At 38.8% G+C, this 140,982-nt stretch overlaps 27 protein-coding genes across 27 annotated transcripts; 26 read left to right on the forward strand and 1 right to left on the reverse strand.

The window, feature by feature from the left end:
* The first annotated feature begins 2,142 nt into the window (after nt 1–2,142).
* LOC140274726 (ladderlectin-like) lies at nt 2,143–2,625 on the forward strand. Its single transcript, XM_072370093.1, has one exon. It carries the CDS (start codon nt 2,143–2,145, stop codon nt 2,623–2,625), a length of 483 nt encoding a protein of 160 aa, XP_072226194.1.
* Nucleotides 2,626–5,661: 3,036 nt separating this feature from the next.
* Nucleotides 5,662–6,144, forward strand: LOC140274727 (lactose-binding lectin l-2-like). Its single transcript, XM_072370094.1, has one exon. It carries the CDS (start codon nt 5,662–5,664, stop codon nt 6,142–6,144), a length of 483 nt encoding a protein of 160 aa, XP_072226195.1.
* Nucleotides 6,145–9,508: 3,364 nt separating this feature from the next.
* LOC140274728 (lactose-binding lectin l-2-like) lies at nt 9,509–9,988 on the forward strand. Its single transcript, XM_072370095.1, has one exon. It carries the CDS (start codon nt 9,509–9,511, stop codon nt 9,986–9,988), a length of 480 nt encoding a protein of 159 aa, XP_072226196.1.
* A 3,305-nt stretch (nt 9,989–13,293) lies between these two features.
* LOC140274729 (galactose-specific lectin nattectin-like) lies at nt 13,294–18,230 on the forward strand. The gene is made up of 2 exons (XM_072370096.1): nt 13,294–13,670; nt 17,750–18,230. Exons 1-2 carry the CDS (start codon nt 13,294–13,296, stop codon nt 18,228–18,230), a joined length of 858 nt encoding a protein of 285 aa, XP_072226197.1.
* A 3,474-nt stretch (nt 18,231–21,704) lies between these two features.
* On the forward strand, nt 21,705–22,184 carry LOC140275349 (ladderlectin-like). The gene has a single exon (XM_072370793.1). It carries the CDS (start codon nt 21,705–21,707, stop codon nt 22,182–22,184), a length of 480 nt encoding a protein of 159 aa, XP_072226894.1.
* Nucleotides 22,185–25,216: 3,032 nt separating this feature from the next.
* LOC140275157 (lactose-binding lectin l-2-like) lies at nt 25,217–25,764 on the forward strand. Its single transcript, XM_072370564.1, has one exon. The coding sequence runs from the start codon at nt 25,282–25,284 to the stop codon at nt 25,762–25,764; it is 483 nt and encodes a 160-aa protein (XP_072226665.1). The 5' UTR covers nt 25,217–25,281.
* Nucleotides 25,765–28,866: 3,102 nt separating this feature from the next.
* LOC140274730 (ladderlectin-like) lies at nt 28,867–29,349 on the forward strand. Its single transcript, XM_072370097.1, has one exon. It carries the CDS (start codon nt 28,867–28,869, stop codon nt 29,347–29,349), a length of 483 nt encoding a protein of 160 aa, XP_072226198.1.
* A 2,653-nt stretch (nt 29,350–32,002) lies between these two features.
* Nucleotides 32,003–36,166, forward strand: LOC140274732 (lactose-binding lectin l-2-like). The gene is made up of 2 exons (XM_072370098.1): nt 32,003–32,382; nt 35,686–36,166. Exons 1-2 carry the CDS (start codon nt 32,003–32,005, stop codon nt 36,164–36,166), a joined length of 861 nt encoding a protein of 286 aa, XP_072226199.1.
* A 4,546-nt stretch (nt 36,167–40,712) lies between these two features.
* Nucleotides 40,713–41,192, forward strand: LOC140275650 (ladderlectin-like). Its single transcript, XM_072371155.1, has one exon. The coding sequence runs from the start codon at nt 40,713–40,715 to the stop codon at nt 41,190–41,192; it is 480 nt and encodes a 159-aa protein (XP_072227256.1).
* A 3,101-nt stretch (nt 41,193–44,293) lies between these two features.
* Nucleotides 44,294–44,776, forward strand: LOC140274733 (ladderlectin-like). The gene is made up of 2 exons (XM_072370099.1): nt 44,294–44,673; nt 44,770–44,776. The coding sequence occupies exons 1-2, from the start codon at nt 44,294–44,296 to the stop codon at nt 44,774–44,776; spliced, it is 387 nt and encodes a 128-aa protein (XP_072226200.1).
* Nucleotides 44,777–47,316: 2,540 nt separating this feature from the next.
* On the forward strand, nt 47,317–47,799 carry LOC140274734 (ladderlectin-like). The gene is made up of 2 exons (XM_072370100.1): nt 47,317–47,696; nt 47,793–47,799. Exons 1-2 carry the CDS (start codon nt 47,317–47,319, stop codon nt 47,797–47,799), a joined length of 387 nt encoding a protein of 128 aa, XP_072226201.1.
* A 3,102-nt stretch (nt 47,800–50,901) lies between these two features.
* Nucleotides 50,902–54,497, forward strand: LOC140274735 (lactose-binding lectin l-2-like). Its single transcript, XM_072370101.1, has 2 exons — nt 50,902–51,281; nt 54,005–54,497. Exons 1-2 carry the CDS (start codon nt 50,902–50,904, stop codon nt 54,495–54,497), a joined length of 873 nt encoding a protein of 290 aa, XP_072226202.1.
* Nucleotides 54,498–57,601: 3,104 nt separating this feature from the next.
* On the forward strand, nt 57,602–58,084 carry LOC140274736 (lactose-binding lectin l-2-like). Its single transcript, XM_072370102.1, has one exon. It carries the CDS (start codon nt 57,602–57,604, stop codon nt 58,082–58,084), a length of 483 nt encoding a protein of 160 aa, XP_072226203.1.
* A 2,506-nt stretch (nt 58,085–60,590) lies between these two features.
* LOC140274737 (ladderlectin-like) lies at nt 60,591–61,073 on the forward strand. The gene is made up of 2 exons (XM_072370103.1): nt 60,591–60,970; nt 61,067–61,073. Exons 1-2 carry the CDS (start codon nt 60,591–60,593, stop codon nt 61,071–61,073), a joined length of 387 nt encoding a protein of 128 aa, XP_072226204.1.
* Nucleotides 61,074–64,173: 3,100 nt separating this feature from the next.
* LOC140274739 (ladderlectin-like) lies at nt 64,174–64,656 on the forward strand. The gene is made up of 2 exons (XM_072370104.1): nt 64,174–64,553; nt 64,650–64,656. The coding sequence occupies exons 1-2, from the start codon at nt 64,174–64,176 to the stop codon at nt 64,654–64,656; spliced, it is 387 nt and encodes a 128-aa protein (XP_072226205.1).
* A 2,643-nt stretch (nt 64,657–67,299) lies between these two features.
* LOC140275339 (lactose-binding lectin l-2-like) lies at nt 67,300–67,782 on the forward strand. Its single transcript, XM_072370783.1, has one exon. It carries the CDS (start codon nt 67,300–67,302, stop codon nt 67,780–67,782), a length of 483 nt encoding a protein of 160 aa, XP_072226884.1.
* A 3,085-nt stretch (nt 67,783–70,867) lies between these two features.
* LOC140275297 (ladderlectin-like) lies at nt 70,868–71,347 on the forward strand. Its single transcript, XM_072370736.1, has one exon. The coding sequence runs from the start codon at nt 70,868–70,870 to the stop codon at nt 71,345–71,347; it is 480 nt and encodes a 159-aa protein (XP_072226837.1).
* A 2,653-nt stretch (nt 71,348–74,000) lies between these two features.
* LOC140274740 (ladderlectin-like) lies at nt 74,001–74,483 on the forward strand. Its single transcript, XM_072370105.1, has 2 exons — nt 74,001–74,380; nt 74,477–74,483. Exons 1-2 carry the CDS (start codon nt 74,001–74,003, stop codon nt 74,481–74,483), a joined length of 387 nt encoding a protein of 128 aa, XP_072226206.1.
* A 3,103-nt stretch (nt 74,484–77,586) lies between these two features.
* Nucleotides 77,587–78,069, forward strand: LOC140274741 (ladderlectin-like). Its single transcript, XM_072370106.1, has 2 exons — nt 77,587–77,966; nt 78,063–78,069. Exons 1-2 carry the CDS (start codon nt 77,587–77,589, stop codon nt 78,067–78,069), a joined length of 387 nt encoding a protein of 128 aa, XP_072226207.1.
* Nucleotides 78,070–81,172: 3,103 nt separating this feature from the next.
* Nucleotides 81,173–81,655, forward strand: LOC140274742 (ladderlectin-like). The gene is made up of 2 exons (XM_072370107.1): nt 81,173–81,552; nt 81,649–81,655. Exons 1-2 carry the CDS (start codon nt 81,173–81,175, stop codon nt 81,653–81,655), a joined length of 387 nt encoding a protein of 128 aa, XP_072226208.1.
* A 2,655-nt stretch (nt 81,656–84,310) lies between these two features.
* LOC140274743 (lactose-binding lectin l-2-like) lies at nt 84,311–88,634 on the forward strand. Its single transcript, XM_072370108.1, has 2 exons — nt 84,311–84,690; nt 88,154–88,634. Exons 1-2 carry the CDS (start codon nt 84,311–84,313, stop codon nt 88,632–88,634), a joined length of 861 nt encoding a protein of 286 aa, XP_072226209.1.
* A 3,322-nt stretch (nt 88,635–91,956) lies between these two features.
* Nucleotides 91,957–92,436, forward strand: LOC140274744 (ladderlectin-like). Its single transcript, XM_072370109.1, has one exon. The coding sequence runs from the start codon at nt 91,957–91,959 to the stop codon at nt 92,434–92,436; it is 480 nt and encodes a 159-aa protein (XP_072226210.1).
* Nucleotides 92,437–95,753: 3,317 nt separating this feature from the next.
* Nucleotides 95,754–96,233, forward strand: LOC140275647 (ladderlectin-like). The gene has a single exon (XM_072371152.1). The coding sequence runs from the start codon at nt 95,754–95,756 to the stop codon at nt 96,231–96,233; it is 480 nt and encodes a 159-aa protein (XP_072227253.1).
* Nucleotides 96,234–99,913: 3,680 nt separating this feature from the next.
* On the forward strand, nt 99,914–100,393 carry LOC140275648 (ladderlectin-like). Its single transcript, XM_072371153.1, has one exon. The coding sequence runs from the start codon at nt 99,914–99,916 to the stop codon at nt 100,391–100,393; it is 480 nt and encodes a 159-aa protein (XP_072227254.1).
* A 9,884-nt stretch (nt 100,394–110,277) lies between these two features.
* LOC140274969 (lactose-binding lectin l-2-like) lies at nt 110,278–110,973 on the forward strand. Its single transcript, XM_072370348.1, has one exon. It carries the CDS (start codon nt 110,293–110,295, stop codon nt 110,881–110,883), a length of 591 nt encoding a protein of 196 aa, XP_072226449.1. The 5' UTR covers nt 110,278–110,292; the 3' UTR covers nt 110,884–110,973.
* Nucleotides 110,974–112,379: 1,406 nt separating this feature from the next.
* Nucleotides 112,380–118,787, forward strand: cdca7b (cell division cycle associated 7b). The gene is made up of 10 exons (XM_072370874.1): nt 112,380–112,584; nt 114,038–114,175; nt 114,274–114,374; nt 114,542–114,785; nt 114,889–114,951; nt 116,639–116,821; nt 117,431–117,586; nt 117,715–117,864; nt 118,082–118,218; nt 118,649–118,787. The coding sequence occupies exons 1-10, from the start codon at nt 112,567–112,569 to the stop codon at nt 118,668–118,670; spliced, it is 1,212 nt and encodes a 403-aa protein (XP_072226975.1). The 5' UTR covers nt 112,380–112,566; the 3' UTR covers nt 118,671–118,787.
* Nucleotides 118,788–122,956: 4,169 nt separating this feature from the next.
* sp4 (sp4 transcription factor) lies at nt 122,957–128,347 on the reverse strand. Its single transcript, XM_072370447.1, has 7 exons — nt 127,772–128,347; nt 127,422–127,492; nt 126,165–126,515; nt 124,851–126,054; nt 124,370–124,568; nt 123,529–123,728; nt 122,957–123,319 (listed from the first exon to the last, which is right to left on the reverse strand). The coding sequence occupies exons 1-7, from the start codon at nt 127,776–127,778 to the stop codon at nt 123,045–123,047; spliced, it is 2,307 nt and encodes a 768-aa protein (XP_072226548.1). The 5' UTR covers nt 127,779–128,347; the 3' UTR covers nt 122,957–123,044.
* Between the last annotated feature and the right edge of the window lie 12,635 nt (nt 128,348–140,982).

Consider the following 140,982-nt stretch of genomic DNA (forward strand, 5'->3'; position numbering starts at 1 on the left):
TATGTACAAATGTAACATCCACATAAATGGCAATACCCAAGTTTTCCTTGCTGTAACCTGGACCTGGCTATCAAAGTCATGTGATAGAAGATCTAGTTCATCAGACCTGGGCGCCTTCTTTCATTGCTCCACTGATATAACGCTGATGCTCACTTGTCCAGTGTGGGAGCTTATGCTTGAGGACACAGGTCAGCATGGGCACCCAGTCTATCAACACCTGCATGAAGTCTTCACTTTTGGCAAAATATATCCTACCCACAGCCAGGTGTTAATGTGACATGATAATCAATGTCTTCTCAGTTGTCATTATGTTATGACGGAAGGTTTTATTTACTTCCTACATGCAGCACTTTTTTTTATACAATCTCTTAATGATGAGTATATCAGGGGCTATCTGTGGTTCAGGCCACTTAAACAAATGGAGGGGATGAACTACTGATCTTACAACTGGAAGGCAATGCCTCTACACCTGAGCTCTGGCAAAAACACTTCTGACACTGCTTGTTTCTTTTTAGCTTCATCATAGTCCTTTTTGAACCATGGTTGATGTTATTTTTTTCATTTTTAGTTTTTTAAAGGATTGTTTTTGTTGTTGCCTTTGTTGGCAAGTTGCTCAATAGGAAATTAATGCAGAAAGAGAGAGAGAGAGAGAGAGAGAGAGAGAGAGAGGGAGGACATCTGGCCTTGCTGTTAATTGCTGATATTTTCACATATGTCACATGGACTGAATGTCTGGTCTCAGATCTCCTTCAGGTGGAAATCGTAAAGTCTCACTTTGTAAAACATCTTTTGTTCAGACAGTTGTTCAATGGAAGGAGCAAAGACTTTAGATGCTCTGCTCATTTATCTGAAAACTTCTGAACATTAACTCTTTAAGAGAGCTGTTGAATCTTAATTCAACAACAAAGTTGTACTACTGTCTAATGTTAAACATTGTGTTCTTACCTGGATTTATTTTGAACATTTTATTGCTTTTTATCTCTTCGTTGCGATACCTGCATTGAAAAAGCTATTTTCAGATTATCCATGTACTTTGGTATTTCTTCCAATCAAATACATTTTAAAATAAATGAATTAATTAATAATAGTTGCTGTAATAGAAAAAATAACTTCTATTATCATTGTAAACTCATCTGCTAAATAACTATGTGTAACTCTGGTGCTCTTAAAGTACAGGCCACTGATCAACTAACACTCAGAATCTGTAGATAAACGTATTGTTTTGACGGCCCTCACTCTCAGGGCTGAATGAGAGAAGAAGGAAACAGGCTTTAGATGAGATAATCTTAGGGTGAGCGCATTTATGACAAAGCTAAGGATGCCAGAACAGTCGGTCAGTTCTTAATTCTTCACAATTCTAAATCGTTTTGGTTATCTTTACATACATTAGTCAGAGTGGGTGAATACCAGAGGGAGGACCTGATCAAAAAGCTTCTACACAGAGCTTTTTACTATGTGTGCTGGATCACTGAGGGTTCTCCCAGTCTATTCACTCGCTATGATTCACCAATCTCTGGCCAACCACTGTCCACGTCATGTTTTTAGGGATGTGATAAACAACGTGTGTGTGTGAGGTTGGTTTTAGGCTGGTATCTAATGTAACAGACCTATCTGACAAGATAGAGAAGCTTCATCTGACCCAGTTATTTAGTCCAGTTATGCTATCTTAAAGTCTTGGACCATTCAAGGACATACATTGCGTAGTATGAGCAGAGTGGACAAGTACAAGATAGGAACATAGATTGTTTAGAAGAATACAGAATATGAATACATATTTTATATACGTAATATCTTACGGCAATGCTGTTTAAATTGCACATATGTATACAAAGCTTTGCACTACTGGATTGTTGTTGATGTGTAATTGCATGCCTGTGTTGCTGTGCTGAAAAAAAGGCTGATGCCAGAGTTGACTGAAAGTGGCACAGCGGTGTTTGTTGGCTCATGTTCAGATATTGAGGTGTTGCATACAACAGGATTTGGACAATGATAAGACATGACACTGCAGACACCCTCTCTGAAGGATATAAAAGAATCAGCCTGTCATCTGTCTCTACAGAACTGCTGGGAACAACCACCAGTGCAAATTAATTCCAGCAATACATCAAGACATCTTCAAACAGAGATACGTAAAACGTCAACATGAAGCTGTTCCTCGTCTTGCTTTGTCTGGCTCTGGGTGCTGTATCCGCTTCAGCTCAGGGAGAATTGGCCCTACAACGTAGAAACTGCCCACAGTTCTGGTACAGCTTCAACGGACGCTGCTACAAGTACATCGCCACTAAGATGACCTGGATTGATGCAGAGCTGTACTGTGTATCACAGGGAGCCAACCTGGTATCTATCCACAGTCAGGAGGAAGAGAATTTTGTCAAATTCCTGATCAGAAACTTTGATCTTGCTGAGGGAGTCAACTGGATCGGACTCACTGATGCTCAGAGGAATGGCGCATGGTTGTGGTCTGATGGCTCTAAATTCAACTTTAGGTTTTGGAATAGAGGAGAGCCAAACAATGCTGGAGGGTCAGAAGAATGTGTCCACACCAACTGGGGCACAGATAAGAAATGGAATGACAAAGACTGTTCATTTAAATACTCTTTTGTCTGTGCAATTCGCAGCATTTGAGTTCTTCTGATTCCACTCTGTGATTTGACATGTGTTGATTTGGAGAGTTTAATTAAACCTGTGAAACAAAGATGCAAACTGTTCAAGTTTATGTTCAAATTCTTTTAAATTAAAACCTCTCCAGTTCATGGGAAAAATGTGAATGATCTCAAAATGTTATTTTTTCCTACTTGATTCACTGAAAACTGTAAACACATCTGATGTCACCAACCTGTAAAATGTGTTTAGAAGGGATGCTTTCTCATGTAACTGTGCAATAACATCATTTTATCGTTATCTGCTTACATGTTGCTACGATGATGAAAACAAACAAAAAAACAAGTTATTTAAATGGAACTGTTCTTAAACTGAAAGACAAGTAAAGTAATGGAAGGAAGATGATGTCGAGAATAAAGTTATTTGAGAAGAAAATATAGAGGCCTCCCATTCTCCTCTTCTTTGTTCTGAATACGAGACAGCAGATACATCACATCGCTAATAATGTCATCAAGATCTGTGTCATTTTATAAATCAGTATTGATTTATGTCTGTTGCTGATCTAAAACTCTAAAGAATAAAAAGCTTTGGAAAGAGCACATTGGTGGAGTTTAATTGAGTCAATAAGCTTAAAATGTTTTCTTTTCTTTTTTTGAATAAAAAAAACCTCAAAGTTTATGGCAAAAGACTTTTCAGATGATGATACTGCACCTCTTATTTCATTTACACCAATCAGCCATAATATTGACCCCCCACCTAGTATTGAGTAGGGTTCCCTTCTTCTGCTATAACAGTCCTGACCTGTCGAAACATGGACTTTACCAGATATTTGTAGGTATGCTGTGGCATCTGAGGTCAAACTGTCAGAAGATGTTCTTTAAGTCCTGTAAGTTTTAAGGTCGACACATGATGGATCAGACTTGTTTTTCAGCACATAACAAACTACTATCAGGGAGTATGGTTTATCTAGTCAGCAACAAAATCTAGGTTAATGGTATGTACAAATGTAACATCCACATAAATGGCAATACCCAAGTTTTCCTTGCTGTAACCTGGACCTGGCTATCAAAGTCATGTGATAGAAGATGCAGTTCATCAGACCTGGGCGCCTTCTTTCATTGCTCCACTGATATAACGCTGATGCTCACTTGTCCAGTGTGGGAGCTTATGCTTGAGGACACAGGTCAGCATGGGCACCCAGTCTATCAACACCTGCATGAAGTCTTCACTTTTGGCAAAATATATCCTACCCACAGCCAGGTGTTAATGTGACATGATAATCAATGTCTTCTCAGTTGTCATTATGTTATGACGGAAGGTTTTATTTACTTCCTACATGCAGCACTTTTTTTTATACAATCTCTTAATGATGAGTATATCAGGGGCTATCTGTGGTTCAGGCAACTTAAACAAATGGAGGGGATGAACTACTGATGTTACAACTGGAAGGCAATGCCTCTACGCCTGAGCTCTGGAAAAAACACTTCTGACACTGCTTGTTTCTTTTTAGCTTCATCATAGTCCTTTTTGAACCATGGTTGATGTTATTTTTTTCATTTTTAGTTTTTTAAAGTATTGTTTTTGTTGTTGCCTTTATTGGCAAGTTGCTCAATAGGAAATGAATGCAGAAAGAGAGAGAGAGAGAGAGAGAGAGAGAGAGAGGGAGGACATCTGGCCTTGCTGTTAATTGCTGATATTTTCACATATGTCACATGGACTGAATGTCTGGTCTCAGATCTCCTTCAGGTGGAAATCATAAAGTCTCACTTTGTAAAACATCTTTTGTTCAGACAGTTGTTCAATGGAAGGAGCAAAGACTTTAAATGCTCTGCTCGTTTATCTGAAAACTTCTGAACATTAACTCTTAAAGAGAGCTGTTGAATCTTAATTCAACAACAAAGTTGTACTACTGTCTAGTGTTAAACATTGTGTTCTTACCTGGATTTATTTTGAACATTTTATTGCTTTTTATCTCTTCGTTGCCATACCTGCATTGAAAAAGCTGTTTTCAGATTATCCATGTACTTTGGTATTTCTTCCAATCAAATACATTTTAAAATAAATGAATTAATTAATAATAGTTGCTGTAATAGAAAAAATAACTTCTATTATCATTGTAAACTCATCTGCTAAATAACTATGTGTAACTCTGGTGCTCTTAAAGTACAGGCCAATGATCAACTAGCACTCAGAATCTGTAGATAAACGTATTTTTTTGACGGCCCTCACTCTCAGGGCTGATTGAGAGAAGAAGGAAACAGGCTTGAGATGAGATAATCTTAGGGTGAGCGCATTTATGACACAGCTAAGGATGCCAGAACAGTCGGTCAGTTTTTAATTCTTCACAATTCTAAATCGTTTTGGTTATCTTTACATACATTAGTCAGAGTGGGTGAATACCAGAGGGAGGACCTGATCAAAAAGCTTCTACACAGAGCTTTTTACTCTGTGTGCTGGATCACTGAGGGTTCTCCCAGTCTATTCACTCGCTATAATTCACCAATCTCTGGCCAACCACTGTCCACGTCATGTTTTTAGGGATGTGATAAACAACGTGTGTGTGTGAGGTTGGTTTTAGGCTGGTATCTAATGTAACAGACCTATCTGACAAGATAGAGAAGCTTCATCTGACCCAGTTATTTAGTCCAGTTATGCTATCTTAAAGTCTTGGACCATTCAAGGACATACATTGCGTGGTATGAGCAGAGTGGACAAGTACAAGATAGGAAATTGTACATATGTATACAAAGCTTTGCACTACTGGATTGTTGTTGATGTGTAATTGCATGCCTGTGTTGCTGTGCTGAAAAAAAGGCTGATGCCAGAGTTGACTGAAAGTGGCACAGCGGTGTTTGTTGGCTCATGTTCAGATATTGAGGTGTTGCATACAACAGGATTTGGCCAATGATAAGACATGACACTGCAGACACCCTCTCTGAAGGATATAAAAGAATCAGCCTGTCATCTGTCTCTACAGAACTGCTGGGAACAACCACCAGTGCAAATTAATTCCAGCAATACATCAAGACATCTTCAAACAGAGATACGTAAAACGTCAACATGAAGCTGTTCCTCGTCTTGCTTTGTCTGGCTCTGGGTGCTGTATCCGCTTCAGCTCAGGGAGAATTGGCCCTACAACGTAGAAACTGCCCACAGTTCTGGTACAGCTTCAACGGACGCTGCTACAAGTACATCGCCACTAAGATGACCTGGATTGATGCAGAGCTGTACTGTGTATCACAGGGAGCCAACCTGGTATCTATCCACAGTCAGGAGGAAGAGAATTTTGTTAAATTCCTGATCAGAAACTTTGATCTTGCTGAGGGAGTCAACTGGATCGGACTCACTGATGCTCAGAGGAATGGCGCATGGTTGTGGTCTGATGGCTCTAAAGTCAACTTTAGGTTTTGGAATAGAGGAGAGCCAAACAATGCTGGAGGGTCAGAAGAATGTGTCCACACCAACTGGGGCACAGATAAGAAATGGAATGACAAAGACTGTTCATTTAAATACTCTTTTGTCTGTGCAATTCGCAGCATTTGAGTTCTTCTGATTCCACTCTGTGATTTAACATGTGTTGATTTGGAGAGTTTAATTAAACCTGTGAAACAAAGATGCAAACTGTTCAAGTTCATGTTTAAATTCTTTTAAATTAAAACCTCTCCAGTTCATGGGAAAAATGTGAATACTATCAAAATGTTATTTTTGCCTGCTTGATTCACTGAGAACTGTAAACACATCTGATGTCACTAACCTGTAAAATGTGTTTAGAAGGGATGCTTTCTCATGTAACTGTGCAATAACATCATTTTATCATTATCTGCTTACATGTTGCTACGATGATGAAAACAAAAAAAACCAAGTTATTAAACAGGAACTGTTCTTAAACTGAAAGACAAGTGAAGTAATGGAAGGAAGATGATGTCGAGAATAAAGTTATTTGAGAAGAAAATATTGAGGCCTCCCATTCTCCTCTTCTTTGTTCTGAATACGAGACAGCAGATACATCACATTGCTAATAATGTCATCAAGATCTGTGTCATTTTATAAATCAGTATTGATTTATGTCTGTTGCTGATCCAAAACTCTAAAGAATAAAAGGCTTTGGAAAGAGCACATTGGTGGAGTTTAATTGAGTCAATAAGCTTAAAATGTTTTCTTTTCTTTTTTTGAATAAAAAAACCTCAAAGTTTATGGCAAAAGACTTTTCAGATGATGATACTGCACCTCTTATTTCATTTACACCAATCAGCCATAATATTGACCCCCACCTAATATTGAGTAGGGTTCCCTTCTTCTGCTATAACAGTCCTGACCTGTCGAAACATGGACTTTACCAGATATTTGTAGGTATGCTGTGGCATCTGACATCAAACTTTCAGAAGAAGTTCCTTTAAGTCCTGTAAGTTTTAAGGTCGACACATGATGGATCAGACTTGTTTTTCAGCACATAATAAACTACTATCAGGGAGTAATTTAGATCATTCTTGCTATTATTATTTCCACCGTTAATCCTTATACTGTGCCGTCTGCATAATTTATTTTTCCCCACACAAACATACCCATAGACACACACACACTCACATACACACTTGAAACAAACACCTACACTCAGGGGTCACTTTAATCTCTTTGTTTAAAATACTATTAATATTTATTATTATCAATTTTATTTCTCTGTTCCTTTTAATTTTTTTGTTTGTTTGTCATCATCTTTTCTGTTGGTGTTTTGTAAAATTCTTCCCTCCTGATTGTCACATGTGTGTTACTGACACTTTTCACAAATAAAGGAATATTCAAAAAAAATAAAAAAAATAGGAGCGTCAGCCTCTGTATATGGGATGTCTGCTCAACCAGCCAAGCAAACCGGAGCCACTGGTTGAGGTTTTTTTAACCCGAGAGATGGTAGTTTTTATTGTCTATATGCTACTTTAGAAGTTTGGACACATTTAATTTGCAGGCCAGTTGTTGTTTGATTTGTTTTAATGATTAAGTTGATCAATCAATTTCTGATATAACAAATATGTATTTGCAATAATAATACATAATAAAGCTCATTCCCATCGCAAAGTCCTCTGCAGTTTCAGGCCTGAATGACTATCGGCCGGTGGTTCTCTGATAGTTATGAAGTACTTTGAGCTGCTGGGGATGGCACTCATCCAGGACAACAGTGACCTCAAGTGACCTTCTTTTAAACTGATTGCACCAAAAAAGCTCTTTTATGATACGATAAAGATGGGATTACGTGTGACAACAAATGATAAATAGTCCATAATTAATAGAGCCTAACATCCATTTCTCCAAATCTCTTTACAACATGCTGTCTGTTTTCGTCTTTGATTTCCTTATTTTTGTTCATTTCAGTGGTGCTGAAATTTCAGCCAAACCCTACCTTTTTACATTAGTGATGGAATTATTATGCCTTTTTGTTCCAAAAGATAATACAAAGTTTTTGCTGCTGAAAAATTCATCTCAAAACTAATTTCTGTTGTTGTAATCCTACCGCTAAGAAGGGTAGGTCCTAAGCACCACGATGTGCAATGCTCCTATTTTACTTCACATTTAAAATACCTTCTGAGGGATTCAAATCGAAACATTTAGGATAAAACAATAATAATAATAGCATCTTGCTATATTAAAAGATTGCAATCCTTTCAGGGTCTGTTATTTTATTTAACCCAAGAGCGAGCCATCATTACTGTAACTCAAATAGGAAAACTGTCTATATGAATGTTTACTCCATCAACAAATGATGATAAAACAGCAGCGAAGAAGATAATAATCAGGACTCTTCGCTCCCAGCTTGACTCCCTGCTTGTCAGACTCTCCCACTGGATCCCAGACATGGTGATCTGGCCAGACAAGCCCCTCTCTTTCAGTCAAAGATCAACCTAATGATGGAATTATTTTCAGAAGGACCACCAACCAGAAGTAGTATTTCTGACAATGGATCTGTTGAACTTGAACTTTAGTTGGTAAAATCTGGGAAACTGTTTTAGGAATGTTTGTGGATATGTTTGTGACAGTAATGCTGATAAAACTGAATTGCTCGACAGAAAAGACGTTGGAAGTTTTGATTAGATCAATGAAAATAAATATGCTAAAATCAAATTTGAATTAAAATGACTGAATATTACGTTTTATCAGACATCAAGGTGATCGAACAGCGTTCTTTGGCCAATGTTCAGATATTGTGTTGTTGTATAGAGCTGAAAGTTTTTGGCTAATGATCTCACTGCTACAAGTACTGAATAGCCTTCAGGTGCTCTCGGGCAGTTTTAGGCCTGAGAATGTACATATTAAAAGTTGGCATACAGCAAAACTCATCGGAAGCCCCGATATATGGAAATAGTTCATATTCATCTTTTTCACGTTTATCTAACAGAGGTTGTACTTACATAATATAATTGGCCAGTTATTAGTAACATAAACAGGCCAACCACTGTCCATGTCATGTTCTTTAGGCTGTGATAAGCAACATGTGTGTGTGACTGTTTTTTTAGGCGTGTATCTAATGTGACAGACCTATCTGACAAGATAGAGAAGCTTCATCTAACCAAGTTATTTAGTCCAGTTATGCTTTCTTAAAGTTCTGGACCATTCAAGAACATACATTGCGTAGTATGAGCAGAGTGGACAAGTACAAGATAGGAACATAGATTGTTTTTAGAAACATACAGAGTATGAATACATAATGTCTAAGAACAAAGCCAATCTCAACAGAAAAATTATATTAAGTGCACAGATTAATGATAAGATACCAAAAGTGGAGACGCCCTCTCTGTGTGATATAAAAGAAAGCAGCCTGTCACCTGCCTCTGCAGGATATTTGATGATAAGCATCAGTACAGATCAACTTCAAGACATTGACACCTTGTTTTAATTACAGACATAAAACTCCATCAGGATGTTGTTCCTCTTCATGGCTGCTCTGGCTCTGAGTGCAGTGTCTCCTTCAGATGAGAAGGAAATGCTGCTTTGGCAAGGCTGTTGTCCCGAGTCATGGTACAGCTTCAATGGCCGCTGCTACAAGTACATCGCCACTAAGATGACCTGGATTGATGCAGAGCTGCACTGTGTATCACAGGGAGCCAACCTGGTATCTATCCACAGTCAGGAGGAAGAGAATTTTGTCAAACACCTGATCAGAAGCATTGATCCTGCTGACGGAGTCAAATGGATCGGACTCACTGATTGTCAGAAGAATGGCGCATGGTTGTGGTCTGATGGCTCTAAATTCGACTTTAAGTTTTGGAATACAGGAGAGCCAAACAACTATCAAGGGTCAGAAGACTGTGTCCAAACCAACTGGGGAAAAAACAAGAAATGGAATGACATAAAGTGTTCATATGAATACGCTTTTGTCTGTGCAACTCGCAGCATTTGAGTTCTTCTGATTCCACTCTGTGATTTAACATGTGTTGATTTGGAGAGTTTAATTAAACCTGTGAAACAAAGATGCAAACTGTTCAAGTTTATGTTCAAATTCTTTTAAATTAGAAAGTCTCCAGTTCATGGGAAAAATGTGAATAATCTCAAAATGTTATTTTTGCCTACTTGATTCACTGAGAAGTGTAAACACATCTGATGTCACTAACCTGTAAAATGTGTTTAGAAGGGATGCTTTCTCATGTAACTGTGCAATAACATCATTTTATCATTATCTGCTTACATGTTGCTACGATGATGAAAACAAACAAATAAAACTTAATTTGTACCCACTTGGGTTCATGAAGTTTATATATGATGTGACCATTGATACATGAACTAAAAGATTTACTCCATCACTTCCACTCGTTTAGGATCAGATTATAAAACAGGAACTGTTCTTAAACTGAAAGACAAGTGAAGTAATGGAAGGAAGATGAGATTGAGAATAAAATTATTTGAGAAGAAAATATTGAGGCCTCCCATTCTCCTCTTCTTTGTTCTGAATACGAGACAGCAGATACATCAAATCGCTAATAATTTCATCAAGATCTGTGTCATTTTATAAATCAGTATTGATTTATGTCATTTGCTGATCCAAAACTCTAAAGAATAAAAGGCTTTGGAAAGAGCACATTGGTGGAGTTTAATTGAGTCAATAAGCTTAAAATGTTTTTCTTTTCTTTTTTTGAATAAAAAAAACCTCAAAGTTTATGGCAAAAGACTTTTCAGATGATGATACTGCACCTCTTATTTCATTTACACCGATCAGCCATAATATTGACCCCTCACCTAATATTGAGTAGGGTTCCCTTCTTCTGCTATAACAGTCCTGACCTGTCGAAACATGGACTTTACCAGATATTTGTAGGTATGCTGTGGCATCTGAGGTCAAACTGTCAGAAGATGTTCCTTAAAGTCCTGTAAGTTTTAAGGTCAACACATGATGGATCAGACTTGTTTTTCAGCACATAACAAACTACTATCAGGGAGTATGGTTTATCTGGTCAGCAACAAAATCTAGGTTAATGGTATGTACAAATGTAACATCCACATAAATGGCAATACCCAAGTTTTCCTTGCTGTAACCTGGACCTGGCTATCAAAGTCATGTGATAGAAGATCTAATTCATCAGACCTGGGCGCCTTCTTTCATTGCTCCACTGATATAACGCTGATGCTCACTTGTCCAGTGTGGGAGCTTATGCTTGAGGACACAGGTCAGCATGGGCACCCAGTCTATCAACACCTGCATGAAGTCTTCACTTTTGGCAAAATATATCCTACCCACAGCCAGGTGTTAATGTGACAAGAGAATCAATGTCTTCTCAGTTGTCATTATGTTATGACGGAAGGTTTTATTTACTTCCTACATGCAGCACTTTTTTTTATACAATCTCTTAATGATGAGTATATCAGGGGCTATCTGTGGTTCAGGCCACTTAAACAAATGGAGGGGATGAACTACTGATCTTACAACTGGAAGGCAATGCCTCTACGCCTGAGCTCTGGCAAAAACACTTCTGACACTGCTTGTTTCTTTTTAGCCTGAATGACCTTCTTTGAAACTGATTGCACCAAAAAAGCTCTTTTATGATACAATAAAGATGGGATTACGTGTGAAAACAGATGATAGAGCCTAACATCCATTTCTCCAAATCTCTTTACAACATGCTGTCTGTTTTTGTCTTTGATTTCCTTATTTTTGTTCATTTCAGTGGTGCTGAAATTTCAGCCAAACCCTACCTTTTTACATTAGTGATGGAATTATTATGCCTTTTTGTTCCAAAAGATAATACAAAGTTTTTGCTGCTGAAAAATTCATCTCAATACTAATTTCTGTTGTTGTAATCCTACCGCTAAGAAGGGTAGGTCCTAAGCACCATGATGTGCAATGGTCCTATTTTACTTTACATTTGAAATACCTTCTGAGGGATTCAAATCGAAACATTTAGGATAAAACAATAATAATAATAGCATCTTGCTATATTAAAAGATTGCAATCCTTTCAGGGTCTGTTATTTTATTTAACCCAAGAGCGAGCCATCATTACTGTAACTCAAATAGGAAAACTGTCTATATGAATGTTTACTCCATCAACAAATGATGATAAAACAGCAGCGAAGAAGATAATAATCAGGACTCTTCGCTCCCAGCTTGACTCCCTGCTTGTCAGACTCTCCCACTGGATCCCAGACATGGTGATCTGGCCAGACAAGCCCCTCTCTTTCAGTCAAAGATCAACCTAATGATGGAATTATTTTCAGAAGGACCACCAACCAGAAGTAGTATTTCTGACAATGGATCTGTTGAACTTGAACTTTAGTTGGTAAAATCTGGGAAACTGTTTTAGGAATGTTTGTGGATATGTTTGTGACAGTAATGCTGATAAAACTGAATTGCTCGACAGAAAAGACGTTGGACGTTTTGATTAGATCAATGAAAATAAATATGCTAAAATCAAATTTGAATTAAAATGACTGAATATTACGTTTTATCAGACATCAAGGTGATCGAACAGCGTTCTTTGGCCAATGTTCAGATATTGTGTTGTTGTGTAGAGCTGAAAGTTTTTGGCTAATGATCTCACTGCTACAAGTACTGAATAGCCTTCAGGTGCTCTCGGGCAGTTTTAGGCCTGAGAATGTACATATTAAAGTTTGGCATACAATAAAACTCATCGGAAGCCCCGATATATGGAAATAGTTCATATTCATCTTTTTCACGTTTATCTAACAGAGGTTGTACTTACATAATATAATTGGCCAGTTATTAGTAACATAAACAGGCCAACCACTGTCCATGTCATGTTCTTTAGGCTGTGATAAGCAACATGTGTGTGTGACTGTTTTTTTAGGCGTGTATCTAATGTGACAGACCTATCTGACAAGATAGAGAAGCTTCATCTAACCAAGTTATTTAGTCCAGTTATGCTTTCTTAAAGTTCTGGACCATTCAAGAACATACATTGCGTAGTATGAGCAGAGTGGACAAGTACAAGATAGGAACATAGATTGTTTTTAGAAACATACAGAGTATGAATACATAATGTCTAAGAACAAAGCCAATCTCAACAGAAAAATTATATTAAGTGCACAGATTAATGATAAGATACCAAAAGTGGAGACGCCCTCTCTGTGTGATATAAAAGAAAGCAGCCTGTCACCTGCCTCTGCAGGATATTTGATGACAAGCATCAGTACAGATCAACTTCAACAAGACATTGACACCTTGTCTTAATTACAGACGTAAAACTCCATCAGGATGTTGTTCCTCTTCATGGCTGCTCTGGCTCTGGGTGCAGCGTCTCCTTCAGATGAGAAGGAAATGCTGCTTTGGCAAGGCTGTTGTCCCGAGTCATGGTACAGCTTCAATGGCCGCTGCTACAAGTACATCGCCACTAAGATGACCTGGATTGATGCTGAGCTGCACTGTGTATCACAGGGAGCCAACCTGGTATCTATCCACAGTCAGGAGGAAGAGAATTTTGTCAAACACCTGATCAGAAGCATTGATCCTGCTGACGGAGTCAAATGGATCGGACTCACTGATTGTCAGAAGAATGGCGCATGGTTGTGGTCTGATGGCTCTAAATTCGACTTTAAGTTTTGGAATACAGGAGAGCCAAACAACTATCAAGGGTCAGAAGACTGTGTCCAAACCAACTGGGGAAAAAACAAGAAATGGAATGACATAAAGTGTTCATATGAATACGCTTTTGTCTGTGCAACTCGCAGCATTTGAGTTCTTCTGATTCCACTCTGTGATTTAACATGTGTTGATTTGGAGAGTTTAATTAAACCTGTGAAACAAAGATGCAAACTGTTCAAGTTCATGTTCAAATTATTTTAAATTAGAAAGTCTCCAGTTCATGGGAAAAATGTGAATAATCTCAAAATGTTATTTTTGCCTACTTGATTCACTGAGAACTGTAAACACATCTGATGTCACTAACCTGTAAAATGTGTTTAGAAGGGATGCTTTCTCATGTAACTGTGCAATAACATCATTTTATCATTATCTGCTTACATGTTGCTACGATGATGAAAACAAACAAATAAAACTTAATTTGTACCCACTTGGGTTCATGAAGTTTATATATGATGTGACCATTGATACATGAACTAAAAGATTTACTCCATCACTTCCACTCGTTTAGGATCAGATTATAAAACAGGAACTGTTCTTAAACTGAAAGACAAGTGAAGTAATGGAAGAAAGATGATGTCGAGAATAAAGTTATTTGGGAAGAAAATATTGAGGCCTCCCATTCTCCTCTTCTTTGTTCTGAATACGAGACAGCAGATACATCAAATCGCTAATAATGTCATCAAGATCTGTGTCATTTTATAAATCAGTATTGATTTATGTCATTTGCTGATCCAAAACTCTAAAGAATAAAAGGCTTTGGAAAGAGCACATTGGTGGAGTTTAATTGAGTCAATAAGCTTAAAATGTTTTTCTTTTCTTTTTTTGAATAAAAAAACCCTCAAAGTTTATGGCAAAAGACTTTTCAGATGATGATACTGCACCTCTTATTTCATTTACACCGATCAGCCATAATATTGACCCCCCACCTAATATTGAGTAGGGTTCCCTTCTTCTGCTATAACAGTCCTGACCTGTCGAAACATGGACTTTACCAGATATTTGTAGGTATGCTGTGGCATCTGAGGTCAAACTGTCAGAAGATGTTCCTTAAAGTCCTGTAAGTTTTAAGGTCGACACATGATGGATCAGACTTGTTTTTCAGCACATAACAAACTACTATCAGGGAGTATGGTTTATCTGGTCAGCAACAAAATCTAGATTGATGGTATGTACAAATGTAACATCCACATAAATGGCAATACCCAAGTTTTCCTTGCTGTAACCTGGACCTGGCTATCAAAGTCATGTGATAGAAGATCTAATTCATCAGACCTGGGCGCCTTCTTTCATTGCTCCACTGATATAACGCTGATGCTCACTTGTCCAGTGTGGGAGCTTATGCTTGAGGACACAGGTCAGCATGGGCACCCAGTCTATCAACACCTGCATGAAGTCTTCACTTTTGGCAAAATATATCCTACCCACAGCCAGGTGTTAATGTGACAAGAGAATCAATGTCTTCTCAGTTGTCATTATGTTATGACGGAAGGTTTTATTTACTTCCTACATGCAGCACTTTTTTTTATACAATCTCTTAATGATGAGTATATCAGGGGCTATCTGTGGTTCAGGCCACTTAAACAAATGGAGGGGATGAACTACTGATCTTACAACTGGAAGGCAATGCCTCTACGCCTGAGCTCTGGCAAAAACACTTCTGACACTGCTTTTTTCTTTTTAGCCTGAATGACCTTCTTTGAAACTGATTGCACCAAAAAAGCTCTTTTATGATACAATAAAGATGGGATTACGTGTGAAAACAAATGATAGAGCCTAACATCCATTTCTCCAAATCTCTTTACAACATGCTGTCTGTTTTTGTCTTTGATTTCCTTATTTTTGTTCATTTCAGTGGTGCTGAAATTTCAGCCAAACCCTACCTTTTTACATTAGTGATGGAATTATTATGCCTTTTTGTTCCAAAAGATAATACAAAGTTTTTGCTGCTGAAAAATTAATCTCAATACTAATTTCTGTTGTTGTAATCCTACCGCTAAGAAGGGTAGGTCCTAAGCACCATGATGTGCAATGGTCCTATTTTACTTTACACTTAAAATACCTTCTGAGGGATTCAAATCGAAACATTTAGGATAAAACAATAATAATAATAGCATCTTGCTATATTAAAAGATTGCAATCCTTTCAGGGTCTGTTATTTTATTTAACCCAAGAGCGAGCCATCATTACTGTAACTCAAATAGGAAAACTGTCTATATGAATGTTTACTCCATCAACAAATGATGATAAAACAGCAGCGAAGAAGATAATAATCAGGACTCTTCGCTCCCAGCTTGACTCCCTGCTTGTCAGACTCTCCCACTGGATCCCAGACATGGTGATCTGGCCAGACAAGCCCCTCTCTTTCAGTCAAAGATCAACCTAATGATGGAATTATTTTCAGAAGGACCACCAACCAGAAGTAGTATTTCTGACAATGGATCTGTTGAACTTGAACTTTAGTTGGTAAAATCTGGGAAACTGTTTTAGGAATGTTTGTGGATATGTTTGTGACAGTAATGCTGATAAAACTGAATTGCTCGACAGAAAAGACGTTGGAAACTTTGATTAGCTCAATGAAAATAAATATGCTAAAATCAAATTTGAATTAAAATGACTGAATATTACGTTTTATCTCAATACTAATTTCTGTTGTTGTAATCCTACCTCTAAGAAGGGTAGGTCCTAAGCACCATGATGTGCAATGGTCCTATTTTACTTTACATTTGAAATACCTTCTGAGGGATTCAAATCGAAACATTTAGGATAAAACAATAATAATAATAGCATCTTGCTATATTAAAAGATTGCAATCCTTTCAGGGTCTGTTATTTTATTTAACCCAAGAGCGAGCCATCATTACTGTAGCTCAAATAGGAAAACTGTCTATATGAATGTTTACTCCATCAACAAATGATGATAAAACAGCAGCGAAGAAGATAATAATCAGGACTCTTCGCTCCCAGCATGACTCCCTGCTTGTCAGACTCTCCCACTGGATCCCAGACATGGTGATCTGGCCAGACAAGCCCCTCTCTTTCAGTCAAAGATCAACCTAATGATGGAATTATTTTCAGAAGGACCACCAACCAGAAGTAATATTTCTGACAATGGATCTGTTGAACTTGAACTTTAGTTGGTAAAATCTGGGAAACTGTTTTAGGAATGTTTGTGGATATGTTTGTGACAGTAATGCTGATAAAACTGAATTGCTCGACAGAAAAGACGTTGGACGTTTTGATTAGATCAATGAAAATAAATATGCTAAAATCAAATTTGAATTAAAATGACTGAATATTAAGTTTTATCAGACATCAAAGTGATCGAACAGCGTTCTTTGGCCAATGTTCAGATATTGTGTTGTTGTGTAGAGCTGAAAGTTTTTGGCTAATGATCTCACTGCTACAAGTACTGAATAGCCTTCAGGTGCTCTCGGGCAGTTTTAGGCCTGAGAATGTACATATTAAAAGTTGGCATACAGCAAAACTCATCGGAAGCCCCGATATATGGAAATAGTTCATATTCATCTTCTTCACGTTTATCTAACAGAGGTTGTACTTACATAATATAATTGGCCAGTTATTAGTAACATAAACAGGCCAACCACTGTCCATGTCATGTTCTTTAGAATGTGATAAGCAACATGTGTGTGTGACTTTTTTTTTGGCGTGTATCTAATGTGACAGACCTATCTGACAAGATAGAGAAGCTTCATCGAACCAAGTTATTTAGTCCAGTTATGCTTTCTTAAAGTTCTGGACCATTCAAGAACATACATTGCGTAGTATGAGCAGAGTGGACAAGTACAAGATAGGAACATAGATTGTTTTTAGAAACATACAGAGTATGAATACATAATGTCTAAGAACAAAGCCAATCTCAACAGAAAAAGTATATTAAGTGCACAGATTAATGATAAGATACCAAAAGTGGAGACGCCCTCTCTGTGTGATATAAAAGAAAGCAGCCTGTCACCTGCCTCTGCAGGATATTTGATGACAACCATCAATACAGATCAACTTCAACAAGACATTGACACCTTGTCTTAATTACAGACATAAAACTCCATCAGGATGTTGTTCCTCTTCATGGCTGCTCTGGCTCTGGGTGCAGTGTCTCCTTCAGATGAGAAGGAAATGCTGCTTTGGCAAGGCTGTTGTCCCGAGTCATGGTACAGCTTCAATGGCCGCTGCTACAAGTACATCGCCACTAAGATGACCTGGATTGATGCAGAGCTGTACTGTGTATCACAGGGAGCCAACCTGGTATCTATCCACAGTCGGGAGGAAGAGAATTTTGTCAAACACCTGATCAGAAGCTTTGATCCTGCTGAGAGAGTCAAATGGATCGGACTCACTGATTGTCAGAAGAATGGCGCATGGTTGTGGTCTGATGGCTCTAAATTCGACTTTAAGTTTTGGAATAAAGGACAGCCAAACAACTCTGGAGGGTCACAAGACTGTGTCCAAACCAACTGGGGAAAAAACAAGAAATGGAATGACGTAAAGTGTTCAAATAAATACGCTTTTGTCTGTGCAACTCGCAGCATTTGAGTTCTTCTGATTCCACTCTGTGATTAGACATTTGTTGATTTGGAGAGTTTAATTAAACCTGTGAAACAAATATGCAAACTGTTCAAGTTTATGTTCAAATTCTTTTAAATTAGAAAGTCTCCAGTTCATGGGAAAAATGTGAATAATCTCAAAATGTTATTTTTGCCTATTTGATTCACTGAGAACTGTAAACACATCTGATGTCACTAACCTGTAAAATGTGTTTAGAAGGGATGCTTTCTCATGTAACTGTGCAATAACATCATTTTATCATTATCTGCTTACATGTTGCTACGATGATGAAAACAAACAAATAAAACTTAATTTGTACCCACTTGGGTTCATGAAGTTTATATATGATGTGACCATTGATACATGAACTAAAAGATTTACTCTATCACTTCCACTCGTTCTGGAACAGATTATAAAACAGGAACTGTTCTTAAACTGAAAGACAAGTGAAGTAATGGAAGGAAGATGATGTCGAGAATAAAGTTATTTGGGAAGAAAATATTGAGGCCTCCCATTCTCCTCTTCTTTGTTCTGAATACGAGACAGCAGATACATCACATCGCTAATAATGTCATCAAGATCTGTGTCATTTTATAAATCAGTATTGATTTATGTCATTTGCTGATCTAAAACTCTAAAGAATAAAAGGCTTTGGAAAGAGCACATTGGTGGAGTTTAATTGAGTCAATAAGCTTAAAATGTTTTTCTTTTCTTTTTTTGAATAAAAAAACCCTCAAAGTTTATGGCAAAAGACTTTTCAGATGATGATACTGCACCTCTTATTTCATTTACACCGATCAGCCATAATATTGACCCCCCACCTAATATTGAGTAGGGTTCCCTTCTTCTGCTATAACAGTCCTGACCTGTCGAAACATGGACTTTACCAGATATTTGTAGGTATGCTGTGGCATCTGACGTCAAACTTTCAGAAGAAGTTCCTTTAAGTCCTGTAAGTTTTAAGGTTGAAACATGATGGATCAGACTTGTTTTTCAGCACATAATAAACTACTATCAGGGAGTAATTTAGATCATTCTTGCTATTATTATTTCCACCGTTAATCCTTATACTGTGCCGCCTGCATAATTTATTTTTCCCCACACAAACATACCCATAGACACACACACACTCACATACACACTTGAAAGAAACACCTACACTCAGGGGTCACTTTAATCTCTTTGTTTAAAATACTATTAGTATTTATTATTATCAACTTTATTTTTCTGTTCCTTTTAATTTTTTTGTTTGTTTGTTTTCATCTTTTCTGTTGTTGTTTTGTAAAACTCTTCCCTCCTGATTGTCACATGTGTGTTACTGACACTTTTCACAAATAAAGGAATATTCAAAAAAAATAAAAAAAATAGGAGCCTCAGCCTCTGTATATGGGATGTCTGCTCAACCAGCCAAGCAAACCGGAGCCACTGGTTGAGGTTTTCTTAACCCGACAGATGCTAGTTTTTATTGTCTATGTGCTACTTTAGAAGTTTTGACACATTTAATTTGCAGGCCAGTTGTTCTTTGATTTGTTTTCATGATTAAGTTGATCATTCAATTTCTAATATAACAAATATGTATTCGCAATAAGAATACATAATAAAGCTCATCCCCATCCCAAAGTCCTCGGCAGTTTCAGGCCTGAATGACTATCGGCCGGTGGTTCTCTGATAGTTATGAAGTACTTTGAGCTGCTGGGGATGGCACTCATCCAGGACAACAGTGACCTCAAGTGACCTTGTTTGAAACTGATTGCACCAAAAAGCTCTTTTATGACACAATAAAGATGGGATTACGTGTGAAAACAGATGATAAATAGTCCATGCTTAATAGAGCCTAACATCCATTTCTACAAATCTCTTTACAACATGCTGTCTGTTTTTGTCTTTGATTTCCTTATTTTTGTTCATTTCAGTGGTGCTGAAATTTCAGCCAAACCCTACCTTTTTACATTAGTGATGGAATTATTATGCCTTTTTGTTCCAACAGATAATACAAAGTTTTTGCTGCTGAAAAATTAATCTCAAAACTAATTTCTGTTGTTGTAATCCTACCGCTAAGAAGGGTAGGTCCTAAGCACCACGATGTGCAATGCTCCTATTTTACTTTACATTTAAAATACCTTCTGAGGGATTCAAATCGAAACATTTAGGATAAAACAATAATAATTAATAGCATCTTGCTATATTAAAAGATTGCAATCCTTTCAGGGTCTGTTATTTTATTTAACCCAAGAGCGAGCCATCATTACTGTAACTCAAATAGGAAAACTGTCTATATGAATGTTTACTCCATCAACAAATGATGATAAAACAGCAGCGAAGAAGATAATAATCAGGACTCTTCGCTCCCAGCTTGACTCCCTTCTTGTCAGACTCTCCCACTGGATCCCAGACATGGTGATCTGGCCAGACAAGCCCCTCTCTTTCAGTCAAAGATCAACCTAATGATGGAATTATTTTCAGAAGGACCACCAACCAGAAGTAGTATTTCTGACAATGGATCTGTTGAACTTGAACTTTAGTTGGTAAAATCTGGGAAACTGTTTTAGGAATGTTTGTGGATATGTTTGTGACAGTAATGCTGATAAAACTGAATTGCTCGACAGAAAAGACGTTGGACGTTTTGATTAGATCAATGAAAATAAATATGCTAAAATCAAATTTGAATTAAAATGACTGAATATTAAGTTTTATCAGACATCAAGGTGATCGAACAGCGTTCTTTGGCCAATGTTCAGATATTGTGTTGTTGTATAGAGCTGAAAGTTTTTGGCTAATGATCTCACTGCTACAAGTACTGAATAGCCTTCAGGTGCTCTCGGGCAGTTTTAGGCCTGAGAATGTACATATTAAAAGTTGGCATACAGCAAAACTCATCGGAAGCCCCGATATATGGAAATAGTTCATATTCATCTTCTTCACGTTTATTTAACAGAGGTTGTACTTACATAATATAATTGGCCAGTTATTAGTAACATAAACAGGCCAACCACTGTCCACGTCATGTTCTTTAGGCTGTTATAAGCAACATGTGTGTGTGTGACTGTTTTTTTAGGCGTGTATCTAATGTGACAGACCTATCTGACAAGATAGAGAAGCTTCATCTAACCAAGTTATTTAGTCCAGTTATGCTTTCTTAAAGTTCTGGACCATTCAAGAACATACATTGCGTAGTATGAGCAGAGTGGACAAGTACAAGATAGGAACATAGATTGTTTTTAGAAACATACAGAGTATGAATACATAATGTCTAAGAACAAAGCCAATCTCAACAGAAAAATTATATTAAGTGCACAGACTAATGATAAGATACCAAAAGTGGAGACGCCCTCTCTGTGTGATATAAAAGAAAGCAGCCTGTCACCTGCCTCTGCAGGATATTTGATGACAACCATCAATACAGATCAACTTCAACAAGACATTGACACCTTGTCTTAATTACAGACATAAAACTCCATCAGGATGTTGTTCCTCTTCATGGCTGCTCTGGCTCTGGGTGCAGCGTCTCCTTCAGATGAGAAGGAAATGCTGCTTTGGCAAGGCTGTTGTCCCGAGTCATGGTACAGCTTCAATGGCCGCTGCTACAAGTACATCGCCACTAAGATGACCTGGATTGATGCAGAGCTGCACTGTGTATCACAGGGAGCCAACCTGGTATCTATCCACAGTCGGGAGGAAGAGAATTTTGTCAAACACCTGATCAGAAGCTTTGATCCTGCTGAGAGAGTCAAATGGATCGGACTCACTGATTGTCAGAAGAATGGCGCATGGTTGTGGTCTGATGGCTCTAAATTCGACTTTAAGTTTTGGAATAAAGGACAGCCAAACAACTCTGGAGGGTCAGAAGACTGTGTCCAAACCAACTGGGGAAAAAACAAGAAATGGAATGACACAAAGTGTTCATATAAATACGCTTTTGTCTGTGCAACTCGCAGCATTTGAGTTCTTCTGATTCCACTCTGTGATTAGACATTTGTTGATTTGGAGAGTTTAATTAAACCTGTGAAACAAAGATGCAAACTGTTCAAGTTTATGTTCAAATTATTTTAAATTAAAACCTCTCCAGTTCATGGGAAAAATGTGAATGATCTCAAAATGTTATTTTTGCCTATTTGATTCACTGAGAACTGTAAACACCTCTGATGTCACTAACCTGTAAAATGTGTTTAGAAGGGATGCTTTCTCATGTAACTGTGCAATAACATCATTTTATCATTATCTGCTTACATGTTGCTACGATGATGAAAACAAACAAAAAAACAAGTTATTTAAATGGAACTGTTCTTAAACTGAAAGACAAGTAAAGTAATGGAAGGAAGATGATGTCGAGAATAAAGTTATTTGAGAAGAAAATATAGAGGCCTCCCATTCTCCTCTTCTTTGTTCTGAATATGAGACAGCAGATACATCACATCGCTAATAATGTCATCAAGATCTGTGTCATTTTATAAATCAGTATTGATTTATGTCATTTGCTGATCCAAAACTCTAAAGAATAAAAGGCTTTGGAAAGAGCACATTGGTGGAGTTTAATTGAGTCAATAAGCTTAAAATGTTTTCTTTTCTTTTTTTGAATAAAAAAAACCTCAAAGTTTATGGCAAAAGACTTTTCAGATGATGATACTGCACCTCTTATTTCATTTACACCGATCAGCCATAATATTGACCCCCCCACCTAGTATTGAGTAGGGTTCCCTTCTTCTGCTATAACAGTCCTGACCTGTCGAAACATGGACTTTACCAGATATTTGTAGGTATGCTGTGGCATCTGAGGTCAAACTGTCAGAAGAAGTTCCTTTAAGTCCTGTAAGTTTTAAGGTCGACACATGATGGATCAGACTTGTTTTTCAGCACATAACAAACTACTATCAGGGAGTATGGTTTATCTTGTCAGCAACAAAATCTAGGTTAATGGTATGTACAAATGTAACATCCACATAAATGGCAATACCCAAGTTTTCCTTGCTGTAACCTGGACCTGGCTATGAAAGTCATGTGATAGAAGATCTAATTCATCAGACCTGGGCGCCTTCTTTCATTGCTCCACTGATATAACGCTGATGCTCACTTGTCCAGTGTGGGAGCTTATGCTTGAGGACACAGGTCAGCATGGGCACCCAGTCTATCAACACCTGCATGAAGTCTTCACTTTTGGCAAAATATATCCTACCCACAGCCAGGTGTTAATGTGACATGATAATCCATGTCTTCTCAGTTGTCATTATGTTATGACGGAAGGTTTTATTTACTTCCTACATGCAGCACTTTTTTTTATACAATCTCTTAATGATGAGTATATCAGGGGCTATCTGTGGTTCAGGCCACTTAAACAAATGGAGGGGATAAACTACTGATCTTACAACTGGAAGGCAATGCCTCTACGCCTGAGCTCTGGCAAAAACACTTCTGACACTGCTTGTTTCTTTTTAGTTCCATCATAGTCCTTTTTGAACCATGGTTGATGTTATTTTTTTCATTTTTAGTTTTTTAAAGGATTGTTTTTGTTGTTGCCTTTATTGGCAAGTTGCTCAATAGGAAATGAATGCAGAAAGAGAGAGAGAGAGAGGGAGGACATCTGGCCTTACTGTTAATTGCTGATATTTTCACATATGTCACATGGACTGAATGTCTGGTCTCAGATCTCCTTCAGGTGGAAATCATAAAGTCTCACTTTGTAAAACATCTTTTGTTCAGACAGTTGTTCAATGGAAGGAGCAAAGACTTTAAATGCTCTGCTCGTTTATCTGAAAACTTCTGAACTTTAACTCTTAAAGAGAGCTGTTGAATGTTAATTCAACAACAAAGTTGTACTACTGTCTAGTGTTAAACATTGTGTTCTTACCTGGATTTATTTTGAACATTTTATTGCTTTTTATCTCTTCGTTGCGATACCTGCATTGAAAAAGCTGTTTTCAGATTATCCATGTACTTTGGTATTTCTTCCAATCAAATACATTTTAAAATAAATGAATTAATTAATAATAGTTGCTGTAATAGAAAAAATAACTTCTATTATCATTGTAAACTCATCTGCTAAATAACTATGTGTAACTCTGGTGCTCTTAAAGTACAGGCCAATGATCAACTAGCACTCAGAATCTGTAGATAAACGTATTTTTTTGACGGCCCTCACTCTCAGGGCTGATTGAGAGAAGAAGGAAACAGGCTTGAGATGAGATAATCTTAGGGTGAGCGCATTTATGACAAAGCTAAGGATGCCAGAACAGTCGGTCAGTTCTTAATTCTTCACAATTCTAAATCGTTTTGGTTATCTTTACATACATTAGTCAGAGTGGGTGAATACCAGAGGGAGGACCTGATCAAAAAGCTTCTACACAGAGCTTTTTACTCTGTGTGCTGGATCACTGAGGGTTCTCCCAGTCTATTCACTCGCTATAATTCACCAATCTCTGGCCAACCACTGTCCACGTCATGTTTTTAGGGATGTTATAAACAACGTGTGTGTGTGAGGTTGGTTTTAGGCTGGTATCTAATGTAAGAGACCTATCTGACAAGATAGAGAAGCTTCATCTGACCCAGTTATTTAGTCCAGTTATGCTATCTTAAAGTCTTGGACCATTCAAGGACATACATTGCGTAGTATGAGCAGAGTGGACAAGTACAAGATAGGAACATAGATTGTTTAGAAGAATACAGAATATGAATACATATTTTATATACGTATTATCTTACGGCAATGCTGTTTAAATTGCACATATGTATACAAAGCTTTGCACTACTGGATTGTTGTTGATGTGTAATTGCATGCCTGTGTTGCTGTGCTGAAAAAAAGGCTGATGCCAGAGTTGACTGAAAGTGGCACAGCGGTGTTTGTTGGCTCATGTTCAGATATTGAGGTGTTGCATACAACAGGATTTGGCCAATGATAAGACATGACACTGCAGACACCCTCTCTGAACGATATAAAAGAGTCAGCCTGTCATCTGTCTCTACAGAACTGCTGGGAACAACCACCAGTGCAAATTAATTCCAGCAATACATCAAGACATCTTCAAACAGAGATACGTAAAACGTCAACATGAAGCTGTTCCTCGTCTTGCTTTGTCTGGCTCTGGGTGCTGTATCCGCTTCAGCTCAGGGAGAATTGGCCCTACAACGTAGAAACTGCCCACAGTTCTGGTACAGCTTCAATGGACGCTGTTACAAGTACATCGCCACTAAGATGACCTGGATTGATGCAGAGCTGTACTGTGTATCACAGGGAGCCAACCTGGTATCTATCCACAGTCAGGAGGAAGAGAATTTTGTCAAATACCTGATCAGAAACTTTGATCTTGCTGAGGGAGTCAACTGGATCGGACTCACTGATGCTCAGAAGAATGGCGCATGGTTGTGGTCTGATGGCTCTAAAGTCAACTTTAGGTTTTGGAATAGAGGAGAGCCAAACAATGCTGGAGGGTCAGAAGAATGTGTCCACACCAACTGGGGCACAGATAAGAAATGGAATGACAAAGACTGTTCATTTAAATACTCTTTTGTCTGTGCAATTCGCAGCATTTGAGTTCTTCTGATTCCACTCTGTGATTTGACATTTGTTGATTTGAAGAGTTTAATTAAACCTGTGAAACAAAGATGCAAACTGTTCAGGTTTATGTTCAAATTCTTTTAAATTAAAACCTCTCCAGTTCATGGGAAAAATGTGAATAATCTCAAAATGTTATTTTTTCCTACTTGATTCACTGAGAACTGTAAACACCTCTGATGTCACCAACCTGTAAAATGTGTTTATATGGGATGCTTTCTCATGTAACTCTGCAATATCATAATTTTATCGTTATCTGCTTACATGTTGCTACGATGATGAAAACAAACAAAAAAACAAGTTATTTAAATGGAACTGTTCTTAAACTGAAAGACAAGTAAAGTAATGGAAGGAAGATGATGTCGAGAATAAAGTTATTTGAGAAGAAAATATAGAGGCCTCCCATTCTCCTGTTCTTTGTTCTGAATACGAGACAGCAGATACATCAAATCGCTAATAATTTCATCAAGATCTGTGTCATTTTAAAAATCAGTATTGATTTATGTCTGTTGCTGATCTAAAACTCTAAAGAATAAAAGGCTTTGGAAAGAGCACATTGGTGGAGTTTAATTGAGTCAATAAGCTCAAAATGTTTTCTTTTCTTTTTTTGAATAAAAAAAACCTCAAAGTTTATGGCAAAAGACTTTTCAGATGATGATACTGCACCTCTTATTTCATTTACACCAATCAGCCATAATATTGACCCCCCACCTAGTATTGAGTAGGGTTCCCTTCTTCTGCTATAACAGTCCTGACCTGTCGAAACATGGACTTTACCAGATATTTGTAGGTATGCTGTGGCATCTGAGGTCAAACTGTCAGAAGATGTTCTTTAAGTCCTGTAAGTTTTAAGGTCGACACATGATGGATCAGACTTGTTTTTCAGCACATAACAAACTACTATCAGGGAGTATGGTTTATCTAGTCAGCAACAAAATCTAGGTTAATGGTATGTACAAATGTAACATCCACATAAATGGCAATACCCAAGTTTTCCTTGCTGTAACCTGGACCTGGCTATCAAAGTCATGTGATAGAAGATGCAGTTCATCAGACCTGGGCGCCTTCTTTCATTGCTCCACTGATATAACGCTGATGCTCACTTGTCCAGTGTGGGAGCTTATGCTTGAGGACACAGGTCAGCATGGGCACCCAGTCTATCAACACCTGCATGAAGTCTTCACTTTTGGCAAAATATATCCTACCCACAGCCAGGTGTTAATGTGACATGATAATCAATGTCTTCTCATTTGTCATTATGTTATGACGGAAGGTTTTATTTACTTCCTACATGCAGCACTTTTTTTTATACAATCTCTTAATGATGAGTATATCAGGGGCTATCTGTGGTTCAGGCCACTTAAACAAATGGAGGGGATGAACTACTGATCTTACAACTGGAAGGCAATGCCTCTACGCCTGAGCTCTGGCAAAAACACTTCTGACACTGCTTGTTTCTTTTTAGTTTCATCATAGTCCTTTTTGAACCATGGTTGATGTTATTTTTTTCATTTTTAGTTTTTTAAAGGATTGTTTTTGTTGTTGCCTTTATTGGCAAGTTGCTCAATAGGAAATGAATGCACAAAGAGAGAGAGAGAGAGAGAGAGAGGGAGGACATCTGGCCTTGCTGTTAATTGCTGATATTTTCACATATGTCACATGGACTGAATGTCTGGTCTCAGATCTCCTTCAGGTGGAAATCATAAAGTCTCACTTTGTAAAACATCTTTTGTTCAGACAGTTGTACAATGGAAGGAGCAAAGACTTTAAATGCTCTGCTCATTTATCTGAAAACATCTGAACTTTAACTCTTTAAGAGAGCTGTTGAATCTTAATTCAACAACAAAGTTGTACTACTGTCTAGTGTTAAACATTGTGTTCTTACCTGGATTTATTTTGAACATTTTATTGCTTTTTATCTCTTCGTTGCGATACCTGCATTGAAAAAGCTGTTTTCAGATTATCCATGTACTTTGGAATTTCTTCCAATCAAATACATTTTAAAATAAATGAATTAATTAATAATAGTTGCTGTTATAGAAAAAATAACTTCTATTATCATTGTAAACTCATCTGCTAAATAACTATGTGTAATTCTGGTGCTCTTAAAGTACAGGCCAATGATTAACTATCACTCAGAACTTGTAGATAAACGTATTGTTTTGACGGCCCTCACTCTCAGGGCTGAATGAGAGAAGAAGGAAACAGGCTTTAGATGAGATAATCTTAGGGTGAGCGCATTTATGACAAAGCTAAGGATGCCAGAACAGTCGGTCAGTTCTTAATTCTTCACAATTCTAAATTGTTTGGTTATCTTTACATACATTAGTCAGAGTGGGTGAATACCAGAGGGAGGACCTGATCAAAAAGCTTCTACACAGACCTTTTTACTCTGTGTGCTGGGTCACTGAGGGTTCTCCCAGTCTATTCACTCGCTATAATTCACCAATCTCTGGCCAACCACTGTCCACGTCATGTTTTTAGGGATGTGATAAACAACGTGTGTGTGTGAGGTTGGTTTTAGGCTGGTATCTAATGTAACAGACCTATCTGACAAGATAGAGAAGCTTCATCTGACCCAGTTATTTAGTCCAGTTATGCTATCTTAAAGTCTTGGACCATTCAAGGACATACATTGCGTAGTATGAGCAGAGTGGACAAGTACAAGATAGGAACATAGATTGTTTAGAAGAATACAGAATATGAATACATATATTATATACGTATTGTATTACGGCAATGCTGTTTAAATTGCACATATGTATACAAAGCTTTGCACTACTGGATTGTTGTTGATGTGTAATTGCATGCCTGTGTTGCTGTGCTGAAAAAAAGGCTGATGCCAGAGTTGACTGAAAGTGGCACAGCGGTGTTTGTTGGCTCATGTTCAGATATTGAGGTGTTGCATACAACAGGATTTGGCCAATGATAAGACATGACACTGCAGACACCCTCTCTGAAGGATATAAAAGAGTCAGCCTGTCATCTGTCTCTACAGGACTGCTGGGAACAACCACCAGTGCAAACTAATTCCAGCAATACATCAAGACATCTTCAAACAGAGATACGTAAAACGTCAACATGAAGCTGTTCCTCGTCTTGCTTTGTCTGGCTCTGGGTGCTGTATCCGCTTCAGCTCAGGGAGAATTGGCCCTACAACATAGAAACTGCCCACAGTTCTGGTACAGCTTCAACGGACGCTGTTACAAGTACATCGCCACTAAGATGACCTGGATTGATGCAGAGCTGTACTGTGTATCACAGGGAGCCAACCTGGTATCCATCCACAGTCAGGAGGAAGAGAATTTTGTCAAATTCCTGATCAGAAACTTTGATCTTGCTGAGGGAGTCAACTGGATCGGACTCACTGATGCTCAGAGGAATGGCGCATGGTTGTGGTCTGATGGCTCTAAATTCAACTTTAGGTTTTGGAATAGAGGAGAGCCAAACAATGCTGGAGGGTCAGAAGAATGTGTCCACACCAACTGGGGCACAGATAAGAAATGGAATGACAAAGACTGTTCATTTAAATACTCTTTTGTCTGTGCAATTCGCAGCATTTGAGTTCTTCTGATTCCACTCTGTGATTTGACATGTGTTGATTTGGAGAGTTTAATTAAACCTGTGAAAAAAAGATGCAAACTGTTCAAGTTCATGTTTAAATTCTTTTAAATTAAAACCTCTCCAGTTCAAGGGAAAAATGTGAATACTATCAAAATGTTATTTATTCCTACTTGATTCACTGAGAACTGTAAACACCTCTGATGTCACTAACCTGTAAAATGTGTTTAGAAGGGATACTTTTTCATGTAACTGTGCAATAACATAATTTTATCATTATCTGCTTACATGTTGCTACTATGATGAAAACAAAAAAAAACAAGTTATTAAACAGGAACTGTTCTTAAACTGAAAGACAAGTAAAGTAATGGAAGGAAGATGATGTCGAGAATAAAGTTATTTGAGAAGAAAATATTGAGGCCTCCCATTCTCCTGTTCTTTGTTCTGAATACGAGACAGCAGATACATCACATCGCTAATAATGTCATCAAGATCTGTGTCATTTTATAAATCAGTATTGATTTATGTCATTTGCTGATCTAAAACTCTAAAGAATAAAAAGCTTTGGAAAGAGCACATTGGTGGAGTTTAATTGAGTCAATAAGCTTAAAATGTCTTTCTTTTCTTTTTTTGAATAAAAAAACCTCAAAGTTTATGGCAAAAGACTTTTCAGATGATGATACTGCACCTCTTATTTCATTTACACCAATCAGCCATAATATTGACCCCCCACCTAATATTGAGTAGGGTTCCCTTCTTCTGCTATAACAGTCCTGACCTGTCGAAACATGGACTTTACCAGATATTTGTAGGTATGCTGTGGCATCTGAGGTCAAACTGTCAAAAGAAGTTCTTTAAGTCCTGTAAGTTTTGAGGTGGACACATGATGGATCAGACTTGTTTTTCAGCACATAACAAACTACTATCAGGGAGTATGGTTTATCTGGTCAGCAACAAAATCTAGATTGATGGTATGTACAAATGTAACATCCACATAAATGGCAAGACCCAAGTTTTCTTAGCTGTACTCTTTTTAGTTTCATCATAGTCCTTTTTGAACCATGGTTGATGTTATTTTTTTAATTTTTAGTTTTTTAAAGGATTGTTTTTGTTGTTGCCTTTATTGGCAAGTTGCTCAATAGGAAATGAATGCACAAAGAGAGAGAGAGAGAGAGAAAGAGAGGGAGGACATCTGGCCTTGCTGTTAATTGCTGATATTTTCACATATGTCACATGGACTGAATGTCTGGTCTCAGATCTCCTTCAGGTGGAAATCATAAAGTCTCACTTTGTAAAACATCTTTTGTTCAGACAGTTGTTCAATGGAAGGAGCAAAGACTTTAGATGCTCTGCTCATTTATCTGAAAACTTCTGAACTTTAACTCTTTAAGAGAGCTGTTGAATCTTAATTCAACAACAAAGTTGTACTACTGTCTAGTGTTAAACATTGTGTTCTTACCTGGATTTATTTTGAACATTTTATTGCTTTTTATCTCTTCGTTGCGATACCTGCATTGAAAAAGCTATTTTCAGATTATCTATGTACTTTGGTATTTCTTCCAATCAAATACATTTTAAAATAAATGAATGAATTAATAATAGTTGCTGTAATAGAAAAAATAACTTCTATTATCATTGTAAACTCATCTGCTAAATAACTATGTGTAACTCTGGTGCTCTTAAAGTACAGGCCAATGATCAACTAGCACTCAGAATCTGTAGATAAACGTATTGTTTTGACGGCCCTCACTCTCAGGGCTGAATGAGAGAAGAAGGAAACAGGCTTTAGATGAGATAATCTTAGGGTGAGCGCATTTATGACAAAGCTAAGGATGCCAGAACAGTCAGTCAGTTCTTAATTCTTCACAATTCCAAATCGTTTTGGTTATCTTTACATACATTAGTCAGAGTGGGTGAATACCAGAGGGAGGACCTGATCAAAAAGCTTCTACACAGAGCTTTTTACTCTGTGTGCTGGGTCACTGAGGGTTCTCCCAGTCTATTCACTCGCTATAATTCACCAATCTCTGGCCAACCACTGTCCACGTCATGTTTTTAGGGATGTGATAAACAACGTGTGTGTGTGAGGTTGGTTTTAGGCTGGTATCTAATGTAAGAGACCTATCTGACAAGATAGAGAAGCTTCATCTGACCCAGTTATTTAGTCCAGTTATGCTATCTTAAAGTCTTGGACCATTCAAGGACATATATTGCGTAGTATGAGCAGAGTGGACAAGTACAAGATAGGAACATAGATTGTTTAGAAGAATACAGAATATGAATACATATTTTATATACGTATTGTATTACGGCAATGCTGTTTAAATTGCACATATGTATACAAAGCTTTGCACTACTGGATTGTTGTTGATGTGTAATTGCATGCCTGTGTTGCTGTGCTGAAAAAAAGGCTGATGTCAGAGTTGACTGAAAGTGGCACAGCGGTGTTTGTTGGCTCATGTTCAGATATTGAGGTGTTGCATACAACAGGATTTGGCCAATGATAAGACATGACACTGCAGACACCCTCTCTGAAGGATATAAAAGAGTCAGCCTGTCATCTGTCTCTACAGGACTGCTGGGAACAACCACCAGTGCAAACTAATTCCAGCAATACATCAAGACATCTTCAAACAGAGATACGTAAAACGTCAACATGAAGCTGTTCCTCGTCTTGCTTTGTCTGGCTCTGGGTGCTGTATCCGCTTCAGCTCAGGGAGAATTGGCCCTACAACGTAGAAACTGCCCACAGTTCTGGTACAGCTTCAACGGACGCTGTTACAAGTACATCGCCACTAAGATGACCTGGATTGATGCAGAGCTGTACTGTGTATCACAGGGAGCCAACCTGGTATCTATCCACAGTCAGGAGGAAGAGAATTTTGTTAAATTCCTGATCAGAAACTTTGATCTTGCTGAGGGAGTCAACTGGATCGGACTCACTGATGCTCAGAGGAATGGCGCATGGTTGTGGTCTGATGGCTCTAAATTCAACTTTAGGTTTTGGAATAGAGGAGAGCCAAACAATGCTGGAGGGTCAGAAGAATGTGTCCACACCAACTGGGGCACAGATAAGAAATGGAATGACAAAGACTGTTCATTTAAATACTCTTTTGTCTGTGCAATTCGCAGCATTTGAGTTCTTCTGATTCCACTCTGTGATTAGACATTTGTTGATTTGAAGAGTTTAATTAAACCTGTGAAATAAAGATGCAAACTGTTCAAGTTTATGTTCAAATTCTTTTAAATTAAAACCTCTCCAGTTCATGGGAAAAATGTGAATGATCTCAAAATGTTATTTTTTCCTACTTGATTCACTGAGAACTGTAAACACATCTGATGTCACTAACCTGTAAAATGTGTTTAGAAGGGATGCTTTCTCATGTAACTGTGCAATAACATCATTTTATCATTATCTGCTTACATGTTGCTACGATGATGAAAACAAACAAAAAAACAAGTTATTAAACAGGAACTGTTCTTAAACTGAAAGACAAGTGAAGTAATGGAAGGAAGATGAGATTGAGAATAAAATTATTTGAGAAGAAAATATTGAGGCCTCCCATTCTCCTGTTCTTTGTTCTGAATACGAGACAGCAAATACATCACATCGCTAATAATTTCATCAAGATCTGTGTCATTTTATAAATCAGTATTGATTTATGTCATTTGCTGATCCAAAACTCTAAAGAATAAAAGGCTTTGGAAAGAGCACATTGGTGGAGTTTAATTGAGTCAATAAGCTTAAAATGTTTTTCTTTTCTTTTTTTGAATAAAAAAAACCTCAAAGTTTATGGCAAAAGACTTTTCAGATGATGATACTGCACCTCTTATTTCATTTACACCGATCAGCCATAATATTGACCCCCACCTAGTATTGAGTAGGGTTCCCTTCTTCTGCTATAACAGTCCTGACCTGTCGAAACATGGACTTTACCAGATATTTGTAGGTATGCTGTGGCATCTGACGTCAAACTGTCAGAAGATGTTCCTTTTAGTCCTGTAAGTTTTGAGGTCGACACATGATGGATCAGACTTGTTTTTCAGCACATAACAAACTACTATCAGGGAGTATGGTTTATCTGGTCAGCAACAAAATCTAGATTGATGGTATGTACAAATGTAACATCCACATAAATGGCAATACCCAAGTTTTCCTTGCTGTAACCTGGACCTGGCTATCAAAGTCATGTGATAGAAGATCTAGTTCATCAGACCTGGGCGCCTTCTTTCATTGCTCCACTGATATAACGCTGATGCTCACTTGTCCAGTGTGGGAGCTTATGCTTGAGGACACAGGTCAGCATGGGCACCCAGTCTATCAACACCTGCATGAAGTCTTCACTTTTGGCAAAATATATCCTACCCACAGCCAGGTGTTAATGTGACAAGAGAATCAATGTCTTCTCAGTTGTCATTATGTTATGACGGAAGGTTTTATTTACTTCCTACATGCAGCACTTTTTTTTATACAATCTCTTAATGATGAGTATATCAGGGGCTATCTGTGGTTCAGGCCACTTAAACAAATGGAGGGGATGAACTACTGATCTTAAGACTGGAAGGCAATGCCTCTACGCCTGAGCTCTGGCAAAAACACTTCTGACACTGCTTGTTTCTTTTTAGCCTGAATGACCTTCTTTGAAACTGATTGCACCAAAAAAGCTCTTTTATGATACAATAAAGATGGGATTACGTGTGAAAACAAATGATAGAGCCTAACATCCATTTCTCCAAATCTCTTTACAACATGCTGTCTGTTTTTGTCTTTGATTTCCTTATTTTTGTTCATTTCAGTGGTGCTGAAATTTCAGCCAAACCCTACCTTTTTACATTAGTGATGGAATTATTATGCCTTTTTGTTCCAAAAGATAATACAAAGTTTTTGCTGCTGAAAAATTAATCTCAATACTAATTTCTGTTGTTGTAATCCTACCGCTAAGAAGGGTAGGTCCTAAGCACCATGATGTGCAATGGTCCTATTTTACTTTACACTTAAAATACCTTCTGAGGGATTCAAATTGAAACATTTAGGATAAAACAATAATAATAGCATCTTGCTATATTAAAAGATTGCAATCCTTTCAGGGTCTGTTATTTTATTTAACCCAAGAGCGAGCCATCATTACTGTAACTCAAATAGGAAAACTGTCTATATGAATGTTTACTAAATCAACAAATGATGATAAAACAGCAGCGAAGAAGATAATAATCAGGACTCTTCGCTCCCAGCTTGACTCCCTGCTTGTCAGACTCTCCCACTGGATCCCAGACATGGTGATCTGGCCAGACAAGCCCCTCTCTTTCAGTCAAAGATCAACCTAATGATGGAATTATTTTCAGAAGGACCACCAACCAGAAGTAGTATTTCTGACAATGGATCTGTTGAACTTGAACTTTAGTTGGTAAAATCTGGGAAACTGTTTTAGGAATGTGTGTGGATATGTTTGTGACAGTAATGCTGATAAAACTGAATTGCTCGACAGAAAAGACGTTGGAAACTTTGATTAGCTCAATGAAAATAAATATGCTAAAATCAAATTTGAATTAAAATGACTGAATATTACGTTTTATCAGACATCAAGGTGATCGAACAGCGTTCTTTGGCCAATGTTCAGATATTGTGTTGTTGTGTAGAGCTGAAAGTTTTTGGCTAATGATCTCTCTGCTACAAGTACTGAATAGCCTTCAGGTGCTCTCGGGCAGTTTTAGGCCTGAGAATGTACATATTAAAGTTTGGCATACAATAAAACTCATCGGAAGCCCCGATATATGGAAATAGTTCATATTCATCTTCTTCACGTTTATCTAACAGAGGTTGTACTTACATAATATAATTGGCCAGTTATTAGTAACATAAACAGGCCAACCACTGTCCATGTCATGTTCTTTAGGCTGTGATAAGCAACATGTGTGTGTGACTGTTTTTTTAGGCGTGTATCTAATGTGACAGACCTATCTGACAAGATAGAGAAGCTTCATCTAACCAAGTTATTTAGTCCAGTTATGCTTTCTTAAAGTTCTGGACCATTCAAGAACATACATTGCGTAGTATGAGCAGAGTGGACAAGTACAAGATAGGAACATAGATTGTTTTTAGAAACATACAGAGTATGAATACATAATGTCTAAGAACAAAGCCAATCTCAACAGAAAAATTATATTAAGTGCACAGATTAATGATAAGATACCAAAAGTGGAGACGCCCTCTCTGTGTGATATAAAAGAAAGCAGCCTGTCACCTGCCTCTGCAGGATATTTGATGATAAGCATCAGTACAGATCAACTTCAACAAGACATTGACACCTTGTCTTAATTACAGACGTAAAACTCCATCAGGATGTTGTTCCTCTTCATGGCTGCTCTGGCTCTGGGTGCAGCGTCTCCTTCAGATGAGAAGGAAATGCTGCTTTGGCAAGGCTGTTGTCCCGAGTCATGGTACAGCTTCAATGGCCGCTGCTACAAGTACATCGCCACTAAGATGACCTGGATTGATGCAGAGCTGCACTGTGTATCACAGGGAGCCAACCTGGTATCTATCCACAGTCAGGAGGAAGAGAATTTTGTCAAACACCTGATCAGAAGCTTTGATCCTGCTGACGGAGTCAAATGGATCGGACTCACTGATTGTCAGAAGAATGGCGCATGGTTGTGGTCTGATGGCTCTAAATTCGACTTTAAGTTTTGGAATACAGGAGAGCCAAACAACTATCAAGGGTCAGAAGACTGTGTCCAAACCAACTGGGGAAAAAACAAGAAATGGAATGACATAAAGTGTTCATATGAATACGCTTTTGTCTGTGCAACTCGCAGCATTTGAGTTCTTCTGATTCCACTCTGTGATTTAACATGTGTTGATTTGGAGAGTTTAATTAAACCTGTGAAACAAAGATGCAAACTGTTCAAGTTCATGTTCAAATTCTTTTAAATTAGAAAGTCTCCAGTTCATGGGAAAAATGTGAATAATCTCAAAATGTTATTTTTGCCTACTTGATTCACTGAGAACTGTAAACACATCTGATGTCACTAACCTGTAAAATGTGTTTAGAAGGGATGCTTTCTCATGTAACTGTGCAATAACATCATTTTATCATTATCTGCTTACATGTTGCTACGATGATGAAAACAAACAAATAAAACTTAATTTGTACCCACTTGGGTTCATGAAGTTTATATATGATGTGACCATTGATACATGAACTAAAAGATTTACTCCATCACTTCCACTCGTTTAGGATGAGATTATAAAACAGGAACTGTTCTTAAACTGAAAGACAAGTGAAGTAATGGAAGGAAGATGAGATTGAGAATAAAATTATTTGAGAAGAAAATATTGAGGCCTCCCATTCTCCTCTTCTTTGTTCTGAATACGAGACAGCAGATACATCAAATCGCTAATAATTTCATCAAGATCTGTGTCATTTTATAAATCAGTATTGATTTATGTCATTTGCTGATCCAAAACTCTAAAGAATAAAAGGCTTTGGAAAGAGCACATTGGTGGAGTTTAATTGAGTCAATAAGCTTAAAATGTTTTTCTTTTCTTTTTTTGAATAAAAAAAACCTCAAAGTTTATGGCAAAAGACTTTTCAGATGATGATACTGCACCTCTTATTTCATTTACACCGATCAGCCATAATATTGACCCCCCACCTAGTATTGAGTAGGGTTCCCTTCTTCTGCTATAACAGTCCTGACCTGTCGAAACATGGACTTTACCAGATATTTGTAGGTATGCTGTGGCATCTGAGGTCAAACTGTCAGAAGATGTTCCTTAAAGTCCTGTAAGTTTTAAGGTCAACACATGATGGATCAGACTTGTTTTTCAGCACATAACAAACTACTATCAGGGAGTATGGTTTATCTGGTCAGCAACAAAATCTAGGTTAATGGTATGTACAAATGTAACATCCACATAAATGGCAATACCCAAGTTTTCCTTGCTGTAACCTGGACCTGGCTATCAAAGTCATGTGATAGAAGATCTAATTCATCAGACCTGGGCGCCTTCTTTCATTGCTCCACTGATATAACGCTGATGCTCACTTGTCCAGTGTGGGAGCTTATGCTTGAGGACACAGGTCAGCATGGGCACCCAGTCTATCAACACCTGCATGAAGTCTTCACTTTTGGCAAAATATATCCTACCCACAGCCAGGTGTTAATGTGACAAGAGAATCAATGTTTTACTTCTCAGTTGTCATTATGTTATTGTAGCGTGGTACAAAGTGAAGTTGTCCTCCACTACACATTTAATTTGAAAGTCTTTTATTTTTGCAAAAAGCCAAAATTATATATTATTTATCGCGTTACGCCACACACATCTTCACACTCAGGTGTGTGTTCCCGTTCTCCCAGCGTATTCACACAACACAGAACAATTATGAACATCTGCACAAAACATCCAAACAATAATCATGACCGTTATATTGCTATTCCAGACCAGTTGTCTTATTTTGTACATTCAATATCAATTTGTTTCTCCAATACACAATCAGCCATTCATATCTACCAAAATTACCACATTAACGCAATCAATTATGTATCTATCTTAACTTATTTATTTACCTATTAACAATACGCGAACAGTCCGGGCTCTTTACACCGGCTCATAGCTTTCTCCAGCCTTGTGCTTGCTTGCGGTTGCTAGGCAACGAGTACTATCAACTGATAGCCTATTTCCGGACCGTTAGGTTTTATAAACCAGTAAAGTTTATGAACAATATGATATAAAATCCAACAGAGACCATAAACTCACACTTAACACATTCACCCATCAAGCACACAATTACGCGTTACGCCACACACATCTTCACACTTCACACGTGTGTTCCCGTTCTCACAGCGTATTCTCGCGAGATTTCCCTTGTCCCTGTTCACAGTGTAGCGAACCCGCCCTCTGCTGGTGAGACTTAGACACTGCATCACCACATTTGTCAAACAATAAACGAACCTTTCCCGACCAGACCACACACAGACAATTTTCAACACACTCATGACCTTATCTTAATGCAAGTAATATTAAACATATAAATAATAACAATGTTGGTATATCACTGATGGCTCTATATACCACATTATGACGGAAGGTTTTATTTACTTCATACATGCATCACTTTTTTTTTATACAATCTCTTAATGATGAGCATATCAGGGGCTATCTGTGGTTCAGGCCACTTAAACAAATGGAGGGGATGAACTACTGATCTTACAACTGGAAGGCAATGCCTCTACGCCTGAGCTCTGGCAAAAACACTTCTGACACTGCTTGTTTCTTTTTAGTTTCATCATAGTCCTTTTTGAACCATGGTTGATGTTATTTTTTTCAATTTTAGTTTTTTAAAGGATTGTTTTTGTTGTTGCCTTTATTGGCAAGTTGCTCAATAGGAAATGAATGCACAAAGAGAGAGAGAGAGAGAGAGGGAGGACATCTGGCCTTGCTGTTAATTGCTGATATTTTCACATATGTCACATGGACTGAATGTCTGGTCTCAGATCTCCTTCAGGTGGAAATCATAAAGTCTCACTTTGTAAAACATCTTTTGTTCAGACAGTTGTTCAATGGAAGGAGCAAAGACTTTAAATGCTCTGCTCATTTATCTGAAAACTTCTGAACTTTAACTCTTTAAGAGAGCTGTTGAATCTTAATTCAACAACAAACTTGTACTACTGTCTAATGTTAAACATTGTGTTCTTACCTGGATTTATTTTGAACATTTTATTGCCTTTTATCTCTTCGTTGCGATACCTGCATTGAAAAAGCTGTTTTCAGATTATCCATGTACTTTGGTATTTCTTCCAATCAAATACATTTTAAAATAAATGAATTAATTAATAATAGTTGCTGTAATAGATAAAATAACTTCTATTATCATTGTAAACTCATCTGCTAAATAACTATGTGTAACTCTGGTGCTCTTAAAGTACAGGCCAATGATCAACCAGCACTCAGAATTTGTAGATAAACGTATTGTTTTGACGGCCCTCACTCTCAGGGCTGAATGAAAGAAGAAGGAAACAGGCTTGAGATGAGATAATCTTAGGGTGAGCGCATTTATGACAAAGCTAAGGATGCCAAAACAGTCGGTCAGTTCTTAATTCTTCACAATTCTAAATTGTTTGGTTATCTTTATTTAACCCAAGAGCGAGCCATCATTACTGTAACTCAAATAGGAAAACTGTCTATATGAATGTTTACTCCATCAACAAATGATGATAAAACAGCAGCGAAGAAGATAATAATCAGGATTCTTCGCTCCCAGCTTGACTCCCTGCTTGTCAGACTCTCCCACTGGATCCCAGACATGGTGATCTGGCCAGACAAGCCCCTCTCTTTCAGTCAAAGATCAACCTAATGATGGAATTATTTTCAGAAGGACCACCAACCAGAAGTAGTATTTCTGACAATGGATCTGTTGAACTTGAACTTTAGTTGGTAAAATCTGGGAAACTGTTTTAGGATTGTGTGTGGATATGTTTGTGACAGTAATGCTGATAAAACTGAATTGCTCAACAGAAAAGACTTTGGAAGTTTTGATTAGATCAATGAAAATAAATATGCTAAAATCAAATTTGAATTAAAATGACTGAATATTACGTTTTATCAGACATCAAGGTGATCGAACAGCGTTCTTTGGCCAATGTTCAGATATTGTGTTGTTGTGTAGAGCTGAAAGTTTTTGGCTAATGATCTTACTGCTACAAGTACTGAATAGCCTTCAGGTGCTCTCGGGCAGTTTTAGGCCTGAGAATGTACATATTAAAAGTTGGCATACAGCAAAACTCATCGGAAGCCCCGATATATGGAAATAGTTCATATTCATCTTCTTCACGTTTATCTAACAGAGGTTGTACTTACATAATATAATTGGCCAGTTATTAGTAACATAAACAGGCCAACCACTGTCCATGTCATGTTCTTTAGGCTGTGATAAGCAACATGTGTGTGTGACTTTTTTTTTGGCGTGTATCTAATGTGACAGACCTATCTGACAAGATAGAGAAGCTTCATCTAACCAAGTTATTTAGTCCAGTTATGCTTTCTTAAAGTTCTGGACCATTCAAGAACATACATTGCGTAGTATGAGCAGAGTGGACAAGTACAAGATAGGAACATAGATTGTTTTTAGAAACATACAGAGTATGAATACATAATGTCTAAGAACAAAGCCAATCTCAACAGAAAAATTATATTAAGTGCACAGACTAATGATAAGATACCAAAAGTGGAGACGCCCTCTCTGTGTGATATAAAAGAAAGCAGCCTGTCACCTGCCTCTGCAGGATATTTGATGATAAGCATCAGTACAGATCAACTTCAAGACATTGACACCTTGTTTTAATTACAGACATAAAACTCCATCAGGATGTTGTTCCTCTTCATGGCTGCTCTGGCTCTGGGTGCAGTGTCTCCTTCAGATGAGAAGGAAATGCTGCTTTGGCAAGGCTGTTGTCCTGAATCATGGTACAGCTTCAATGACCGCTGCTACAAGTACATCGCCACTAAGATGACCTGGATTGATGCAGAGCTGCACTGTGTATCACAGGGAGCCAACCTGGTATCTATCCACAGTCGGGAGGAAGAGAATTTTGTCAAACACCTGATCAGAAGCTTTGATCCTGCTGAGAGAGTCAAATGGATCGGACTCACTGATTGTCAGAAGAATGGCGCATGGTTGTGGTCTGATGGCTCTAAATTCGACTTTAAGTTTTGGAATAAAGGACAGCCAAACAACTCTGGAGGGTCACAAGACTGTGTCCAAACCAACTGGGGAAAAAACAAGAAATGGAATGACGTAAAGTGTTCAAATAAATACGCTTTTGTCTGTGCAACTCGCAGCATTTGAGTTCTTCTGATTCCACTCTGTGATTAGACATTTGTTGATTTGGAGAGATTAATTAAACCTGTGAAACAAAGATGCAAACTGTTCAAGTTCATGTTCAAATTCTTTTAAATTAGAAAGTCTCCAGTTCATGGGAAAAATGTGAATAATCTCAAAATGTTATTTTTGCCTATTTGATTCACTGAGAAGTGTAAACACATCTGATGTCACTAACCTGTAAAATGTGTTTAGAAGGGATGCTTTCTCATGTAACTGTGCAATAACATCATTTTATCATTATCTGCTTACATGTTGCTACGATGATGAAAACAAACAAAAAAACAAGTTATTTAAATGGAACTGTTCTTAAACTGAAAGACAAGTAAAGTAATGGAAGGAAGATGATGTCGAGAATAAAGTTATTTGAGAAGAAAATATAGAGGCCTCCCATTCTCCTCTTCTTTGTTCTGAATACGAGACAGCAGATACATCACATCGCTAATAATTTCATCAAGATCTGTGTCATTTTATAAATCAGTATTGATTTATGTCATTTGCTGATCTAAAACTCTAAAGAATAAAAAGCTTTGTAAAGAGCACATTGGTGGAGTTTAATTGAGTCAATAAGCTTAAAATGTTTTCTTTTCTTTTTTTGAATAAAAAAAACCTCAAAGTTTATGGCAAAAGACTTTTCAGATGATGATACTGCACCTCTTATTTCATTTACACCGATCAGCCATAATATTGACCCCCCCACCTAGTATTGAGTAGGGTTCCCTTCTTCTGCTATAACAGTCCTGACCTGTCGAAACAGGGACTTTACCAGATATTTGTAGGTATGCTGTGGCATCTGAGGTCAAACTGTCAGAAGAAGTTCCTTTTAGTCCTGTAAGTTTTAAGGTCGACACATGATGGATCAGACTTGTTTTTCAGCACATAACAAACTACTATCAGGGAGTATGGTTTATCTTGTCAGCAACAAAATCTAGGTTAATGGTATGTACAAATGTAACATCCACATAAATGGCAATACCCAAGTTTTCCTTGCTGTAACCTGGACCTGGCTATGAAAGTCATGTGATAGAAGATCTAATTCATCAGACCTGGGCGCCTTCTTTCATTGCTCCACTGATATAACGCTGATGCTCACTTGTCCAGTGTGGGAGCTTATGCTTGAGGACACAGGTCAGCATGGGCACCCAGTCTATCAACACCTGCATGAAGTCTTCACTTTTGGCAAAATATATCCTACCCACAGCCAGGTGTTAATGTGACATGATAATCCATGTCTTCTCAGTTGTCATTATGTTATGACGGAAGGTTTTATTTACTTCCTACATGCAGCACTTTTTTTTATACAATCTCTTAATGATGAGTATATCAGGGGCTATCTGTGGTTCAGGCCACTTAAACAAATGGAGGGGATAAACTACTGATCTTACAACTGGAAGGCAATGCCTCTACGCCTGAGCTCTGGCAAAAACACTTCTGACACTGCTTGTTTCTTTTTAGTTCCATCATAGTCCTTTTTGAACCATGGTTGATGTAATTTTTTTCATTTTTAGTTTTTTAAAGGATTGTTTTTGTTGTTGCCTTTATTGGCAAGTTGCTCAATAGGAAATTAATGCAGAAAGAGAGAGAGAGAGAGAGAGGGAGGACATCTGGCCTTACTGTTAATTGCTGATATTTTCACATATGTCACATGGACTGAATGTCTGGTCTCAGATCTCCTTCAGGTGGAAATCATAAAGTCTCACTTTGTAAAACATCTTTTGTTCAGACAGTTGTTCAATGGAAGGAGCAAAGACTTTAGATGCTCTGCTCGTTTATCTGAAAACTTCTGAACTTTAACTCTTAAAGAGAGCTGTTGAATGTTAATTCAACAACAAAGTTGTACTACTGTCTAGTGTTAAACATTGTGTTCTTACCTGGATTTATTTTGAACATTTTATTGCTTTTTATCTCTTCGTTGCGATACCTGCATTGAAAAAGCTATTTTCAGATTATCTATGTACTTTGGTATTTCTTCCAATCAAATACATTTTAAAATAAATGAATTAATTAATAATAGTTGCTGTAATAGAAAAAATAACTTCTATTATCATTGTAAACTCATCTGCTAAATAACTATGTGTAACTCTGGTGCTCTTAAAGTACAGGCCAATGATCAACTAGCACTCAGAATCTGTAGATAAACGTATTGTTTTGACGGCCCTCACTCTCAGGGCTGAATGAGAGAAGAAGGAAACAGGCTTTAGATGAGATAATCTTAGGGTGAGCGCATTTATGACACAGCTAAGGATGCCAGAACAGTCGGTCAGTTCTTAATTCTTCACAATTCTAAATCGTTTTGGTTATCTTTACATACATTAGTCAGAGTGGGTGAATACCAGAGGGAGGACCTGATCAAAAAGCTTCTACACAGAGCTTTTTACTCTGTGTGCTGGATCACTGAGGGTTCTCCCAGTCTATTCACTCGCTATAATTCACCAATCTCTGGCCAACCACTGTCCACGTCATGTTTTTAGGGATGTGATAAACAACGTGTGTGTGTGAGGTTGGTTTTAGGCTGGTATCTAATGTAAGAGACCTATCTGACAAGATAGAGAAGCTTCATCTGACCCAGTTATTTAGTCCAGTTATGCTATCTTAAAGTCTTGGACCTTTCAAGGACATACATTGCGTAGTATGAGCAGAGTGGACAAGTACAAGATAGGAACATAGATTGTTTAGAAGAATACAAAATATGAATACATATTTTATATACATATTATATTACGTCAATGCTGTTTAAATTGCACATATGTATACAAAGCTTTGCACTACTGGATTGTTGTTGATGTGTAATTGCATGCCTGTGTTGCTGTGCTGAAAAAAAGGCTGATGTCAGAGTTGACTGAAAGTGGCACAGCGGTGTTTGTTGGCTCATGTTCAGATATTGAGGTGTTGCATACAACAGGATTTGGCCAATGATAAGACATGACACTGCAGACACCCTCTCTGAAGGATATAAAAGAGTCAGCCTGTCATCTGTCTCTACAGGACTGCTGGGAACAACCACCAGTGCAAACTAATTCCAGCAATACATCAAGACATCTTCAAACAGAGATACGTAAAACGTCAACATGAAGCTGTTCCTCGTCTTGCTTTGTCTGGCTCTGGGTGCTGTATCCGCTTCAGCTCAGGGAGAATTGGCCCTACAACGTAGAAACTGCCCACAGTTCTGGTACAGCTTCAACGGACGCTGTTACAAGTACATCGCCACTAAGATGACCTGGATTGATGCAGAGCTGTACTGTGTATCACAGGGAGCCAACCTGGTATCTATCCACAGTCAGGAGGAAGAGAATTTTGTTAAATTCCTGATCAGAAACTTTGATCTTGCTGAGGGAGTCAACTGGATCGGACTCACTGATGCTCAGAGGAATGGCGCATGGTTGTGGTCTGATGGCTCTAAATTCAACTTTAGGTTTTGGAATAGAGGAGAGCCAAACAATGCTGGAGGGTCAGAAGAATGTGTCCACACCAACTGGGGCACAGATAAGAAATGGAATGACAAAGACTGTTCATTTAAATACTCTTTTGTCTGTGCAATTCGCAGCATTTGAGTTCTTCTGATTCCACTCTGTGATTAGACATTTGTTGATTTGAAGAGTTTAATTAAACCTGTGAAATAAAGATGCAAACTGTTCAAGTTTATGTTCAAATTCTTTTAAATTAAAACCTCTCCAGTTCATGGGAAAAATGTGAATGATCTCAAAATGTTATTTTTTCCTACTTGATTCACTGAGAACTGTAAACACATCTGATGTCACTAACCTGTAAAATGTGTTTAGAAGGGATGCTTTCTCATGTAACTGTGCAATAACATCATTTTATCATTATCTGCTTACATGTTGCTACGATGATGAAAACAAACAAAAAAACAAGTTATTTAAATGGAACTGTTCTTAAACTGAAAGACAAGTGAAGTAATGGAAGGAAGATGATGTCGAGAATAAAGTTATTTGAGAAGAAAATATTGAGGCCTCCCATTCTCCTCTTCTTTCTTCTTAATTCGAGACAGCAGATACATCACATCGCTAATAATGTCATCAAGATCTGTGTCATTTTATAAATCAGTATTGATTTATGTCTGTTGCTGATCCAAAACTCTAAAGAATAAAAGGCTTTGGAAAGAGCACATTGGTGGAGTTTAATTGAGTCAATAAGCTTAAAATGTTTTCTTTTCTTTTTTTGATTAAAAAAAACCTCAAAGTTTATGGCAAAAGACTTTTCAGATGATGATACTGCACCTCTTATTTCATTTACACCGATCAGCCATAATATTGACCCCCCACCTAATATTGAGTAGGGTTCCCTTCTTCTACTATAACAGTCCTGACCTGTCGAAACATGGACTTTACCAGATATTTGTAGGTATGCTGTGGCATCTGAGGTCAAACTGTCAGAAGAAGTTCCTTTAAGTCCTGTAAGTTTTAAGGTCGACACATGATGGATCAGACTTGTTTTTCAGCACATAACAAACTACTATCAGGGAGTATGGTTTATCTGGTCAGCAACAAAATCTAGGTTAATGGTATGTACAAATGTAACATCCACATAAATGGCAATACCCAAGTTTTCCTTGCTGTAACCTGGACCTGGCTATCAAAGTCATGTGATAGAAGATCTAGTTCATCAGACCTGGGCGCCTTCTTTCATTGCTCCACTGATATAACGCTGATGCTCACTTGTCCAGTGTGGGAGCTTATGCTTGAGGACACAGGTCAGCATGGGCACCCAGTCTATCAACACCTGCATGAAGTCTTCACTTTTGGCAAAATATATCCTACCCACAGCCAGGTGTTAATGTGACATGATAATCAATGTCTTCTCAGTTGTCATTATGTTATGACGGAAGGTTTTATTTACTTCCTACATGCAGCACTTTTTTTTATACAATCTCTTAATGATGAGTATATCAGGGGCTATCTGTGGTTCAGGCCACTTAAACAAATGGAGGGGATGAACTACTGATCTTACAACTGGAAGGCAATGCCTCTACGCCTGACCTCCGGCAAAAACACTTCTGACACTGCTTGTTTCTTTTTAGTTTCATCATAGTCCTTTTTGAACCATGGTTGATATTATTTTTTTCATTTTTAGTTTTTTAAAGGATTGTTTTTGTTGTTGCCTTTATTGGCAAGTTGCTTAAAAGGAAATGAATGCAGAAAGAGAGAGAGAGAGAGAGAGAGAGAGAGAGAGAGAGAGAGAGAGAGAGAGAGAGAGAGAGAGAGAGAGAGAGAGAGAGAGAGAGAGGGAGGACATCTGGCCTTGCTGTTAATTGCTGATATTTTCACATATGTCACATGGACTGAATGTCTGGTCTCAGATCTCCTTCAGGTGGAAATCATAAAGTCTCACTTTGTAAAACATCTTTTGTTCAGACAGTTGTTCAATGGAAGGAGCAAAGACTTTAAATGCTCTGCTCATTTATCTGAAAACATCTGAACTTTAACTCTTTAAGAGAGCTGTTGCTTCTTAACCACTGTCCATGTCATGTTTTTAGGGATGTGATAAACAACGTGTGTGTGTGAGGTTGGTTTTAGGCTGGTATCTAATGTAACAGACCTATCTGACAAGATAGAGAAGCTTCATCTGACCCAGTTATTTAGTCCAGTTATGCTATCTTAAAGTCTTGGACCATTCAAGGACATACATTGCGTAGTATGAGCAGAGTGGATAAGTACAAGATAGGAACATAGATTGTTTAGAAGAATACAGAATATGAATACATATTTTATATACGTATTATCTTACGGCAATGCTGTTTAAATTGCACATATGTATACAAAGCTTTGCACTACTGGATTGTTGTTGATGTGTAATTGCATGCCTGTGTTGCTGTTCTGAAAAAAAGGCTGATGCCAGAGTTGACTGAAAGTGGCACAGCGGTGTTTGTTGGCTCATGTTCAGATATTGAGGTGTTGCATACAACAGGATTTGGCCAATGATAAGACATGACACTGCAGACACCCTCTCTGAAGGATATAAAAGAATCAGCCTGTCATCTGTCTCTACAGAACTGCTGGGAACAACCACCAGTGCAAACTAATTCCAGCAATACATCAAGACATCTTCATACAGAGATACGTAAAACGTCAACATGAAGCTGTTCCTCGTCTTGCTTTGTCTGGCTCTGGGTGCTGTATCCGCTTCAGCTCAGGGAGAATTGGCCCTACAACGTAGAAACTGCCCACAGTTCTGGTACAGCTTCAACGGACGCTGCTACAAGTACATCGCCACTAAGATGACCTGGATTGATGCAGAGCTGTACTGTGTATCACAGGGAGCCAACCTGGTATCTATCCACAGTCAGGAGGAAGAGAATTTTGTCAAATTCCTGATCAGAAACTTTGATCTTGCTGAGGGAGTCAACTGGATCGGACTCACTGATGCTCAGAGGAATGGCGCATGGTTGTGGTCTGATGGCTCTAAATTCAACTTTAGGTTTTGGAATAGAGGAGAGCCAAACAATGCTGGAGGGTCAGAAGAATGTGTCCACACCAACTGGGGCACAGATAAGAAATGGAATGACAAAGACTGTTCATTTAAATACTCTTTTGTCTGTGCAATTCGCAGCATTTGAGTTCTTCTGATTCCACTCTGTGATTTGACATTTGTTGATTTGAAGAGTTTAATTAAACCTGTGAAACAAAGATGCAAACTGTTCAAGTTTATGTTCAAATTCTTTTAAATTAAAACCTCTCCAGTTCATGGGAAAAATGTGAATGATCTCAAAATGTTATTTTTTCCTACTTGATTCACTGAGAACTGTAAACACCTCTGATGTCACTAACCTGTAAAATGTGTTTAGATGGGATGCTTTCTCATGTAACTGTGCAATAACATCATTTTATCGTTATCTGCTTACATGTTGCTACTATGATGAAAACAAACAAAAAAACAAGTTATTTAAATGGAACTGTTCTTAAACTGAAAGACAAGTAAAGTAATGGAAGGAAGATGATGTCGAGAATAAAGTTATTTGAGAAGAAAATATAGAGGCCTCCCATTCTCCTCTTCTTTGTTCTGAATACGAGACAGCAGATACATCACATCGCTAATAATGTCATCAAGATCTGTGTCATTTTATAAATCAGTATTGATTTATGTCTGTTGCTGATCTAAAACTCTAAAGAATAAAAGGCTTTGGAAAGAGCACATTGGTGGAGTTTAATTGAGTCAATAAGCTCAAAATGTTTTCTTTTCTTTTTTTGAATAAAAAAAACCTCAAAGTTTATGGCAAAAGACTTTTCAGATGATGATACTGCACCTCTTATTTCATTTACACCAATCAGCCATAATATTGACCCCCCACCTAATATTGAGTAGGGTTCCCTTCTTCTGCTATAACAGTCCTGACCTGTCGAAACATGGACTTTACCAGATATTTGTAGGTATGCTGTGGCATCTGAGGTCAAACTGTCAGAAGAAGTTCCTTTAAGTCCTGTAAGTTTTAAGGTCGACACATGATGGATCAGACTTGTTTTTCAGCACATAACAAACTACTATCAGGGAGTATGGTTTATCTGGTCAGCAACAAAATCTATGTTGATGGTATGTACAAATGTAACATCCACATAAATGGCAAGACCCAAGTTTTCCTTGCTGTAACCTGGACCTGGCTATCAAAGTCATGCGATAGAAGATGCAGTTCATCAGACCTGGGCGCCTTCTTTCATTGCTCCACTGATATAACGCTGATGCTCACTTGTCCAGTGTGGGAGCTTATGCTTGAGGACACAGGTCAGCATGGGCACCCAGTCTATCAACACCTGCATGAAGTCTTCACTTTTGGCAAAATATATCCTACCCACAGCCAGGTGTTAATGTGACATGATAATCAATGTCTTCTCAGTTGTCATTATGTTATGACGGAAGGTTTTATTTACTTCCTACATGCAGCACTTTTTTTTATACAATCTCTTAATGATGAGTATATCAGGGGCTATCTGTGGTTCAGGCCACTTAAACAAATGGAGGGGATAAACTACTGATCTTACAACTGGAAGGCAATGCCTCTACGCCTGAGCTCTGGCAAAAACACTTCTGACACTGCTTGTTTCTTTTTAGTTTCATCATAGTCCTTTTTGAACCATGGTTGATATTATTTTTTTCATTTTTAGTTTTTTAAAGGATTGTTTTTGTTGTTGCCTTTATTGGCAAGTTGCTTAATAGGAAATTAATGCACAAAGAGAGAGAGAGAGAGAGAGAGGGAGGACATCTGGCCTTGCTGTTAATTGCTGATATTTTCACATATGTCACATGGACTGAATGTCTGGTCTCAGATCTCCTTCAGGTGGAAATCATAAAGTCTCACTTTGTGAAACATCTTTTGTTCAGACGGTTGTTCAATGGAAGGAGCAAAGACTTTAGATGCTCTGCTCGTTTATCTGAAAACTTCTGAACTTTAACTCTTTAAGAGAGCTGTTGAATCCTAATTCAACAACAAAGTTGTACTACTGTCTAGTGTTAAACATTGTGTTCTTACCTGGATTTATTTTGAACATTTTATTACTTTTTATCTCTTCGTTGCGATACCTGCATTGAAAAAGCTGTTTTCAGATTATCCATGTACTTTGGTATTTCTTCCAATCAAATACATTTTAAAATAAATGAATTAATTAATAATAGTTGCTGTAATAGAAAAAATAACTTCTATTATCATTGTAAACTCATCTGCTAAATAACTATGTGTAACTCTGGTGCTCTTAAAGTACAGGCCAATGATCAACTAGCACTCAGAATCTGTAGATAAACGTATTGTTTTGACGGCCCTCACTCTCAGGGCTGAATGAGAGAAGAAGGAAACAGGCTTTAGATGAGATAATCTTAGGGTGAGCGCATTTATGACAAAGCTAAGGATGCCAGAACAGTCGGTCAGTTCTTAATTCTTCACAATTCTAAATCGTTTTGGTTATCTTTACATACATTAGTCAGAGTGGGTGAATACCAGAGGGAGGACCTGATCAAAAAGCTTCTACACAGAGCTTTTTACTATGTGTGCTGGATCACTGAGGGTTCTCCCAGTCTATTCACTCGCTATAATTCACCAATCTCTGGCCAACCACTGTCCACGTCATGTTTTTAGGGATGTGATAAACAACGTGTGTGTGTGAGGTTGGTTTTAGGCTGGTATCTAATGTAAGAGACCTATCTGACAAGATAGAGAAGCTTCATCTGACCCAGTTATTTAGTCCAGTTATGCTATCTTAAAGTCTTGGACCTTTCAAGGACATACATTGCGTAGTATGAGCAGAGTGGACAAGTACAAGATAGGAACATAGATTGTTTAGAAGAATACAGAATATGAATACATATTTTATATACGTATTATCTTACGGCAATGCTGTTTAAATTGCACATATGTATACAAAGCTTTGCACTACTGGATTGTTGTTGATGTGTAATTGCATGCCTGTGTTGCTGTGCTGAAAAAAAGGCTGATGCCAGAGTTGACTGAACGTGGCACAGCGGTGTTTGTTGGCTCATGTTCAGATATTGAGGTGTTGCATACAACAGGATTTGGCCAATGATAAGACATGACACTGCAGACACCCTCTCTGAAGGATATAAAAGAATCAGCCTGTCATCTGTCTCTACAGGACTGCTGGGAACAACCACCAGTGCAAATTAATTCCAGCAATACATCAAGACATCTTCATACAGAGATACGTAAAACGTCAACATGAAGCTGTTCCTCGTCTTGCTTTGTCTGGCTCTGGGTGCTGTATCCGCTTCAGCTCAGGGAGAATTGGCCCTACAACGTAGAAACTGCCCACAGTTCTGGTACAGCTTCAACGGACGCTGTTACAAGTACATCGCCACTAAGATGACCTGGATTGATGCAGAGCTGTACTGTGTATCACAGGGAGCCAACCTGGTATCTATCCACAGTCAGGAGGAAGAGAATTTTGTCAAATTCCTGATCAGAAACTTTGATCTTGCTGAGGGAGTCAACTGGATCGGACTCACTGATGCTCAGAGGAATGGCGCATGGTTGTGGGCTGATGGCTCTAAAGTCAACTTTAGGTTTTGGAATAGAGGAGAGCCAAACAATGCTGGAGGGTCAGAAGAATGTGTCCACACCAACTGGGGCACAGATAAGAAATGGAATGACAAAGACTGTTCATTTAAATACGCTTTTGTCTGTGCAATTCGCAGCATTTGAGTTCTTCTGATTCCACTCTGTGATTTAACATGTGTTGATTTGGAGAGTTTAATTAAACCTGTGAAACAAAGATGCAAACTGTTCAGGTTTATGTTCAAATTCTTTTAAATTAAAACCTCTCCAGTTCATGGGAAAAATGTGAATAATCTCAAAATGTTATTTTTTCCTACTTGATTCACTGAGAACTGTAAACACATCTGATGTCACCAACCTGTAAAATGTGTTTAGATGGGATGCTTTCTCATGTAACTGTGCAATATCATAATTTTATCGTTATATGCTTACATGTTGCTACGATGATGGAAACAAAAAAAAACAAGTTATTAAACAGGAACTGTTCTTAAACTGAAAGACAAGTAAAGTAATGGAAGGAAGATGATGTCGAGAATAAAGTTATTTGAGAAGAAAATATTGAGGTCTCCCATTCTCCTCTTCTTTGTTCTGAATAAGAGACAGCAGATACATCACATCGTTAATAATGTCATCAAGATCTGTGTCATTTTAAAAATCAGTATTGATTTATGTCATTTGCTGATCCAAAACTCTAAAGAATAAAAGGCTTTGGAAAGAGCACATTGGTGGAGTTTAATTGAGTCAATAAGCTTAAAATGTTTTCTTTTCTTTTTTTGAATAAAAAAAACCTCAAAGTTTATGGCAAAAGACTTTTCAGATGATGATACTGCACCTCTTATTTCATTTACACCGATCAGCCATAATATTGACCCCCCACCTAATATTGAGTAGGGTTCCCTTCTTCTGCTATAACAGTCCTGACCTGTCGAAACAGGGACTTTACCAGATATTTGTAGGTATGCTGTGGCATCTGACGTCAAACTGTCAGAAGAAGTTCCTTTAAGTCCTGTAAGTTTTGAGGTGGACACATGATGGATCAGACTTGTTTTTCAGCACATAACAAACTCCTATCAGGGAGTATGGTTTATCTGGTCAGTAACAAAATCTAGATTGATGGTATGTACAAATGTAACATCCACATAAATGGCAAGACCCAAGTTTTCTTAGCTGTACTCTTTTTAGTTTCATCATAGTCCTTTTTGAACCATGGTTGATGTTATTTTTTTCATTTTTAGTTTTTTAAAGGATTGTTGTTGTTGTTGCCTTTATCGGCAAGTTGCTCAATAGGAAATGAATGCAGAAAGAGAGAGAGAGAGAGGGAGGACATCTGTTCTTGCTGTTAATTGCTGATATTTTCACATATGTCACATGGACTGAATGTCTGGTCTCAGATCTCCTTCAGGTGGAAATCATAAAGTCTCACTTTGTTCAGACGGTTGTTCAATGGAAGGAGCAAAGACTTTAAATGCTCTGCTCATTTATCTGAAAACATCTGAACTTTAACTCTTTAAGAGAGCTGTTGAATCTTAATTCAACAACAAACTTGTACTACTGTCTAGTGTTAAACTTTGTGTTCTTACTTGGATTTATTTTGAACATTTTATTGCTTTTTATCTCTTCGTTGCGATACCTGCATTGAAAAAGCTGTTTTCAGATTATCTATGTACTTTGGTATTTCTTCCAATCAAATACATTTTAAAATAAATGAATTAATTAATAATAGTTGCTGTAATAGAAAAAATAACTTCTATTATCATTGTAAACTCATCTGCTAAATAACTATGTGTAACTCTGGTGCTCTTAAAGTACAGGCCAATGATCAACTAACACTCAGAATCTGTAGATAAACGTATTGTTTTGACGGCCCTCACTCTCAGGGCTGAATGAGAGAAGAAGGAAACAGGCTTTAGATGAGATAATCTTAGGGTGAGCGCATTTATGACAAAGCTAAGGATGCCAGAACAGTCGGTCAGTTCTTAATTCTTCACAATTCTAAATCGTTTTGGTTATCTTTACATACATTAGTCAGAGTGGGTGAATACCAGAGGGAGGACCTGATCAAAAAGCTTCTACACAGAGCTTTTTACTCTGTGTGCTGGGTCACTGAGGGTTCTCCCAGTCTATTCACTCGCTATAATTCACCAATCTCTGGCCAACCACTGTCCACGTCATGTTTTTAGGGATGTGATAAACAACGTGTGTGTGTGAGGTTGGTTTTAGGCTGGTATCTAATGTAAGAGACCTATCTGACAAGATAGAGAAGCTTCATCTGACCCAGTTATTTAGTCCAGTTATGCTATCTTAAAGTCTTGGACCATTCAAGGACATACATTGCGTAGTATGAGCAGAGTGGACAAGTACAAGATAGGAACATAGATTGTTTAGAAGAATACAGAATATGAATACATATTTTATATACGTATTATATTACGGCAATGCTGTTTAAATTGCACATATGTATACAAAGCTTTGCACTACTAGATTGTTGTTGATGTGTAATTGCATGCCTGTGTTGCTGTGCTGAAAAAAAGGCTGATGCCAGAGTTGACTGAAAGTGGCACAGCGGTGTTTGTTGGCTCATGTTCAGATATTGAGGTGTTGCATACAACAGGATTTGGCCAATGATAAGACATGACACTGCAGACACCCTCTCTGAAGGATATAAAAGAGTCAGCCTGTCATCTGTCTCTACAGAACTGCTGGGAACAACCACCAGTGCAAATTAATTCCAGCAATACATCAAGACATCTTCAAACAGAGATACGTAAAACGTCAACATGAAGCTGTTCCTCGTCTTGCTTTGTCTGGCTCTGGGTGCTGTATTCGCTTCAGCTCAGGGAGAATTGGCCCTACAACGTAGAAACTGCCCACAGTTCTGGTACAGCTTCAACGGACGCTGTTACAAGTACATCGCCACTAAGATGACCTGGATTGATGCAGAGCTGTACTGTGTATCACAGGGAGCCAACCTGGTATCTATCCACAGTCAGGAGGAAGAGAATTTTGTCAAATTCCTGATCAGAAACTTTGATCTTGCTGAGGGAGTCAACTGGATCGGACTCACTGATGCTCAGAAGAATGGCGCATGGTTGTGGTCTGATGGCTCTAAAGTCGACTTTAGGTTTTGGAATAGAGGAGAGCCAAACAATGCTGGAGGGTCAGAAGAATGTGTCCACACCAACTGGGGCACAGATAAGAAATGGAATGACAAAGACTGTTCATTTAAATACTCTTTTGTCTGTGCAATTCGCAGCATTTGAGTTCTTCTGATTCCACTCTGTGATTTGACATGTGTTGATTTGAAGAGTTTAATTAAACCTTTGAAACAAAGATGCAAACTGTTCAAGTTTATGTTCAAATTCTTTTAAATTAAAACCTCTCCAGTTCATGGGAAAAATGTGAATGATCTCAAAATGTTATTTTTTCCTACTTGATTCACTGAGAACTGTAAACACATCTGATGTCACTAACCTGTAAAATGTGTTTAGAAGGGATGCTTTCTCATGTAACTGTGCAATAACATAATTTTATCGTTATCTGCTTACATGTTGCTACGATGATGAAAACAAACAAAAAAACAAGTTATTAAACAGGAACTGTTCTTAAACTGAAAGACAAGTGAAGTAATGGAAGGAAGATGATGTCGAGAATAAAGTTATTTGAGAAGAAAATATTGAGGCCTCCCATTCTCCTCTTCTTTGTTCTGAATACGAGACAGCAGATACATCAAATCGCTAATAATGTCATCAAGATCTGTGTCATTTTATAAATCAGTATTGATTTATGTCTGTTGCTGATCTAAAACTCTAAAGAATAAAAGGCTTTGGAAAGAGCACATTGGTGGAGTTTAATTGAGTCAATAAGCTCAAAATGTTTTCTTTTCTTTTTTTGAATAAAAAAAACCTCAAAGTTTATGGCAAAAGACTTTTCAGATGATCATACTGCACCTCTTATTTCATTTACACCAATCAGCCATAATATTGACCCCCCACCTAATATTGAGTAGGGTTCCCTTCTTCTGCTATAACAGTCCTGACCTGTCGAAACATGGACTTTACCAGATATTTGTAGGTATGCTGTGGCATCTGACGTCAAACTGTCAGAAGATGTTCCTTTTAGTCCTGTAAGTTTTAAGGTCGACACATGATGGATCAGACTTGTTTTTCAGCACATAACAAACTACTATCAGGGAGTATGGTTTATCTGGTCAGCAACAAAATCTAGATTGATGGTATGTACAAATGTAACATCCACATAAATGGCAATACCCAAGTTTTCCTTGCTGTAACCTGGACCTGGCTATCAAAGTCATGTGATAGAAGATCTAGTTCATCAGACCTGGGCGCCTTCTTTCATTGCTCCACTGATATAACGCTGATGCTCACTTGTCCAGTGTGGGAGCTTATGCTTGAGGACACAGGTCAGCATGGGCACCCAGTCTATCAACACCTGCATGAAGTCTTCACTTTTGGCAAAATATATCCTACCCACAGCCAGGTGTTAATGTGACATGATAATCCATGTCTTCTCAGTTGTCATTATGTTATGACGGAAGGTTTTATTTACTTCCTACATGCAGCACTTTTTTTTATACAATCTCTTAATGATGAGTATATCAGGGGCTATCTGTGGTTCAGGCAACTTAAACAAATGGAGGGGATGAACTACTGATCTTACAACTGGAAGGCAATGCCTCTACGCCTGAGCTCTGGCAAAAACACTTCTGACACTGCTTGTTTCTTTTTAGTTTCATCATAGTCCTTTTTGAACCATGGTTGATGTTATTTTTTTCATTTTTAGTTTTTTAAAGGATTGTTTTTGTTGTTGCCTTTGTTGGCAAGTTGCTCAATAGGAAATTAATGCAGAAAGAGAGAGAGAGAGAGAGAGAGAGGGAGGACATCTGGCCTTGCTGTTAATTGCTGATATTTTCACATATGTCACATGGACTGAATGTCTGGTCTCAGATCTCCTTCAGGTGGAAATCGTAAAGTCTCACTTTGTAAAACATCTTTTGTTCAGACAGTTGTTCAATGGAAGGAGCAAAGACTTTAGATGCTCTGCTCATTTATCTGAAAACTTCTGAACATTAACTCTTTAAGAGAGCTGTTGAATCTTAATTCAACAACAAAGTTGTACTACTGTCTAATGTTAAACATTGTGTTCTTACCTGGATTTATTTTGAACATTTTATTGCTTTTTATCTCTTCGTTGCGATACCTGCATTGAAAAAGCTATTTTCAGATTATCCATGTACTTTGGTATTTCTTCCAATCAAATACATTTTAAAATAAATGAATTAATTAATAATAGTTGCTGTAATAGAAAAAATAACTTCTATTATCATTGTAAACTCATCTGCTAAATAACTATGTGTAACTCTGGTGCTCTTAAAGTACAGGCCACTGATTAACTATCACTCAGAATCTGTAGATAAACGTATTGTTTTGACGGCCCTCACTCTCAGGGCTGAATGAGAGAAGAAGGAAACAGGCTTTAGATGAGATAATCTTAGGGTGAGCGCATTTATGACAAAGCTAAGGATGCCAGAACAGTCGGTCAGTTCTTAATTCTTCACAATTCTAAATCGTTTTGGTTATCTTTACATACATTAGTCAGAGTGGGTGAATACCAGAGGGAGGACCTGATCAAAAAGCTTCTACACAGAGCTTTTTACTATGTGTGCTGGATCACTGAGGGTTCTCCCAGTCTATTCACTCGCTATGATTCACCAATCTCTGGCCAACCACTGTCCACGTCATGTTTTCAGGGATGTGATAAACAACGTGTGTGTGTGAGGTTGGTTTTAGGCTGGTATCTAATGTAACAGACCTATCTGACAAGATAGAGAAGCTTCATCTGACCCAGTTATTTAGTCCAGTTATGCTATCTTAAAGTCTTGGACCATTCAAGGACATACATTGCGTAGTATGAGCAGAGTGGACAAGTACAAGATAGGAACATAGATTGTTTAGAAGAATACAGAATATGAATACATATTTTATATACGTAATATCTTACGGCAATGCTGTTTAAATTGCACATATGTATACAAAGCTTTGCACTACTGGATTGTTGTTGATGTGTAATTGCATGCCTGTGTTGCTGTGCTGAAAAAAAGGCTGATGCCAGAGTTGACTGAAAGTGGCACAGCGGTGTTTGTTGGCTCATGTTCAGATATTGAGGTGTTGCATACAACAGGATTTGGACAATGATAAGACATGACACTGCAGACACCCTCTCTGAAGGATATAAAAGAATCAGCCTGTCATCTGTCTCTACAGAACTGCTGGGAACAACCACCAGTGCAAATTAATTCCAGCAATACATCAAGACATCTTCAAACAGAGATACGTAAAACGTCAACATGAAGCTGTTCCTCGTCTTGCTTTGTCTGGCTCTGGGTGCTGTATCCGCTTCAGCTCAGGGAGAATTGGCCCTACAACGTAGAAACTGCCCACAGTTCTGGTACAGCTTCAACGGACGCTGTTACAAGTACATCGCCACTAAGATGACCTGGATTGATGCAGAGCTGTACTGTGTATCACAGGGAGCCAACCTGGTATCTATCCACAGTCAGGAGGAAGAGAATTTTGTCAAATTCCTGATCAGAAACTTTGATCTTGCTGAGGGAGTCAACTGGATCGGACTCACTGATGCTCAGAGGAATGGCGCATGGTTGTGGTCTGATGGCTCTAAAGTCAACTTTAGGTTTTGGAATAGAGGAGAGCCAAACAATGCTGGAGGGTCAGAAGAATGTGTCCACACCAACTGGGGCACAGATAAGAAATGGAATGACAAAGACTGTTCGTTTAAATACTCTTTTGTCTGTGCAATTCGCAGCATTTGAGTTCTTCTGATTCCACTCTGTGATTTAACATGTGTTGATTTGGAGAGTTTAATTAAACCTGTGAAACAAAGATGCAAACTGTTCAAGTTCATGTTCAAATTCTTTTAAATTAAAACCTCTCCAGTTCATGGGAAAAATGTGAATGATCTCAAAATGTTATTTTTTCCTACTTGATTCACTGAGAACTGTAAACACATCTGATGTCACTAACCTGTAAAATGTGTTTAGAAGGGATGCTTTCTCATGTAACTGTGCAATATCATAATTTTATCGTTATCTGCTTACATGTTGCTACGATGATGAAAACAAACAAAAAAACAAGTTATTTAAATGGAACTGTTCTTAAACTGAAAGACAAGTGAAGTAATGGAAGGAAGATGATGTCGAGAATAAAGTTATTTGAGAAGAAAATATTGAGGCCTCCCATTCTCCTCTTCTTTCTTCTTAATTCGAGACAGCAGATACATCACATCGCTAATAATGTCATCAAGATCTGTGTCATTTTATAAATCAGTATTGATTTATGTCTGTTGCTGATCCAAAACTCTAAAGAATAAAAGGCTTTGGAAAGAGCACATTGGTGGAGTTTAATTGAGTCAATAAGCTTAAAATGTTTTCTTTTCTTTTTTTGAATAAAAAAAACCTCAAAGTTTATGGCAAAAGACTTTTCAGATGATCATACTGCACCTCTTATTTCATTTACACCGATCAGCCATAATATTGACCCCCCACCTAATATTGAGTAGGGTTCCCTTCTTCTACTATAACAGTCCTGACCTGTCGAAACATGGACTTTACCAGATATTTGTAGGTATGCTGTGGCATCTGAGGTCAAACTGTCAGAAGAAGTTCTTTTAGTCCTGTAAGTTTTAAGGTCGACACATGATGGATCAGACTTGTTTTTCAGCACATAACAAACTACTATCAGGGAGTATGGTTTATCTGGTCAGCAACAAAATCTAGGTTAATGGTATGTACAAATGTAACATCCACATAAATGGCAATACCCAAGTTTTCCTTGCTGTAACCTGGACCTGGCTATCAAAGTCATGTGATAGAAGATCTAGTTCATCAGACCTGGGCGCCTTCTTTCATTGCTCCACTGATATAACGCTGATGCTCACTTGTCCAGTGTGGGAGCTTATGCTTGAGGACACAGGTCAGCATGGGCACCCAGTCTATCAACACCTGCATGAAGTCTTCACTTTTGGCAAAATATATCCTACCCACAGCCAGGTGTTAATGTGACATGATAATCAATGTCTTCTCCGTTGTCCATATGTTATGACGGAAGGTTTTATTTACTTCCTACATGCAGCACTTTTTTTTATACAATCTCTTAATGATGAGTATATCAGGGGCTATCTGTGGTTCAGGCCACTTAAACAAATGGAGGGGATGAACTACTGATCTTACAACTGGAAGGCAATGCCTCTACGCCTGACCTCCGGCAAAAACACTTCTGACACTGCTTGTTTCTTTTTAGTTTCATCATAGTCCTTTTTGAACCATGGTTGATATTATTTTTTTCATTTTTAGTTTTTTAAAGGATTGTTTTTGTTGTTGCCTTTATTGGCAAGTTGCTTAAAAGGAAATGAATGCAGAAGAGAGAGAGAGAGAGAGAGAGAGAGAGAGAGAGAGAGAGAGAGAGAGAGAGAGAGAGGACATCTGGCCTTGCTGTTAATTGCTGATATTTTCACATATGTCACATGGACTGAATGTCTGGTCTCAGATCTCCTTCAGGTGGAAATCATAAAGTCTCACTTTGTAAAACATCTTTTGTTCAGACAGTTGTTCAATGGAAGGAGCAAAGACTTTAAATGCTCTGCTCATTTATCTGAAAACATCTGAACTTTAACTCTTTAAGAGAGCTGTTGCTTCTTAACCACTGTCCATGTCATGTTTTTAGGGATGTGATAAACAACGTGTGTGTGTGAGGTTGGTTTTAGGCTGGTATCTAATGTAACAGACCTATCTGACAAGATAGAGAAGCTTCATCTGACCCAGTTATTTAGTCCAGTTATGCTATCTTAAAGTCTTGGACCATTCAAGGACATACATTGCGTAGTATGAGCAGAGTGGATAAGTACAAGATAGGAACATAGATTGTTTAGAAGAATACAGAATATGAATACATATTTTATATACGTATTATCTTACGGCAATGCTGTTTAAATTGCACATATGTATACAAAGCTTTGCACTACTGGATTGTTGTTGATGTGTAATTGCATGCCTGTGTTGCTGTGCTGAAAAAAAGGCTGATGCCAGAGTTGACTGAAAGTGGCACAGCGGTGTTTGTTGGCTCATGTTCAGATATTGAGGTGTTGCATACAACAGGATTTGGCCAATGATAAGACATGACACTGCAGACACCCTCTCTGAAGGATATAAAAGAATCAGCCTGTCATCTGTCTCTACAGGACTGCTGGGAACAACCACCAGTGCAAACTAATTCCAGCAATACATCAAGACATCTTCATACAGAGATACGTAAAACGTCAACATGAAGCTGTTCCTCGTCTTGCTTTGTCTGGCTCTGGGTGCTGTATCCGCTTCAGCTCAGGGAGAATTGGCCCTACAACGTAGAAACTGCCCACAGTTCTGGTACAGCTTCAACGGACGCTGTTACAAGTACATCGCCACTAAGATGACCTGGATTGATGCAGAGCTGTACTGTGTATCAGAGGGAGCCAACCTGGTATCTATCCACAGTCAGGAGGAAGAGAATTTTGTTAAATTCCTGATCAGAAACTTTGATCTTGCTGAGGGAGTCAACTGGATCGGACTCACTGATGCTCAGAGGAATGGCGCATGGTTGTGGTCTGATGGCTCTAAAGTCAACTTTAGGTTTTGGAATAGAGGAGAGCCAAACAATGCTGGAGGGTCAGAAGAATGTGTCCACACCAACTGGGGCACAGATAAGAAATGGAATGACAAAGACTGTTCATTTAAATACTCTTTTGTCTGTGCAATTCGCAGCATTTGAGTTCTTCTGATTCCACTCTGTGATTTGACATGTGTTGATTTGGAGAGTTTAATTAAACCTGTGAAAAAAAGATGCAAACTGTTCAAGTTCATGTTTAAATTCTTTTAAATTAAAACCTCTCCAGTTCAAGGGAAAAATGTGAATACTATCAAAATGTTATTTATTCCTACTTGATTCACTGAGAACTGTAAACACCTCTGATGTCACTAACCTGTAAAATGTGTTTAGAAGGGATGCTTTCTCATGTAACTGTGCAATAACATCATTTTATCGTTATCTGCTTACATGTTGCTACTATGATGGAAACAAAAAAAAACAAGTTATTAAACAGGAACTGTTCTTAAACTGAAAGACAAGTAAAATAATGGAAGGAAGATGATGTTGAGAATAAAGTTATTTGAGAAGAAAATATGGAGGCCTCCCATTCTCCTCTTCTTTCTTCTTAATTCGAGACAGCAGATACATCACATCGCTAATAATGTCATCAAGATCTGTGTCATTTTATAAATCAGTATTGATTTATGTCTGTTGCTGATCTAAAACTCTAAAGAATAAAAGACTTTGGAAAGAGCACATTGGTGGAGTTTAATTGAGTCAATAAGCTCAAAATGTTTTCTTTTCTTTTTTTGAATAAAAAAAACCTCAAAGTTTATGGCAAAAGACTTTTCAGATGATGATACTGCACCTCTTATTTCATTTACACCAATCAGCCATAATATTGACCCCCCACCTAATATTGAGTAGGGTTCCCTTCTTCTGCTATAACAGTCCTGACCTGTCGAAACATGGACATTACCAGATATTTGTAGGTATGCTGTGGCATCTGAGGTCAAACTGTCAGAAGAAGTTCCTTTTAGTCCTGTAAGTTTTAAGGTCGACACATGATGGATCAGACTTGTTTTTCAGCACATAACAAACTACTATCAGGGAGTATGGTTTATCTGGTCAGCAACAAAATCTAGATTGATGGTATGTACAAATGTAACATCCACATAAATGGCAAGACCCAAGTTTTCCTTGCTGTAACCTGGACCTGGCTATCAAAGTCATGCGATAGAAGATGCAGTTCATCAGACCTGGGCGCCTTCTTTCATTGCTCCACTGATATAACGCTGATGCTCACTTGTCCAGTGTGGGAGCTTATGCTTGAGGACACAGGTCAGCATGGGCACCCAGTCTATCAACACCTGCATGAAGTCTTCACTTTTGGCAAAATATATCCTACCCACAGCCAGGTGTTAATGTGACATGATAATCAATGTCTTCTCAGTTGTCATTATGTTATGACGGAAGGTTTTATTTACTTCCTACATGCAGCACTTTTTTTTATACAATCTCTTAATGATGAGTATATCAGGGGCTATCTGTGGTTCAGGCCACTTAAACAAATGGAGGGGATAAACTACTGATCTTACAACTGGAAGGCAATGCCTCTACGCCTGAGCTCTGGCAAAAACACTTCTGACACTGCTTGTTTCTTTTTAGTTTCATCATAGTCCTTTTTGAACCATGGTTGATATTATTTTTTTCATTTTTAGTTTTTTAAAGGATTGTTTTTGTTGTTGCCTTTATTGGCAAGTTGCTTAATAGGAAATTAATGCACAAAGAGAGAGAGAGAGAGAGAGAGGGAGGACATCTGGCCTTGCTGTTAATTGCTGATATTTTCACATATGTCACATGGACTGAATGTCTGGTCTCAGATCTCCTTCAGGTGGAAATCATAAAGTCTCACTTTGTGAAACATCTTTTGTTCAGACGGTTGTTCAATGGAAGGAGCAAAGACTTTAGATGCTCTGCTCGTTTATCTGAAAACTTCTGAACTTTAACTCTTTAAGAGAGCTGTTGAATCCTAATTCAACAACAAAGTTGTACTACTGTCTAGTGTTAAACATTGTGTTCTTACCTGGATTTATTTTGAACATTTTATTGCTTTTTATCTCTTCGTTGCGATACCTGCATTGAAAAAGCTGTTTTCAGATTATCCATGTACTTTGGTATTTCTTCCAATCAAATACATTTTAAAATAAATGAATTAATTAATAATAGTTGCTGTAATAGAAAAAATAACTTCTATTATCATTGTAAACTCATCTGCTAAATAACTATGTGTAACTCTGGTGCTCTTAAAGTACAGGCCAATGATCAACTAGCACTCAGAATCTGTAGATAAACGTATTGTTTTGACGGCCCTCACTCTCAGGGCTGAATGAGAGAAGAAGGAAACAGGCTTTAGATGAGATAATCTTAGGGTGAGCGCATTTATGACAAAGCTAAGGATGCCAGAACAGTCGGTCAGTTTTTAATTCTTCACAATTCTAAATCGTTTTGGTTATCTTTACATACATTAGTCAGAGTGGGTGAATACCAGAGGGAGGACCTGATCAAAAAGCTTCTACACAGAGCTTTTTACTATGTGTGCTGGATCACTGAGGGTTCTCCCAGTCTATTCACTCGCTATAATTCACCAATCTCTGGCCAACCACTGTCCACGTCATGTTTTTAGGGATGTGATAAACAACGTGTGTGTGTGAGGTTGGTTTTAGGCTGGTATCTAATGTAAGAGACCTATCTGACAAGATAGAGAAGCTTCATCTGACCCAGTTATTTAGTCCAGTTATGCTATCTTAAAGTCTTGGACCATTCAAGGACATACATTGCGTAGTATGAGCAGAGTGGATAAGTACAAGATAGGAACATAGATTGTTTAGAAGAATACAGAATATGAATACATATTTTATATACGTATTATATTACGGCAATGCTGTTTAAATTGCACATATGTATACAAAGCTTTGCACTACTGGATTGTTGTTGATGTGTAATTGCATGCCTGTGTTGCTGTGCTGAAAAAAAGGCTGATGCCAGAGTTGACTGAAAGTGGCACAGCGGTGTTTGTTGGCTCATGTTCAGATATTGAGGTGTTGCATACAACAGGATTTGGCCAATGATAAGACATGACACTGCAGACACCCTCTCTGAAGGATATAAAAGAATCAGCCTGTCATCTGTCTCTACAGGACTGCTGGGAACAACCACCAGTGCAAATTAATTCCAGCAATACATCAAGACATCTTCATACAGAGATACGTAAAACGTCAACATGAAGCTGTTCCTCGTCTTGCTTTGTCTGGCTCTGGGTGCTGTATCCGCTTCAGCTCAGGGAGAATTGGCCCTACAACGTAGAAACTGCCCACAGTTCTGGTACAGCTTCAACGGACGCTGTTACAAGTACATCGCCACTAAGATGACCTGGATTGATGCAGAGCTGTACTGTGTATCACAGGGAGCCAACCTGGTATCTATCCACAGTCAGGAGGAAGAGAATTTTGTCAAATTCCTGATCAGAAACTTTGATCTTGCTGAGGGAGTCAACTGGATCGGACTCACTGATGCTCAGAGGAATGGCGCATGGTTGTGGGCTGATGGCTCTAAAGTCAACTTTAGGTTTTGGAATAGAGGAGAGCCAAACAATGCTGGAGGGTCAGAAGAATGTGTCCACACCAACTGGGGCACAGATAAGAAATGGAATGACAAAGACTGTTCATTTAAATACTCTTTTGTCTGTGCAATTCGCAGCATTTGAGTTCTTCTGATTCCACTCTGTGATTTGACATGTGTTGATTTGGAGAGTTTAATTAAACCTGTGAAACAAAGATGCAAACTGTTCAGGTTTATGTTCAAATTCTTTTAAATTAAAACCTCTCCAGTTCATGGGAAAAATGTGAATAATCTCAAAATGTTATTTTTTCCTACTTGATTCACTGAGAACTGTAAACACATCTGATGTCACCAACCTGTAAAATGTGTTTAGATGGGATGCTTTCTCATGTAACTGTGCAATATCATAATTTTATCGTTATATGCTTACATGTTGCTACGATGATGGAAACAAAAAAAAACAAGTTATTAAACAGGAACTGTTCTTAAACTGAAAGACAAGTAAAGTAATGGAAGGAAGATGATGTCGAGAATAAAGTTATTTGAGAAGAAAATATTGAGGCCTCCCATTCTCCTCTTCTTTGTTCTGAATACGAGACAGCAGATACATCACATCGTTAATAATGTCATCAAGATCTGTGTCATTTTAAAAATCAGTATTGATTTATGTCATTTGCTGATCCAAAACTCTAAAGAATAAAAGGCTTTGGAAAGAGCACATTGGTGGAGTTTAATTGAGTCAATAAGCTTAAAATGTTTTCTTTTCTTTTTTTGAATAAAAAAAACCTCAAAGTTTATGGCAAAAGACTTTTCAGATGATGATACTGCACCTCTTATTTCATTTACACCGATCAGCCATAATATTGACCCCCCACCTAATATTGAGTAGGGTTCCCTTCTTCTGCTATAACAGTCCTGACCTGTCGAAACAGGGACTTTACCAGATATTTGTAGGTATGCTGTGGCATCTGACGTCAAACTGTCAGAAGAAGTTCCTTTAAGTCCTGTAAGTTTTGAGGTGGACACATGATGGATCAGACTTGTTTTTCAGCACATAACAAACTCCTATCAGGGAGTATGGTTTATCTGGTCAGTAACAAAATCTAGATTGATGGTATGTACAAATGTAACATCCACATAAATGGCAAGACCCAAGTTTTCTTAGCTGTACTCTTTTTAGTTTCATCATAGTCCTTTTTGAACCATGGTTGATGTTATTTTTTTCATTTTTAGTTTTTTAAAGGATTGTTGTTGTTGTTGCCTTTATCGGCAAGTTGCTCAATAGGAAATGAATGCAGAAAGAGAGAGAGAGAGAGGGAGGACATCTGGCCTTGCTGTTAATTGCTGATATTTTCACATATGTCACATGGACTGAATGTCTGGTCTCAGATCTCCTTCAGGTGGAAATCATAAAGTCTCACTTTGTGAAACATCTTTTGTTCAGACAGTTGTTCAATGGAAGGAGCAAAGACTTTAAATGCTCTGCTCATTTATCTGAAAACATCTGAACTTTAACTCTTTAAGAGAGCTGTTGAATCTTAATTCAACAACAAACTTGTACTACTGTCTAGTGTTAAACTTTGTGTTCTTACTTGGATTTATTTTGAACATTTTATTGCTTTTTATCTCTTCGTTGCGATACCTGCATTGAAAAAGCTGTTTTCAGATTATCTATGTACTTTGGTATTTCTTCCAATCAAATACATTTTAAAATAAATGAATTAATTAATAATAGTTGCTGTAATAGAAAAAATAACTTCTATTATCATTGTAAACTCATCTGCTAAATAACTATGTGTAACTCTGGTGCTCTTAAAGTACAGGCCAATGATCAACTAGCACTCAGAATCTGTAGATAAACGTATTGTTTTGACGGCCCTCACTCTCAGGGCTGAATGAGAGAAGAAGGAAACAGGCTTTAGATGAGATAATCTTAGGGTGAGCGCATTTATGACACAGCTAAGGATGCCAGAACAGTCGGTCAGTTCTTAATTCTTCACAATTCTAAATTGTTTGGTTATCTTTACATACATTAGTCAGAGTGGGTGAATACCAGAGGGAGGACCTGATCAAAAAGCTTCTACACAGAGCTTTTTACTATGTGTGCTGGATCACTGAGGGTTCTACCAGTCTATTCACTCGCTATAATTCACCAATCTCTGGCCAACCACTGTCCACGTCATGTTTTTAGGGATGTGATAAACAACGTGTGTGTGTGAGGTTGGTTTTAGGCTGGTATCTAATGTAACAGACCTATCTGACAAGATAGAGAAGCTTCATCTGACCCAGTTATTTAGTCCAGTTATGCTATCTTAAAGTCTTGGACCATTCAAGGACATACATTGCGTAGTATGAGCAGAGTGGACAAGTACAAGATAGGAACATAGATTGTTTAGAAGAATACCCAATATGAATACATATTTTATATACGTATTATCTTACGGCAATGCTGTTTAAATTGCACATATGTATACAAAGCTTTGCACTACTGAATTGTTGTTGATGTGTAATTGCATGCCTGTGTTGCTGTGCTGAAAAAAAGGCTGATGCCAGAGTTGACTGAAAGTGGCACAGCGGTGTTTGTTGGCTCATGTTCAGATATTGAGGTGTTGCATACAACAGGATTTGGCCAATGATAAGACATGACACTGCAGACACCCTCTCTGAAGGATATAAAAGAATCAGCCTGTCATCTGTCTCTACAGGACTGCTGGGAACAACCACCAGTGCAAATTAATTCCAGCAATACATCAAGACATCTTCATACAGAGATACGTAAAACGTCAACATGAAGCTGTTCCTCGTCTTGCTTTGTCTGGCTCTGGGTGCTGTATCCGCTTCAGCTCAGGGAGAATTGGCCCTACAACGTAGAAACTGCCCACAGTTCTGGTACAGCTTCAACGGACGCTGTTACAAGTACATCGCCACTAAGATGACCTGGATTGATGCAGAGCTGTACTGTGTATCACAGGGAGCCAACCTGGTATCTATCCACAGTCAGGAGGAAGAGAATTTTGTCAAATTCCTGATCAGAAACTTTGATCTTGCTGAGGGAGTCAACTGGATCGGACTCACTGATGCTCAGAGGAATGGCGCATGGTTGTGGTCTGATGGCTCTAAAGTCAACTTTAGGTTTTGGAATAGAGGAGAGCCAAACAATGCTGGAGGGTCAGAAGAATGTGTCCACACCAACTGGGGCACAGATAAGAAATGGAATGACAAAGACTGTTCATTTAAATACGCTTTTGTCTGTGCAATTCGCAGCATTTGAGTTCTTCTGATTCCACTCTGTGATTTGACATGTGTTGATTTGGAGAGTTTAATTAAACCTGTGAAAAAAGATGCAAACTGTTCAAGTTCATGTTTAAATTCTTTTAAATTAAAACCTCTCCAGTTCATGGGAAAAATGTGAATACTATCAAAATGTTATTTTTGCCTACTTGATTCACTGAGAACTGTAAACACATCTGATGTCACTAACCTGTAAAATGTGTTTAGAAGGGATGCTTTCTCATGTAACTGTGCAATAACATAATTTTATCATTATCTGCTTACATGTTGCTACTATGATGAAAACAAAAAAAAAAACAAGTTATTAAACAGGAACTGTTCTTAAACTGAAAGACAAGTAAAGTAATGGAAGGAAGATGATGTAGAGAATAAAGTTATTTGAGAAGAAAATATTGAGGCCTCCCATTCTCCTCTTCTTTGTTCTGAATACGAGACAGCAGATACATCACATCGCTAATAATGTCATCAAGATCTGTGTCATTTTAAAAATCAGTATTGATTTATGTCATTTGCTGATCCAAAACTCTAAAGAATAAAAGGCTTTGGAAAGAGCACATTGGTGGAGTTTAATTGAGTCAATAAGCTTAAAATGTTTTCTTTTCTTTTTTTGAATAAAAAAACCTCAAAGTTTATGGCAAAAGACTTTTCAGATGATGATACTGCACCTCTTATTTCATTTACACCAATCAGCCATAATATTGACCCCCACCTAATATTGAGTAGGGTTCCCTTCTTCTGCTATAACAGTCCTGACCTGTCGAAACATGGACATTACCAGATATTTGTAGGTATGGTGTGGCATCTGACGTCAAACTTTCAGAAGAAGTTCCTTTAAGTCCTGTAAGTTTTAAGGTGGAAACATGATGGATCAGACTTGTTTTTCAGCACATAATAAACTACTATCAGGGAGTAATTTAGATCATTCTTGCTTTTATTATTTCCACCGTTAATCCTTATACTGTGCCGTCTGCATAATTTCTTTTTCCCCACACAAACATACCCATAGACACACACACACTCACATACACACTTGAAACAAACACCTACACTCAGGGGTCACTTTAATCTCTTTGTTTAAAGTACTATTAATATTCATTATTATCAATTTTATTTCTCTGTTCCTTTTAATTTTTTTCGTTTGTTTGTCATCATCTTTTCTGTTGTTGTTTTGTAAAATTCTTCCCTCCTGATTGTCACATGTGTGTTACTGACACTTTTCACAAATAAAGGAATATTAAAAAAAAATAAAAAAATAGGAGCCTCAGCCTCTGTATATGGGATGTCTGCTCAACCAGCCAAGCAAACCGGAGCCACTGGTTGAGGTTTTTTTAACCCGAGAGATGCTAGTTTTTATTGTCTATATGCTACTTTAGAAGTTTGGACACATTTAATTTGCAGGCCAGTTGTTGTTTGATTTGTTTTAATGATTAAGTTGATCAATCAATTTCTGATATAACAAATATGTATTTGCAATAAGAATACATAATAAAGCTCATCCCCATCGCAAAGTCCTCGGCAGTTTCAGGCCTGAATGACTATCGGCCGGTGGTTCTCTGATAGTTATGAAGTACTTTGAGCTGCTGGGGATGGCACTCATCCAGAACAACAGTGACCTCAAGTGACCTTGTTTGAAACTGATTGCACCAAAAAAGCTCTTTTATGATACGATAAAGATGGGATTACGTGTGACAACAAATGATAAATAGTCCATGCTTAATAGAGCCTAACATCCATTTCTCCAAATCTCTTTACAACATGCTGTCTGTTTTTGTCTTTGATTTCCTTATTTTTGTTCATTTCAGTGGTGCTGAAATTTCAGCCAAACCCTACCTTTTTACATTAGTGATGGAATTATTATGCCTTTTTGTTCCAACAGATAATACAAAGTTTTTGCTGCTGAAAAATTAATCTCAATACTAATTTCTGTTGTTGTAATCCTACCGCTAAGAAGGGTAGGTCCTAAGCACCATGATGTGCAATGCTCCTATTTTACTTTACACTTAAAATACCTTCTGAGGGATTCAAATCGAAACATTTAGGATAAAACAATAATAATAATAGCATCTTGCTATATTAAAAGATTGCAATCCTTTCAGGGTCTGTTATTTTATTTAACCCAAGAGCGAGCCATCATTACTGTAACTCAAATAGGAAAACTGTCTATATGAATGTTTACTCCATCAACAAATGATGATAAAACTGAATTGCTCGACAGAAAAGACGTTGGAAGTTTTGATTAGCTCAATGAAAATAAATATGCTAAAATCAAATTTGAATTAAAATGACTGAATATCAAGTTTTATCAGACATCAAAGTGATCGAACAGCGTTCTTTGGCCAATGTTCAGATATTGTGTTGTTGTATAGAGCTGAAAGTTTTTGGCTAATGATCTCACTGCTACAAGTACTGAATAGCCTTCAGGTGCTCTCGGGCAGCTTTAGGCCTGAGAATGTACATATTAAAAGTTGGCATACAGCAAAACTCATCGGAAGCCCCGATATATGGAAATAGTTCATATTCATCTTCTTCACGTTTATCTAACAGAGGTTGTACTTACATAATATAATTGGCCAGTTATTAGTAACATAAACAGGCCAACCACTGTCCATGTCATGTTCTTTAGGCTGTGATAAGCAACATGTGTGTGTGACTGTTTTTTTGGCGTGTATCTAATGTGACAGACCTATCTGACAAGATAGAGAAGCTTCATCTAACCAAGTTATTTAGTCCAGTTATGCTTTCTTAAAGTTCTGGACCATTCAAGAACATACATTGTGTAGTATGAGCAGAGTGGACAAGTACAAGATAGGAACATAGATTGTTTTTAGAAACATACAGAGTATGAATACATAATGTCTAAGAACAAAGCCAATCTCAACAGAAAAATTATATTAAGTGCACAGATTAATGATAAGATACCAAAAGTGGAGACGCCCTCTCTGTGTGATATAAAAGAAAGCAGCCTGTCACCTGCCTCTGCAGGATATTTGATGACAAGCATCAGTACAGATCAACTTCAAGACATTGACACCTTGTTTTAATTACAGACATAAAACTCCATCAGGATGTTGCTCCTCTTCATGGCTGCTCTGGCTCTGGGTGCAGCGTCTCCTTCAGATGAGAAGGAAATGCTGCTTTGGCAAGGCTGTTGTCCCGAGTCATGGTACAGCTTCAATGGCCGCTGCTACAAGTACATCGCCACTAAGATGACCTGGATTGATGCAGAGCTGCACTGTGTATCACAGGGAGCCAACCTGGTATCTATCCACAGTCGGGAGGAAGAGAATTTTGTCAAACACCTGATCAGAAGCTTTGATCCTGCTGAGAGAGTCAACTGGATCGGACTCACTGATGCTCAGAAGAATGGCGCATGGTTGTGGTCTGATGGCTCTAAATTCGACTTTAAGTTTTGGAATAAAGGACAGCCAAACAACTCTGGAGGGTCAGAAGACTGTGTCCAAACCAACTGGGGAAAAAACAAGAAATGGAATGACACAAAGTGTTCATATAAATACGCTTTTGTCTGTGCAACTCGCAGCATTTGAGTTCTTCTGATTCCACTCTGTGATTTAACATGTGTTGATTTGGAGAGTTTAATTAAACCTGTGAAACAAAGATGCAAACTGTTCAAGTTTATGTTCAAATTCTTTTAAATTAGAAAGTCTCCAGTTCATGGGAAAAATGTGAATAATCTCAAAATGTTATTTTTGCCTATTTGTTTCACTGAGAACTGTAAACACATCTGATGTCACTAACCTGTAAAATGTGTTTAGAAGGGATGCTTTCTCATGTAACTGTGCAATAACATAATTTTATCATTATCTGCTTACATGTTGCTACGATGATGAAAACAAACAAAAAAACAAGTTATTTAACAGGAACTGTTCTTAAACTGAAAGACAAGTAAAGTAATGGAAGGAAGATGATATTGAGAATAAAGTTATTTGAGATGAAAATATTGAGGCCTCCCATTCTCCTCTTCTTTGTTCTGAATACGAGACAGCAGATACATCACATCGTTAATAATGTCATCAAGATCTGTGTCATTTTATAAATCAGTATTGATTTATGTCTGTTGCTGATCCAAAACTCTAAAGAATAAAAGGCTTTGGAAAGAGCACATTGGTGGAGTTTAATTAAGTCAATAAGCTTAAAATGTTTTTCTTTTCTTTTTTTGAATAAAAAAAACCTCAATGTTTATGGCAAAAGACTTTTCAGATGATCATACTGCACCTCTTATTTCATTTACACCGATCAGCCATAATATTGACCCCCCACCTAATATTGAGTAGGGTTCCCTTCTTCTGCTATAACAGTCCTGACCTGTCGAAACATGGACTTTACCAGATATTTGTAGGTATGCTGTGGCATCTGAGGTCAAACTGTCAGAAGAAGTTCCTTTTAGTCCTGTAAGTTTTGAGGTGGACACATGATGGATCAGACTTGTTTTTCAGCACATAACAAACTACTATCAGGGAGTATGGTTTATCTGGTCAGCAACAAAATCTAGATTGATGGTATGTACAAATGTAACATCCACATAAATGGCAAGACCCAAGTTTTCTTAGCTGTACTCTTTTTAGTTTCATCATAGTCCTTTTTGAACCATGGTTGATGTTATTTTTTTCATTTTTAGTTTTTTAAAGGATTGTTTTTGTTGTTGCCTTTATTGGCAAGTTGTTTAATAGGAAATGAATGCACAAAGAGAGAGAGAGAAAGAGAGAGGGAGGACATCTGGCCTTGCTGTTAATTACTGATATTTTCACATATGTCACATGGACTGAATGTCTGGTCTCAGATCTCCTTCAGGTGGAAATCATAAAGTCTCACTTTGTGAAACATCTTTTGTTCAGACAGTTGTTCAATGGAAGGAGTAAAGACTTTAAATGCTCTGCTCATTTAACTGAAAACTTCTGAACTTTAACTCTTTAAGAGAGCTGTTGAATCTTAATTCAACAACAAAGTTGTACTACTGTCTAGTGTTAAACATTGTGTTCTTACCTGGATTTATTTTGAACATTTTATTGCTTTTTATCTCTTCGTTGCGATACCTGCATTGAAAAAGCTGTTTTCAGATTATCCATGTACTTTGGTATTTCTTCCAATCAAATACATTTTAAAATAAATGAATTAATTAATAATAGTTGCTGTAATAGAAAATACAACTTCTATTATCATTGTAAACTCATCTGCTAAATAACTATGTGTAACTCTGGTGCTCTTAAAGTACAGGCCAATGATCAACTAGCACTCAGAATCTGTAGATAAACGTATTGTTTTGACGGCCCTCACTCTCAGGGCTGAATGAGAGAAGAAGGAAACAGGCTTTAGATGAGATAATCTTAGGGTGAGCGCATTTATGACACAGCTAAGGATGCCAGAACAGTCGGTCAGTTCTTAATTCTTCACAATTCTAAATCGTTTTGGTTATCTTTACATACATTAGTCAGAGTGGGTGAATACCAGAGGGAGGACCTGATCAAAAAGCTTCTACACAGAGCTTTTTACTCTGTGTGCTGGATCACTGAGGGTTCTCCCAGTCTATTCACTCGCTATAATTCACCAATCTCTGGCCAACCACTGTCCACGTCATGTTTTTAGGGATATGATAAACAACGTGTGTGTGTGAGGTTGGTTTTAGGCTGGTATCTAATGTAAGAGACCTATCTGACAAGATAGAGAAGCTTCATCTGACCCAGTTATTTAGTCCAGTTATGCTATCTTAAAGTCTTGGACCATTCAAGGACATACATTGCGTAGTATGAGCAGAGTGGACAAGTACAAGATAGGAACATAGATTGTTTAGAAGAATACAGAATATGAATACATATTTTATATACGTATTGTATTACGGCAATGCTGTTTAAATTGTACATATGTATACAAAGCTTTGCACTACTGGATTGTTGTTGATGTGTAATTGCATGCCTGTGTTGCTGTGCTGAAAAAAAGGCTGATGTCAGAGTTGACTGAAAGTGGCACAGCGGTGTTTGTTGGCTCATGTTCAGATATTGAGGTGTTGCATACAACAGGATTTGGCCAATGATAAGACATGACACTGCAGACACCCTCTCTGAAGGATATAAAAGAATCAGCCTTTCATCTGTCTCTACAGGACTGCTGGGAACAACCATCAGTGCAAATTAATTCCAGCAATACATCAAGACATCTTCAAACAGAGATACGTAAAACGTCAACATGAAGCTGTTCCTCGTCTTGCTTTGTCTGGCTCTGGGTGCTGTATCCGCTTCAGCTCAGGGAGAATTGGCCCTACAACGTAGAAACTGCCCACAGTTCTGGTACAGCTTCAACGGACGCTGTTACAAGTACATCGCCACTAAGATGACCTGGATTGATGCAGAGCTGTACTGTGTATCACAGGGAGCCAACCTGGTATCTATCCACAGTCAGGAGGAAGAGAATTTTGTCAAATTCCTGATCAGAAACTTTGATCTTGCTGAGGGAGTCAACTGGATCGGACTCACTGATGCTCAGAGGAATGGCGCATGGTTGTGGTCTGATGGCTCTAAAGTCAACTTTAGGTTTTGGAATAGAGGAGAGCCAAACAATGCTGGAGGGTCAGAAGAATGTGTCCACACCAACTGGGGCACAGATAAGAAATGGAATGACAAAGACTGTTCATTTAAATACTCTTTTGTCTGTGCAATTCGCAGCATTTGAGTTCTTCTGATTCCACTCTGTGATTTGACATTTGTTGATTTGAAGAGTTTAATTAAACCTGTGAAACAAAGATGCAAACTGTTCAAGTTTATGTTCAAATTCTTTTAAATTAAAACCTCTCCAGTTCATGGGAAAAATGTGAATGATCTCAAAATGTTATTTTTTCCTACTTGATTCACTGAGAACTGTAAACACCTCTGATGTCACTAACCTGTAAAATGTGTTTAGAAGGGATGCTTTCTCATGTAACTGTGCAATAACATCATTTTATCGTTATCTGCTTACATGTTGCTACGATGATGGAAACAAAAAAAACCAAGTTATTAAACAGGAACTGTTCTTAAACTGAAAGACAAGTAAAATAATGGAAGGAAGATGATGTCGAGAATAAAGTTATTTGAGAAGAAAATATTGAGGCCTCCCATTCTCCTCTTCTTTGTTCTGAATACGAGACAGCAGATACATCACATCGCTAATAATGTCATCAAGATCTGTGTCATTTTATAAATCAGTATTGATTTATGTCTGTTGCTGATCTAAAACTCTAAAGAATAAAAGGCTTTGGAAAGAGCACATTGGTGGAGTTTAATTGAGTCAATAAGCTTAAAATGTTTTCTTTTCTTTTTTTGAATAAAAAAAACCTCAAAGTTTATGGCAAAAGACTTTTCAGATGATGATACTGCACCTCTTATTTAATTTACACCGATCAGCCATAATATTGACCCCCCACATAATATTGAGTAGGGTTCCCTTCTTCTGCTATAACAGTCCTGACCTGTCGAAACATGGACTTTACCAGATATTTGTAGGTATGCTGTGGCATCTGACGTCAAACTTTCAGAAGATGTTCCTTTAAGTCCTTTAAGTTTTAAGGTGGACACATGATGGATCAGACTTGTTTTTCAGGACATAACAAACTACTATCAGGGAGTATGGTTTATCTGGTCAGCAACAAAATCTAGGTTAATGGTATGTACAAATGTAACATCCACATAAATGGCAATACCCAAGTTTTCCTTGCTGTAACCTGGACCTGGCTATCAAAGTCATGTGATAGAAGATGCAGTTCATCAGACCTGGGCGCCTTCTTTCATTGCTCCACTGATATAACGCTGATGCTCACTTGTCCAGTGTGGGAGCTTATGCTTGAGGACACAGGTCAGCATGGGCACCCAGTCTATCAACACCTGCATGAAGTCTTCACTTTTGGCAAAATATATCCTACCCACAGCCAGGTGTTAATGTGACATGATAATCAATGTCTTCTCAGTTGTCATTATGTTATGACGGAAAGTTTTATTTACTTCCTACATGCAGCACTTTTTTTTATACAATCTCTTAATGATGAGTATATCAGGGGCTATCTGTGGTTCAGGCCACTTAAACAAATGGAGGGGATGAACTACTGATCTTACAACTGGAAGGCAATGCCTCTACGCCTGAGCTCTGGCAAAAACACTTCTGACACTGCTTGTTTCTTTTTAGTTTCATCATAGTCCTTTTTGAACCATGGTTGATGTTATTTTTTTCATTTTTAGTTTTTTAAAGGATTGTTTTTGTTGTTGCCTTTATTGGCAAGTTGCTCAATAGGAAATTAATGCAAAAAGAGAGAGAGAGAGAGAGAGAGAGAGAGAGGACATCTGGCCTTGCTGTTAATTGCTGATATTTTCACATATGTCACATGGACTGAATGTCTGGTCTCAGATCTCCTTCAGGTGGAAATCATATAGTCTCACTTTGTGAAACATCTTTTGTTCAGACGGTTGTTCAATGGAAGGAACAAAGACTTTAGATGCTCTGCTCGTTTATCTGAAAACTTCTGAACTTTAACTCTTTAAGAGAGCTGTTGAATCTTAATTCAACAACAAAGTTGTACTACTGTCTAGTGTTAAACATTGTGTTCTTACCTGGATTTATTTTGAACATTTTATTGCTTTTTATCTCTTCGTTGCGATACCTGCATTGAAAAAGCTGTTTTCAGATTATCCATGTACTTTGGTATTTCTTCCAATCAAATACATTTTAAAATAAATGAATTAATTAATAATAGTTGCTGTAATAGAAAAAATAACTTCTATTATCATTGTAAACTCATCTGCTAAATAACTATGTGTAACTCTGGTGCTCTTAAAGTACAGGCCAATGATCAACTAGCACTCAGAATCTGTAGATAAACGTATTGTTTTGACGGCCCTCACTCTCAGGGCTGAATGAGAGAAGAAGGAAACAGGCTTTAGATGAGATAATCTTAGGGTGAGCGCATTTATGACAAAGCTAAGGATGCCAGAACAGTCGGTCAGTTCTTAATTCTTCACAATTCTAAATTGTTTGGTTATCTTTACATACATTAGTCAGAGTGGGTGAATACCAGAGGGAGGACCTGATCAAAAAGCTTCTACACAGAGCTTTTTACTCTGTGTGCTGGATCACTGAGGGTTCTCCCAGTCTATTCACTCGCTATAATTCACCAATCTCTGGCCAACCACTGTCCACGTCATGTTTTTAGGGATGTGATAAACAACGTGTGTGTGTGAGGTTGGTTTTAGGCTGGTATCTAATGTAACAGACCTATCTGACAAGATAGAGAAGCTTCATCTGACCCAGTTATTTAGTCCAGTTATGCTATCTTAAAGTCTTGGACCATTCAAGGACATACATTGCGTAGTATGAGCAGAGTGGACAAGTACAAGATAGGAACATAGATTGTTTAGAAGAATACAGAATATGAATACATATTTTATATACGTATTATCTTACGGCAATGCTGTTTAAATTGCACATATGTATACAAAGCTTTGCACTACTGGATTGTTGTTGATGTGTAATTGCATGCCTGTGTTGCTGTGCTGAAAAAAAGGCTGATGCCAGAGTTGACTGAAAGTGGCACAGCGGTGTTTGTTGGCTCATGTTCAGATATTGAGGTGTTGCATACAACAGGATTTGGCCAATGATAAGACATGACACTGCAGACACCCTCTCTGAAGGATATAAAAGAATCAGCCTGTCATCTGTCTCTACAGAACTGCTGGGAACAACCACCAGTGCAAATTAATTCCAGCAATACATCAAGACATCTTCAAACAGAGATACGTAAAACGTCAACATGAAGCTGTTCCTCGTCTTGCTTTGTCTGGCTCTGGGTGCTGTATCCGCTTCAGCTCAGGGAGAATTGGCCCTACAACGTAGAAACTGCCCACAGTTCTGGTACAGCTTCAACGGACGCTGCTACAAGTACATCGCCACTAAGATGACCTGGATTGATGCAGAGCTGTACTGTGTATCACAGGGAGCCAACCTGGTATCTATCCACAGTCAGGAGGAAGAGAATTTTGTCAAATTCCTGATCAGAAACTTTGATCTTGCTGAGGGAGTCAACTGGATCGGACTCACTGATGCTCAGAGGAATGGCGCATGGTTGTGGTCTGATGGCTCTAAAGTCAACTTTAGGTTTTGGAATAGAGGAGAGCCAAACAATGCTGGAGGGTCAGAAGAATGTGTCCACACCAACTGGGGCACAGATAAGAAATGGAATGACAAAGACTGTTCATTTAAATACTCTTTTGTCTGTGCAATTCGCAGCATTTGAGTTCTTCTGATTCCACTCTGTGATTTGACATTTGTTGATTTGAAGAGTTTAATTAAACCTGTGAAACAAAGATGCAAACTGTTCAAGTTTATGTTCAAATTCTTTTAAATTAAAACCTCTCCAGTTCATGGGAAAAATGTGAATGATCTCAAAATGTTATTTTTTCCTACTTGATTCACTGAGAACTGTAAACACCTCTGATGTCACTAACCTGTAAAATGTGTTTAGAAGGGATGCTTTCTCATGTAACTGTGCAATAACATCATTTTATCGTTATCTGCTTACATGTTGCTACGATGATGGAAACAAAAAAAACCAAGTTATTAAACAGGAACTGTTCTTAAACTGAAAGACAAGTAAAATAATGGAAGGAAGATGATGTCGAGAATAAAGTTATTTGAGAAGAAAATATTGAGGCCTCCCATTCTCCTCTTCTTTGTTCTGAATACGAGACAGCAGATACATCACATCGCTAATAATGTCATCAAGATCTGTGTCATTTTATAAATCAGTATTGATTTATGTCTGTTGCTGATCTAAAACTCTAAAGAATAAAAGGCTTTGGAAAGAGCACATTGGTGGAGTTTAATTGAGTCAATAAGCTTAAAATGTTTTCTTTTCTTTTTTTGAATAAAAAAAACCTCAAAGTTTATGGCAAAAGACTTTTCAGATGATGATACTGCACCTCTTATTTAATTTACACCGATCAGCCATAATATTGACCCCCCACATAATATTGAGTAGGGTTCCCTTCTTCTGCTATAACAGTCCTGACCTGTCGAAACATGGACTTTACCAGATATTTGTAGGTATGCTGTGGCATCTGACGTCAAACTTTCAGAAGATGTTCCTTTAAGTCCTTTAAGTTTTAAGGTGGACACATGATGGATCAGACTTGTTTTTCAGGACATAACAAACTACTATCAGGGAGTATGGTTTATCTGGTCAGCAACAAAATCTAGGTTAATGGTATGTACAAATGTAACATCCACATAAATGGCAATACCCAAGTTTTCCTTGCTGTAACCTGGACCTGGCTATCAAAGTCATGTGATAGAAGATGCAGTTCATCAGACCTGGGCGCCTTCTTTCATTGCTCCACTGATATAACGCTGATGCTCACTTGTCCAGTGTGGGAGCTTATGCTTGAGGACACAGGTCAGCATGGGCACCCAGTCTATCAACACCTGCATGAAGTCTTCACTTTTGGCAAAATATATCCTACCCACAGCCAGGTGTTAATGTGACATGATAATCAATGTCTTCTCAGTTGTCATTATGTTATGACGGAAAGTTTTATTTACTTCCTACATGCAGCACTTTTTTTTATACAATCTCTTAATGATGAGTATATCAGGGGCTATCTGTGGTTCAGGCCACTTAAACAAATGGAGGGGATGAACTACTGATCTTACAACTGGAAGGCAATGCCTCTACGCCTGAGCTCTGGCAAAAACACTTCTGACACTGCTTGTTTCTTTTTAGTTTCATCATAGTCCTTTTTGAACCATGGTTGATGTTATTTTTTTCATTTTTAGTTTTTTAAAGGATTGTTTTTGTTGTTGCCTTTATTGGCAAGTTGCTCAATAGGAAATTAATGCAAAAAGAGAGAGAGAGAGAGAGAGAGAGAGAGAGGACATCTGGCCTTGCTGTTAATTGCTGATATTTTCACATATGTCACATGGACTGAATGTCTGGTCTCAGATCTCCTTCAGGTGGAAATCATATAGTCTCACTTTGTGAAACATCTTTTGTTCAGACGGTTGTTCAATGGAAGGAACAAAGACTTTAGATGCTCTGCTCGTTTATCTGAAAACTTCTGAACTTTAACTCTTTAAGAGAGCTGTTGAATCTTAATTCAACAACAAAGTTGTACTACTGTCTAGTGTTAAACATTGTGTTCTTCCCTGGATTTATTTTGAACATTTTATTGCTTTTTATCTCTTCGTTGCGATACCTGCATTGAAAAAGCTGTTTTCAGATTATCCATGTACTTTGGTATTTCTTCCAATCAAATACATTTTAAAATAAATGAATTAATTAATAATAGTTGCTGTAATAGAAAAAATAACTTCTATTATCATTGTAAACTCATCTGCTAAATAACTATGTGTAACTCTGGTGCTCTTAAAGTACAGGCCAATGATCAACTAGCACTCAGAATCTGTAGATAAACGTATTGTTTTGACGGCCCTCACTCTCAGGGCTGAATGAGAGAAGAAGGAAACAGGCTTTAGATGAGATAATCTTAGGGTGAGCGCATTTATGACAAAGCTAAGGATGCCAGAACAGTCGGTCAGTTCTTAATTCTTCACAATTCTAAATTGTTTGGTTATCTTTACATACATTAGTCAGAGTGGGTGAATACCAGAGGGAGGACCTGATCAAAAAGCTTCTACACAGAGCTTTTTACTCTGTGTGCTGGATCACTGAGGGTTCTCCCAGTCTATTCACTCGCTATAATTCACCAATCTCTGGCCAACCACTGTCCACGTCATGTTTTTAGGGATGTGATAAACAACGTGTGTGTGTGAGGTTGGTTTTAGGCTGGTATCTAATGTAACAGACCTATCTGACAAGATAGAGAAGCTTCATCTGACCCAGTTATTTAGTCCAGTTATGCTATCTTAAAGTCTTGGACCATTCAAGGACATACATTGCGTAGTATGAGCAGAGTGGACAAGTACAAGATAGGAACATAGATTGTTTAGAAGAATACAGAATATGAATACATATTTTATATACGTATTATCTTACGGCAATGCTGTTTAAATTGCACATATGTATACAAAGCTTTGCACTACTGGATTGTTGTTGATGTGTAATTGCATGCCTGTGTTGCTGTGCTGAAAAAAAGGCTGATGCCAGAGTTGACTGAAAGTGGCACAGCGGTGTTTGTTGGCTCATGTTCAGATATTGAGGTGTTGCATACAACAGGATTTGGCCAATGATAAGACATGACACTGCAGACACCCTCTCTGAAGGATATAAAAGAATCAGCCTGTCATCTGTCTCTACAGAACTGCTGGGAACAACCACCAGTGCAAATTAATTCCAGCAATACATCAAGACATCTTCAAACAGAGATACGTAAAACGTCAACATGAAGCTGTTCCTCGTCTTGCTTTGTCTGGCTCTGGGTGCTGTATCCGCTTCAGCTCAGGGAGAATTGGCCCTACAACGTAGAAACTGCCCACAGTTCTGGTACAGCTTCAACGGACGCTGCTACAAGTACATCGCCACTAAGATGACCTGGATTGATGCAGAGCTGTACTGTGTATCACAGGGAGCCAACCTGGTATCTATCCACAGTCAGGAGGAAGAGAATTTTGTTAAATTCCTGATCAGAAACTTTGATCTTGCTGAGGGAGTCAACTGGATCGGACTCACTGATGCTCAGAGGAATGGCGCATGGTTGTGGTCTGATGGCTCTAAATTCAACTTTAGGTTTTGGAATAGAGGAGAGCCAAACAATGCTGGAGGGTCAGAAGAATGTGTCCACACCAACTGGGGCACAGATAAGAAATGGAATGACAAAGACTGTTCATTTAAATACTCTTTTGTCTGTGCAATTCGCAGCATTTGAGTTCTTCTGATTCCACTCTGTGATTTGACATGTGTTGATTTGGAGAGTTTAATTAAACCTGTGAAAAAAAGATGCAAACTGTTCAAGTTCATGTTTAAATTCTTTTAAATTAAAACCTCTCCAGTTCAAGGGAAAAATGTGAATACTATCAAAATGTTATTTATTCCTACTTGATTCACTGAGAACTGTAAACACCTCTGATGTCACTAACCTGTAAAATGTGTTTAGAAGGGATACTTTCTCATGTAACTGTGCAATAACATAATTTTATCATTATCTGCTTACATGTTGCTACTATGATGAAAACAAAAAAAAAAACAAGTTATTAAACAGGAACTGTTCTTAAACTGAAAGACAAGTAAAGTAATGGAAGGAAGATGATGTCGAGAATAAAGTTATTTGAGAAGAAAATATTGAGGCCTCCCATTCTCCTGTTCTTTGTTCTGAATACGAGACAGCAGATACATCACATCGCTAATAATGTCATCAAGATCTGTGTCATTTTATAAATCAGTATTGATTTATGTCATTTGCTGATCTAAAACTCTAAAGAATAAAACGCTTTGGAAAGAGCACATTGGTGGAGTTTAATTGAGTCAATAAGCTTAAAATGTCTTTCTTTTCTTTTTTTGAATAAAAAAACCTCAAAGTTTATGGCAAAAGACTTTTCAGATGATGATACTGCACCTCTTATTTCATTTACACCAATCAGCCATAATATTGACCCCCCACCTAATATTGAGTAGGGTTCCCTTCTTCTGCTATAACAGTCCTGACCTGTCGAAACATGGACTTTACCAGATATTTGTAGGTATGCTGTGGCATCTGAGGTCAAACTGTCAAAAGAAGTTCTTTAAGTCCTGTAAGTTTTGAGATGGACACATGATGGATCAGACTTGTTTTTCAGCACATAACAAACTACTATCAGGGAGTATGGTTTATCTGGTCAGCAACAAAATCTAGATTGATGGTATGTACAAATGTAACATCCACATAAATGGCAAGACCCAAGTTTTCTTAGCTGTACTCTTTTTAGTTTCATCATAGTCCTTTTTGAACCATGGTTGATGTTATTTTTTTAATTTTTAGTTTTTTAAAGGATTGTTTTTGTTGTTGCCTTTATTGGCAAGTTGCTCAATAGGAAATTAATGCACAAAGAGAGAGAGAGAGAGAGAGAGGGAGGACATCTGGCCTTGCTGTTAATTGCTGATATTTTCACACATGTCACATGGACTGAATGTCTGGTCTCAGATCTCCTTCAGGTGGAAATCATAAAGTCTCACTTTGTAAAACATCTTTTGTTCAGACAGTTGTTCAATGGAAGGAGCAAAGACTTTAGATGCTCTGCTCATTTATCTGAAAACTTCTGAACTTTAACTCTTTAAGAGAGCTGTTGAATCTTAATTCAACAACAAAGTTGTACTACTGTCTAGTGTTAAACATTGTGTTCTTACCTGGATTTATTTTGAACATTTTATTGCTTTTTATCTCTTCGTTGCGATACCTGCATTGAAAAAGCTATTTTCAGATTATCTATGTACTTTGGTATTTCTTCCAATCAAATACATTTTAAAATAAATGAATTAATTAATAATAGTTGCTGTAATAGAAAAAATAACTTCTATTATCATTGTAAACTCATCTGCTAAATAACTATGTGTAACTCTGGTGCTCTTAAAGTACAGGCCAATGATCCACTAGCACTCAGAATCTGTATTCTGTATTGTTTTGTTTTGACGGCCCTCACTCTCAGGGCTGAATGAGAGAAGAAGGAAACAGGCTTTAGATGAGATAATCTTAGGGTGAGCGCATTTATGACAAAGCTAAGGATGCCAGAACAGTCGGTCAGTTCTTAATTCTTCACAATTCCAAATCGTTTTGGTTATCTTTACATACATTAGTCAGAGTGGGTGAATACCAGAGGGAGGACCTGATCAAAAAGCTTCTACACAGAGCTTTTTACTCTGTGTGCTGGGTCACTGAGGGTTCTCCCAGTCTATTCACTCGCTATAATTCACCAATCTCTGGCCAACCACTGTCCACGTCATGTTTTTAGGGATGTGATAAACAACGTGTGTGTGTGAGGTTGGTTTTAGGCTGGTATCTAATGTAAGAGACCTATCTGACAAGATAGAGAAGCTTCATCTGACCCAGTTATTTAGTCCAGTTATGACATCTTAAAGTCTTGGACCATTCAAGGACATACATTGCGTAGTATGAGCAGAGTGGACAAGTACAAGATAGGAACATAGATTGTTTTTAGAAACATACAGAGTATGAATACATATTTTATATACGTATTGTATTACGGCAATGCTGTTTAAATTGCACATATGTATACAAAGCTTTGCACTACTGGATTGTTGTTGATGTGTAATTGCATGCCTGTGTTGCTGTGCTGAAAAAAAGGCTGATGTCAGAGTTGACTGAAAGTGGCACAGCGGTGTTTGTTGGCTCATGTTCAGATATTGAGGTGTTGCATACAACAGGATTTGGCCAATGATAAGACATGACACTGCAGACACCCTCTCTGAAGGATATAAAAGAATCAGCCTGTCATCTGTCTCTACAGAACTGCTGGGAACAACCACCAGTGCAAATTAATTCCAGCAATACATCAAGACATCTTCAAACAGAGATACGTAAAACGTCAACATGAAGCTGTTCCTCGTCTTGCTTTGTCTGGCTCTGGGTGCTGTATCCGCTTCAGCTCAGGGAGAATTGGCCCTACAACGTAGAAACTGCCCACAGTTCTGGTACAGCTTCAACGGACGCTGCTACAAGTACATCGCCACTAAGATGACCTGGATTGATGCAGAGCTGTACTGTGTATCACAGGGAGCCAACCTGGTATCTATCCACAGTCAGGAGGAAGAGAATTTTGTTAAATTCCTGATCAGAAACTTTGATCTTGCTGAGGGAGTCAACTGGATCGGACTCACTGATGCTCAGAGGAATGGCGCATGGTTGTGGTCTGATGGCTCTAAAGTCAACTTTAGGTTTTGGAATAGAGGAGAGCCAAACAATGCTGGAGGGTCAGAAGAATGTGTCCACACCAACTGGGGCACAGATAAGAAATGGAATGACAAAGACTGTTCATTTAAATACTCTTTTGTTTGTGCAATTCGCAGCATTTGAGTTCTTCTGATTCCACTCTGTGATTTAACATGTGTTGATTTGGAGAGTTTAATTAAACCTGTGAAACAAAGATGCAAACTGTTCAAGTTCATGTTTAAATTCTTTTAAATTAAAACCTCTCCAGTTCATGGGAAAAATGTGAATACTATCAAAATGTTATTTTTGCCTGCTTGATTCAATGAGAACTGTAAAAACATCTGATGTCACTAACCTGTAAAATGTGTTTAGAAGGGATGCTTTCTCATGTAACTGTGCAATAACATCATTTTATCATTATCTGCTTACATGTTGCTACGATGATGAAAACAAAAAAAAACAAGTTATTAAACAGGAACTGTTCTTAAACTGAAAGACAAGTGAAGTAATGGAAGGAAGATGATGTCGAGAATAAAGTTATTTGAGAAGAAAATATTGAGGCCTCCCATTCTCCTCTTCTTTGTTCTGAATACGAGACAGCAGAGACATCAAATCGCTAATAATGTCATCAAGATCTGTGTCATTTTATAAATCAGTATTGATTTATGTCATTTGCTGATCCAAAACTCTAAAGAATAAAAGGCTTTAGAAAGAGCACATTGGTGGAGTTTAATTGAGTCAATAAGCTTAAAATGTTTTCTTTTCTTTTTTTGAATAAAAAAACCTCAAAGTTTATGGCAAAAGACTTTTCAGATGATGATACTGCACCTCTTATTTCATTTACACCAATCAGCCATAATATTGACCCCCACCTAATATTGAGTAGGGTTCCCTTCTTCTGCTATAACAGTCCTGACCTGTCGAAACATGGACTTTACCAGATATTTGTAGGTATGCTGTGGCATCTGACGTCAAACTTTCAGAAGAAGTTCCTTTAAGTCCTGTAAGTTTTAAGGTCGACACATGATGGATCAGACTTGTTTTTCAGCACATAATAAACTACTATCAGGGAGTAATTTAGATCATTCTTGCTATTATTATTTCCACCGTTAATCCTTATACTGTGCCGTCTGCATAATTTATTTTTCCCCACACAAACATACCCATAGACACACACACACTCACATACACACTTGAAACAAACACCTACACTCAGGGGTCACTTTAATCTCTTTGTTTAAAATACTATTAATATTTATTATTATCAATTTTATTTCTCTGTTCCTTATAATTTTTTTGTTTGTTTGTCATCATCTTTTCTGTTGGTGTTTTGTAAAATTCTTCCCTCGTGATTGTCACATGTGTGTTACTGACACTTTTCACAAATAAAGGAATATTAAAAAAAAATAAAAAAAATAGGAGCCTCAGCCTCTGTATATGGGATGTCTGCTCAACCAGCCAAGCAAACCGGAGCCACTGGTTGAGGTTTTTTTAACCCGAGAGATGCTAGTTTTTATTGTCTATGTGCTACTTTAGAAGTTTGGACACATGTAATTTGCAGGCCAGTTGTTGTTTGATTTTTTTTAATGATTAAGTTGATCAATCAATTTCTGATATAACAAATATGTATTTGCAATAAGAATACATAATAAAGCTCATTCCCATCGCAAAGTCCTCAGCAGTTTCAGGCCTGAATGACTATCGGCCGGTGGTTCTCTGATAGTTATGAAGTACTTTGAGCTGCTGGGGATGGCACTCATCCAGGACAACAGTGACCTCAAGTGACCTTCTTTGAAACTGATTGCACCAAAAAAGCTCTTTTATGACACGATAAAGATGGGATTACGTGTGAAAACAGATGATAAATAGTCCATGCTTAATAGAGCCTAACATCCATTTCTCCAAATCTCTTTACAACATGCGGTCTGTTTTTGTCTTTGATTTCCTTATTTTTGTTCATTTCAGTGGTGCTGAAATTTCAGCCAAACCCTACCTTTTTACATTAGTGATGGAATTATTATGCCTTTTTGTTCCAACAGATAATACAAAGTTTTTGCTGCTGAAAAATTCATCTCAAAACTAATTTCTGTTGTTGTAATCCTACCGCTAAGAAGGGTAGGTCCTAAGCACCACGATGTGCAATGCTCCTATTTTACTTTACACTTAAAATACCTTCTGAGGGATTCAAATTGAAACATTTAGGATAAAACAATAATAATAGCATCTTGCTATATTAAAAGATTGCAATCCTTTCAGGGTCTGTTATTTTATTTAACCCAAGAGCGAGCCATCATTACTGTAACTCAAATAGGAAAACTGTCTATATGAATGTTTACTAAATCAACAAATGATGATAAAACAGCAGCGAAGAAGATAATAATCAGGACTCTTCGCTCCCAGCTTGACTCCCTGCTTGTCAGACTCTCCCACTGGATCCCAGACATGGTGATCTGGCCAGACAAGCCCCTCTCTTTCAGTCAAAGATCAACCTAATGATGGAATTATTTTCAGAAGGACCACCAACCAGAAGTAGTATTTCTGACAATGGATCTGTTGAACTTGAACTTTAGTTGGTAAAATCTGGGAAACTGTTTTAGGAATGTGTGTGGATATGTTTGTGACAGTAATGCTGATAAAACTGAATTGCTCGACAGAAAAGACGTTGGAAACTTTGATTAGCTCAATGAAAATAAATATGCTAAAATCAAATTTGAATTAAAATGACTGAATATTACGTTTTATCAGACATCAAGGTGATCGAACAGCGTTCTTTGGCCAATGTTCAGATATTGTGTTGTTGTGTAGAGCTGAAAGATTTTGGCTAATGATCTCACTGCTACAAGTACTGAATAGCCTTCAGGTGCTCTCGGGCAGTTTTAGGCCTGAGAATGTACATATTAAAAGTTGGCATACAGCAAAACTCATCGGAAGCCCCGATATATGGAAATAGTTCATATTCATCTTATTCACGTTAATCTAACAGAGGTTGTACTTACATAATATAATTGGCCAGTTATTAGTAACATAAACAGGCCAACCACTGTCCATGTCATGTTCTTTAGGCTGTGATAAGCAACATGTGTGTGTGACTGTTTTTTTAGGCGTGTATCTAATGTGACAGACCTATCTGACAAGATAGAGAAGCTTCATCTAACCAAGTTATTTAGTCCAGTTATGCTTTCTTAAAGTTCTGGACCATTCAAGAACATACATTGCGTAGTATGAGCAGAGTGGACAAGTACAAGATAGGAACATAGATTGTTTTTAGAAACATACAGAGTATGAATACATAATGTCTAAGAACAAAGCCAATCTCAACAGAAAAATTATATTAAGTGCACAGATTAATGATAAGATACCAAAAGTGGAGACGCCCTCTCTGTGTGATATAAAAGAAAGCAGCCTGTCACCTGCCTCTGCAGGATATTTGATGATAAGCATCAATACAGATCAACTTCAAGACATTGACACCTTGTTTTAATTACAGACATAAAACTCCATCAGGATGTTGTTCCTCTTCATGGCTGCTCTGGCTCTGGGTGCAGCGTCTCCTTCAGATGAGAAGGAAATGCTGCTTTGGCAAGGTTGTTGTCCCGAGTCATGGTACAGCTTCAATGGCCGCTGCTACAAGTACATCGCCACTAAGATGACCTGGATTGATGCAGAGCTGCACTGTGTATCACAGGGAGCCAACCTGGTATCTATCCACAGTCAGGAGGAAGAGAATTTTGTCAAACACCTGATCAGAAGCTTTGATCCTGCTGACGGAGTCAAATGGATCGGACTCACTGATTGTCAGAAGAATGGCGCATGGTTGTGGTCTGATGGCTCTAAATTCGACTTTAAGTTTTGGAATACAGGAGAGCCAAACAACTATCAAGGGTCAGAAGACTGTGTCCAAACCAACTGGGGAAAAAACAAGAAATGGAATGACATAAAGTGTTCATATGAATACGCTTTTGTCTGTGCAACTCGCAGCATTTGAGTTCTTCTGATTCCACTCTGTGATTAGACATTTGTTGATTTGGAGAGTTTAATTAAACCTGTGAAACAAAGATGCAAACTGTTCAAGTTCATGTTCAAATTCTTTTAAATTAGAAAGTCTCCAGTTCATGGGAAAAATGTGAATAATCTCAAAATGTTATTTTTGCCTATTTGATTCACTGAGAACTGTAAACACATCTGATGTCACTAACCTGTAAAATGTGTTTAGAAGGGATGCTTTCTCATGTAACTGTGCAATAACATCATTTTATCATTATCTGCTTACATGTTGCTACGATGATGAAAACAAACAAATAAAACTTAATTTGTACCCACTTGGGTTCATGAAGTTTATATATGATGTGACCATTGATACATGAACTAAAAGATTTACTCCATCACTTCCACTCGTTTAGGATGAGATTATAAAACAGGAACTGTTCTTAAACTGAAAGACAAGTAAAGTAATGGAAGGAAGATGATGTCGAGAATAAAGTTATTTGAGAAGAAAATATTGAGGCCTCCCATTCTCCTCTTCTTTGTTCTGAATACGAGACAGCAGATACATCACATCGCTAATAATTTCATCAAGATCTGTGTCATTTTATAAATCAGTATTGATTTATGTCATTTGCTGATCCAAAACTCTAAAGAATAAAAGACTTTGGAAAGAGCACATTGGTGGAGTTTAATTGAGTCAATAAGCTTAAAATGTTTTTCTTTTCTTTTTTTGAATAAAAAAAACCTCATGTTTATGGCAAAAGACTTTTCAGATGATGATACTGCACCTCTTATTTCATTTACACCGATCAGCCATAATATTGACCCCCCCACCTAATATTGAGTAGGGTTCCCTTCTTCTGCTATAACAGTCCTGACCTGTCGAAACAGGGACTTTACCAGATATTTGTAGGTATGCTGTGGCATCTGAGGTCAAACTGTCAGAAGAAGTTCCTTAAAGTCCTGTAAGTTTTAAGGTCGACACATGATGGATCAGACTTGTTTTTCAGCACATAACAAACTACTATCAGGGAGTATGGTTTATCTGGTCAGCAACAAAATCTAGGTTAATGGTATGTACAAATGTAACATCCACATAAATGGCAATACCCAAGTTTTCCTTGCTGTAACCTGGACCTGGCTATCAAAGTCATGTGATAGAAGATCTAATTCATCAGACCTGGGCGCCTTCTTTCATTGCTCCACTGATATAACGCTGATGCTCACTTGTCCAGTGTGGGAGCTTATGCTTGAGGACACAGGTCAGCATGGGCACCCAGTCTATCAACACCTGCATGAAGTCTTCACTTTTGGCAAAATATATCCTACCCACAGCCAGGTGTTAATGTGACATGATAATCAATGTCTTCTCAGTTGTCATTATGTTATGACGGAAGGTTTTATTTACTTCCTACATGCAGCACTTTTTTTATACAATCTCTTAATGATGAGTATATCAGGGGCTATCTGTGGTTCAGGCCACTTAAACAAATGGAGGGGATGAACTACTGATCTTACAACTGGAAGGCAATGCCTCTATGCCTGAGCTCTGGCAAAAACACTTCTGACACTGCTTGTTTCTTTTTAGCCTGAATGACCTTCTTTGAAACTGATTGCACCAAAAAAGCTCTTTTATGATACAATAAAGATGGGATTACGTGTGAAAACAAATGATAAATAGTCCATGCTTAATAGAGCCTAACATCCATTTCTCCAAATCTCTTTACAACATGCTGTCTGTTTTTGTCTTTGATTTCCTTATTTTTGTTCATTTCAGTGGTGCTGAAATTTCAGCCAAACCCTACCTTTTTACATTAGTGATGGAATTATTATGCCTTTTTGTTCCAAAAGATAATACAAAGTTTTTGCTGCTGAAAAATTAATCTCAATACTATATTCTGTTGTTGTAATCCTACCGCTAAGAAGGGTAGGTCCTAAGCACCATGATGTGCAATGCTCCTATTTTACTTTACATTTAAAATACCTTCTGAGGGATTCAAATCGAAACATTTAGGATAAAACAATAATAATAATAGCATCTTGCTATATTAAAAGATTGCAATCCTTTCAGGGTCTGTTATTTAATTTAACCCAAGAGCGAGCCATCATTACTGTAACTCAAATAGGAAAACTGTCTATATGAATGTTTACTCCATCAACAAATGATGATAAAACAGCAGCGAAGAAGATAATAATCAGGACTCTTCGCTCCCAGCTTGACTCCCTGCTTGTCAGACTCTCCCACTGGATCCCAGACATGGTGATCTGGCCAGACAAGCCCCTCTCTTTCAGTCAAAGATCAACCTAATGATGGAATTATTTTCAGAAGGACCACCAACCAGAAGTAGTATTTCTGACAATGGATCTGTTGAACTTGAACTTTAGTTGGTAAAATCTGGGAAACTGTTTTAGGAATGTGTGTGGATATGTTTGTGACAGTAATGATGATAAAACTGAATTGCTCGACAGAAAAGACGTTGGAAGTTTTGATTAGATCAATGAAAATAAATATGCTAAAATCAAATTTGAATTAAAATGACTGAATATTAAGTTTTATCAGACATCAAGGTGATCGAACAGCGTTCTTTGGCCAATGTTCAGATATTGTGTTGTTGTATAGAGCTGAAAGTTTTTGGCTAATGATCTCACTGCTACAAGTACTGAATAGCCTTCAGGTGCTCTCGGGCAGTTTTAGGCCTGAGAATGTACATATTAAAAGTTGGCATACAGCGAAACTCATCGGAAGCCCCGATATATGGAAATAGTTCATATTCATCTTCTTCACGTTTATCTAACAGAGGTTGTACTTACATAATATAATTGGCCAGTTATTAGTAACATAAACAGGCCAACCACTGTCCATGTCATGTTCTTTAGAATGTGATAAGCAACATGTGTGTGTGACTGTTTTTTTAGGCGTGTATCTAATGTGACAGACCTATCTGACAAGATAGAGAAGCTTCATCTAACCAAGTTATTTAGTCCAGTTATGCTTTCTTAAAGTTCTGGACCATTCAAGAACATACATTGCGTAGTATGAGCAGAGTGGACAAGTACAAGATAGGAACATAGATTGTTTTTAGAAACATACAGAGTATGAATACATAATGTCTAAGAACAAAGCCAATCTCAACAGAAAAATTATATTAAGTGCACAGATTAATGATAAGATACCAAAAGTGGAGACGCCCTCTCTGTGTGATATAAAAGAAAGCAGCCTGTCACCTGCCTCTGCAGGATATTTGATGATAAGCATCAGTACAGATCAACTTCAACAAGACATTGACACCTTGTTTTAATTACAGACATAAAACTCCATCAGGATGTTGTTCCTCTTCATGGCTGCTCTGGCTCTGGGTGCAGCGTCTCCTTCAGATGAGAAGGAAATGCTGCTTTGGCAAGGCTGTTGTCCCGAGTCATGGTACAGCTTCAATGGCCGCTGCTACAAGTACATCGCCACTAAGATGACCTGGATTGATGCAGAGCTGCACTGTGTATCACAGGGAGCCAACCTGGTATCTATCCACAGTCAGGAGGAAGAGAATTTTGTCAAACACCTGATCAGAAGCTTTGATCCTGCTGACGGAGTCAAATGGATCGGACTCACTGATTGTCAGAAGAATGGCGCATGGTTGTGGTCTGATGGCTCTAAATTCGACTTTAAGTTTTGGAATACAGGAGAGCCAAACAACTATCAAGGGTCAGAAGACTGTGTCCAAACCAACTGGGGAAAAAACAAGAAATGGAATGACATAAAGTGTTCATATGAATACGCTTTTGTCTGTGCAACTCGCAGCATTTGAGTTCTTCTGATTCCACTCTGTGATTTAACATGTGTTGATTTGGAGAGTTTAATTAAACCTGTGAAACAAAGATGCAAACTGTTCAAGTTCATGTTCAAATTCTTTTAAATTAGAAAGTCTCCAGTTCATGGGAAAAATGTGAATAATCTCAAAATGTTATTTTTGCCTATTTGATTCACTGAGAACTGTAAACACATCTGATGTCACTAACCTGTAAAATGTGTTTAGAAGGGATGCTTTCTCATGTAACTGTGCAATAACATCATTTTATCATTATCTGCTTACATGTTGCTACTATGATGAAAACAAACAAATAAAACTTAATTTGTACCCACTTGGGTTCATGAAGTTTATATATGATGTGACCATTGATACATGAACTAAAAGATTTACTCCATCACTTCCACTCGTTTAGGATGAGATTATAAAACAGGAACTGTTCTTAAACTGAAAGACAAGTAAAGTAATGGAAGGAAGATGATGTCGAGAATAAAGTTATTTGAGAAGAAAATATTGAGGCCTCCCATTCTCCTCTTCTTTGTTCTGAATACGAGACAGCAGATACATCAAATCGCTAATAATTTCATCAAGATCTGTGTCATTTTAAAAATCAGTATTGATTTATGTCATTTGTTGATCCAAAACTCTAAAGAATAAAAGGCTTTGGAAAGAGCACATTGGTGGAGTTTAATTGAGTCAATAAGCTTAAAATGTTTTTCTTTTCTTTTTTTGAATAAAAAAAACCTCAAAGTTTATGGCAAAAGACTTTTCAGATGATCATACTGCACCTCTTATTTCATTTACACCGATCAGCCATAATATTGACCCCCCCACCTAATATTGAGTAGGGTTCCCTTCTTCTGCTATAACAGTCCTGACCTGTCGAAACATGGACTTTACCAGATATTTGTAGGTATGCTGTGGCATCTGAGGTCAAACTGTCAGAAGAAGTTCCTTAAAGTCCTGTAAGTTTTAAGGTCAACACATGATGGATCAGACTTGTTTTTCAGCACATAACAAACTACTATCAGGGAGTATGGTTTATCTGGTCAGCAACAAAATCTAGGTTAATGGTATGTACAAATGTAACATCCACATAAATGGCAATACCCAAGTTTTCCTTGCTGTAACCTGGACCTGGCTATCAAAGTCATGTGATAGAAGATCTAATTCATCAGACCTGGGCGCCTTCTTTCATTGCTCCACTGATATAACGCTGATGCTCACTTGTCCAGTGTGGGAGCTTATGCTTGAGGACACAGGTCAGCATGGGCACCCAGTCTATCAACACCTGCATGAAGTCTTCACTTTTGGCAAAATATATCCTACCCACAGCCAGGTGTTAATGTGACATGATAATCAATGTCTTCTCAGTTGTCATTATGTTATGACGGAAGGTTTTATTTACTTCCTACATGCAGCACTTTTTTTATACAATCTCTTAATGATGAGTATATCAGGGGCTATCTGTGGTTCAGGCCACTTAAACAAATGGAGGGGATGAACTACTGATCTTACAACTGGAAGGCAATGCCTCTATGCCTGAGCTCTGGCAAAAACACTTCTGACACTGCTTGTTTCTTTTTAGCCTGAATGACCTTCTTTGAAACTGATTGCACCAAAAAAGCTCTTTTATGATACAATAAAGATGGGATTACGTGTGAAAACAAATGATAAATAGTCCATGCTTAATAGAGCCTAACATCCATTTCTCCAAATCTCTTTACAACATGCTGTCTGTTTTTGTCTTTGATTTCCTTATTTTTGTTCATTTCAGTGGTGCTGAAATTTCAGCCAAACCCTACCTTTTTACATTAGTGATGGAATTATTATGCCTTTTTGTTCCAAAAGATAATACAAAGTTTTTGCTGCTGAAAAATTAATCTCAATACTAATTTCTGTTGTTGTAATCCTACCGCTAAGAAGGGTAGGTCCTAAGCACCATGATGTGCAATGCTCCTATTTTACTTTACATTTGAAATACCTTCTGAGGGATTCAAATCGAAACATTTAGGATAAAACAATAATAATAGCATCTTGCTATATTAAAAGATTGCAATCCTTTCAGGGTCTGTTATTTAATTTAACCCAAGAGCGAGCCATCATTACTGTAACTCAAATAGGAAAACTGTCTATATGAATGTTTACTCCATCAACAAATGATGATAAAACAGCAGCGAAGAAGATAATAATCAGGACTCTTCGCTCCCAGCTTGACTCCCTGCTTGTCAGACTCTCCCACTGGATCCCAGACATGGTGATCTGGCCAGACAAGCCCCTCTCTTTCAGTCAAAGATCAACCTAATGATGGAATTATTTTCAGAAGGACCACCAACCAGAAGTAGTATTTCTGACAATGGATCTGTTGAACTTGAACTTTAGTTGGTAAAATCTGGGAAACTGTTTTAGGAATGTGTGTGGATATGTTTGTGACAGTAATGATGATAAAACTGAATTGCTCGACAGAAAAGACGTTGGAAGTTTTGATTAGATCAATGAAAATAAATATGCTAAAATCAAATTTGAATTAAAATGACTGAATATTAAGTTTTATCAGACATCAAGGTGATCGAACAGCGTTCTTTGGCCAATGTTCAGATATTGTGTTGTTGTATAGAGCTGAAAGTTTTTGGCTAATGATCTCACTGCTACAAGTACTGAATAGCCTTCAGGTGCTCTCGGGCAGTTTTAGGCCTGAGAATGTACATATTAAAAGTTGGCATACAGCGAAACTCATCGGAAGCCCCGATATATGGAAATAGTTCATATTCATCTTCTTCACGTTTATCTAACAGAGGTTGTACTTACATAATATAATTGGCCAGTTATTAGTAACATAAACAGGCCAACCACTGTCCATGTCATGTTCTTTAGGCTGTGATAAGCAACATGTGTGTGTGACTGTTTTTTTAGGCGTGTATCTAATGTGACAGACCTATCTGACAAGATAGAGAAGCTTCATCTAACCAAGTTATTTAGTCCAGTTATGCTTTCTTAAAGTTCTGGACCATTCAAGAACATACATTGCGTAGTATGAGCAGAGTGGACAAGTACAAGATAGGAACATAGATTGTTTTTAGAAACATACAGAGTATGAATACATAATGTCTAAGAACAAAGCCAATCTCAACAGAAAAATTATATTAAGTGCACAGATTAATGATAAGATACCAAAAGTGGAGACGCCCTCTCTGTGTGATATAAAAGAAAGCAGCCTGTCACCTGCCTCTGCAGGATATTTGATGATAAGCATCAATACAGATCAACTTCAAGACATTGACACCTTGTTTTAATTACAGACATAAAACTCCATCAGGATGTTGTTCCTCTTCATGGCTGCTCTGGCTCTGAGTGCAGTGTCTCCTTCAGATGAGAAGGAAATGCTGCTTTGGCAAGGCTGTTGTCCCGAGTCATGGTACAGCTTCAATGACCGCTGCTACAAGTACATCGCCACTAAGATGACCTGGATTGATGCAGAGCTGCACTGTGTATCACAGGGAGCCAACCTGGTATCTATCCACAGTCGGGAGGAAGAGAATTTTGTCAAACACCTGATCAGAAGCTTTGATCCTGCTGAGAGAGTCAAATGGATCGGACTCACTGATTGTCAGAAGAATGGCGCATGGTTGTGGTCTGATGGCTCTAAATTCGACTTTAAGTTTTGGAATAAAGGACAGCCAAACAACTCTGGAGGGTCACAAGACTGTGTCCAAACCAACTGGGGAAAAAACAAGAAATGGAATGACGTAAAGTGTTCAAATAAATACGCTTTTGTCTGTGCATCTCGCAGCATTTGAGTTCTTCTGATTCCACTCTGTGATTTGACATTTGTTGATTTGGAGAGTTTAATTAAACCTGTGAAACAAAGATGCAAACTGTTCAAGTTCATGTTCAAATTCTTTTAAATTAGAAAGTCTCCAGTTCATGGGAAAAATGTGAATAATCTCAAAATGTTATTTTTGCCTATTTGATTCACTGAGAACTGTAAACACATCTGATGTCACTAACCTGTAAAATGTGTTTAGAAGGGATGCTTTCTCATGTAACTGTGCAATAACATCATTTTATCGTTATCTGCTTACATGTTGCTACGATGATGAAAACAAACAAATAAAACTTAATTTGTACCCACTTGGGTTCATGAAGTTTATATATGATGTGACCATTGATACATGAACTAAAAGATTTACTCCATCACTTCCACTCGTTTAGGATCAGATTATAAAACAGGAACTGTTCTTAAACTGAAAGACAAGTGAAGTAATGGAAGGAAGATGAGATTGAGAAGAAAATTATTTGAGAAGAAAATATTGAGGCCTCCCATTCTCCTCTTCTTTGTTCTGAATACGAGACAGCAGATACATCACATCGCTAATAATGTCATCAAGATCTGTGTCATTTTATAAATCAGTATTGATTTATGTCATTTGCTGATCCAAAACTCTAAAGAATAAAAGGCTTTGGAAAGAGCACATTGGTGGAGTTTAATTGAGTCAATAAGCTTAAAATGTTTTTCTTTTCTTTTTTTGAATAAAAAAACCTCAAAGTTTATGGCAAAAGACTTTTCAGATGATGATATTGCACCTCTTATTTCATTTACACCAATCAGCCATAATATTGACCCCCCACCTAAAATTGAGTAGGGTTCCCTTCTTCTGCTATAACAGTCCTGACCTGTCGAAACATGGACTTTACCAGATATTTGTAGGTATGCTGTGGCATCTGAGGTCAAACTGTCAGAAGAAGTTCCTTTAAGTCCTGTAAGTTTTAAGGTCGACACATGATGGATCAGACTTGTTTTTCAGCACATAACAAACTACTATCAGGGAGTATGGTTTATCTGGTCAGCAACAAAATCTAGATTGATGGTATTTACAAATGTAACATCCACATAAATGGCAATACCCAAGTTTTCCTTGCTGTAACCTGGACCTGGCTATCAAAGTCATGTGATAGAAGATCTAGTTCATCAGACCTGGGCGCCTTCTTTCATTGCTCCACTGATATAACGCTGATGCTCACTTGTCCAGTGTGGGAGCTTATGCTTGAGGACACAGGTCAGCATGGGCACCCAGTCTATCAACACCTGCATGAAGTCTTCACTTTTGGCAAAATATATCCTACCCACAGCCAGGTGTTAATGTGACATGATAATCAATGTCTTCTCAGTTGTCATTATGTTATGACGGAAGGTTTTATTTACTTCCTACATGCAGCACTTTTTTTTATACAATCTCTTAATGATGAGTATATCAGGGGCTATCTGTGGTTCAGGCCACTTAAACAAATGGAGGGGATGAACTACTGATCTTACAACTGGAAGGCAATGCCTCTACACCTGAGCTCTGGCAAAAACACTTCTGACACTGCTTGTTTCTTTTTAGTTTCATCATAGTCCTTTTTGAACCATGGTTGATATTATTTTTTTCATTTTTAGTTTTTTAAAGGATTGTTTTTGTTGTTGCCTTTATTGGCAAGTTGCTCAATAGGAAATGAATGCAGAAAGAGAGAAAGAGAAAGAGTGAGAGAGAGGGAGGACATCTGGCCTTGCTGTTAATTGCTGATATTTTCACATATGTCACATGGACTGAATGTCTGGTCTCAGATCTCCTTCAGGTGGAAATCATAAAGTCTCACTTTGTAAAACATCTTTTGTTCAGACAGTTGTTCAATGGAAGGAGCAAAGACTTTAAATGCTCTGCTCATTTATCTGAAAACTTCTGAACTTTAACTCTTTAAGAGAGCTGTTGAATCTTAATTCAACAACAAACTTGTACTACTGTCTAGTGTTAAACATTGTGTTCTTACCTGGATTTATTTTGAACATTTTATTGCTTTTTATCTCTTCGTTGCGATACCTGCATTGAAAAAGCTGTTTTCAGATTATCCATGTACTTTGGTATTTCTTCCAATCAAATACATTTTAAAATAAATGAATTAATTAATAATAGTTGCTGTAATAGAAAAAATAACTTCTATTATCATTGTAAACTCATCTGCTAAATAACTATGTGTAACTCTGGTGCTCTTAAAGTACAGGCCAATGATCAACTAGCACTCAGAATCTGTAGATAAACGTATTGTTTTGACGGCCCTCACTCTCAGGGCTGAATGAAAGAAGAAGGAAACAGGCTTGAGATGAGATAATCTTAGGGTGAGCGCATTTATGACAAAGCTAAGGATGCCAAAACAGTCGGTCAGTTCTTAATTCTTCACAATTCTAAATTGTTTGGTTATCTTTATTTAACCCAAGAGCGAGCCATCATTACTGTAACTCAAATAGGAAAACTGTCTATATGAATGTTTACTCCATCAACAAATGATGATAAAACAGCAGCGAAGAAGATAATAATCAGGACTCTTCGCTCCCAGCTTGACTCCCTGCTTGTCAGACTCTCCCACTGGATCCCAGACATGGTGATCTGGCCAGACAAGCCCCTCTCTTTCAGTCAAAGATCAACCTAATGATGGAATTATTTTCAGAAGGACCACCAACCAGAAGTAGTATTTCTGACAATGGATCTGTTGAACTTGAACTTTAGTTGGTAAAATCTGGGAAACTGTTTTAGGAATGTGTGTGGATATGTTTGTGACAGTAATGCTGATAAAACTGAATTGCTCGACAGAAAAGACGTTGGAAGTTTTGATTAGATCAATGAAAATAAATGTGCTAAAATCAAATTTGAATTAAAATGACTGAATATTAAGTTTTATCAGACATCAAAGTGATCGAACAGCGTTCTTTGGCCAATGTTCAGATATTGTGTTGTTGTATAGAGCTGAAAGTTTTTGGCTAATGATCTCACTGCTACAAGTACTGAATAGCCTTCAGGTGCTCTCGGGCAGTTTTAGGCCTGAGAATGTACATATTAAAAGTTGGCATACAGCAAAACTCATCGGAAGCCCCGATATATGGAAATAGTTCATATTCATCTTTTTCACGTTTATCTAACAGAGGTTGTACTTACATAATATAATTGGCCAGTTATTAGTAACATAAACAGGCCAACCACTGTCCATGTCATGTTCTTTAGGCTGTGATAAGCAACATGTGTGTGTGACTGTTTTTTTAGGCGTGTATCTAATGTGACAGACCTATCTGACAAGATAGAGAAGCTTCATCTAACCAAGTTATTTAGTCCAGTTATGCTTTCTTAAAGTTCTGGACCATTGAAGAACATACATTGCGTAGTATGAGCAGAGTGGACAAGTACAAGATAGGAACATAGATTGTTTTTAGAAACATACAGAGTATGAATACATAATGTCTAAGAACAAAGCCAATCTCAACAGAAAAATTATATTAAGTGCACAGACTAATGATAAGATACCAAAAGTGGAGACGCCCTCTCTGTGTGATATAAAAGAAAGCAGCCTGTCACCTGCCTCTGCAGGATATTTGATGATAAGCATCAATACAGATCAACTTCAAGACATTGACACCTTGTTTTAATTACAGACATAAAACTCCATCAGGATGTTGTTCCTCTTCATGGCTGCTCTGGCTCTGGGTGCAGTGTCTCCTTCAGATGAGAAGGAAATGCTGCTTTGGCAAGGCTGTTGTCCCGAGTCATGGTACAGCTTCAATGACCGCTGCTACAAGTACATCGCCACTAAGATGACCTGGATTGATGCAGAGCTGCACTGTGTATCACAGGGAGCCAACCTGGTATCTATCCACAGTCGGGAGGAAGAGAATTTTGTCAAACACCTGATCAGAAGCTTTGATCCTGCTGAGAGAGTCAAATGGATCGGACTCACTGATTGTCAGAAGAATGGCGCATGGTTGTGGTCTGATGGCTCTAAATTCGACTTTAAGTTTTGGAATAAAGGACAGCCAAACAACTCTGGAGGGTCACAAGACTGTGTCCAAACCAACTGGGGAAAAAACAAGAAATGGAATGACGTAAAGTGTTCAAATAAATACGCTTTTGTCTGTGCAACTCGCAGCATTTGAGTTCTTCTGATTCCACTCTGTGATTTGACATTTGTTGATTTGGAGAGTTTAATTAAACCTGTGAAACAAAGATGCAAACTGTTCAAGTTTATGTTCAAATTCTTTTAAATTAGAATGTCTCCAGTTCATGGGAAAAATGTGAATAATCTCAAAATGTTATTTTTGCCTACTTGATTCACTGAGAACTGTAAACACATCTGATGTCACTAACCTGTAAAATGTGTTTAGAAGGGATGCTTTCTCATGTAACTGTGCAATAACATAATTTTATCGTTATCTGCTTACATGTTGCTACGATGATGAAAAAGATTTTCAGATTCCAAGAAAAGAGTCTTAGATATCAGTTTTCTCAGATTTTATGCTCAAAAACTTTTAACAATTAGTTTAAATTTTTTGTACACAAACACACCAAACAGCAGGGTTTTTTCCCATCGGGAACGTAAATAAGAAATTTACAAGCAACACAGGTGTGATAAGATTTTTTTGGGAATATTTTCTATGTCAGACATAGTAAGATCATTTGTGACATCCTCAGTGTAATATATGGAGGACAAAGGGCATGCCCTCCCCTTCACCTTAGACTCTTGTTGGCTAACTGGTCTGTAGACCACGTGCAGCTATTCTCGCAAGCGAGGTGTCATTCAAAAGCTTAGGATCCCTGTCCCATTTTGTCTATGGTATCATTGCATTTGTTTTGATGCTGCTGCCAGCTATTAAAAAGAATAAGTGAAAGATCAAACACAAAAAATTGTCACGTTTTATGTTTTTATTCATGTCTTGGCTCGTAATTTCCTTTTTTATTTTGAAATACTAACTGCTCCTATCGTTTCAGGTACCTTGCTTTTCCTCTTGTGTCGAGTGTTCCACCTGTTCCCCATGTTCCCCCAGTTTAGGATTGTTTCTTTGTTTTGTGTGGATAATGTCCTGTTGGCTTTATTGTGCAGAGACCTCCAGCAGGCACTGGGACGAGTTGTAGCCAAGCGTGAAACAGAGAGCTGAGAGTCAATTCATGATTGATTCATGTTCCAACCTTCACTTAAGGCCATTAGCTAAGGGTAGTGATTGGAAGAATCAAGTCACAAATACAAGCGACAGAAATGAGCTTCCTCTGAAGGATGGCTGGGCTCACGAGGAGGTTGGTCATGTGGGAAGAGCTCAGGGTAGAGTTGCTGCACCAAGTCATCGAAAAGTGGCCATATGAGGTGGTTTTGGGCCATCCGGTGTCTTCCAGACACATCCCAGAAGCATTGTTTCAAATATGTTCTACTGGGAGGAGGTCACAGAGCAGTCCCGGGACCAGCTGGAGAGATTACATCTCTCCGACTGGCTTGGGAGCAACTCAGGGTCATGGTTACATTGAACACACTGTTGATGCTATTTGTTCAATAAGCATTTTGTACCGTTAGCAGCATTGTAGCAATAACATGTGCTTATCTGCAACAGACTGTAAAAAGCACTTTACTTGATTGAAGCATACAATCCCAAGAATGCTTATTAGGCTATCTATGAAAATAATTTTCCCCTCTTTATTCTATTTGTGTGTGTCTTTGTCATGGTCGTGGTGGTTCGGAGTGCGTTTTTCCCTTTCTGAGTTTCAGGCAGGGCTGAGCAGGCTTCAAGGAAGCCCAGGGCCAAGTCTGTGTTGCTCCTGCTGGCACACCTGTGATCCATCTGCCGTCATTATGAGCTGGCCTCAAGAGGAACTGCAGGAGAACCACTCTCTGCCAAACTATCACACTACTTTAGTAGTAAAGACAGCCCTTCCTATGTGCTTGCTGTTTGCTGTAACAATTGAACTAACGTTGTCCCTCGTTTCCCACCTTTATCGTATCCAGTGTTTTTCCCTCATGCCTGGTCACCAAAGCGGTCTTTCCTCACCGCAAATTCTGTCACCTCGTACCTGCGCTGACCAGCCTTCTGTTGGCTTCTGCTCTCTCGCCCCGCCAGTCCCGGATTACACACATCAGCTCGCAACCACTGACTGCCTCTCCTATCCTGAACATTCTAGATAACTCGTAAGAACAGAGAATCCCACTGGATATTCAAACTACAACTCTGAGCACTCCTCTCATGTTTTTCATCTCCCTCAGTGTTTCCCGTCTGGACCCGGACCACCGCAGATGTGCCCACTTATACACTTCTTTCTAATAAACTGTTTTCACCTCGCTACTGCAGTGTCTTTGTGAGTTTCTGCATTTGGGTTTCTGCATTTGAGTCTTAAAGCAACGCTGTTTAAAATATACACTGCAAGGGAGGCCTTGTTGAAAGCTTTGTACTATTGGAATAATGTTGATGTGTAATTGCATGCCTGTGTTACTGTAATGGATGGTTACTGTAACAGATATAAAAAAAGCTGATGCCAGAGTTGACTGAAAGTGGCACAGCGGTGTTTGTTGGCTCATATTCAGATATTGAGATGTTGCATACAACAGGATTTGGCCAATGATAACACAGGACACTGCAAACACCCTCTCTGAAGGATATAAAAGAGTCAGCCTGTCATCTGTCTCTACAGGACTGCTGGGAACAACCACCAGTGCAAACTAATTCCAGCAATACATCAAGACATCTTCATACAGAGATACGTAAAACGTCAACATGAAGCTGGTCCTCTTCTTGCTTTGTCTGGCTCCGGGTGCTGCACTCCCTTCAGCTGAGACAGAACTGACCGCAGAAGATGGTGCCTGACCATAGTTCTGGAACAGCTTCAACGGCCGCTGCTACAAGTACATTGCTACAAGCTTTACCTGGGCTGATGCAGAGCTCCACTGTCTATCAATAGGAGCCAATCTGGTCTCTATAAGCAGTTCAGAAGAACAAGATTTTGTCCAACGCTTGATCAAGAATTTTGATTCTTCTCAACAACAAACCTGGATTGGGCTCAGTGACACCCATAAAGAAGGCAAATGGATGTGGTCTGATGGGTCTTTGGCATCCTTCTACCTTTGGAGTGCGGGCCAGCCAACCAATCATGAAGGATCTGAAAACTGTGTGCAAACCAACTTTGAGGCTGATATGAAGTGGAATGACCATAAATGTTCTGACGCTTTTGCTTCTGTTTGTGCAACTCGCAAAGCCTGTACTCAGCAATCGATATGAATACATATGTCTGATTCAACCTGTTCATCTGATGCTGTGACAATATGCATGAGACTTTGGTTGGCAATAAAGACTAGTTATACAAGTTATTTTATCGTTGTTCATGAATATTGTACTGGAAAAATTGTTGACTAAATTGAACATTTATTCATCTAAAACCCTCTACACACTGGCATTAACACAATCCTAAGAAATACCAAAGAATAATGTTTGCAAAATGTATGATGAATATACAATGACCCTCTGAAACGCTTGTAGAGACTAGAATTAATATCTGAATATATTTATATTAATACAGTTTTCTACAAAAGAACAAAAACTTTAGGAAAAAGCATAGATGAGTTGAGTGATGTACATATATGTATAGGTAATTTCTTAAGCCACAGTGAACCTCAATTCTGGTAATATTTACATGCTTGTGCAGCGAAGCGAGGCAAGTTTTTGACATTTTTGTGACATTTTTCTGCTTTCTGCTTCCCCTATCCACCTTTACGTTAGCTAATTATCACCAACTGCCTCGTGTCACTCTACTCCATCAGTATATATATCCTCTTGCTTTTATTTTTGCTCCATGCCGGATCATTACAGTCATTACTTTTTGGTAACTATTTTTTCACTCAGCCCGTCAGCTGATAGCCAGCCCTCTTAGTTCTGGTCGTTCTTTTACTTTCTGTTCATTACATGCTTGTCGTGTGTAGTGTCTGACACTTAACAGATGGTTTGGAAGGGCGTCAGGTTCAGTGTGTCCAGATGAGAAGGAGATGAACAATGGTCAAACAAAAACATTTGGAGAATAACACATTCCTCAGTTAAGCACGTCCAGCTCACCATATATATATATATATATATATATATATATATATATATATATATATATATATATTATGGCAGGCTGTTCAGGAAATTAATCTTTGAATATATGGAATGAAACTTTGAATATATTGAATGAAACTCTGAATATATGGAATGAAACTTTTAAATTAATTATTTCAAATTACTGGATATCACCCAGATTCTTTAAAGTTTGTAAAACCACCAAACTAAAAGCTCCAAAGTATTACACCAAGGTTACCAGGGGTTTAGAAAAATGGCAGAGCTTCAATATTTCCTGAGTAACTAATTTCGTGCAGCATAGTAATTCTTGTGTACTTTTTAGGATAAGTGATTTCTCAGCTTGTATTGCATGTTCAGAGTAAAAAAAATAAAATAATTAAACGAGCATAACTTGGAGGAGCTTTGTGGTTTGAAGCTGAATTATGCTTTGTTACCACGTGGGGGCAGCAGAAGGCACTGTGATGACGCTGATCTTAGCCTTCAGAATTACAAATGCTGTAAAGGAGACAAATCCAGCATTTCGGGGCTTTAACAGCACATTTATGAGTGTGTTTTTCTTAGAATACTAACCACTCCAAGAACAAACTAGAACAGAAGGACAGTGCAAATCTCTGTGCTGTTGTAATGCTGTTGTTGTATGACTTCATATCTTTATTCAGTATGCTAATTCTTTTTCACTGTTATAAATGAACAAAATCTTTATCTTAAACTCTTTAGTTACTTTAATTCTGATGGAGTTTATCGACTTATGTTCATCTTCTGAGTAGTTGTACAAGTAAAAGCTTTTGCCAAATACATCCAATCAATTAGATTATGCCGCCTAAGAAGACATTCTTAAGGATATAACAGTATGTTTTCCCACATTAAAGCTAAGCCTCAATCAGGACATCAAGCACCCAATGTACTTGGAGGGTTAAAGCTTGAACACGATGTTTTACTTTCTGTTTGGTCTGGCTCTGGGTACTGTATCACCTTCAGCTGAGAAGGAAGTGAAGCAACGGTGTGGCAACTGTCCAATGTTCCGGTACAGTTTCAACAACTGTACAAGAACAGTATGTTGCTGTAGCCTTGAGCTGAGTTGATAACTTTAATTCTATATTAGACTCTATTGGATTTTCTCAAAGTGTTCACAGACCTACTCACTGCCTTAATCATACCCTTGACCTTGTGCTGACTTATGGCATTGAGAGTGAACAGTTAACAGTGTTCCCTCATAACCCTGTCTTGTCTGACCATTTTTTAATAACTTTTGAATTTACATTACTTGACTACACGGTTTCTGAGAAGAATTCTACATATAGAAGGTGTCTGTCAGAGAATGTTGTAACCAGATTTAAAGAGTTGATTTCATCATCCTTTTCTTCACTGCCATGTGCTGATATGACAGAGGACGGCTACCTAAATTTTACTCCAGTAGAACTTGACTCTCTTGTTGACAGCACTATAGCTTCAATGCGTACAACACTGGACAATGTTGCCCCTCTGAAAAGGAAGATAATCAGTCAGAAGAGGTTGGCTCCTTGGTATAATTCACAGCTGCGTGCGTTAAAGCAGACTGCAAGAAAGCTGGAGAGACAGTGGCGTTCCTCTAATTTAGAAGAGTCTCAATTAGTCTGGAAAGATAGTTTAATAACGTATAAGAAAGCACTTCGTAAAGCTAGAACTGCTTATTATTCATTATTGATAGAAGAGAATAAGAATAATCTCAGGTTTCTTTTCAGCACTGTTGCCAGGCTGACAAAGAGTCCGAGCTCTGTTGAGCCATGTATTCCTTTAACTCTCAGCAGTGATGATTTCATGAGATTCTTCATCAATAAAATTGTTTCTATCAGAGAGAAGATTAATGGAATCCTTCCCATTATTATCACTGATGTATCATCAAGTAGAGCAGCTTTAGAAGTATCTTTCGAACCTGAATTGTATTTAGACAGCTTCTGTCCAGTTGATCTTTCCGAGCTAACAACAGCAATAGTCTCTTCTAAACGATCAACTTGTATGTTAGACCCAATCCCAACCAGACTGTTCAAGGAGGTTTTCCCCTTAATTGACACTTCCATATCGGTCTTTGTTGATAGGATATGTACCTCAGACTTTTAAGGTTGCTGTAATTAAACCTTTACTTAAAAAACCTACTCCTGATTCAGAAGTGTTGGCTAATTATCGACCTATATCCAATCTCCCTTTTTTGTCTAAAGTTCTTGAAAAAATAGTTGCAGTTCAACTTTGTGATCATTTACATAGAAATAATCTGTTTGAAGAGTTTCAGTCAGGATTCAGAGTGCATCATAGCACAGAAACAGCACTGATGAAAGTTACCAATGATCTCCTGTTAGCTTCTGATAGCGGACTTGTTTCTGTGCTTGTCCTGTTGGATCTCAGTGCTGCATTTGATACGATCGATCACAGCATTCTGTTACAGAGACTTGAACATGTTATTGGGATTAAAGGAACTGCATTAGGCTGGTTTAAGTCATATTTATCTGATAGATTCCAGTTTGTTCTTGTAAATGAAGAATCTTCCTCACACGTTGGAGTAAGTCATGGAGTTCCTCAGGGTTCTGTGCTTGGACCGATTCTTTTTACTTTATACATGCTTCCATTAGGTAACATTATCAGACAGCATGGCATAAATTTCCATTGTTATGCTGATGATACTCAGCTGTACTTATCTATGAAACCAGATGAAACCAGTAGGTTGGTCAGACTACAAGCCTGTCTTAAAGACATAAAGACCTGGATGACTCAGAACTGTCTGCTTTTAAATTCAGACAAAACTGAAGTTGTTCTCTTTGGACCTGAGCGCTTCAGGGAGAAATTGTCTAGTTATATAGTTACTCTAGATGGTATTTCCTTGCCTCTAGTTCTACAGTGAGGAACCTTGGAGTTATTTTTGACCAGAATTTATCATTTGACGCACATATAAAACTGGTTTCTAGGACTGCCTTTTTTCACCTTCGTAATATTGTTAAAATCAGGAACATCCTGTCTCAGGGTGATGCAGAGAAACTAGTTCATGCATTTGTTACTTTAAGATTGAACTACTGTAATTCCTTATTATTGGGCTGTCCCACATATTCTCTGAAAAGCCTCCAGCTGATCCAAAATGCTGCAGCCAGAGTTCTGATGAGAACTAACAGGAGAGATCACGTTTCTCCAGTTTTAGCTTCTCTTCATTGGCTCCCTGTTAAATTCAGAATAGAATTTAAGATTCTTCTTCTCACATATAAAGTTCTTAATGACCGAGCTCCATCATATCTTAAAGATTTAATTGTAAGGTATTTTCCTAACAGAGCACTTCGCTCCCAAACTGCAGGTTTACTTGTTGTTCCCAGAGTTTCTAAAAGTAGAATGGGAGGTAGAGCCTTCAGTTATCAGGCCCCTCTCTTGTGGAATAAGCTGCCAGTAAATGTCCGGGAAGCAGACACCCTTTCCACTTTTAAGATTAGGCTTAAAACTTTCCTTTTCGATAAAGCTTATAGTTAGGGATGGCTCAGGTAATCCTGAAACATCCCATGGTTAAGCTGCTATAGGCTTAGACTACTGGGGGACCTCATCTGTCACACCTTTCCTCACTTTGCTCTCTTTTTCCCCCTGTTTAATTTCACAATTGATTTTATGTACATGTGACATTATTGTGGTTATTAACGTATGTTTCCCTGTTCCAACAGATATCCTTTGAATGGCGTTATGGTGTTTCCCCCCCCCTCTTTTCCCTCTTTTCTGTCTTCTCAAACCCCAGCTGGTCGAGGCGGATGGCCACCCTTCCTGAGTCTGGTTCTGCCAGAGGTTTCTTCCTGTTAAAATGGAGTCGTTCCTTTCCACAGTCGCCACAGGCACGCTCAGGACGGGAAATTGGACTGAAGACAAGTTTCGGTGCAATCTGTTGGTTTCCTTAGCTAGGATATTAATTTTTTGAATTGGCTCTATATGAATTAATTGGATTATGATTACAATGAATTGAATTCCAATTGGCTTGAATTGGACTATATTACTTAAGTGCCTTGAGATGACGATTGTTGTAATCTGGCGCTATATAAATAAAATTGAATTGAACTGAATTGAATAACTTAACTCCATAACTTAACTCTTTGTCTACACACATAGAGCCTTACCATGCAGCCATAATAACACAAATAACAAACATGATGGTAAAATTACTACTCACGACACCTGCTGGTTAATCTGAACCAAACAGAGACTGATATAAAGACGGATGAATCTGGACGACAGTTCAGCAAATATATATCCCTAAAATGACACTGAAATAGCGGCTTAAGTTTTGGGACCAATGTCTTCAAAGTGAAGAATGGAGAATAAACCATTTCTGTTTTGTAAAAGCAGTTCTTGACTTCAACTTTTAACAGCTTGTTATGTCAATGCATGCAAGCAGAGAACAATGTTGCTGTGCAACTGCTTCTTTCTAAACTCAGCTGAATCCATCTGGCATGAACTGTGGCATCCAGAAACAAGGAACCCATTCTACTTTTGGGGTCAATGGAAAATCTGAAGTAATGAATCTTTATTATTTATATTATTCATTATATATATTACTTATATTTATTATTATGTATTATATTGTATTATTTATTTTTATTTTCTTCTCTCTCATGATGTTGGCTGGACTTTTTTTTAAGCAAAACCCTCCCTAAATCTCAAATGATATGGGGATATGATTCAATATATATGATTGATATGGATAATGCATAGAATATCAAAAATACTCATTTCTTTTCTGAAAAGCCAAACTTTTATATTTGTTCAAATGCATTCACCTAGAAGTAGTCTAAGTGAATGCATTTGAACAAATATAGAAGTTTTGCTTTTATACAATCACCTAAATATTTTTGAGAAATACCACATTTCTGAGATAGAAAGTTAATTATTATTTATCTATTTGTTTGACATAGATGGTTAAGTGAGTGTTTTGTTCCACGTCTCACAGCTCTGACAAATGGTCTTGTCACAGACTATCTGTGATAAGGATGTTCTTGGTGTTAGGCCTGTCTGTGCCGGTGCAAACTCAAGCAGATACCATCACGTCAGTGACAGACGGCCTCAATTCAGCTGACTGTATCAAGCTGCCAAGTGACACAGCTGAACAAAATGCACTGTTCGCACACATTTACTTGCATAAAGCCTCCACTGACGAACTGGAGCTCCCTCTAGTGTAAAGTATAATAACTAATCCGATGGTTGGTTTAAATTAATCTGTGTCTTTTAAAGCAGGTCTTGTCTAATCTGACCAATCAATTCGCCCTTAATGTTCTTGTATGTACAAATGTATCGTTTGGGACCTGTCACTCTGAATCAGGAGCTGCAGTATAGGTACAAGCCACTGCAGAAAGTTGGCCTTTTAATCTACAGGATTTCACATAGCAAACACTGGAGTCAGATTACCCACACTGTTGCCCAGTAACAGTTCTTACCTGTTCTTAATTATTCAATTAAACCGTGCTGTTGTAGCCAAATCCTCTGACTTTCCATCATCATCGTTATTATCATTAATTTTATCTTTATTGTTATTATTAGAAAACCATATTGAGATCATATCTGACTGTGCGCCCCTACTCGGCCCTTATTCAAACAACCTACTCCTACCATATTTGTTGTAACATACAGTTTATGGCGTGTAGAGCCACGACTATAAAGAAGTGCGCACTTCAGAAACCATAGAATAGTTTTCTTTATGTTTTTTGGCCACTTGAGAACAGCATAACTGCAGGTCAGTGTGAACATGCAGCCCTTTCAAGTGCTCACAGTGCAGTAGTGAACAGATTGAAGACGTTGCACTAATTTAAATGTATAATTGTAAGTCTTACTATTATAAAGGGGGAAAAAAGCAAATGAAACAATTTATTTATTTTCATTTTCAGGTGGTCTGATAATGTTGGTGTGTTATTGATGATCATCTTCAGTCGTGGCATATAAGTGTAAGCTGTATCCAAACACAGTTGACCAATCATATCATGCCAACAAGGCGAAGGATACCCTGTGAAGGATATAAAAGACAGCACCCTCGATCCTGCCGAACAGTGCACATCATCTCTGTTTGTGACTCTGACAAATACAAGATGTTGCTCCTCTTCTTGTTTGGTCTGGCTCTGGGTGCTGTCACACCTTCAGATGTGCTGGAAGGGAAGCTACAGCGTGGCAACTGTCCCATGTTCTGGTACAATTTCAACGGACGCTGCTACAAGTACATCAGCACAGACATGACTTGGGCTGAGGCAGAGTTCCAATGCGTGTCAGCGGGAGCCAACCTGGTGTCCATACACAGTCTGGAAGAATATGACTTTGTCAAGTCACTGATCAAGAACTTTGATCACAATGAGGGGTACACCTGGATCGGACTCAGTGACGTCCATTATGATGGCAAATATATGTGGTCTGATGGATCTAAAGTGGACACCTTCATTTGGAGTGTGGGAGAGCCAAGCAACTGGGGAGGAGTTGAAAACTGCGTGCATACCAACTATGGTCACGACCGAAAGTGGAACGATAGCCGTTGCTCTGACTACTATCCTGGTGTTTGTGCAACCCGCCCCGGCTGTACTTAACAACTGAGAAGATTACATATTCTGGTCACTGTTCATTTAATTCTACGATGACATGTATGAATCTTTTGCAATAAAGAATCAAATATCCAATTTACTGTTTGTGCAACAATGAATTAGCCAACTTTAGTTTTCATTTCATTCATTTTGAATTGGTGGACTCGCACAGAGGACAACCTCAGTGATCAGTTAACGGCAAATTTAACTTGTTTATGTCAAGCTCAAAAAAAGAAAAGTATATCCCTGACTTGTTCCAAAACAAACCCATTTTTGAACAGTTACAAACAAATGTCATTTTAGGGAAGACAATAAAAGAGTGGAGGGCACTTTCACTTCTAAGAGAAGCTTCAGACTTCAAATTTGAAAGTTTGTAGTGCTAGTGAAGGGAGAATCAGCAATATTGTAGAGTGTGAACAGCTGTTCTCATCTGCTTAGGTGAGAACACAGCACATGTGTTATTAATCTGTGTCTTTTAAAGGAGGTCTACTAAATTCCTAATTGATAGTCCTTAAAATAATAAAATTTGTGAATTGTGCAAGTTTAATATTTTGAAAAATGATTTGTCTTATGTGGAGAGTTAGAGGCTAAAAGTTTCATTTTAGCCTGCATTATCAGCACTTCTAAAGCTCACCATTGAACACTTTTGTTGAGTCAAAACAAAACTGGAGATCAGATTTCAATATAGTTTTTTACAGGGAGTAAAATTCTTGTTAGTTACTAATCAGTAAAGACAACTGAAAATCACAGGCACAGGCAAGTAGGGCACATAAGTACAAGGAAACTTCATTAAAATATTTTATATATACATTGTAAATATAGTAGTCCTATTTTTTAAGAAAAGCCATTAACTGAAAGAATAAGAGCTGTCCAACACAGCATTGTTGTACCGAGGCCAGGTAAAGATATCATGCATCTAATAATCAGCGATCACCTCTAGATTCGACCACTGTCTAACCTACTTGTCTACTCACTGGTTAATTTTCATGCAGTACAATCTTGGTGGAGATTTTAATTTTCAGGACAAAACAACGGCTATTTGTAGTCCTGTGTCACACACACTTTAACAAACTTATAATACAGATCGTCCTAAATGACAAAACATAAGGGTGCATTGAGTGGAAAGAGTCAGCCTAACATTGAGAAAATTAGTAACATTTCAGTAAACAATAGGAATACTTCACTCAAAATAATAATTAGATCATGTATTTTAGAAACAGTATACAATTTAGTTTTCACTATGGCTGAAGGTTTCATCACTCTGTTCATACTCATACACTGACTTTCATGTGCATTAACTGGCAGGAGCATTATAAATTTTATGGGCAGGAACTTGTTTTTGGGTCAAGGGTCTGACCACGCCCACGTACTGTTTTCGCGCGAAAAGGTGGACTGTACCATTATTGTTGTAGGGGAGATTTGAAAAGATATACTATTGATAGAGATAGCGAGGAATGGCTAGGCTGCTACTCAGTGGGGTATTGTTCATTTAAAGTTAGTTAGATGAATGTCAAAATCACAATTACAGGTCTTAATGACATATTTACTTATAAGCCTTTGAACGACACCCCCCACCGTTACGTCCGCCGTATTTCTTTAGCGGTTGACGTTTAAATCCAACTCTACTGATTTTATGTGACGGGGTAGAAGGCTGTTTTGTTGGAAAACGTAAAAGTTAAGCGAGGAAAAATGACCCTCACATCAAAGGTAAGTATCCGAGCAATGCGTGTAAAATGGGCTTTTTGTTTTCCCTGTTGAACATTATTGTCGCCTTTAACACAGAGTTTGAATGAACACATTTGCTTCGTCCACCAGTATCTTGTAAATATACACGGCTTTCCCCGAGCGAAGTCATGTTAGGTTGGTTGATTAGTTAAGTAAGTAGCCTCCCAGTGGCACGGTTATCGTGTATTAACATTATGTTCTGAATATTGTTCGTAAAACGGGTCTTCAGTCTTTGTTTTACCCTGATGTAACCAGCCACATTACACGCTATCGGTGTTCATCTGCATTATGGATTAATGCCTGAGGAGTTGGGAGTTGTGCTGAAAGAGAAGGAACATGTTTTAGGGACGAGACAGTTTTATTAAAAGGTCAGAGGTCAGAAACTCACGCATCACTCATAACTTGACAACATCAGAAATCACGTCTCAAATGTAGCTGTCAGATTGACGGAGGACTCACCCTGGAAAGGCTTGTAAACAAAAACATCTTAAGTTCCGGTTTATGAATGTGACGAATTTATGAGAAAAAAAAAGGTTTTTGTTTATTCTTCCTCTTTAACGGGCAATGACATCGCTGAGTTATTGTCGAGTTATGTTCTGTGATGATGTTATGTATAATTTCTCTTTTTATTTTATTTTTATTTTTTTTCAAACAGCAAACCCCATCCAAACTCCCAGTAAGGACTCTGTATGAACAGATGGCCCATGATAAAAGCTTCTACCACATCGTTTTATGGAAACACTGCCTTAATGTCAGCACTTGAATTATGAATTATGAAGTGCCGCTTTAAACTTGGACTAAATTATTTATTTTTATTTTTTTTTACTCACAAGATCACAGCTTTGGGGTGTATTTGACCCCAAGAATGGGGAAGTGAAGAAAAAAATAGATGAGTGTCATTTCCCTTTCTACTTCACCTTGTCATTGGTCTCAACTGTCCCACCATGCTTTGGCACAGGACGCCTGGTGTGATAAGGCTGTCCTCAGTTTTAGTTTGGTCTCTATCAGTGCAAACTTTGAGAAGATAAGTTTCCCGTGGTGACAGCCAGCTTCAGTTGTGTTGTTCCTGGCAGCTGCCCAGTGGCACAGCTGCACAAAAATGTTTTCACATCTTTTCCTTGGTGATGATGGACTGGGGCTCCCTCTGATGTCTGTCGCTTAATTGAGAATCTGACCAGTGAATGTCCCTCGACTTGTGGCCCTTGATCCGTCACTGTCATATCTGCAGCACCCTCGGAGTCTCATGACAGAACACATCCTATTACCACCTTTCGAGAAGTTTATTGACAATGATTTCAGTATTTATTTATTGAAGTTTTTTACCTCTTGTTCTGGTTTGTGATAATCACATTTGACTACATTTTGAAAGTCATTCATTCCTGCCAAAAAAAACAAGAACAACTTTTTGTCTGACGCTTTATGCATCTATCAACAGGCTCCGTGTTTCAAATCCAAGTTTATAACTGCTGAACTGGCTCATCTGTTCAGCCAGTCGGACAGTGAGGAGGAGTTTGAGGGTTTTAGCGAGGAAGAAGGGGAAAGAGGATGTGTAAACGAACGACTTGAGACCGAGGTATGACATGGTTGATACTGTAATTATTGATGAAAATGCTTGTAACAGCGCAGCTGAAGCACAAGCCTGCATGCTTCCTCCCTCTGCTTTATATCCAGGTGGTGGATTCAGAGGAAGACAGCGACCTAGACACAGGCTTCTACTCTGATGACGACGAGGCCCCCCCGCCAAAGAGGAAGAGTCTTTTAGTTGCCCTTAGGTGGGAATGATCATATGTGAATTAAAAAAGTGAATTAAATTTTGTTTAAAAATAAAAAAAAAAAAATTTTTTCCACGGTCCATTCCCCTAATGTGTCCGTCTTGATAACTCGTGCGGCAGAAATAAGGTTTTTATTATATTTGATCGACTATTCAATTACATTTCAGGTTTCCAATTAAAAGACTGTCTTCTGCCAAACAAGAACCACAAGAGGAAGCCAATGCCAAAAAGTCCGTCAAAGGAAATCCTCTGACACGGAGAGCCAGAGAAAAGCAGGCAATGAAGCAGCAGCAGCAGGAGGAGGAGGAGGAGGAGGATGTGGATGAAAAGGAGGGTGAGACAGACGACGAGGAGGTTCTGTCTCAGAGCCTAAGAAAACGAGACAAGAACATCCAGGAAAACAAAGCCATGGTAATACTTTCACAAACGTGTGTGCGATTTGTATTCTTAAACCAGCCCCTTCCTTGTCGGGTGTCCTTGACTCTGGTCTTTTCTGTGGTTGTTGTTTTTTAAGCTGGCCAAGCTGTTTTCTGATTTGAACATCATGGCTGACCTTACTCTGCCCACCACCCCACAGGTGAGTATGTGCGCTTCTAACGAGCATGTAGGGGAAGAAATTAACATACAGTCAGAGGGAAATTATCGACTGATTTAAATCATTGATTAATATCAAAACATTTTAAAAAATACTGGGGGGGAAATGGGCATTTCAATGTTTTGTTTTTCTGTGATTACTCGTGTTTTACAATAGGAAAAAAATACAGGAGCTTTCACAGTAACCTGAATGGCATCATTTGGAAAATGGTGAATGGTTGTGGTGTGGCTGAGGTGATTTGTAGGGGAGTACTTCTGCAGAAATTACAGTGATGAATGGATGATTCAAGGGATGAAAACCAAACTTTCTCAAATTTTTATGTAGTGTGGAACCGTGTAAAGGCACGTGTGCTGAATGGAAGGACCACCTATACACCTGATGCGCTTCAGTATAAGGGTTTCTGCTAGTGATTGTCGTTCTTGCCCTAAACCTAACAAACGCGGGCTGATTCCTGACTAATGGATGGGCTTCTGTGCAGCGTCCTCCCAGAGGTCCATGATGAACTTGGCAGGAGAAACCATCCTGGTTTGTTTAGCAGAGCTAAGCTCCGTAACAGAGATGACGAGGCAGGAAACTTTACCAACTGGCTAAAAAGATGGATGGTAATTGTTCAAAATTCCAAGGGGAGCGCAGCCGATTGCCAAAAGTGGAATAAGACTAGATTCAGTCCAGTAAATGAGCGGACTGAGGTCTCACGTTGTGTCTCCAAATGCAAAACTTTGATCCCATGCCAGAAGACTTATTTTTTTATAACTACAAAGAACAAAAAATATTAATCTTAAGGATTCGCCTGCATGCATTTGTTTACTTTGCTATTTTCCATTTGTTACGCAGACATTCTCAATGATGTGTTCGAAGCCATGCAGTTACTCAGAAATGTGACAGTTTGCTTAGTTTGGGACAGTTCCTACAACAGATGATGTTATTAGCATGGACCGTGCTATTTCTATCATTAAACTCATCATCATGGAATGCTAAACACTGAGTCTTATTGAATACTCGTTTATTTTGTGACGATAAAGAATTCCTATTCCTGACAAAGTTTTGTGTGAGTGGCTTGTTCCGTAGGACTTCTGTTCCATTTTTTTTTTTTTTTTTTTTCACATATCGAAACTCCCTCAAACTAACGTTGCTGCTGATAGTGTCTAATACAGAGAGCAGAAAATCAACCAGAGTAAGAAAAAATAGATAAAAGGAATACAAATAAGATCATTCATAGATATCGTTGACTTGTATTTTCCACAAATGAATATCCAAGTTTGTACAAAAGTGTTTTCATGACTCAGTGGTTTAATTAGTCGAAAGAAATTTACAGGAGAAGTTTATTTACAATCCTGTAATTCCCATCATGGTCCCCCCCCCCCCCCCCCCCCCCCCCCTGGATGCACCCTCATCTGGTAATGTTTGCAAAGAACCCACACTGCCCCCCAGTGGAGAAGGCTGCAAGGCTACATGTCTCTCAGTAGTATCAGGTGACCTACATTCAACATAAATGAGTCAAAGTGCCAGACATATTGAATGAATACATTTACTCCCTCCCGGGCATATTACTTCTGTTGGCAATCAACCTTTCCTTTGAATGAGCGTCTCTCCTGTGCCTTTGCACATTTTGTGCGTGCGCCGAGCCGGCACATAACTCATTAGAAGTCTCAACTCGTCTCTGCAGGAGAAGAAGAAGAAGGCCCCACAGAAGGCGACGCCACAGAAGCGCAAGTTCTACTCAGACGTTGGGTCCGAGAGGAGGAACCCGTCCCGTAAGGCCCGTCCTCCTGAGAACTTTGCCGTGGAGGAAAAGAGTGAGCCGATTAACCGCAGAAGCCCCAGGACTGTAGACGTCAGGAGACTGTTGGAGGTATGATGTGCAGCGTCTCTCTCTAACGCAGTGTTTCTCAATTCCGGTCCTCATGACCCACTGCCCTGCACGTTTTCGATGTTTCCCTCCTCCACCACACCTGATTCAAATGAATGGCTCCTTATCAGGCCACTGCAGAGCTTGATGACGAGCTGATCATTTGAATCAGGTGTGGTGGAGGAGGGAAACATCGAAAACGTGCAGGGCAGTGGGTCATGAGGACCGGAATTGAGAAACACTGCTCTAACGGATGGAGAGTCCATGGGTGAAAGGTGTTTGAATTATATGGGAGTGTATTGAGATTTTAACTTTGAAATATACAGAATTATGTTGTAGTGGGGTGACGCTTTTATTGTATTTCCCTAAATTTGTCAGTTATTTTTCACATGGATGCTTTTTTTTCCCCGACAAATATTTAAATTTGATCTAAATTAAGTGGAAAAAATGCGTAGACTTAATTGTCCAATCGGGTTTAGATTCACTCACGTTTCCCAGCGAATGTTACTCGCACAAAAAGGAAAAAAAAAAGTAGAATTCTGCTTTTGTACGGTATTTACTGTGTTGCCAGTAAGGTCTTTGGCTGTAACCTGAGTGGATTTAACTGGGCAGGTGGATGCGGAAGACGCCGGCGAGAAACGGAGAAAGAGGAGGAGCCACACTTCTAGGAAGAGTCAGTATGTGGTTAAATCTGTTGATGAGATCACCAAAGAGGACCTGGACAACATTGCATACCGCAGCAAAGACAAAATCTGGGACAAAGAGACTGTGAGTCGGATCAGGCCTTTCCCCCCCCCCATGTAATGGTTGTTCGTTTTGTGACACTGACAGATCTCCCGTGTCTGGGCTTTTATTTCACTCTCTGTGTGTTTTGTTTTTTTTTTCTTTTCTTACAGGGCAGCTCATGTCACCAGTGCAGACAGAAGACTCTGGACACCAAGACTGTGTGTCGCAGTGGTGTCTGTGTTGGGGTCAAAGGTCAGTTCTGTGGCCCGTGCCTGAAGAACCGTTACGGAGAGGATGTGCGCTCTGTGCTGCTCGACCCGGTCAGTGTTAATGCACGTCGTTGGTTGTGGTAAAGTGTGGAAAAGGGCACCAGAGAGCTAAAAGTTTAGATTTACTTTTATTCTTCGGGCTCTGAGTGATACATCAGTTTGGAAAAGGACTGTGAGAAGAAATAACATGTTGCTTTCTTACTGAGACTTCAGCCATTTAAATCTTGTTTGGGGCTTTTTTTTCTTCTTTTTTTTTCTTTTTCTCAAGACATGGTCGTGTCCCATCTGCCGAGGAATGTGCAACTGCAGTCTGTGTCGTAAGAAGGAAGGCCGCTGTGCCACCGGCATCCTGGTGGGTTTGGCCCGCTACAATGGCCACGACAATGTCCACAAGTATCTGGAGAGGTAGGCGCCTTGACCTCTGATTATACACTTTCATCTTGCAGGGATGGAATTTGTAACTGTTTCCGATCTGTAAATCTTTGCGGTAGGTCAGTGTACAATCGGCATCTGAGCCGTCTTTTTAAAACGCACCGGTTGTAGGTCGCCTTAGATATTATTTTTTGCCGCATAAGACCCCTCGAGTAGCTCGTCCACGCCCATCCCATTGTGTTGTCGTAGTTACAGGCGTGAAAAATGAGTTATTGAAACGATATCTTTAGCTAAATGGTGCCACTTTTCTGCTGTCGTTAAAATGTGTTAAAATACTTTGGGTTTGGAATCACCCTGAAGATATTGCTGTGTATAGTTGCTGCTGAAGTGAGTCGACATAAAGTCACGAGTGGTCCGTCGACAGCGGCTACACCTCACGTCTTGTTCTTTCTCTCTGTTGCAGCATTCAGAAGGAGCTGCTGTGAAGTCCAGAGAAGCGATCAGCTCGTAACCGGACGTGTTCTGGTGCTGCTGCACAGTACTGTACAAATCATTTGAATGCACATCTTTTAGGTTAGAACACCCTTTTTATTAAACTAAAACGTAAGAAAAAGCTATCCAACTCAAAAGCCTTGGTGTAAGGCACGTGCTGTTATGTTGTTTTGTATGTTTTATATATCCGGATTTCAGGCTGCATAAGATGCACAAACGTTTTCGTTGTTTAAAGCCAGCGCTTGGCTTCCAGGTGTACGTTTCATGTGGAATATTTCCGAGCTTGACGTTCACGAGGAGAAATTTTACGTCTTAATTTCTGTTTTTTTTGGATGCAAACAAAGCCTTTTATCGAAGCTAATTTTCTAAAAGTAGACATTTTTGCACCGTTCTTGTCGATCCACTGTATGTTTGAATAAAGAATGCCATAATGAAAATAAAGTCCTTTTTTTTTTTCTTAAATTGATAATGGGTTTCAGGCCATAGGTTTTTGGTGCTTGATGATTTGTTGATCTTCATGATCAGTGTTTGAGTACTTTGGATGCGATCAGAGTTGGACCGATTCACACCAAGTCAAACAGATTCATCGTATTAAGTATTTTGAGTTGTTTGGCAGGTTAATCGGTCTACTCAAGCCCGAGTTCATGGAACTCCTCCTCCTCGCCATCGGGGTCATGGGTCCCCCATGGGTCCAAAGAACGCTGTTCTTCTTTTTTAACGATTTTGTGAGCTTATATTTTTCCTCCAAAATTTTGTTTTCTTCTCATTCACCGGGTGCAACATCACTTTCTGTACTTGAGATCAAATATCTGAAGCCACTAAGAAAAAAAAAAACCTGTTTTGGACCCCATATATCTGGAAAATGTGCCATCAGATGATGCTGTATTCGCCGTACCGTGGAAATGGAAATTGTATTCTCTTTACTTTGCCGTTAACATAATTCCTATATATATTAGTTATATAGTTCGCTTAACAGCTAACACTCCACCAGTACTTTGTTTTTATTTATTTATTTATTTTTAACCGGTTGGATGTTAGAAGTTCCGATTTCCCATTTGTCATTGAATGCGCCATCAGTACAGCAATATATAACTGCTGTTAAAAACGCTTCGGTGAAACATTGCCCATGTTGGGCATGGGGGGACAGTGAAGTACAGAGTTTATGGAGCCTATATGTGACGGAGGAGTTGCAACGTTTTCAGCCAGTCGGCAGCCGCTTCTTTCTGTGGTGCTGAGCAACAGCTGGATTGGTATCCTACCAGCTGTCCATGATCCAGCTGTGGAGGAAGAAGATGTACGTTTTTTTTTTTGTTTGTTTTTTTAAGTCAGTGTGGTGCGTGGTCTCAACTGTCAGGCTATGTACCTTATGCTCTCTCTCATACTGTCATTACACATCTGAGGAGACAGACTCTGAGTGGAGCTGAGGGCGTGATTTAACGACCTTGTGTGTAAACTGATGGATGAAACGAGGAGCTGCTGTACTGTGACTCTGCTATTTTTGACAAACGCATGTCAGAGGTTTAAATTGAAAATATGTACCATGACATATCTCCTTTAATTTATAGAACTTGTTTTTTTCCTTCCGGTACTTTTCTTGATCTTTGACAAAGATCCATGTAGACTTGCATCCTGTTGAGTACACCAGACCCATTTCATTGATGTTGGATATTGGATTTTTGTCAGTATTTTCCAACTCGCTTTGGGCGATTGCATGAGCTGCCGGTATCCGGTCACGGCAGGTTGCGTCATGTCGTGAATTAAATGCCTCGGAAAGTCAGCCCACTGTTGAATGCTTGTGTTCTGAGGCTTATTTCCCTTACTTTCTCTCAGGAAATGTAGTGTCGGTGCGTCGGCTGTCTTTATGAGGCGCTTCAAAGGAAATGCATGTGCGAGAACAGGCGACAACGTGATGCTTTATGTGAACTTGGCAGTGTGACCTGTTGGATCCCGGCTGAGTTCCATTTAATTAAAGCGGTAACAAACTGTCTTGTGATCCAGTTATCACAGATTTTGATCTATGCAGTCAATTTGGATTCCTTCAGCAGCAGAGTGACTCCATCACCGATTTCGCAACAGAACCTAGAGAATAATCAGCAATAACAAGGCAGGACACGTACCTGGATGTGCTTCCTCTCTCCGCCTTATTATACAAATACCAGAACGTCCATGCAAATTTAAGACTCACTTTATTGTCAAGTGTTATGCAGGCAAAGCATATTTTCTCCTTGAAGTTGTTTTTTTTTTTTTAATCGACATAACACGTGTACAAACCAGTTTTAAAAATATCAATAAACTGGAGCCTTTGAGGCTAACCTGGCAAAAACCCATTATCAAATGTCATGGAGACAAACAGACATCTTTAGAAAAAGATTTACAAATGAGATGTCACTACAAAATATCAAAGAAAAAAAAAAAAAAAAAAAAAGAAAAAACGTTGGTTGTCACACACAAAAAAAAGAATACCAAAAACATCTAAATTCGTTTTGGTATCGACCTTTTTCGACCTTAAACAATTGTAACTTCTTTTTTTTTTGCTTTTTTTTTTGCTTCCGTCTTCTTTTGTGATTTGACTTCTCTCCGAAAACACGGCAATGGCGCAAAGAGAAAGAGAAGAAGCGAAGAGCAGCGGTCGGACGAGAAAGAAAAACCGAAGCACAGAGAGAGATCAAAGAAGAGAGAAGCAGCACTACGGCAAAGAACTGAAACATGCTGTACACAACCTTCGAATCAACGCACACAAATACAAGTCCAGCAAAAGGCAAATATTACAAATCAAGGATGAATAATAAATTAGCCATACACAGTGGGGCCCTGTGTATTAACACACTTGGAGCGGGGGTTAAATTAAGTGATAAATTCTAGAAAATAAACGTGTTCCTTAAATCTTAAAAGAATGTACGCACTGAACTAACACAGAGCAACACCACCAGAAAATATCTTGTTATATCCACATAACTAAACAGCCCGACCCACCCGCAGCTCTCCCCACTCAGTCTCCCTCCACCTGCCTGTGCTGTGGTCTCCCCTCTCTCTCCACCCACCTCCCTCTGTAGAGCCGTCTGTACAACAGCTTGTGTTAAGGCAATTGTGGTACATCGGTCATGTGACACGGTTACAGGTGGAGAGGGGTCCTCACCAGAGCACAGGAAGCCTTCGGTGGCATCGGTGACAGTGCCGCCACCTGACAAACCCATTGTTGCGTCAACCTGGTATCGTTTTTGAGCTGTTTTGATGATGTAAAAAAAAAAAAAAAAAAAAAAAAGAAAATGACCATCCCGCACTCGCTGGACTGCGCAGATCTGATGCTGAGCAGCTGGGTTTGTTGAGACGACGGCACTGCTTTCCGATGAATTTTACAGCTAACCGGCTTGTTTTTAAATCAACAGAGACAACTCCCCCCCCCCCCGACAATGTAAACATGGTTTCACTAGGATTGTCATTATAGTATTGCTTTCACTACACAAACAAAGTTGTAGAAAGCTAGATTGTTTTTCTCTATAGAAACCTTTTTTTTTCTCTTTTTTTTTCTCTCTAATGGCCACAGCGACTCAATAGGAATGCATTATTCATATATCTTTTCATATGTGCTTATTTTTTTCTACTCTTCCTTTCCTTTTAGAATTACTCCACATCTATCCCCTTCAAGAACAGTTTTATTTGTTGATCGATCAAAGGAAATCAACACCTGAATCTGATCCGAGGACTAAACCTGAACCATAAATTAAACTCACGTTAGGTAGATCCTCTGTGGGGACCGCGTGGGAAAAACAAATGCACCCTCATTCAAGCCAGTCACATTTATGCATACACACACACACACACACACACACCATCCCAAGGCTGCCCCAGTTCTGTCGCTGCTCTGCAACTGCCCTGTGCCATGATTGACCCTCAGCACGGTCTGACAGGTATGAGACAGGAACACAATTTGTGCATAGAGTTAGATTCTGTTAGGAAAATGCCTCTCAGTGTTGGATGGTTTTTAGATTCAGCAGGTCCCCCTGTCTTGTGCTAATCTACTTACATTCCTTTCTCCACCACACATGGAATTGTTATATATATTAATTTTATAAATGCCAAACTAATCTTTCATACTCTCAGTCTAAATTTTTATTATATGTTAGTTTGTTTTCTTTCTTAGATTGCAATGTCTTTACTTTTCAGTTTATCTTCCTTGCATGATTCCATCTCTTTAGAGTCCCTTTTCATGGGCAAACATTTTCTTATAATCATATGAAACCCCCCCCCCCCCCCCCCCCCCCCCCCCCCCCCCAAAAAAAAAAAAATTAACAACCCTTAGAGTCCCTGCAAAGACCTCCAAAAAAACAGGAAGTCAGCCTTGGGCAAAAGCAACAGCAGTCAGTCACCTATTCGAACTCCTCCTCTTCTTCCTCCTCCTCTTCCTCTAGGTGATTGGAGGTGGTGGGTGTAGCGGGGTCAGAGTCACGCGCGAGGGTTCCTACGGAGACGATCTGAGGGGAGTCGCCCAGGCCTTCAGGGGCGTCTTCCTCCATGTCGTCAGTGGTGATGATGGCCACAGCGGCTCCGCCCTTCTTATTCTGGTGTGTCTTGATGTGCTTAGAGAGGTGGTCGCTGCGCATGAAGCGCTTGGAGCATTCAGGACATTCAAAGCGCTTTTCTCCTGGAGGAAAGCAGAGTCACAAGCAATCTGACAGTTTTCTTTTTAGAAAGATGGGGAGGGGGGATTTTTCTCATTTTAGACAGTTGATCAGAGAAAACTTTGAGCCAATAATTTAATGACTGATGACAATGATGAAAACAGTTCACTTCACTTGCAGTTGACAATAGATCGAACGCTCCACTGTGTCCCCGTTTGTGTTTTTCTCCTACCTGTGTGCGTTCTCCGGTGTCTCTGCAGCTCGTCGCTCCGTGTGAATCTCTTGCCACAGAAGATCCAGTTACAGACAAACGGCCTCTCACCGGTGTGCCAGCGCAGGTGGGCCCTGAGGTGGGATGTCTTGCCATACACCTTCCCACAGCCCTCCATGTGGCAGATATGCTGCTTTTTCTTTGTGGGATCTCCACTGTTCCTATAACACACACTTGAGTTAAGTGGAAGCTGCTAGAGGACGTCTGTGTTCAAGTACAAATAAGAGAAAATTGTTGTTCCTTTCTTCTTTCTTTTTTTTATCCAAACTTTTCAGTTTAGTTATGATAATATTACCTCTGGAACTCATTTTTATTCGTGTTTAGAACTAATATAAACTGTCTTTAGACAAGCTCTGTTTCATAGTAGCATTCAAAAATGAACTAACTGAAAGTCTGAACAAATATGACTGTGGCTGCGTGTTTTAGATGCCAGCTCCCGCATAACAATCTGTACCGCTGCAGTGGGAAGTTGGATCTTGAACTACACTCTGGGCTGTGCATCTGCCAACCAGCTGCTCCATTATAACATGACCGTGGACAATAATTTAGAAATATTCATAGTGATGTTCACGTGTGTTTGTGAATTGGGAAAATGTTACTGTGGATTTATGGAGGAAACAGGAAGTCACGTATTATTAAAAAGCTATTATTACACCATTGAAAAGCGATTGGACTTTACTGTCCAAATGCCGTTTTTTTTTTTTAAATTGTTAGTTATACAGCACTGACATTTTTGTTATACTTTCCTCCCCTAAGTGCTCAGATGTATACTTTATGGTCTGTGTCTCTAATCTGTTTATACCTTCCCTCTCCATCCCTGCAGTTTGGACAAGAGCAGGCGACACGTCTAAGCCTCTTGCCCGGCGGACCCTCCTGGTCCGAAGAACTCTGAACTGAGCCCAGCTGGTCTGGACTCATCGATGAGCCTGAAGCCACGTTGCCAACAGTGACGGTCACAGGAGAGGACTGAAGCTTGACCCCATCCTGACCCTGTGTTTGACCTAGAGGAGGATTGAAAATGCTTGAAACAGGGTAAACTGTAAAATAAGCACTCAGCAGAAACAGCAGATGAAAACAAGATCCAACACAGTGTTCAGTTTCAGGATGGAAAGCAGCTTTAAATGGTAAACATATGAACTGTGCCACAATATTTGAGATTCCCATGCTCCAACACGAAAGCTCCATAACTTCTCTGAAACTTATAATGCAGAGTCGCACAGCATAAACCACGTTACAATAATCATTACTTGATTATTACACAGCTGCTCTCATTGTGTACTTACCCTGTAGACCAGTAATTGTGAGGGGTACACCCTGCACCTGAACTCCACCTGTGCCCAGCCCTGCGATGCTGACTGTCTGCACCCCTGAGCCTGGGTTGATCTGGGCTGCACTCAGTGTCAATGGAGCTCCGCTCAGAGAGACCAACCCTCCGCTCCCTACTGTTGTCCCACCAGCCACAGGGGCCAGCGTCAGCTGCTGTGGCACAGCTGTTCCAAGACTGCCCTGCAGGGAGACTCCCCCAGGCAGCTGCAGCGTCTGCCAGGTGATCTGCCCAGAGGGTGACAAGGTCGGCGTACGAATAAGAACCTGAGCTGGGTTCTGGAAGGCCTGAATGGGCTGCAGGGTTTGTCCTGGGGCCAGCTGGAGGGTCTGAATATGCTGAGGTTGCTGCTGGCCCTGCATCTGACCCTGACTCTGAGCCTGGGGTTGCAGCTGGATCTGCTGCACCAACTGGTGCCCCACTTGGCCCACTATCACCTGCTGGATGGTTCCTGCCGTATCTGCCTGGTTCTGAAGCCCGTTGGCCTGGTTCTGGCTCGGAGAGTCTGCCTCACTGCTCTGTACCTGGGTGTCAGCAGATCCACCTTCTGATGCAGCAGAAACCATTTGAGCCGCATCAGGCACGCTGTCAACTTCGGGTACCGCCGAGGTTGATCCAACTGCAGCAGGAGCTGCTCCAGACACTGCTGTTGTCACCAGTTGGTTGCCATTAGCAACAGAGAATGTGCCATCCGCTGATTGGATAAGCTGCACAGCCCCGCCTCCTCCAACATTATTAATCACAGGCAAAGCCAAGGTCATGCCACCGAGGTTTATGGGTACTGTGGTCATAAGAGGAGTCTGGGAGCCTTGCAGAGTCTGCAGTTGAAGTGGGAACGACTGTGCAGGACGGATCTGCAGTGGTACCGTCTGATTGGCTGTGCTTGGTAGGATGGCCTGCTGGCTGGCTGGCTGGAGGATAGCCTGGGTTTGGCCTGAGTTTGGGGTCTGGATAAGCTGAACCTGTTCAGGTAGAGCCCCAATGGACGCCGGCTGAGGGCTGATATGGATCTGCTGTCCATCTGCAGTTTGCAAGTGAGGGATGACCTGATACTGGACACCGCCTCCAGAACTGGGCAGGTTCTGAACCTGGATGATCTGGAACTGCTGCTGCTGCTGCTGCTGATTGGCTAGAACACTGTTGGCACCACTCGTTGTCTTTACCTACCCAACACAAAAAGAGCAAATTAGGTGTGAATGTTCAAAGAATAACAACCAGTTAGATAAAAGGTGCGAATTTGCTCCAATCCACTGTTTCCCCAAAACTCCTTCACCTTGCGTCCACCAGGTGAGCTGTCATTGGCCAAAGTGGTGGCCACTGTAACAGCAACAGGTTGACTGGTGTTCTCCTTGGCCATAGTAGGTGCTGCTGTAATGATCTGCCAGCCGTTCCCCGTGAACTGAGCTGGAACCAGTTCCAGCTGCTGGGGCACCAGGGCCTGACCTCCAGTTGCGTCCACAACTATCTGACCCTGAAGCTGACCTGCCTGCAGCTGAATTTGACCAGCTTGGACCTGGATCTGCTGGGCAGCTGCCTGGGCCTGAGCCCCCTCAGCTCCCCCCTGCCCTCCGATCTTACTGCAGGTGGCTGCTAGCAGAGCCAACGGAGAGGGCTGAGAAGAATCCTGGAGGAGAAGGAAAGAGGGAGGAGGAGTGATGGTGAGAAGGTTTGGAGAGAATGAAACGGTGAGACTTGAGTGAGAGGGGACAAACACAGAGCTCACATGTTCACACAAATAATAAAGTACATTGTGTAAATATAAAAAGGTAAAAGGAAGGGACAAGCAAGTGAACTACAAATTGCAACACAATGACGATTTTAAAATCAGAGAGAAAACGAGTAAAAGAGCGAGGGGTGGAGAAAACATGGTGCAGAAAAAAGACACAAAAAGCCAAGAGACAGAGAGCTGTCAGTGGAAGTGGGCGGTATTACAGGAAGCGAGTGGGTGGGCGTGTGAGAACCACATTTCTCTTTTCTCAGAACACTGGAAGAAAATGCCGCCTTCTCTCTCCTCCCTTTCAGAGGAACTAGGTCGCAGGCAAATTTTCAATGCTACACACTTCTCAGCACCGCATGGGAAACAGTTAGTGTGAACTGCAACAGCGTGGAAAATGACATAGCCACAGTGTGTATCACACACGCTCAAAAACAAAAAATGCGCATGAGAATAACAGCCTCTTCCATACGGTGAATGGAACCCCTACAACTTTCTAAAAAATAGTTCCACAGATGCAAAGCCACATACCAAAACTGCAGGTCTTCATCATACATTTGTGTGCGGAATTGAATCATTTTGATCATAATGCAGACAGACAATTCAAAAGTACATAGGCTGGAGTGTGACAGCCGTATAAGCCTATTCATGAGGCTTTGGGTTGGCTCTCAGCAGGGCTGCACAGAAGCAGGAAGTGGAATTCACCAGAGAAACGCCCCCAGAGGTGTCTGACTGCCTGGCTGAGAGGGAGGGAGAACATTTTTGGCCTAAAGGCAAGACAAAACTAATGAACTACGATAAACTTTCTTCTTTTACCTGTGATCCAGAACTTTTCCCCCTTTTAGATGCTTTCCCTCCTTCTGTTCCAGATGATTCCTTCTTCGAGTCTGTGAAAAGAGATCACATTTTTAGAGTATTTCTATATCATCCCATGAGTATTTCAAAATACTGCAAAGTCTCAAGAGAAGTAAGGACCGCGGAGGTACTGTGGACTGTCAATAAAAGGTGAGCACAAAACAGATATAGCATAACAAAGGTGATCAATAAAGACAGAAGAAAAGCCTGTAACCTCATCATCAATATCAAAGTGGCATGGAGCCTCCTATCTGAAACACGGATCGAGAGAAGCAGAGAGGGGTGGAGACGGAGAGGGGGAGGGTACCTACCACTCATAACGCATTAATATACCGAGAGGGAGAGGGTGTAGTTCACGGTAGAAGGCCGGCCGGGTACAGAGGCGGAGGACGGCCTATATGTTCGGCTCTGGGCCGTGGCGGATCTGCCCGTTTGACGAAACCACCCACCGGCCAGGAAGGGCGGTGCCAAGCGAAGGCACAATCAAGCGCCTCAAAATAACGGAAACAACAGGGAGCACAGTGACCGTCCCCGCTCCGTTGAACTGTTCGCAGCTCTGTCGTATGTCTCTTTTACCGGATAGACAATCCACAAACGAGCAAATTAGCGCTTGTCAGAGCGATTTCCACAGAGAAGTTGGTAGTGTGTGACCGTAGAGGCCCACCCACTTCCATTTAAGCATCAGGACAACACCCTCCTCGCTGCTCCTGCCTGTCACCGCCGTTTCACTTGCCACACTACGCGGGGACACCTCGTCGCCGTCCGTCGTGCACCGAAAACAAACCGTCACCAATGTTTGTATTTTGAGTGTATTCCCTTTTTTTCGTGCACAATTGATTTTTTTAAAGGGGAGATACGGGGAGATAGCTGTGGCTTTTGTGGGCGGACGCGCTCCTCCCACATATTCAGATTGGACGACGGGGCTCGGCGTGCGAGGGTCGAGATGGGAGTTGTATTTTGGTGAGGCCTCGCCTTCTCGAACATGCTAGGGAAGACTGAACTACAACTCCCATGATGCCCTGGCATTTTTAAGGGGTTGGAGAGGCGGTATTGGTAGTCATGTTGGTGTGAGAGCGAGAGAGAAGGGTGGTGACTTCTCTTTCGTGGGGGGTTGGGCGAACGGGAAAGGGAGGTGTGCGTTCGTGTGTGCTGGTTTCCGGATGACAGTAATGGTTTGAAAAGAAGAAGTATTGTGTGGAACAGAAGAGTTATTCAATTTAATTTAGCCTACTGTGTAAAACCGTATATAACAGTTCACACCAGCTCACCAGTTGACTTTATTTCAATGTGAAAACAGTGTTTTTTTTTTGTCCCCTCACAGTCAACTTTGAAACTTAGAAAAGCTCAACATTGCTCTGCCAAATGGGCTGTCAGAAATGACTGTAGCACAAAGCACATAGTCTAGGAAACACATAGCCCAGTACTTTAGTTGGTCAAGGGGAAATAAATCCCTGACTATTCTGGTAAGAGATTTACTCTTACAGTCATTCATAAATCACAAATGTTAAAGCTGTTAAAAAGGTAATTTAATTTTGAATTAATCCATTTGAATTTGCACACCCTGATATCATCACAGAGCATAAAACTCCTCAGTTTCAACATTTGATAGGCACTACATTCACAGAACTACAGAATTTAAATGATCTGCAAATCGTGGCCTTCGCATTGATTTGCACCTCACACTGCATCTCAGACTTTTCAAAAACATAGTTGCATTTAAGAAATGAGTCAATTCCAAGCTATACGATATTCTGTGCAGTGTAGAAATAAAGCAAAATAAAGAGAAAATAAGAAAGAAATACCAATAATAAAAGTGTATGTCTTTTTTTTTTTGTCCAAAAGAGTGATGCTGTTTCTCCGGTTTTGCAAGAACTGAAGAATTTAGAAGGGAGTGAACAAAATCCCTGCAAAAAGTTATATCTAGCAGAAGCTGCAATAGTTCCAACATTTCCTGCTTGTGTAACTGGAACAGAAGTCTTACACTCAGTGGTAAGACCTTTTTCAATCTGCCACAGGGAAATATCAATCCATCCCAGCAAACCAAGCTACGTGTTGTGACGTACTTTAGTAGGCCGTGTATGGGCCCAGGCGAGGGTTTCTCCAGCCCAGTGACTGAAGCCAACCGGAGTCACAGCCCCAGTTCGCCAAGCAGAAAACATCATTAGTGGGCAGCCAACTGAGGATATGCCTCTGGCACACAAGGGAAATACTTCAGCTTATAGTCTGTCAGCAAAGGCAGTACAGTAGCACTGCATGGGCACGGTCACATTGACATTCAGACAGGATGTGATCACAAGTTGCCAGTCGAGATATTTTATTACATTAAAACTGAGGTCCAGAGTCATGGTTTCAGTATTTTTGAAGGTCTTCAGATGGATCTTTTGCATATCAATTTTCAAAATATTATTTTTCTAAAAGAATTTCTTGTTATAAGGACATTTCTTATCACTCAGTGTATAATTCAATGTATCCTTAAAACTGGCCTAAAGAGAAATACTTTGTTTCTAACAGCATACCTCCCTGTACAGACCTAATACTCCCTTGGCTTCTCTCTTTGTGTGTGTGTTTGTGATTATGTATGGTGCCTCTATCTAGGCATGCTCTCACAGTGAAATTACAACCACACACATACGCACACCTGGTGTGGCCCAGAAATATACACACACACACACACACGCGCGCACTGTAATTACTGCGGAAGCACAGTGTCTAGTTCCCGCCTCCTGGGCCACTTGGCAGGGCGTTGCTAGGCAACGAGAGCTGGTCTGAAGAAGGGGTGTTGTCTGCCTTTGAATATATGGTGGTGGTGATGGAGGAAGGGGTGGTAGAATACGGCTGTGGCCTGTTACACAAGTGCAATGCACATTAACAAAAAAAAAAGAAATCGTTCAGTATTCTCTGCAACAGCACAGATGTGCAGTGTTTCACAGCACATTGGGCTCTTTAATGCAACAGTAGTAAACTTAGCTCAATTACATTTAATGTTTAGGGATTTTACTGAGGGGGTGAGGGTGGGGTGTCAATGAGTGACCCTACAAAATCAAGTTCCTTGTTAGACCAGCCAATGAAGAAAGAAAAAAAAAAGGTTAAGAAGCTACTGAATGCAATATTTCTAGAATGTGAACAAAGTATGGATATTTGTTTGCAATTTGGTACCACTAGATAGCGCCATTGACAAGCGTGGGTCAGAAGGGTACACTCTTAAATTGCACCTGTTTTTATGGAGAAAATATTCAGATGTGTGAAAGTTGAAATGCCACTTTATTGAAATACACTGTTACAAAATATATTATCAGTAAGTTTGAGCACCAGAACACACAGTGCTGTAAGATTATTCTTCCTTCTGCTATTATTACTATTCATCATCATTGTTATTACTATTTTCAAAAGTAGCAGTATTGGTATTACTATTAGTATTATTAAAGCATAGTTTAATAAATGACAGGTTCATATATGAGACAGCCCACATGTTATTAACCTATTGGTAATTTTTAAAGTAAGCCACTCCTCCTGTCAGTAGTACTTGCTGAGATGTACTCATGGTGAATCAACATCAAATGAAAATACTAAAGGGCCTTGAGGTTACACAAAATTAGTTGAGTCTATATAAACCTACCTTATTGGCTTTTTTCTCACTTTTTTTTGCTACATTGTTCGTTAATGCTGCTTCTTTTGTTGATGATCTGTCTATTTTTTTTAAATTGTAGTATTACATGCTGTTTAATACCTTGCATCAGAGATGATTTAAATGGCAAATGGTTTTCATTTCAGTGTGAAACTCTGTGGAACTGTTGTTCTGAAATATGCCTCATATATCAATAATTATCATTAGATAACATTTAAACAAACATCGCTCTGAAAAACACATTTAGTTCTAACATTCGGTCATGCCTGTGGTTTTTTTCAGGTAGCCCAAAAGTGCGGTCACAACAGAATAGGAGCGAACAATCATTCATGTTCATATAAGCAGAATTGGAGTGGCAATCGAATGAGGATATTTTCCTGTAAGGAAGTGTTCACTCACACCTTTCACTTAGTAACTCCAGCTGGGAGCGACGCAAGCAGTCTTGGGTTTGAAGATGAATTCAATTGGATATGTGTAAAGTGCAGAAATAGGCTTAAAAAGTTGTGGAAAAGTGAGCTGATATGAATGTGAACTTTACTTTACCAAATAAGGTGACAAACGACTGATCGAAGCTGGGGTTTGTTCAAATTTTGAAGCTATTTTGTTTCTTGCCAAGCAGAATACGACTGTTAAACACCTAATTAAGAGGCCAAGATTTTATTCGGAGTTTGAAGGTGATTGCATTGTTGGCCCGACGTTCGGATCTGTCATCAATACAAAATCAAGAGGGTGTGTGTCTGTACAGGAATGAGGGGCTGACGTGGTGCCTAAATACATGAGCATATTTGCAAGTGTGAGTCAGTGCATGCTTGCGTGCAGTTGCATTTCTCGCGTGTTATCCCGAAGCGCTCTGCACACATGTATGCGTAGGTGTGTATTTGTCACATGCAGCTTTGGCGTCAGGATGTCTCCCTTTCCTAAAGGTTAGGTTGTAAACACAGAGATTTATGGCTTCTACCATGAGTTAACGTTTTGGCAGTTGCCCTTGTTGTTTGTGCCATCTGTATGTGTGTACAGACCTGGGGAACTTGTTCACAAGCGATTACAGGTATGTCTCACATAACTCTCTGATAATGAGAGACAGGCTGTGATTATAGACAGACAGATATATGAACGCATAGAATAGATGGTCATTCTCGACTCACCCTTTTATACAAGTTAACATGACTGAAAACAGGTGATGTCACTGCCTAGCTATGGCTCATCATCATAACATCATCTCTCTGTTATACAACGGTAAAAACAAACTCCAATTTGACTTCAATTTCTACATTTTCTGTCTATTAATTGTGAACCCGAGGAGACATAGCTTGGTCAGATGAAGTATCTTTTTGAACCTTTCTCCTGGAAATACAGCACATCACAGAGGACAGACCTAGATTTGCAAGGAGCTCTTACAGAGCTGGCAGAGTCTCACTTTAATGACAGTTAAATGACGGATGGTTCCCGCGGTCTGGATCAAGCAGAAAACAGCCAGATTGTCTCAGTCGACTTGGTGCCAGCTGAGAGTGAGGGAAGGACATGTGTCTAATCTTCAGAACTTTGACAAGGGGATTTTTTTTCCTGTGCTGTGGCAGCTTGTTTAATTGTTTTATATATCACAGAGCTGTATGAATATACCACCTCTCTGTGAGAAACCACCTGAAGTTTGTGGTCTTTAACCTCTTTTTGGCTTATTTATTTCACGTCAATCTGTGTAACTGTGAAGCCGGGAAATGTTACAGCTGTTACGCTGTGTCAGGAGTACAATGTACAGCCTGTATGAACAAGCTGCTCCGATGATGAAACATGTGTCATGAACATCATTTCCTACAGTACATTTCAGACAAAGTGATTTGTATTCTGTTTCATGCTATATAAAGAAAACAATATGAGAGACTGTTCCTACCTAAATCTCAGCTAAAGTTTCTTAGAATCTTTCATTCTGCTGAACCTCAACTGGAAAGGTGCTTCGAGGGTCCCAAAGTGGTTGAACTAGCCATCATTCCGCAGCAGAAAGCAGCATAAAAGACGTGGAACAAAACAACTCGATCAGTTATGCAGGTTTCACACATGTACATCTCATGCTTCACTGTCTGGCTTCTAGATGGTTTTGAATGTCTGCTGGAGTAATGAAGCTGAGTTAGAAAGTTCAGAAAAAGTGACATGCAGCAGTGCAAGACCAGTCAAAGTAATCCCATTACTGATCATGTGATCATTTCAGCTACACTCCCAAACATCAGGAACTCCCACTATCAAGCCTTAACACAATGCATATATGAGAACCCTGACTTTTCAGCATATTTCTGCTTGATGTGTACCATTTATTGATAATTTGTTGAAAAAAAACTATTTTTTTAAATGTTTTTTCTATGTTTTTATGTGCCCATAGGGGGAGTTACTGTATCTTTTCAACATACACATAAAACACTTCTATCAGCCTACAATGTGCTTTAAAATGCTAAATATTTGCATCTTGCCCAAAATATTACATTGGAGCAGCTTAGACAAAGTATTGCACAAATTCTGTGAGTATCTTATTCCGTTAATAATTTTGTGACGCCCATATGTAAGAGAGCAAAGTTTTGAAAATTACATCTCATTGTAATGTCCATTCTGCTCTATTTTTCTGATATTAATGTTAGGCGTATACTGTATATAAAACTGTTTTAAATGCTGTAATGATGAAATCTTTCATATCTTGAGGAAGTATTGTCTATAAATATATATATATATATATATATATATATATATATATATATATATATTTATTTATTTATTTTATTTTTTTCAAATAACTCAACATACTCTGGAATAAAACATCAGCTCCCAGAAACCGGAGAAGATATGAATACCAGAAGGCCCCGGCTGATTTCTTTCTTGCAGTGAGGCAGCAGTGATAACCAACACACCACTGCTCCAAAATCACAAACCTCAGATGCTTGAATATTCCCAGACATAACTTCAAACCATGACTTGATTAATAGTCTGTCACTGGGATTAACGAGTATCTAAACTCCCCCCCCCAATTAAATCCAAGAAATTTTAACAACATCACATAAAGATTTAAACACAGTGTCGGGCGGATACGAGGAAGCGTTTTGGCTCCTTCACGTTGTGCAATAAAGAATGAATGAGGAAGGCGTGAACTTTCCTGATAGACAGCCCCAAAATGCAGAGAACTGTTTTGTCACAATAGATATTGACTGTCACATCCTCCATAATTTTACACCTACGTTCAAACAGTCATGAGACTCTGATTTGAGTGGCAGGTGTGCCTGTCTGTAAAAGTAAATGAGATCCTTTGGTTCATTTGTTAGTGATTTCTGCGTAAACGGGTGTGTCAGCAGGATATGAATTTGACAGGGTGCCTGGAGCATTTTGTGGTAAATTGTTTGGCATAATAATTCATTAATGATTAAAACTATATTTTTCTACTTCAAAGTTCTTGTGCGTATGTCGTCATGTGTGCAGTAGGCCTATGTGATTGTGCCAGTCTAAAGTCAAGAGGTGAAATGTCTCTGAAGGAATTCTTTTGCAATTATTCCCAATGCCAGAGTGGAATTTTAACCACAGTTAGTAACAAGAGAAACATCCCATCAGTGGCTGGACAGCAACAAATCACAGAGCCTGAGTATAAACACCTCCAAGAATAACAACAATCTTGCTTTTTGCACCCATCCTCATAATTTCTTTCACTTTCTTTATACTGTAAAATGTGCAAAACACAGAGTTCGTACTCCCATATTTGAGATTATGATATGTTCCGATGTTCTTTTCAGCCCATAACTTAATTGTCTGGCAGGAAATGAAGAAATGAGTGAACCATAGAAATTCCCAAGAAGCAGAAGAGGAAGAAGCAAACAAGCTTGTAATGCTGAGTTGTATGAGATTGTAATGAATGCATAGCAGATAACATCAAAATGTTTTTTTGGACAGTAGTTAAACTGAAATATAAAAATAAGAAATCTGAGTGGTTACAACTTTTATCATTGTGAAACTCAAAGCCAGTAAGAAATTAACCCGATTTCTGTGTCATGTCACGTTTTCAGTTTTGTTTTTTGTTTTATTTTTATTTTTACTCAATAGTTTTTTGCTATGTTTTCTCTTGCCACATTAGGTTCACTCAAGTCCCCTGTCTTTGTTTCACAGCTGCACTCCATCACCAATCACCTCCCCACAGTATTTTAGTTTCCAGGTTCCCTCAGTTCTTTATCAGCATTCACTACCGTTCATGTTGTCAGGTTGGTCTGTACTCGTTCTTACTGATAGTCATTGTTTCATAGTTCATGCCAAGTTTTGTTTTGCTGTTTATTCGGTCATAGTTTCCTGTGTTTGGTTTTCCGGCTCAGCCGTTCCTTGTTCCTATGAATCCAGTTCCTTTGCAATATCTGCTTCTGGGTCCTACCTCCAAGCCACAACACCGCAACCACAGCTAAACCTACGTGACATTCCAAAAGACGACAGTTTACAATGAGACACTGAACTGACACAGTTAGCATTTTTATTTTTTTTTTATTTCTATCTTTTTTCTCACAAAATGAAGTAAAAGGAAGTATACAAAGCCTAAGTTTTTGACAAATACAATTTTTCTATATTTTTTTTAAGCTTGTTTGGGGAACTTTTGCACATTCGTACTGCAAATTCTTCCTCATCTTTGATATTTTTGAGAAGTCTTGCACATTTCCTGGCACTATATGTTTAGGTCGACCACTGTGAAGATCGTGACAAAGGTCCTGACAAAGATCTAATTGTTATCCTGTTGTAATAAGCAATGCTTTTCACTTTCAGCTTTTCTACTGACAGTATGTTTACATGATGTACTAAACTTGACTTTTAGCACCGTCGCCTCACAGCAAGAGGGTTCCAGGTTTGATTCCCAACTGGGGCCTTTCTGTGTGGAGTTTGCATGTTCTCCCTGTGTCACCATGGGTTCTCTCCGGGTTGTCTGGCTTCCTCCCACCGCCCAAAAAAGCATGCATTTGGTGACTCTAAATTGTCCTTGGGAGTGAGTGTGAGCATGCATGGTTGTGATGGACCCCTGCAACCCTCCATTGGATTAAATGGGTGTAGAGGATGGATGTTATTCTGATACAAAAATGGTCAAAGTCAGACTAACAACCAGATAAAGTGGAATCACTTCCTATTGCAGGTATCCTGCACATGTTCAGTTCACGTTCCTGGCTTTGAACTGGAAGAGACTAAAGAAGCCAGTACACAAAATAAGAAGAAGTAGTGGGTAAGAACAACATAAACATAAGGAAAAGCGTGTGTCTCGTTTCTGAAAGAAAAATAAGGAATGAAAGTGCACAGCACGTATGAGAAATATAAAGCTGTGAATTTATCCAATTCACCTCTCGGCCTGGTACTAATTTGCCACAAGCTAAATAGTTCTTTAAATGTTTCCTGTGCTGGCAGCAACACATGCCCAAAGCATGACCGCTCCACCCCCATGCTTCACATTTTGAATGGTGTTTTTTAATTACATTTTTTTGCACTGCTCTGTGCAACCAAACGCCAACACCCTATTTCAACACGATGACTAATGCATGTTCAGATGTTCTCTTGCAAAATTATAATGCATAATTATGAGGGGAGGACACGGGAAGAGTTTTCTTCCAGTATCTTTTTTTTTTTCCAACTACATATTTTCCAGTTGTGGCTTGAGTTTCTACTGTCAGACCAAACAAACTATCTGAATGGATGTGTGTGTGTGTGTTTGAGAAAGTTGTTATGCACTGTGTTTGGTCTTTTCTACTGCAGCTCTTGGATTCATACTCGACTCAAACATGTTTTTGCATTGAAGGGGTTTCTATGACAACAAGACTCGATCATTGGAACTGACTTTTAGGTTATGATTTATAGTAACACTGCATGGAACAGTAAAATTCTAGGTGTTTGCTACTCTTTCCACGGGTCTTTGTCCCAACATCAGGCATGAGACCGACACTGTTTGTAATTACAAGTCTTGCTTTTTCAGAATGCACTTTCAAAGAAAGTCTGAATGACAACAATGTGCAGAATGTGTCTGTTGGTTCACAACAGCAAATATTCACTATCATGCTTTCAGACGACTCATGCCTCCATTCATCTATAGCACTGTGTACTTGGATGTGTACAAAGTATCTGAGCACTCCAGCTCAGGCACCCTCCTACTCCTCCTCTCCACATGCACATGCACAGGTGACATTAGAGGCATTACAGATGTATTAAAGAAGGGGACAAGTCAACCTGCAGTCAGCCTGCAGAACTCTATGACCTGGAGAGCTCACAGGTCAAGACAAAGTCAAATAAGACACCGTGAGATGCAACATTGTTTTGGGAGAGGCGGGAGCAAGACCGTGAACTGAAGGTGGACTCTGAGTTGAACAGTGACTCCATTAATCATCTCAGCTCGAGTTTTACAAGAAGCTGAAAACACACGATAAACAATCTGACAGTAAAGTGCTTATTTATGCTGAGTTTTTAATCAGAAGCAGTGAAAAGCACACAGGGCAGTTTCCTGCAAAACATTACAAAATGTGTGATGTACTCTGTAGTTTCAGCATTATAAATGAACAATCCAAATAAAGCTGAACTCAGATGCAGGATTAAGCTAAACCAGAAGATTATTAAAGAGGACGGCACCCCTGCTGTGCTGCTTTCAGACAGTGAGCAAGTATGTGTTTAAACAGTCTCTTTGAAGCTAAATGTGAAATGATTTAGTCCACTTAGAAGTCTGCATGGACCTTCTGTGTGTGTTGGTGTGTGCGTGCACAGCCCTCTTTGAAGATGGTACTCTTGTATGAGCTGAGGAGGACCTTTACAGCGGCACTAAGTGGAGGGTGCAGCACACTATAAAGATAGAAGATAAGTGTGTAAACGTGTGTGTGTGTATGTGTGTGTGTAGTTCAGGCAGGACTTGACATGACTTGCAGGCCTGGTAGAGCTGACGCCAACCCCTTGTTTCTGGCTGTCTATGTATGTTCTGAATGACAGCCCAGAGGCAGAGCATGTGTGTGTGGTTTGATGGGAAAAGAAACGTTTAATGTTTGATGGGAACCATCAAATAAAAAAAAAAAGAAAAATTTAAAGGACAACAGAAACCATGAAACCACCTCGCAACCACCTGAACCTGCTCAGAGAAAGTGTTGAGGAATTTGTGTGTGTGCAAGTTTGGCAGAGAGAAAGAGCATCAAAAAGACTAGAGGATGTGTATTGGCCTGTGTTTTTCTTTTTGCCTCTAATGTGTTTTATCCTTCACCCAACCTGCCCTGATTGATGATCACGCAGAGCTGGATCTATGTTTGTCTGTGCAGACATTAGATTTTCACATGCGCAGTTTATTTGTTCCATTTAAGCGTGCTTCGTAATCTGCACACATTTTCAGCCAAATCTGGGGGTGTTTTGCATTTCGTTGTGGAATAATTTAGCAATTTGTTGCTTGGCAATTAGCATGAAAAAGCAAGCAGCTCCTTTCCAGTCAATTTAACATCAAGCCATCTCTCAATGCTTTTCTTAACCCCCTCTCCTCCTCTGCTCTCACAACCTCTTAATTTTAGGGCAGGCATTGTGGGGAGGTGAAGAGCATTGAGAGGGAGGAGCACTAGTTAAACAGGAACATGCTATATATATATATATATATATATATATATATATATATATATATATATATACAAGAGAGTTTTCAAACCTCTAACCAAGTAGTTTTGAAGTTATTGGCTTAACCCAACCAGGAAGATGTCATAGCATGTTGTGATTACTTGTAACCAAGATGACGAACGGAATGATATCCCTAAGGGTGATTTGCATCGTTAAAATAATGCATGTTAGTCCTGAACATGATCTTTTCCAAACCCCAATTAATATCAATATTGCCTAAACTCAACCAGAAGGTGCTGAAAAGTTTTTCTAGAATCAAAAAGCTTTAAGCCTTAAATTGCTCTTTGAAATATGAGCCTTGCAAAACTTTTACAAAACTCTAGAACAAAGGAGATTAAGTAAAATTTCATCCAGACCACAAACGTTTGAATATAGACAAATAAGAAAATTAAGACAAACAAATCTAGACATAAATCCAGACAAGATTTTTACTTTAGAAGACACAGAAACGCAAACGCATTTTCAACACAGTTGACTGCCAAGGCTCGTTGTCTTTCAGGTACAGATAGGAGGGCAAGACCTCCCAAAAAGGCATTTTGGTGGGGACTGGAGGGGGTTGTCCACTCGATCACTTTTTGCCTCAGACAGATGGACTACTGTAGGCACACAAACGTACACACCCACACAGGAAAAGACCCCCAACACTGAGGTAACAGTGATCAGATACTCCAAGTCCATCCATCAATACTGAAAGTGAAAAATGACGTCTGGAAGTGTATGATTATGCTTCTGGGCTTCCACACATCAATCAATGGACACACGTACAGAGAAGACTCAAAAAGCTTGAAAAATGAACACTGCTGAATTAATCTTCTTGTCGTAGAGCTGTGGGTGGATGTACGTGGTGGTAAAGATAAATGAACAGTGGTATTGGTGAAGAGAACAGAGATCACGGTCAGAGCAGGATTTAATCAAGGAGAGAGACTCTAAGGAAGTTTGTGTATGTGAGGTTTGCTTCATTGAGGTTTTATCTGAATCTCTTTAGTGGATGGGGCTGGGGAGCATCACAAGCTTTAGTTGAGAGAAAAAAGTAAGACAGCAGCTTAAAAAAGTTCAGAAAAACTGACGTCGTGTGTGGCATCACTGGCCTTTCCCCTCTTTAGATCCCATTCTCTCCCACTCCTTTGTTCTCTCTCTTCTACACTCTGTCTCTCCATTCCCTCCTTCTTTACTGTCTGCAGTTTTTGTCTGCCTGTTTAGTCGAGCAGAGAGGTGTCAGAGTCGTTACTGCAGCCATGTCTCAGGGCAACAAAACAATATTGCCTTTTTGATACTGCTGCTGCATCCATATATGGACGCTCATCCGTTCTATCTGCCAGTGATCTCACATTTCCCTTGCCAACCAAGGGAAGTTTAATTTTCCTCCATTTTCTCTGTTTTGTTCCTTCTCTGCATCCTAGACGTGTCGTCTTCGATTCATCTGGGTTTGGGCCCAAGTATTCCAGTGCTTTGAATGCAAAAAAAGAGACAGAATTTACAGTGTAGAAAAGTTTTTATGAAAAAAAGATCATTTGAAATTCTCAAGAAAATATGTCCTTCCACTAGTGCAGCACAATTCTAAAGCTATGCTGCTACTGTAACCAAGTCCTTATGTTAACCATAAACCTGATCTACATGAAACCCATATATGTTCACTTTGGAATGGCATCTCCAAATCACCAACAGCTTTTCTAAAAATCAATTGAGACTCTCGCTCATATCTTGGCAAACAGAATGGCTCATTGGCATAATGAAGCAACTTGATTGTCAGCAGTTAAAAGACAAACTATTGCTGAAGATGGAGAAAAGAAACTCAACGCAAAGGCAACATTTTTTGTCGAAAAACATCGCTCTCCAGTGTGAGTGTGAGAGGAAATAAGAGCTTTTCATTCACCACACTTACTAATCACGGTCTCATTCTCTCACCCTGCATAATTCTCCTTCTCGCCTTTATAAATCTTTTTCGTACCCCACCTCTTCCTCTCTTTCTGAAGGCAGAGACAGCAGATGTGTTGGCAGGTCAAATGACCTCTGTGATGTATGACTTAACAAACCCAGAGCATCCATCAACACCAGCTCAAGCTTGTGTGCGTGTGGGTGTGTGCGTGCATACTGAACGAAGAGAGCACGGCTACTCATAAAGCGCCATTTCAATTCGTATCCAGCCCCAAACGTAAGACTAACCAACTCTCAGCGGTGGTCTCAACACTTTTTTTCCCCTCCCATTTCATGTGAGAGTGTGTATGTGGATGTGCTGTATACATGAATGTGAATGAAGCGGTTCACAGGTTTAATTAT

The sequence above is a fragment of the Leuresthes tenuis genome, unplaced genomic scaffold (assembly GCF_036924035.1).
Source record: "Leuresthes tenuis unplaced genomic scaffold, fLeuTen1.0.hap1 SCAF_18, whole genome shotgun sequence".
In the NCBI taxonomy this organism is placed as follows: domain Eukaryota; kingdom Metazoa; phylum Chordata; class Actinopteri; order Atheriniformes; family Atherinopsidae; genus Leuresthes; species Leuresthes tenuis.

Coding starts and splice junctions, on each gene's coding strand:
- LOC140274726 (XM_072370093.1), top strand. CDS start 2,143: ATGAAGCTGTTCCTCGTCTTGCTTTGTCTGGCTCTGGGTGCTGTATCC.
- LOC140274727 (XM_072370094.1), top strand. CDS start 5,662: ATGAAGCTGTTCCTCGTCTTGCTTTGTCTGGCTCTGGGTGCTGTATCC.
- LOC140274728 (XM_072370095.1), top strand. CDS start 9,509: ATGTTGTTCCTCTTCATGGCTGCTCTGGCTCTGAGTGCAGTGTCTCCT.
- LOC140274729 (XM_072370096.1), top strand. CDS start 13,294: ATGTTGTTCCTCTTCATGGCTGCTCTGGCTCTGGGTGCAGCGTCTCCT. Junction 13,671..17,749: donor GAGCCAAACAACTATCAAGG/GTCAGAAGACTG, acceptor AAACTCCATCAG/GATGTTGTTCCTCTTCATGG.
- LOC140275349 (XM_072370793.1), top strand. CDS start 21,705: ATGTTGTTCCTCTTCATGGCTGCTCTGGCTCTGGGTGCAGCGTCTCCT.
- LOC140275157 (XM_072370564.1), top strand. CDS start 25,282: ATGAAGCTGTTCCTCGTCTTGCTTTGTCTGGCTCTGGGTGCTGTATCC.
- LOC140274730 (XM_072370097.1), top strand. CDS start 28,867: ATGAAGCTGTTCCTCGTCTTGCTTTGTCTGGCTCTGGGTGCTGTATCC.
- LOC140274732 (XM_072370098.1), top strand. CDS start 32,003: ATGAAGCTGTTCCTCGTCTTGCTTTGTCTGGCTCTGGGTGCTGTATCC. Junction 32,383..35,685: donor GAGCCAAACAATGCTGGAGG/GTCAGAAGAATG, acceptor AAACTCCATCAG/GATGTTGTTCCTCTTCATGG.
- LOC140275650 (XM_072371155.1), top strand. CDS start 40,713: ATGTTGTTCCTCTTCATGGCTGCTCTGGCTCTGGGTGCAGTGTCTCCT.
- LOC140274733 (XM_072370099.1), top strand. CDS start 44,294: ATGAAGCTGTTCCTCGTCTTGCTTTGTCTGGCTCTGGGTGCTGTATCC.
- LOC140274734 (XM_072370100.1), top strand. CDS start 47,317: ATGAAGCTGTTCCTCGTCTTGCTTTGTCTGGCTCTGGGTGCTGTATCC.
- LOC140274735 (XM_072370101.1), top strand. CDS start 50,902: ATGAAGCTGTTCCTCGTCTTGCTTTGTCTGGCTCTGGGTGCTGTATCC. Junction 51,282..54,004: donor GAGCCAAACAATGCTGGAGG/GTCAGAAGAATG, acceptor CAGAGATACGTA/AAACGTCAACATGAAGCTGT.
- LOC140274736 (XM_072370102.1), top strand. CDS start 57,602: ATGAAGCTGTTCCTCGTCTTGCTTTGTCTGGCTCTGGGTGCTGTATCC.
- LOC140274737 (XM_072370103.1), top strand. CDS start 60,591: ATGAAGCTGTTCCTCGTCTTGCTTTGTCTGGCTCTGGGTGCTGTATCC.
- LOC140274739 (XM_072370104.1), top strand. CDS start 64,174: ATGAAGCTGTTCCTCGTCTTGCTTTGTCTGGCTCTGGGTGCTGTATCC.
- LOC140275339 (XM_072370783.1), top strand. CDS start 67,300: ATGAAGCTGTTCCTCGTCTTGCTTTGTCTGGCTCTGGGTGCTGTATCC.
- LOC140275297 (XM_072370736.1), top strand. CDS start 70,868: ATGTTGCTCCTCTTCATGGCTGCTCTGGCTCTGGGTGCAGCGTCTCCT.
- LOC140274740 (XM_072370105.1), top strand. CDS start 74,001: ATGAAGCTGTTCCTCGTCTTGCTTTGTCTGGCTCTGGGTGCTGTATCC.
- LOC140274741 (XM_072370106.1), top strand. CDS start 77,587: ATGAAGCTGTTCCTCGTCTTGCTTTGTCTGGCTCTGGGTGCTGTATCC.
- LOC140274742 (XM_072370107.1), top strand. CDS start 81,173: ATGAAGCTGTTCCTCGTCTTGCTTTGTCTGGCTCTGGGTGCTGTATCC.
- LOC140274743 (XM_072370108.1), top strand. CDS start 84,311: ATGAAGCTGTTCCTCGTCTTGCTTTGTCTGGCTCTGGGTGCTGTATCC. Junction 84,691..88,153: donor GAGCCAAACAATGCTGGAGG/GTCAGAAGAATG, acceptor AAACTCCATCAG/GATGTTGTTCCTCTTCATGG.
- LOC140274744 (XM_072370109.1), top strand. CDS start 91,957: ATGTTGTTCCTCTTCATGGCTGCTCTGGCTCTGGGTGCAGCGTCTCCT.
- LOC140275647 (XM_072371152.1), top strand. CDS start 95,754: ATGTTGTTCCTCTTCATGGCTGCTCTGGCTCTGAGTGCAGTGTCTCCT.
- LOC140275648 (XM_072371153.1), top strand. CDS start 99,914: ATGTTGTTCCTCTTCATGGCTGCTCTGGCTCTGGGTGCAGTGTCTCCT.
- LOC140274969 (XM_072370348.1), top strand. CDS start 110,293: ATGCCAACAAGGCGAAGGATACCCTGTGAAGGATATAAAAGACAGCAC.
- cdca7b (XM_072370874.1), top strand. Junction 114,786..114,888: donor TCCAGGAAAACAAAGCCATG/GTAATACTTTCA, acceptor TTGTTTTTTAAG/CTGGCCAAGCTGTTTTCTGA. Junction 117,865..118,081: donor GCTCTGTGCTGCTCGACCCG/GTCAGTGTTAAT, acceptor CTTTTTCTCAAG/ACATGGTCGTGTCCCATCTG.
- sp4 (XM_072370447.1), bottom strand. Junction 126,516..127,421: donor GGAAAAGTTCTGGATCACAG/GTAAAAGAAGAA, acceptor CTTCTCCTCCAG/GATTCTTCTCAGCCCTCTCC. Junction 126,055..126,164: donor GCTCACCTGGTGGACGCAAG/GTGAAGGAGTTT, acceptor TGTGTTGGGTAG/GTAAAGACAACGAGTGGTGC.